The 144,179-nt window shown below is 39.9% G+C and overlaps 2 protein-coding genes across 2 annotated transcripts; one reads left to right on the top strand and one right to left on the bottom strand.

Annotated features, from left to right (window-relative positions):
• The first annotated feature begins 83,549 nt into the window (after positions 1-83,549).
• On the top strand, positions 83,550-111,118 carry LOC126175079 (uncharacterized). Its single transcript, XM_049921613.1, has 3 exons — positions 83,550-83,844; positions 105,214-105,279; positions 110,888-111,118. Exons 1-3 carry the CDS (start codon positions 83,697-83,699, stop codon positions 110,953-110,955), a joined length of 282 nt encoding a protein of 93 aa, XP_049777570.1. The 5' UTR covers positions 83,550-83,696; the 3' UTR covers positions 110,956-111,118.
• Positions 110,887-134,866, bottom strand: LOC126175070 (RNA transcription, translation and transport factor protein). Its single transcript, XM_049921601.1, has 5 exons — positions 134,652-134,866; positions 127,295-127,519; positions 111,660-111,755; positions 111,420-111,580; positions 110,887-111,335 (listed from the first exon to the last, which is right to left on the bottom strand). Exons 1-5 carry the CDS (start codon positions 134,710-134,712, stop codon positions 111,132-111,134), a joined length of 747 nt encoding a protein of 248 aa, XP_049777558.1. The 5' UTR covers positions 134,713-134,866; the 3' UTR covers positions 110,887-111,131.
• Positions 134,867-144,179: the final 9,313 nt, after the last annotated feature.

The following is a 144,179-nucleotide window of genomic DNA, read 5'->3' as shown; positions in this document are numbered from 1 at the left end:
CATGTTCAAATTATTCTGCGCCAACCAGAAGACACGAAAGTACTTCGTCTATTTCCCCACATATCGGTGTATATTGCCTCAATTTATACGTATTTTCAGTCATTTTTGCAATTCTATCGATTTTACATCAATTCTACCCGTGCAATCCTGACATAACCTCTCGTTCCGTGTTCTCAAATTGCTTGTAAATGTAATACAGCTGCCAACACCTAGCGCAAATGCACTAATTTCTGATTGGGAGGCATAGTATAGCACTGTACTTGATTGCACACAGTCGCCTCCACCCACATATTCCACATTTGCAGTGCATTTGCTCTGTTTACAGATGTACTGTTTACAGAGTTAGTAGCGGCATGGCATGTAATTTCAAGTGCTGGACGTCGCTACTATGTGTTTATCTGTTTCCTTGTAAGAGGTATTCTGTGTTACTAACGACCATTTTATATAGGACTGATACAGGCATAGTATAATTTCTGAATTATGATCAGATGTGAACAGTGGACGCTATACATCTCTGGAAAGCTACATATTAAGGAAGTAGTTTCTTCATTTTACAGTTTGTTACCATAGTTTATCGTAGAGAAACCTGCAAGAAGGATGTATGTCATGTGCATACATTGGAATATTAACAGCGCTGCATTCCACATGACTGATAGGTCGGAAACTGAAGCGATCTAACATTATAGCTTGTTTTAAGTTCAGAACCGTGTAGCCTTAGGTGTGCATGTGTTTATTTTCTCTCTTACCAATACCCTCCTGGTACTGATCCCAGACACTAGAACAATAGTTCAAAATGGATAGCGTAGTTGATTTACATAAAATGCTTCGAACTCCATCTGTCTGGAGCTCCACCATGCAATAAAACCAACCGTTTCTTGTTATTCTTAACCGTCTGCTATTACATAACAACACTTTCAAATCCACTACTATACACTGATAAGGGGTGCTAACGTCCTTGACGTGGGTGCATGTGGGGAAATCTTATGCACTTGGATGGGTGAGGACTTAGCAAGCTCCATTCATTCACGAGACACAGTTCTAGCGGTCTACTTCTTGTCAGCTGCAGATTAAATCGCAAACGATACTGCAGGGCAAGTTGGTCAAAGACAATGCGAGGGGGTCTTTCAGTCTCTAATTTTAACCTAAAACTGCGAGAATGCCCTGTGACTCCCATCCGCACAGACGTAGATCGTAAATTATGCACTATGCTCGAGGTGCTAGAAATATGTAGAGTGATATCTGGTATACATCGATGATATATATTTGTTCGAGAATTAACAATGAATGGACGTACTGCACGGTCATTTATATACATTCGCAATGATACTCGCAAAGTAGAGAAGGGGCGGTTTAGCGATGATACTGAAATTGGGAAACATGCTGTCGCATCATTTGTCGGTGTTGAAATTACTGTAAAATTGCTAAAATTATTCACACTATCAACTGTGATGCTTATTATTACAGTACATCGATGGTGTCTTTTCGATACTATCCATCCACTGGTACACTGTTGATTGCCACATAACGACTGACTGACCACGCTTGTTTCAGGTGGAGAAAGAGCCTTGGTGTAGGGGTAACACCTTCTGGGGGAGGGCTGCTAATACCGAAATAGTCACGATGTACATGACTGCAATGTCAGGAATCAATCGAAACGGTACACAGAGTCATCTGCTATCCTGTCACTGTGATAGATGAGAGTACATGTAGAGGTCGTCAGTCACCTTCGGACAGCTTTTTGGAAATGCTCCATAACACTGCAAAACTCTTCCAGTTTCCTTATGTTGTGACTTTCTTTTCTTGAAAATCATCTAGTGTGTGATGTATTATGGCAGAAGCAGCAACAACAACATGATTTACACCGTTTTCTGTGAGTGGCAATGGATCAGAATGTGTTAATGTTCATGATTCAACACAATAAATACAATGCTCATACCATCCTCAATGTGCTGAATCCATACTTCCATGCCAATGTTATTGAATGGAAAGTAACTCTGTCTTATATGTTTCCACGACTAAACCACTCAACTGATTTTGAAGAAATTTGTTATGGAGATAGGTTGAACTGAGGAAGAAAATTGGCTACTTTACAAAATAAAAAATAGCGTCCCCTAAGAGGATGAAATAGGGAATTAAACATCTTTTACTATGCTGTCACTGATCATCAAATAACTAATAATATATGAAGGCAGCTATGGGTGACAGCTTGTTAAGTTACAAAATTGTAGAATAAAATTTTATAAAATTAAATAATAATCCCTAAATGCTGCACTATGGACTTCTACTTCCAAAATGGAACGAAAGTGCTATTTTTTTACTTGTTATGGTAATGAAACTACCTAACAGATTCAAATTTAAGTACTTTGATATTAGGCGATGTTGGTGGGAGAAGAGGTGTCTTCAAAGCGGTTGGGATTGAAGAGAAGAGAGAACAGTTTGGAACATCAATTGAGGAGATACTTCTGTTTTCTGCCATCGGAGAGTACGTAAGAGTGATGTGATTTTATTTATGTAGAGACACGTTGGAGCGATGTCGGCTCTCATGGCAGGCACTAACAATGCGGATGAAGGAATTTACGTGTTGAGTGCACGTCACGGCTTGGTCTTAATGGAGATTCTGTCATCTTTCGTGTCATAATAGATAATTTAAGGGCGATTGATGAATTTCAATAATTATCTGTATTTACATATAAAACTTCTGATAGGACCACCATTCAGTAGGAGTTTGGACCTCGCTGAATAAGCCATCCGTTCTTAAAAGTTAAGTCTGCAGTGCTGCCTATGTTTATTACAAATGTTTCCCCATTTGTTTACGTTCATTAATTAATAATTTGCATAACTTGTCTAATCTCAATCATTCGACTGCAGGATCACGTTCTGGCAAATTATTTTGCTAATACATCAACAGGATGTAAAGCCAATGGTGTATGGTTCGTTCCTAACACGTTTACACGCCAATCTTTATTCAAGCACATTTTCCCCTCTGTCACATTTAATGCAGAGCAGTGACGCTGCAAGTTTAAGCCGAGGATGGAAAACCATATGACTATGGGTTTGTGGGTTTTTCTGACTTTTGTATCATTACCACCTTGAATCTTTTTCCAAGCTTCTAGTATAGTTATTTCCTGTAGACAGAAGGAGGATGAGGATTATTACATCAAATGGTATTTTACTCATGTGGAAGTTTTCTCTTGCTTCTGAGTTTTTCCCTGCCATGATTAATTCTTCTATTTCATCCTCTATTATATGTTTGCTAAGTTCGTTGTCTTCCTGAATGTCAGCTTCTTACATGCTAAGGAATTGTTTTAGGTTTTGTACTGTTTCTTGGAGATAACTTCCATTGGATCTAGGGCCTTCAGAGTATAAAGAAATCAGAAATACCAAGTACTGATCCAATGGGACTGAATGGAAGCAGATTTAAAGTCCCTGCACCCAGAAAGTGCAAAACTGGAAAGTAACAGTTGTAAAACTTACTGGGGTCTGGTTTACAACATAGATGATGGGGTGTCCCAGTTTGTCCATGGAGTGAAAGCAGGAGTGATGACAGCTATCAAAAGTGTTGCGCTTAAAAAGGATTTAAAAAATAAGAAAGCTCTCTATGTCTGTTGATGTACGACGTCTAGTAGAAAAAATCCAACCTTTTTTTGTGAACATCTGGTGCATTTGAATTTATCGCACTTGCGTGAGCTGGCCTTGAACCTTCATGTGCATGAGTGATTTTTTCCCGCCTGTCGATAGCATCAATTGCTGCCACGTGGAAGTTGAGTGAGGTAGTGTGTAGTGCTCGCGTCAGTTTTTCGTTGCAAGAGAACTGACGAAATTGCCAGAAACTGGGCTACAGCTAGGTACAGACCATTCAGAAGAGTCAGACGGCTTACAGTGATGATGCTATGAGCATCAGACAGATTAAGAAGTGGTACAACCGGTTTAAAGATGACTGTACATCAGTGGCATGTGAGCCACACTCCAGTCGGCCACCAACATGCCGAAATATTCAGGTTATTGCCCAAGTGAATGCTATGGTGGGCAGGATAGTCGTGTGACTATCAGAGAGTTGCAGAAGAGGCGATCATTAGCACTTGTTCAGCCCACTCCATTGTGACCAAAGATTTGGCCATGAAGACAGTGTCGGCGAAATTCGTGCCAAAGTTGCAGAGAGCAGAGTAAAAGCAACTTCGTGTTGAAGTCACACAGGACAAGCTGGACTTCACAAACAGTGACCCTGACTTAGTGAACACGACAATCACTGTAATCACTGGCGAAAAGTCATGGGTACATGGTTACAACCTGGAAACCAAATCACAGTCGTCACAAAGAAAGCATTCCTCGTCACCAAGGCCAAAGAAAGCTCGCTAAGTGTGCGGCAAAGTCAAAATGAAGCTGACTGCTTTCTTTGCCTCCCACGGTGTGGTACAGGAGTACACACCACAGGGTCAAACAATCACCAAGAAGTACTACAAATGCAGCGCAAGATACCGGACTTGCGGTCAACAGACAATGCTCCAGCCCATTCCTCCCCTTTATTCATACTGTTTTGGCAATGAAACAGGTTCCTGTTCTTCAACATAATCGTTACCCTCCTGATATTCCCCCCTGCGACTTCTGGCTGTTCGTCAGACTGAAGAGACCATGGAAAGGAATGCAGTTTGAGACAAGAGATGGCATTAGGACAGCAATGACAGCTGAGCTAAACTTCGTTCCGAAAGAGGCTTTTGCGGCGCGCTTCCAACAATGGTAGGACCGCTGGGAGAAGTGCATGGACTCCCAAGGGACTGTGGGGAACTGACTGCTGTGCTGGAGGGAACTGACTCCATAAATCCTGCAGGGCTGTCAATAAATCCGTAAGAGTACGAGGGAGTGGAGATCTCTTCTGAAAAGTACAGTCCAAGGCATCCCAGAGATGCTCAATAACGTTCATGTCTGGGGAGTTCGGTGGCCAGCGGAATTGTTTAAACTCAGAAGACTGTTCCTGGAGCCACTCTGTAGCAATTCTGGATGTGTAGGGTGTCGGATTGTCCTGCTGGAATTGTCCAAGCCCGTCGGAATGCACAAGAGGAATGGATGCAGGTGATCGGACAGGATACTTATGTGTGTGTCACCTGTCAGAGTGGTATCTAGACGTATCATGGGTCCCATATCACTCCAACTGCTCACACTCCACACCATTACAGAGCTTTGACTAGCTTGAACAGTCCCCTCCTGATATGCAGTGTTCATGGATTCATGGGGTTGTCTCCTGACCTGTACACATCCATCTGCTAGTCATCAAGGGTACAGGAGTGTGTCTTCGGCACCAAAAGCCCCTATCGATGATGTTTCGTTGAATGGTTCGCTTACTGACACTTTTTGGTGGCCCAGCACTGAAATCTGCAGCAATTTGCGGAAGGGTTGCACTTCTCTCACGTTGAACGATGCTCTTCGGTCGTCGTTGGTTCCATTTTTGCAGAATCTTTTTCCGGCCGCAGCCTTGTCGGAGATTTGATGTTTTACCGGATTCCTGATATTACGGTACTCTCGTGAAATGGTCGTACGGGAAAATCCCCATTTCATCGCGACCTTGGAGATGCTGTGTCCCATCGCCCGTCCGCCGACTGTAAAACCACGTTCAAACTCACTTACTTGACAACATGCCATTGTAGCAGCAGTAACTGATCTAACAACTGCGTCAGACACTTGTTGTCTTATGTAGGCATTGCCGACGGCAGCGCCATATGCTGCATGTGTACATATCTCTACATTTGAATACACTTCCCTGTACTAGTTTCCTTAGCACTTCAGTGTATGTGTAGAAGCATTTCGTGTTGAGGTTAGCAGGGCACATCCTTACAAGTAAACTGATTTTAGCAGTTGTAGCGTGCATCAGCAAACTCCCTCGGCAGCGACGGGCCTCGCATGTCTCGTCTTGCAGTGCACGTGACATGGGCTACACATTCAAGTTTCACCTGCACGTCTTCCATGGACCTGCATTGGTAAAGTGAGGACAGAGCGTTGCGTGTGCATTGTATTTGATAGTTGTGTTGTTGTCTAGATCTTGTGTAAGTAGAGTATAGTGAGAATGATTACTATTGCAGAGCGAGCTAGCGGAAGAGGATTTCTGTACAAGAGGAAACTTTGCAGAGCGTATGAGGTGGCAATTTAGATTGCGTTGTCCTGTTTCGGTGTGTCCACATTATGACACTGTAAGTGAGTCAATTGGTAAACTGCAAACAACAGGTTCAGTTCTTGATGCACCATAAACTGGTAGGCTTACAATTTGAATAGAATAGAAGCTTGACGACATTTCGGACTTCATGTTGCCGAGTCCAATAACATCGGCGAGAAGATAATATCAAGAGGCTGAAGTCTCTCGAACAACAGCACATAAGGCCATAATCAAAGAACTAGGAGTGTGCCCGTATAAAATTATTGCTGTTCAACAATTACATTGTGTGAACCATACGAAACAAAAAGCGTATTGTGAATGGTTTTTGCAATTTGTTAACCGATATGGACTTGGTTTTCTAGATCGAACCTTTTTCGCTGATGAGGCTTAGTTTCACCTATCTAGCTGCATTAATTGCCAAAATTTACGAATTTAATCATCAGAAAATACACATACATTAAGAGAAACGCCATTGAACACACAGAAAATCGGTGTGTGGGTTGCCATAACGCGAGTGCGAATCAGAGGGCCAACCTTTTCGATATCAACTTCACATCCGATTTCTATTGCTTCCTGATAATTTGTCTCTGGCCCCTGCGCTTACCAGATCTGTCTCCACCTGACTGTTTCCTTTGGGATGCAGCCAAATCATTTGTGCAAAAATGGTTCAAATGGCTCTGAGCATTATGGGACTTAACATCTGAGGTCATCAGTCCCCTAGAGCTTAGAACTACTTAAACCTAAAAAACCTAAGGACATCACACACATCCATGCCCGAGGCAGGATTCGAACCTGCGACCGTAGCTGTCTCGCGGTTCCGGACTGAAGCGCCTAGAACTGCACGGCCACCGTGGTCGGCTCATTTGTGCATCAAAATAACCCAAAGACAATAGATGAACTGAAGACAACAATAACTGATTATCTGCATTTGATTACGTGTGAAATACTGGTGAAGGTATCCGCAAATAACTATGTTTTCAAGAAAGAGCAAAACTTTTCAGCACCTGTTGTGATATTGGTGAGTCCAGAGTATTTAACTGTAATTAATGCAATTAAATAATTTCATGGTTTAAATTGTAATAATGCTGAATCCCAACTCCCAACAAACTACAGCTACTAGTAGTGAATCCCAACACCTAGCTTACACAGCGCCATGAATGTGCTGCCAACTTAGGCGCCCCACAAGGCAAGGTACGCGGAGCTCGCCGTTATGAAGAGACTTTGGGGATGCACTGTATTTTGTTGCTGTCGTCAGTTGAAAATCGCACACGCTACAAAACTGTGATTGTGAAATAAAGAAACTGTGTAACAGACCAGGTGGCAAAGGTGAGCAAAAGGGGGAGGAGACAAGAGGGAGAACTTGACCCTCCTCCCCCACCGTCCACCATTAATTTGGAATACAGTTTTTATTCATTGCAGAGTTCTCATATAATTGTAGAAGTGACTCTGCTAACCCTCTCGTTTATCCTATTCTAGAATTACATTGCTGGTTACTTAGATTCAGACAGACGATGCAATGGATTTAGAAATTGCTGTAGAAAATGGCAGTCTTTCCGCCTTGTCACTCCTCGTGCAACCTGAATAGGGGCTGCAGATGCCTATACTAGGTGAAATATGTTTGTCCCATAGTTTTAGCCCTGCCTGAAGAAGACACCTTTGTTGTGAATCTCTTGGGTTTGATGAACAGTTGATACATGTTGTGGCTCACCACTGAGTCAAGTAATTTTCTTAGTGGTGTATGAGTTCTGTTAGGAAAGTATTCAACCTTTGGCCAAGAAAAATAATTGGCTTTCCTGGAGCATAATGACCCTCAAAATAGTCCCTTGGAAATCCACACACTTCTCCCAGCAGTGCCGCCATTGTTGAAAGCGTGCCGAAAAAGCCTCTTTCAGAACTGAGTTTAGCTCAGCTGTCAGTCTGGGGAACAGCCAGAAGTCACAGGGGGCCATATCAGAAGGGTAACTATTATTTTGAAGAACAGGAACCTGTTTTTTGCCAAAAAAAGTCTGTGTAAAGTGGGAGGGATGTGCTGGAGCATTGTCTGATGGAGGTGTTAATCTCCCATTGACCGCAAGTCCAGTATCTTGCGTTGCACAACATCACATAGCTGATGGAGGACATACCTGTAGTACTCTTTGGTGATTGTTTGATCCTGTGGTGTGTACTCCTGTATCACACTGTGGGAGGCAAAGAAAGCAGTCAGCTTCATTTTGACGTTGCTGCACACTTAACGAGCTTTCTATGGCCTTGGTGATGAGGAATGCTTTCTTTGTGACGACTGTGATTTGGTTTCCAGGTTGTAACCATGTATGCATGACCTGTCGCCAGTCATTACAGCGATTATCTTGTTCACGAAGTCAGGGTCGCTGTTTGTGGAGTCCAGCTTGTCCTATGGAACTTCAACACGAAGTTGCTTTTACTCCACTGTCAGCTACTTTGGCACGAATTCCGCTGACACTGTCTTCATGGCCAAACCTTTGGTCACAATGGAGTGGGCGGAACAAGTTCTAATGATCGCCTCTTCTGCAACTCTCTGATAGTCACACGACTATCCTGCCCACCATAGCATTCACTTGGGCAGTGGCCTGAATATTTCGGCACGTTAGTGGCCGACTGGAGCGTGGCTCACACGCCACTGATGTACAGTCATCTTTAAACCGGTTGTACCACTTCTTAATCTGTCTGATGCTCATAGCATCATCACTGTAAGCCGTTCTACATCTTCCGAATGGTTTGCACCTGGCTGTCACCCAGTTTATGGAAATTCCGTCATGTCCCTTGCAATGAAAAACCGACGCGAGCACTACACACTACCTCACTCAAATGCCACTTGGGAGCAATTGATGCTATCGACAGGCGGGAAAAAAATCACGCATGCACATGAAGTTTCAAGGCCAGCTCACGCAAGTGAACGGGATTCAAATTCATCAGATGTTCACAAAAAAAGGTTGGATTTTTTTCTAATAGACCTCGTACATCAGTAGACACAGAGAGCTTTCTTATTTTTTTAAATCCTTTCAAAGCACAACATGTTTGATAGCTGTCACCACTGTGTGTGTGTGTGTGTGTGTGTGTTTGTATGTGTTTGAGTGTGTAGTGAGTGAAGTATTATGAAACAATGTGCGTATTGTGTGTGCAGTGACTGATAGTGAGATATGAGTGAACAGTGTGGCATTACCTTGTTTGTAAGAAAAAGTATTGTACACCAGGAGTAAATCAAATGAAGATCTCTAACTAGAAGTCTGTAAATATATGTGTACACGAATTAGCTTATTTTAAATTACTCTAAACTTCTAAATACAGGGTTATTACAAATGACTGAAGCGATTTCACAGCTCTACAATAACTTTATTATTTGAGATATTTTCAAAACGCTTTGCACACACATACAAAAACTCAAAAAGTTTTTTTAGGCATTCACAAATGTTCGATATGTGCCCCTTTAGTGATTCGGCAGACATCAAGCCGATAATCAAGTTCCTCCCACACTCGGCGCAGCATGCCCCCATCAATGAGTTCGAAAGCATCGTTGATGCGAGCTCGCAGTTCTGGCACGTTGCATGGGGGCTTAATAAAAATGAAAAATGCAAATACTTTTTTGTAGCTGTATGTCCGATTACGCAAGTCTCGTAAACGGCTGGCCCTGACAACTAACTGTTACGCTATCTGACTGCATATAATGTCAACAAAGAATGAAAAGAAAATTTTTGTTAACACAATTAATTAATTAAGTCCCCAGCAACTATAAAACCTACGAAACCAAAGCACAAGCATAACTGTTCTGTGTGTGGGAGTGTGACTCAACGCACATCTGGCACGGTTCTTCTTCAACAAGACAAGAAATTTTAAATACCATTTACTGACGTGATAAAAGAAAATTACAAATACTATAATTGTGCAAGAAACCCAGAATTACACTCTAATACAAGAACACACGCCAGATGCTTTGTTGACTGAACCTGTAATGAAGCATTATTCAGGACACACAAATAATAAGAAAATAAAGAACAGTAGTTAGTTACCTTAATTTATATTGACGAAAAGCACTCAGATCATTACAATATCTCCATTAGAACAACATCTGCTATCTCTCCCATCAATAACTGCATAAACATGGAACAACACTCTCCACTACCGCATCTCACTCTAACTTCAGCTACAAGCAGTGTCCACCACAACTTCCCGGCAAGAACTGCCTGCCGCTACCTCTCAATAAGCACTGCCGTTGGAGGCGGCGGAACAATACTCTCTCTGGCGCGATTTTTGGCGCTGTGGCTCAGTGTAGCCACCTTTCATATGCCCTTCCTCCACGGGCTAGGATTTGATGGTATTTTTGCCAGCATTGGTGGTGAAAATACCACCAAATTCGTCAAAAAAAATAAATAAATAAAAAAATACAGACAAAAATAAAAGATAATATTAATACGTAAATATCATATAACTAGATAAAATTTTGGCTTTGCACTGACCTTTCAATAGCCTAATATACAAAATACACTAAGCAATACAAATTCTTTCATACATGTGACTTTACATAATAGTTTACACAAGTATTATGTGGTTAAACAGTTCAATCAATAGCGTCAGCAATGACGAATATGTACAGGTAAGAGTCTCATAACTTTTCACAAACAGTAATACACAAAAAATTAGTTTATACAAATATTCACATAAAATGTTTACACAACAAGTGGTTGACAGTTCCAGCAGTAGCACCCAGCAATGTTGAGTAGGTGCAGACTCCAACAGGTGACATCATTTCAGTAGAAGCAGTCCATCAGTGGCACCCAGCAATGTTGAAGAGGTACAGACAGCAAGAAGTAACATCATTTCAGTAGAAGCAGTTCCATTTGTGGTACCCAGCAATGTTGAAGAGGTACACACAGCAACAAGTCACATTTCTTAGTAGAAGCAGTTCATCAATGGCACCCAGCATTGTTGAGTAGGTGCAGACAGCAAGAAGTAACATCATTTCAGTAGAAGCAGTTCCATTTGTGGTACCCAGCAATGTTGAAGAGGTACACACAGCAACAAGTCACATTTCTCAGTAGAAGCAGTTCATCAATGGCACCCAGCATTGTTGAGTAGGTGCAGACAGCAAGAAGTAACATCATTTCAGTAGAAGCAGTTCCATTTGTGGTACCCAGCAATGTTGAAGAGGTACACACAGCAACAAGTCACATTTCTCAGTAGAAGCAGTTCATTAATGGCACCCAGCAATGTTGAGTAGGTGCAAACAGCAACAGGTGACATCATCTCAGTAGAATCAGTCCATCAGTGGCACCCAGCAATGTTGAGTAGGTGCAGACAGCAAGAAGTAACATCATTTCAGTAGAAGCAGTTCCATCTGTGGTACCCAGCAATGTTGAAGAGGTACAGACAGCAAGAAGTAACATCATTTCAGTAGAAGCAGTCCATCAGTGGCACCCAGCAATGTTGAACAGGTGCTACAGCAAGTGACACCATTTCAGTAGAAGCAGTTCCATCAGTGGAAATTAAACATTTCTAAGTGTCACACATCAATTTGAACAGGTGCAGGTGTGAACAACAGTTTGAATGCACACACAATTGCTTTTACAAAATTATTATCAATGCTCTTACACTAAACATACAAATCATAACAAACACACAAATGATGTCAGATAATTGTCATATTAACTATTACAAGTACACAAACATCAGTAACCTATAATATTTATGGGTATCAGTGCAAGCCACTACAAACAAATAAAATAATATTTAGGAGATAGGTGGGTAGGATTAGGAAAGGAAAACACACAAAACACACTCACTCATCTTTCATCCACATTAAGTACTACTGTGTAATTGTATAGTGTTAACTGTCTGAATTCACTTCTGTCAAATTTCATGTTCATCATGTGTATCAAGTAGTAGTGGCAGCAATGTATAACAGTCAATAATTGTTAAGTCAACGTCATAGTCATCATGTCAAGACCAATGTTTGCCAAGCCAGATAAAAATGTACTGTTACTGAACAACTGTCAGTGTGCCAAGATATGCAACTTCCTCTCTCCAAAAAAAAAAAGTACCTACTGCTTAGTGATTTAACAAGGTGTGTGTAGACAATCTTCCTTCCATTTTAGTGTTCTAATCTGCTATCTTCATCCTCCTTGTTCCATATAGACCAACAACAACAAAAATATGCACCTCACTTACTTTACCTCTTATACACCATACTCCAATCAACTTCATACAATCTCAATACCTCCATAATACCTCTTCAATACGTCGATACATATAAACCTTATTGCCAGTATCATTTACCTTACCTCTTGTCCACAAAAACTCCAATATTACCAATATCATTTCACTTCCATAACAACTCTTTCCTCAAGTCAGTTTCGTCGAACAAGTACAGATAAAATCCTAATGCAAACCTCCTCATCCCATACAATCCGAAGACACACTGTCAACACACAACCTCTGTGTAATCCATCTGACCAAAATCTTCTACTCATTATGAATTATAAACAAAGAATGGATACATGACCTCTAACAGACTTAGTTCGAATAACTCTCAGTAATTAAGTACGATTACGGAGTGTGAATGATCCTAATATTTCACAGTGTGTACACCACTTCAAGAATTATGGCAAACAGAAGCAAACATGTGGACTATTTCTTGTGTCAAGTGTCACTTCCTATTTCAATTGCTCACGAAAAATGTAGTGTAATAACTGTGTTGGTATGTCATGTCGTTAGCTTCCTTCAGTTTTCTTATCTTAAAATATAAAGCACTGAGCGTAAGCAAAACAAGCAATAGCGAGTAAATATACCAGTAGAGAACAGAATGTCAACAAGTGGATGCAGCACAAATCTTACAACGAGGCTCTGCCAAGCGAACAATCTGTAACTAGTACCATAGTGTAACCTAAACTCTATGTTCGTACACTGTACATCAGCATTGCTATATACCAAATTAAAGTATAGTTATGACAACAAGCAGAAATGTGTAAATGTGCAATCCATATGCATAGCAGTAAACATATATCTTACGTACTAAACAAGTCATTAGCATCGTATCTTAATAAGTAAACATTAAGGCGCAAGCAGATAAATCACAAAGTATAACTTACATACCTAACCACATCAGCACAATTAATCAGGTGACAATTATAATTTAAATAAATAGGCACAGCACGCACATAATTAAAAATATGACATCAGTGAGAAAGCAGTGCAGCCAAGCGATGCATAATATACGCAAGTTACAACTCAATTCATGGATAATCATTGTCAAAATCAGTTAACGTACGCAAGCACGTCGCTTCACAAGCAAATTCATAGAACATGTAATTAGCACAAAGTATGAATCACGTAATCGCGCAGCAAATTACGTCTAAGGTACGTACCTAAGTGGAAATATGTTACCTGAAAAATAAACTCAGTTAATAATTACCTTTTTAGTTCATTACTTTCTTCTTCGAAATGACATTTTTCCTGAAATTTTCTCGATAGCAAGTCGTCTTAACGTCGGACACGCACAGAATTTACCTGAAGTTCTTAAATATTTTAGAGAACCGTATCCTGAAAAATACTGAATGTTAATAACAGAATTTATCAAGTCACTATAGCTTTATACTGAATTTAGTCGGAGAAATTAGACTGTGTATTTATTTACGGCTGTCAGTGCATTCGCACTGAGCGCTCGATCAGCTGTCGGCGCGTGACGTAGGAAGTGATTGTTTGCGGTCAACGACTGCCTTTAGCGGCGCGCAGACTTGACTGTTGCTTTGAGTATGTGCCGCCGCCAAAACACAGCGCGGTATCCTTGTACTCTCCGCATGTTTACATGTAGCTGTTAGTTCCTCAAAAGTATGTCATTCTACAAAAAATTTTCAAAAGTATATCATTCCACAAAAATTTTAACGTTAGATATATGATGTATTCCCTTAGAGCGTCGTGATTTAAGAGTTTCTACTTCAACAGTGTTATCATGTATAATTTTGCGAACTCTATATGGACCGTTATAAAGCAGAAAAAATTTGCGACACAGGCCTTTTCCTTTGTGAGACAAACGATGAGCCTTAATTAACACCTTCTGACCAACTGACAAGATTTTTAAACGACCAGGAGGCTTAGCTGATTTCTCTCTTCTAGCAGCCGCAGATGCAATATTTTGTAGAGCCAGGTTGACAACTTCAGAATGCCGCAGTTTCCGTGTAGGCGGAAAAGGAACGATTTCAGAAATGCGATTTGTCGGTGCTTTGTTTTTTAATATCAGTATAGGTGGTAAAGAAGTTGAGTCGTTAGGAAGTTCATTCAGAATGTTTTGAAAAATATGAAGATACTGATCCCACGTTCTGTGATTCTGATGACAATAAAGACGACACAATTTATTGATTTCCTTCATCCATCTGAAGCGTTAGATTGAGGGTGAAAAAGTGAAATAAAAATTGGTTTAATTTTACGACGCCGTAGAGTACGAAGCCAAATTTTAGAACGAAACTGTGATCCATTATCTGATATAACCTTATCAATATGACCCACTTCTTTAAGAAAATGTTTGATGAAAGCGTTAGATACTAAACGAGCTGTTGCTTTGCATAACGGTGTAAAACACACGTATTTTGATGTCAACTCCACTGCTACGAAAATGTACGCAAAACCATTAGTAGATCGAACCACTGGACCGAACAGATCGACTGCAGCCATGTCCTTTAATTTTGCTGGAATGATAGGAAACAACGGTGCTCTGTGAGAAACTGTCGGCGGCTTAGCCTTTTGACATAATTTGCATTTGGCAAGAACAAATCGAATACGTTTTTCCATATTATTGAAGTAGCAATTTTCTCGCAATTTATGAAAGCACTTTCTGGGACCAAAGTGTGCACAACTGAAATGCGCACACCAAATCAGCTTATTAACCCACTCATCAGGAACACAAACCAACCAAACAGAGCTGTCGACCGATTTTCGTTTAAAAAGAACTTTCCAGATAGTTCACATAAACGAGGTGTGGCCAAATCGTCCAATCTAACAAAGCGTCTAAGAAAATTACAGACACCAAGGAAACTACGAACATCACGTTTTGTGGTAGGAACAGCATAATTACGAATAGCGTCAAGTTTTTCTGGATCAGGAAGAATACCTTCTGTAGAAATAATGTGACCGAGGAATTTCACCTGAGAACGACCAAATTCGGATTTTTCTAAGTTCACTGTAATGCCAACTCTTGCAAAGATACGTAATAATGAATCCAAAATTTTGTTGTGCTCACTCCAAGAATGTTTAGCAATAAGAATGTCGTCAACATATGAAGTAATATTGTCACGAAGATAAACAGGTAAAATTTCGTTTAAACTACGAATGAATGCTGCTGAAGATACAGTAAGTCCAAACGGTAATTTCCGAAACTGGTAACAGTTACCAAAGGCTAAAAAGGCAGTATATTTTCTACAATCAGGGTGGAGTTCTATTTGCCAAAAACTTGCGCGCATATCAATCGTGGATAAAACTTTAATTCCATGAAAATGTTGAAGAAGTTCATCTAAATTTTGTGGACGGTCAGTTTCAGGAATGATGATATTATTTATCTGTCTGGAATCCAGAACCAAACGAATCGACCCATCTTTTTTAAGAACAACGTGTAATGGGCTGGTATAAGGACTGACTGCAGGCTCAATAATGCCCTGATCTAACATGTACTGAAGTTCATTCTTAACCTTGTCTCTGTAAGCCAAAGGAATAGCGTACGTTTTCCCGCGAAATGGTGTGTGTTCTTTTACTTTAAATAAATATTGTAAGCCTTGTATAGTTCCCGTGTGATGACTAAACACTGTAGCATGTGAAGTCAAAATTTGGTGCAGCTCTTCTCTTGCAACGTCATCTGGCACTTCAGCTTTCTTAACCTTTTCATTAATTAGTTCTTCGCTATTAATTATGTCATCCATCGCGTCTCTGTATCTATTGTCATTGTCATGAATAAACACATTGTCGTCATAATGCTCAACGAAAACATCAGAAGTAAGAAACCTTAAACATTTTATATCTGACTCAGATCTTGTTAAACACTCGAAAAATTTCAAACATTTCGGCATTCCGGCAACAGTCAAATTCACACTTCCTTCTTTAAAGTTCAAAATTGCCTTATGTGCGTTAAGAAACTCCATACCTAATATAATTTGTGTACTGAGTAATGGAACAATAATAAAATTAGCAGAAAATTCGTATCCTTGACAATTGAAATTTAGGTTGGTCTGTTGTTTAACTTCTACACCTTTTCCAGAAATCGCTCCTCGAATTGTAGTTTTAGAAATAGGTAACACAGGACAGGCAATAGTCCTTTCACATATACGAAAAACTGATTCACTAATGACGTTCAATGGGCTCCCAGAATCTAAAACTGCAGTGAACTTATTCTTACCCACACATACTTCAATAACAGGATGTAAAAATGCGTCTACATTATTTTCCTTTTCGTCTAACAAAATGTCTCTCATGTCTTCCAGGCGTACGTAGTGTAAAGTCGTAGTGTCTTTACTTTCTGAACCGTCTATACTGCTGCCAGAAGCCGAAGCTACAAGTCATTGTCGATTGTTTGCGTCACGTCTTTGATTATTCGCGTCACTTCGCGGATCCATTTCTATGATTTGCACTTGTCTCTCTGAAGTTCTGTCACGTGGAGGATGCCAATTAGGTCCCTCCTGTCTGTTAGATACAAATTCTTGGTTGTGTCTGTTATTAAAATTTCTGTTTTCCTGTCTGTCTGCATAGCTACTTCTTGTGTAGTTTCGACTGTCACTTCTGAAATTATTGTTGTATCTACTACCCTGATTATTTCTGTAGTAAGAATTTCTATTACTGTTTGAATAATTTCTGTCTTGATAATGCCGATTACTGTTTCCGTATGATTGATCATTCCGGTACGAATTACCGTTATTATAATTGTCTGTGTAATTTCTGTTAGAACGTCTGTTATTGTCATAGGGCACGTATCTATTGTCCTGTCTGTTACGTCTGTCATTCTCAAAGTTCCCCATATAACGCCCGTTCCGATCATTATCCCTTTTCTCTGAAAATCTATTGTAATTACTGTTACTGAAAAAGTTACAAGAAGTGCCGTCATCGTTGTCATACTCAAGTTCTTGCAACAAAGTCTTAAAGGTCTCAATGTCGTCTTTACATCTTCCGGCTAAAGCAATTTGTCTTATGGATTGTGGCAGCTTGGTTAAACAAATGCGAATTAATTCAGTCGGGCTATAAGGGTTGGAAAGGAACTGATTCTTTCGAATCATGTCTTCAAAATATTCCGCTGGTGTGCGGAATTCAGACTGTTTGAAATTACGCTGCATGATAAGACTGTGTTTGACTCTGTCTTGCGTGTTTTCGGACCAATATGCCGATAGAAATGCATGATAAAAATCATTTAGGCTATTACAATCTCTAATGATTGCGCGCATCCGCGTCGCCGGTTCGTTTTCTAAATACCCACACATAAATTCCAGTTTGTGACTTAGTGGCCAATTTGGTGGAAGTGCGTACATAAATTGATCTAACCATGAACATGGATGTATGTCATTCTTAGAATTGCGGAAGATCTTAAATTTCCGAACAGTCAAAACGTGTTTATAGTCAAAGTTTTCGCCTCGTGGCGATAAAGACCTACCGCGTTTGTCCCAGTCCCAAGGTCGATTATTGTCAAGTTCGCGCGCCTGGCGATCTCTTGTTGCATCCCGTAAATGAAACAAATTATTTTCTTCAAACCCCTCTGCTATCTGTGATTCTAAATTTCTTCTACTGTCTTTACCTACAATTTCGCCTTCAATTTGTTTCACTTGCTTTCGTAATGCCTCAACTTCCTTTTTAACGCGTTCATTAAATTTTCCCTGATTTTCAACATGTTTATTTATGTTCTGATACTCTTCGGTTTCTGCAAATGGCAATGGTGCTGTGTCATCTGAATCTTTGTCCCCATTTAAACTAAGACTTGTTAGTTTATCTGAAATCTCTTCAACTCTTTCCGATAAATCACCTATTTGTTCTTTCTGTTTATTTACGTCTTCCGTAAGTGTCGCGACTCGCGTTTCGGTATTGTCACCTTTAATAGTTAACTGTTCACACTGTTGCGTTAAGTTATTTATTCTGTCAATTGGTACGGATTCCTCGATTCTCTCAAATATTTCTTTCTTATCGTGTGCACGTTGTAAATTTAATTCTGAAAATTTCTGTACTATCACGCGATCTTTTTCCTCCTGTTCTCTATCCTGTTCCCTTTGTCTAATCTCTACTGCAATTAATCTATTATTGTGAGAATTCAAAATCGGTTGTACTTCTTCTCTGATTTCTTTCTTTAATTCATCTTTCATATTTTTGAAACATGTCCCTATTCGTGAGTCTAACCGGGTTTCCATTGTTTCCATATCAGCTTCTAGTCGTGTTGCCAAAGTTCCCATCTGTGATCCCAGTGAGTCTAACCGTGTTTCCATTGTTTCCCTTTGTGAGTCTAACCGTGTTGTCATATCAGTTTTAATTTCAGATCGTAACTGTGATCCCATATTTAATATAGCACTCATCAACCGCTCCATAGTAACTGGTTCGAAATTCTTTTCGCCCATAACGTTTCCCGCAAAACCAGCTTCCTTTGTCATAGCTGTAAGACTATCTGTGTTCGATACTATTCCAGAATCTTCTGTCGTTAATCTCGTATTCTGTGAATTTTCTGATTGAGAAAAACCTTGAACTGGTTCCGGACTATTTTCCCGACTTATTACATTGTTTTCCACTTCATTACCCATCATACTGTTGTCCTGTGTTGGCGAGTTCGCCATGTCAACAATTTCGTTATTCTCACTATTCATCATTTTTGCCTTTTTCATTGATCGCGTAATCATTTACAAAATATACAAAACTCGTCACTATATGAAAATTACACACAATGACTCTTTATCTCCAACAATACCATTTACATGAAATGTTTCCCTCAAACACGATTAACGAACAATTGAAATAATTGCACTAGATTGTCAAACGCGTATACAAGACAACAAAATTAAATTATGAAATACCATTAGAAGAATGACAATTACCAAATCTACACATGCAATCTAGACTACAATTACTAAACTACAAATTACTACAACAATACTACTGTTTACTATTTTTACAATCAGAAGATTCCAAGGGACGATCCTAAGCAGCGGTCGCCACGTGCATGGGGGCTTAATAAAAATGAAAAATGCAAATACTTTTTTGTAGCTGTATGTCCGATTACGCAAGTCTCGTAAACGGCTGGCCCTGACAACTAATTGTTACGCTATCTGACTGCATATAATGACAACAAAGAATGAAAAGAAAATTTTTGTTAACACAATTAATTAATTAAGTCCCCAGCAACTATAAAACCTACAAAACCAAAGCACAAGTATAACTGTTCTGTGTGTGGGAGTGTGACTCAACGCACATCTGGCACGGTTCTTCTTCAACAAGACAAGAAATTTTAAATACCATTTACTGACGTGATAAAAGAAAATTACAAATACTATAATTGTGCAAGAAACCCAGAATTACACTCTAATACAAGAACACACGCCAGATGCTTTGTTGACTGAACCTGTAATGAAGCATTATTCAGGACACACAAATAATAAGAAAATAAAGAACAGTAGTTAGTTACCTTAATTTATATTGACGAAAAGCACTCAGATCATTACAATATCTCCATTGGAATAACATCTGCTATCTCTCCCATCAATAACTGCATAAACATGGAACAACACTCTCCACTACCGCATCTCACTCTAACTTCAGCTACAAGCAGTGTCCACCACAACTTCCCGGCAAGAACTGCCTGCCGCTACCTCTCAATAAGCACTGCCGTTGGAGGCGGCGGAACAATACTCTCTCTGGCGCGATTTTTGGCGCTGTGGCTCAGTGTAGCCACCTTTCAACGTTTCTTGGTAGAGGAGGTTTAAACAATGAATCTTCCACATAGCCCCACAGAAAGAAATCGCATGGGGTTAAGTTGGGAGAGCGTGGAGGCCATGATATGAATTGCTGATCATGATCTCCACCACGACCGATCCATCGGTTTTCCAATCTCCTGTTTAAGAAATGCCGATCATCATGATGGAAGTGCGGTGGAGCACCATCCTGTTGAAAGATGAAGTCGGCGCTGTCGGTCTCCAGTTGTGGCATGAGCCAATTTTCCGCGTGCTACGCGTGAAACTTGCCCGCACGCGTTCAACCGTTTCTTCGCTCACCGCAGGTCGACCCGTTAATTTCCCCTTACAGAGGCATCCAGAAGCTTTAAACTGCGCATACCATCGCCGAATGGAGTTAGCAGTTGGTGGATCTTTGTTGAACTTCGTCCTGAAGTGTCGTTGCACTGTTATGACTGACTGATGTGAGTGCATTTCAAGCACGACATACGCTTTCTCGGCTCCTGTCGCCATTTTGTCTCACTGCGCTCTCGAGCGCTCTGACGGCAGAAACCTGAAGTGCGGCTTCAGCCGAACAAAACTTCATGAGTTTTTCTACGTATCTGAAGTGTGTCGTAACCATATGTCAATGAATGGAGCTACAGTGAATTTATGAAATCGCTTCAATCATTTGTAATAGCCCTGTACATTGACATGTCCTATATCCTTGTAAAATGAGATCTATGGGTGAATAAACTACTACTACTACTGCTGCTGCTGCTGCTTTAACTCCACAGCCAAACTGGGACACCCCATCATCTGTGCTGTAAACCAGATACCAGTAAGCTTTACAACTGTTTCTTTCCAGTTTTGCACTCTCCGGGTGCGGTCACTTTAAATCTGCTTCCATTCAGTACCATTGATCAGTACTTGGTACGCAAGGATTTCTGATTTCTTTATACTCCGAAGGCCGTAGTTCCAATGACAGTTATCTCCAAGAAACAGTACGACCCCTAAAACAATTCCTTAGCATGTAATAAGCTGACATTCAGGAAGATGTTGAACTTAGCAAACATATAATAGAGGACGAAATAGAAGAATTAATCATGGCAGGAAAAAACTCAGAACCAAGAGAAAACTTCCACATGAGGAAAATACCATTTGATGTAATAATCCTCATCCTCCTTCTGTCTACAGGAAACAACTATGCTAGAAGCTTGGAAAAAGATTCAAGGTGGTAATGACACAAAAGTCAGAAAAACCCACAGACCCATGATCATATGGTTTTCCATCCTCAGATTAAACTTGCAGCGTCACTGCTCTGCATTAAATGTGACAGAGGGGAAAATGTGCATCAATAAAGATTGGCTTGTAAAAGTCTTTACACCCTGTTGCTGTATTAGCAAAACAATTTTCCAGAACGTGATCCTGCAGTCGAATGATTGAGATTAGACAAGTTATGCAAATTATTAATTAATGAACATAAACAAATGGGGAAACATTTGTAATAAACATAGACAACACTGCAGACTTAACTTTTAAGAATGGATGGCTAATTCAGTGAGGTCCGAACTCCTACCAGAAGTTTTATACGTAAATACAGTAAATTGGTTCAAATGGCTCTGAGCACTATGGGACTTAACATCTGAGGTCATCAGTCCCCTAGAACTTAGAATTACTTAAACCTAACTAACCTAAGGACATCACACACATCCATGCCCGAGGCAGGATTCGAACCTGCGACCATAGCAGTCGTGCGGTCCCGGACTGAAGCGCCTAGAACCGCTCGGTCACCACGGCCGGCCTACAGTCAATTATTGAAATATATCAACCGCCCTTGAATTATCTATTATGATACGAAAGATGACAGAATCTCCATTAAGACCAACCACGATGTGCACTCAACACGTAAATTCCTTCATCCACATTTTTAGTGTCTGCCAAAAGAGCCAATATCCGATTCAAGGCGTCTCTATATAAATAAAATTACACCACTCTACTGTACTCTCCGATGGCAGAAAACAGAAGTATCTCCTTGATTGATGTCCCCAACTGTTCTCTCTTCTCTTCAATTCTGCCTGCTCTGCAGAGAACTTCTCCCACCAACATCACCCAATGTCTAAGTACTTCAACTTGAATCTGTTATGAAGTTTCATTACCATAACAAATCGGAAAAAATAGCACTTTCGTTCCATTTTGAAAAGTAGAAGTTCATAGTGCAGCATTTAGGAATTATTATTTAATGTTATAAAATTTTATTCTACAATTTTGTAACTTAACAAGCTGTTACCCATAGCTGCCTTCATATATTATTAGTTATTTGAAGATCAGTGGCAGCAGATAAGTAAGCTATTGTGAGTGTAACAATGTCAGCTACACTAATGTGTCTGCCAGTTTGGATAAGCACAGCTCATAATGTGCACCCCCCCCCCCAACTCCAACTGCCCCAATGCAGAACACAGTGACACATGCAGGTTCATAGCCAAGTGGTGTGTGCGCGTGTGTGTGGGTGTGGTTGTGTGAGTGTGTGCGCGTGTAGAGGGGCGTGGCTAGGAGCGCACATCTATGCATAGGGATTGAAATGGCTATACTAGGTGTTTTATGTTCATTGATGTAGAAAAACATGTTTAATTCCCTATTTCATCCTCTTAGGAGGCGATATTTCTTATTTTGTAAAGGAGCCAATTTTATTCCTCGGTTCAAGCTACCTCCACAACAAATTTCTTCAATGTCGGTTGAGTGGTTTAGTTATGGAAACGTAACAGACAGAGTTACTTTCCCATTCAATAATATTGGCATGGAAGTATGGATTTAACACATTGAGGATGGTAAGAGCATTGTATGTATTCCGTTGAATCATGTTACATAGGATGTATCAACCAGTATGGTAAAGCTCATCACTAAATGAGCAAAGAGATTTTTCAAAGAGTAAATATATTTCCCTAATTTCCGTTATATTCGGTACATCTATCACCAAGTTACAAAACTGATAGCGCCATTTAATCAATATCTGGTGTACTATGAAGTTAACAGTGGCATCTATTCGCTGTTTAGTGGAGTGAACCATGATGATCATGTCACTTGTGTAAACACGTGAGCTACTATGCTGAGCAGATCATTTTAGATAGAGTTTTAAATTACAATATCTTTTTTCCGTGTTCCGATTTTAATGAAACAAAGCCTACATGTTGCCACAATACATGCACAGGTTACCTGTGAATGTAACTGTTACATTTAATGTAAATATTTTGAAAGTTACTGCCTTCCTCTAACTTAAAATGAATAATTTTTATATATTTTATGAATTACAAATACATAACTCTTGTGTAAATTTCTGCCGTACTTGTTTTTTAAGATTAAAATGCTTCAAATGCCTCTGAGCACCATGGGATTCAACATCTGAGGTCATCAGTCTCCTAGAACTTAGAACTACTTAAACCTAACTAAAATAAGGACATCACACACATCCATGCCTGAGGCAGGATTCGAACCTGCGACAGTAGCGGTCGTTTTTTAAGGCTGTAACAATTTCAGCAGGGATTTCCAAGACATCACCTACATCTGCAAATACTGAAAATATTTGCCTGGAAATGACTTTCGATTGTGGCTGTAATTCATCACTCAAAGTAATATTGTTTGCTGTACAAAATGGGTGTCACATTCACTTTTAAGAAATGTCTATTGTTTGGATGTTTACATGTATCACAAAAAATTTTGTATGTTGTAACAATTTTTGAAAAAAAAAAAAGACAGAATCTCCCCCAATATTATCGAGCAGTCTCAATAGTTTCAGTAATTTCCAAAATATTTGAAACTCTCATATACAATCAACTACATGATTATACAGTTTATTGGAATGGACTCAGGTGACAACTTCAGCAACTGCTGATATTTTTTTTAGCAGCTTGTCATTTTCAAGGCACATATATAACGAAAAAGCACTGTATAAGGAAATTTAAACACTTGGTAGGCAGGGCTTTTCCATCCACTAACATAACACGGCACATGCAGAAAGGAAACACACAGACAAATATACACTCACATGCTGTGTACAGCTAGCACCACCAAATAGCCTAAAATGATCATTATCAGAAGTTATCGATAGTAAGTATTAATTACCAATAGTCGAGCAACTAGCATTAGCTCTAACTCTTTGTTATTTGGTCAGGGAGCAGGATTCCAAGCAGAATTTAAGAAAAAGCCTCCATATCTATATTTTAAAAGATCAAGTGCAAACTGAATCTCAAGTATTTTCTTAATTAAATCTAAAAAACTGAATTCCGCCCAAACAGGCTATGAAGGGCCAATGGTACTGATCGGCCGCTGTGTCATCCTCAGCCCACTGGCATCACTGGACGTGGATACAGAGGGGCATGTGGTCAGCTCACTGTTCTCTTGACTATATGTCAGTTTATGAGACGGCAGCCGCTACTTCTCAATCAACTAGCACCTCAGTTTGCCTCACAAAGACTGAGTGCATCCCACTTGCCAACAGTACTCAGCAGACTGGATAGTCACCCACCCAAATGCTAGCCCAGCCCGACAGTGCTTAACTTTGGTGATCTGACGGGAACCGGTGTACCCACTCTGCCAAGGTCGTTGGCCATTTTCTCAATAACACTATCACTGTAGATGGTAGTGCACACCAAAATCTCCCTTATTATGGTGTATAAGATGACTGATACCAAAGTAGTGTTCAGCAATAATCAGTCTGCTTAGCTGTTACAAGCTGTTCTCGCGAAAGGTGACTTCGAGGTGGCTTATTCCATTGTTGTCTGCGCTGGAAGAAGGGTCAATTATCATGATGGATAACGCCAGCTACCACTTCATTCAGATAGAAAAGCTGCCATGATCAAATTGGTGCAAGGCAGATACTATGCAATAGTTAAAGAGAAAGAATGTTTCATTTTCAGTCGATGAAACGAATTCTGAACACCTGTCTAAGGAAGAAATCGTAGGCGCCAGAAACACTTACGAATTAGATCAACTGGCAAACGAAATGGGACACCAGGTGGTACGTCTACCACCGTGTCACTGCTAGTATAATCCCATTGAACTGATAGGGGCCAAGTAAAGCAAGAAGTAGCGAAAAGAAGTACTACTTTCAAACTTGCTGATGTCGAGAAGCTAACACACGGAACTCTTGACAATGTTACTCAGTAGGCGTGGGACAGGTGCGTAAAACACGCAGAAGCATTGCAAAAAACTGATTTCTTGAACCAGGGTTTAAGAGACACCGTAGTGGAATCTGTGATGGTACACCTGGCTGAGCGACAGTGAATCTGAAGACACGGAGCCAGAAGATCCTTCAGTTTAAGTAAGCGTCGTCTACGTAAAAAGCTGACTTGATTTAAATCAGACACTATACACCATTCCTCCATTCTTCTGATGGCCTGTATGGTGTGTATGACATGTTACATAACTGTGACCGATATGGTAGATACCCGGCTTGCACAACCAAAATCATCCTTTACAGACCCTATTCTTAGATGGCTGTTGGAAAACACACTTCATACCCTGTTTCCACAGAATATGACCAATCCTGCCTGTGGAAGGCAAAAAGGCAGAAGACTTAGATCCCACCCTGTTACTTTCATCACTTACATGGATCATGTTAGCAGCACAATGCATGTGTGATCTCTCTGTCACTATAACTGTGACAGGTGGTCTAACTCACTGATGTTCAAGATATGATATGACATGCGTGCTATGAACCAAGATATGATGTATTCCTTCAAGTTGAGCCGGCCGGGGTGGCCGAGCGGTTCTAGGCGCTACAGTCGCAGGTTCGAATCCTGCCTCGGGCATTGATGTGTGTGATGTCCTTAGGTTAGTTAGGTTTAAGTTGTTCTAAGTTCTAGGGGACTGATGACCTCAGCGATTAAGTCCCATAGTGCTCAGAGCCATTTGAACCATTTGAACCTTCAAGCTGAGCTGAATGGTGACAACTATTGTGCAGTGATGGACGGCTGCACTTAGACGATTTAGGCTCAGCAACACCCACCGCATAGATGAATGGAGACTGCTGTGCATGGTTCATAATCCACTGTCCTCTGGCAGTAGTCAGAGGGCGGAGGGGGCGGACGGCAGGACGGCGGCGCTGTGGCACTAAGTCTTGCAAGGAGGTTCAGTGCTGGCAGTGGCTGGTCCAACCTGTTCTCGAACCCATGGCTGCAACTGGTGGTTCCCAGTCCAGTGTGAACCTGGGGTCATTGTGGTGCTGCTAGACTCCCAATAAATGTGCCTCAAAAACCGCTACTATCTACACAGCTCTGAGGCACATTTGTTACACTAAAACCCTGTACACAGTCACATAGCTCACATCAAGTATTTCCCTGGTGTGGTGACATCATTCTGCCCAGTATAGCTATTACTGCTGTGCAGTGCAGTTTTCCACTGAATATGGCTAGCCCATCTCATGGTCCTCTTATGTACATGTTATTCTTACCCATGTGTCGCCAAACAGCACTTGATGACCAGTGGTAGCTTGATGCAGCAGCTCCTTATAAATTATTTCAAGTTCTACTAAAACTAGGTAGTGACATTGCACTTATTTTAGTGAAGTTCTGCCACAAACGTCTTTTCTCGACAGTTCTAATCAATATTTCCTCATTAGTTACATGACATATCCATGTAATCTTCAGCATTCTTCCGCTGCACCCCGTTTCAAAAGTTTCTGTTCTCTTCTTGTCTGAACTGTTTTTCGTCCATGTTTCACTTCCATAGAAGGCTACATTCCACACAGAAAATATTTTCTGATGCTTAAATCTATATTCGATGTTATCAAATTTCTCTTCTGCAGAAACTCTTTTCTTGCCAATGCCAGCCTGCATTTTGCATCCTCTCCAGTTAGGCCATCATCAGTTATTTTACTGTCCAAATAGGAAAACTCATCTACTACTCTTAGGGTCTCGTTTCTTTAACTAACTCCCCCAGCATCACAGCATCACCTGATTTAATCTGACTACATTCTTGTTTTTCTTTTGTTAATGTTCACTTTATATCCTCCTTTCAAGACACTGTCAGTTACGTTCAACTGCTCTGCTAAGTTCTTCGCTGTCTCTCACAGAATTACAAAGTCATAGGGAAATCTCAAAGTTTTTATTTCTTCTCCCTGAACTTTAATTCCTTCTCCAGTTTTTTCTTTGGCTTTCTTTACTGCTTCCTCAATGTACAAATTAAATAAATTGGGGATAGACTACAAATCTTTCCCACTCACTTCTCAACCACTGTTTCCCTTTCATGCCCCTCGACTCCTATAACCACTACCTGGTTTCTGTACAATTTGTAAATAGCCATTTGATCCCTGTATTTTACCCTTGCTGCCTTCATAATTTCATATAATGTATTCCAGCCAACAGTGTCAAAAGTTTTTCTAAGTCTACAGATGCTACAAACGTAGGTTTGCTTCTCCTTAAACTATCTTCTAAGAGAAGACATAGAGTCGGTAATGCCTCACGAGTTCCTCATTTCTCCAGAATCCAAACTGATATTCCCCAAGATTGGCATCAAGCAGTTTTTGCATTTTTTTTAACTTATTTATGTTAGCATTTTGCAACAATGACATATGAAACTGATAGTTCGGTAATGTTCACACCTGTCAGCTACTGCTTTCATGAAACTGGAATTATTAGATTCTTCTTTATGTTCGAGGGTATTTCGCCTGTCTCACGCATCCTGGACACTAGCTGGAATAGTTTTGTCATGGCTGGCTCTCCCAAGGACACCACTAGTTCTGACACAATGTTGTCTATTCCAAAGGCCTTGATTTTACTTAGATCTTTCAGTGCTGTGTCAAATTCTTCTCCAGTATCATATCTTCCATCTCAGATTTATCTACATCCTCATCCCTTTCTATAAAATTGGCTTCAAGTCATTTCCGTTGTATAGTCCCTCTATATGCTCCTCCCTCTTTTTAGCTTCTCGTTCTTTGAATAGTGCTGGTTTTTCATCTGAGCCCTTGATACTCATACAGCTATTCTCTTTTATTCCAAGTGCCTATTTAATTGTCCTATAAGCTGCATCTATCTTTCTCCTACAGTGGTCGGCACGAAAGTAAAGTCCTCAAGGTCAAGGCCGCTGCCTGCCGTCAGCAGGGGCTGCGGGCTGTGATTCGTCTGCCTCTCGGCTTTGTTGCCATGTAGGTACCATTAATGGTGCGGTAGGTCAGAGCAGCTGAAAGCTCAGTGTTACTGTGCTATATCGAGTGTTCACGTCGGATCTCAGTCTAAAGACAGTAAGGTGCTTTGACGTGTGTTTGATGGTGAACAACAATGCAGGAGCAATGGCCTACTTGTAGTACTCCTCCGGTCGGTGTGCGTAAAGGGCGGAAAGACATTCGTAAACAATCGAAAATTATCATATCGAATGTACTCAAGTTTTTTACTGATCTGGCCGACAATGAAGAAGTGTGGAATAACTTAAATTTCACGCAAATTCATAAATTTACTGCTAAGGCATGTGGTGTCTCCAAGTCAACTGTAGGCCGTATTAGCAAATCTGTGGCATTAGCAGAATCTCCAGACATGAATGAGCATGAATGAGTGTTTCGATTCTCCAAGAAAGGGATACGAACGTGAATGGAAATCAACCGACTTTGACAACTTTAACAAAGAGCTCGTGCGTAGAACTGTACTTGGATATTACGACAGAGGAGACTATCCAACGGCTAAAAAAATACAGGCTGACCTCCATGCAAAAATTAATTACTCGTGCTCAGAGACCTCTGCTCTTCGTCTTCTCCGCTCCCTTGGTTTCCGATTCAAGAAGTGTAATGACAGACGGAAATTCTTAATGGAACACAGAGATATTGAAGCAGCAAGAGCGAAGTTTTTGCGTACAATGCACTTCTTGCGTGCTGGAGACACCAGGCCTGTAGTGTACTTGGATCAAACTTATATTTCACAGAACCACACCAATAAGTATACAGGGTGCGTCAAAAAAATGGATACACACTTTGAAGCGTCATAGAAAATTTATTTCCCATTCTACAATGTTAAATTTCTGGAAATGGAAAGCTTAAAGTCCAATTGGAAAAATAAATGTACTTTGCAAATGTGATTAATGTTGAAACTGGTGGCCTTCTGCATCAATACATTTCTGAGTATGAGTCATCACTGATCCCATACATCGTATCAAAGTGTCCAATGAGATTTCTGAGTACACCGCGTGAATCTCATTCCAAAGTGTGTCCTGGTTACGTGGTTTACATTTGTACATCTCATCTTTTACTGTGCCCCATAAGAAGAAATCCAGTGGCGTGAGGTCTGGAGAGTGTGCAGGAAACTCGATTGGTCCCCTGTGTCCTATCCACTGGCCTGGCACATTGTGATCCAGGTATGCTCGTACGTCCTACAATAATGCGGCGGGGCGCCATCTTGTTGGAAATAAAACTCATCATTACCGTATAATGCACGAATGGCAGGGAATATGGAGTCAGCAAGCATTGTTAGGTACGTTTCTCCAGTAACAGTACCTTCAAAGCAGAAAGGCCCAATGAGTCCCCTTGCAGACAAACCACACCACACATTTACACCAGGCAAATTCACAGCCTTTTCAACTGTAATGTGAGGATGATCTTCAGCCAAATACACACAATTGTGCCTATTGACAGTTCCATTGAGTTTGAATTGGGCTTCATCCGACCAAATTATGCTACCCATAAATCCCGGTTCACATCTCACCATCTCCTGAACCCATTCACAAAATTCTAACCTTTGATCTGGATCGTCGTCACTTAGCTGTTGCACCAGCCTTGGAATGTACACATGAAACTTGCCTTTCTTCAGAATGCGTAGCACACTACTAGCGCTTACATTACTCTCACGTGCCACTTGCCTTGAAGATTTTTTAGGCATACGCTGAAACAGTTCCAAGACCGCTGTTGTGGAATCATCACTTGTAGCTGTAAGAGGTCGCCCTGGTCGACCTTTATGCACACACACTGTCCCATGAATTTCGAATTGGTCTCGCAGACATGTAATTGTTAACCTTGAAGGTGGTTCTGTACCACACTCACTTCCCCACTGTCTTCGAACCGCAGCTACATTCTGAAACTTCCAGTACCACTTAATTATCTGCTTCCGCGCTTCAAAGCTCAAACGCACGTCCGCCATGTTGCAGTTACTTCCTTGCCACTGTTTCCACCTGTTGAAGAAACATAACATTACTTTCTCACAGATATTTAACCTTGTAGAATGGGAAATAAATTGTCTATGACAGTTCAAAGTGTGTATACATATTTTTTGACGCACCCTGTATATGACACGACTCCAAGGGAAACGGTGGTTTGAAAGGGCCTACTGGTAGAGGTGGCCGATTGATCATTGCCCACGTTGGTTCGTTAACCACAGGCTTCATACCAGAGGCCAAACTTGTTTTTGGAAAAGTTCTTGCCAATCCGATTACCATTCAGAAATGAATGGAGAAGTTTTTAAGAATTGGCTTATTCGACTATTGTCTGCGCTGGAAGAAGGGTCAATTATCGTGATGGGTAACGGCAGGCAGCTACCACTCCATTCAGATAGAAAAGCTGCCATTCTCAAACTGGTGCAAGGCAGATATTATGAAGTGGTTAAAGAGAAAGAATGTTTCATTTTCAGCCGATGAAACGAATTCTGAACTCCTGTCTAAGGAAGAAATCGTAGGTGCCAAAAAGACTTACAAATTAGATCAACTGGCAAACGAAATGAGACACCAGGTCAATTTCTACCACTGCCAGCATAATCCCATTGAACTGATATGGACCAAATAAAGCAAGAAGTAGCGAAAAGAAGTACTACTTTCAAACTTGCTGATGTCAAGAAGCTAACACACGAAACTCTTGACAATGTTACTCAGTAGGCGTGGGAGAGGTTGAAGCGGAGACGTGTTGTATCTCCGCTTACAGTCTCTCATGTGCAGTGAACCGGCTTTATCGCCGCGCCCACGCACTATGCTCAAGGGAGAGAGAGGCTTTCTAGCAATAACGAGTAAAGCGGTTTCTGGACAGGACACATTTATTTTTCCTACCGTTACAAAATGACAAATAATATACCTCGCTAATGTCCGTCTATACAGGCGCGTTGCACTGGCGGCACGGCTCGGTCACCGATCCCGGAGGGTGTACACTCCAGTGACGAACCGTGGCGCGACCGCGTGGACCGAGCGAGACAAAAGGCCGCGTCACAGAATGTTCTGCTCTTGGCGCGACCGGAGGCGCCGTAACGTCCGCGAAGAAGCGAAAGACAATTTAACGGCGACTGCGTTTACGACCGCGCATACGCGTTTACGGCGGAGTCGCGTTGACTCGACGCACGTGGTCCGCGGCGGAAAAACTGGGGAGACGTGTGTCGCGTCGCGTCGACTAGCTCGCACTGGTCGCCTGCTTTGTCCCCGTGCGGTCCGGTGTGCGACGCACCGTTGCCGAAATTCTGCGTAACGGTACAGCTGCCCCTACTTGTGTCAGCAGTGCCGTAGTTCAGCCCTTCGTGCGTTGGACGGTGCTGCCGCCACAAGGTGCGTAAAACACTCAGAAGCATTGCAAAAAACTGATTTCTTGACCAGGGTTTAAGAGACACCGTAGTGGAATCTATGATGGTACACCTGGCTGAAACAAGCGACAGTGAATCTGAAGACAGAGCCAGAAGATCCTTCAGTTTAAGTAAGCATCGTCTATGTAAAAAGCTGACTTAAATGTTAGTCTATTCATTTCAGTTATAGAGGACATACTGCGAAAGTTTTTCCCTTACAGTAGACGTCTGATAAATTTATCACAATTGGTGGCTATTAGTTTACTCGACTGTAACTGTCAGTTAAAATAAGATTGTCAATTCTGCATTAATAAACAACAGTTTTTTCTAAAAACCTGTATCGAATGTCTTTGCATTCGGATACAATCATACTGCATTCGGTTTACTTGTATATTAGAAATTTAACTCATTTTTTTTCATAGAAGGATTTACTGGCTGTTTCGTAGTAAGGGTAATGCAGTTCATAAAATGACAAAGCGTTGTGGTGCTTCTGAATCGACTGTATATATAACACTGCAGTAACAGCAGAACAGTCCCAGAAACTGTTCTTATTCTCCGAGAGGAGCACAGAAATCTATGATATTTGACGACTTTTACAAAAAGCTAAAACGTAGAATTGTATTACTTTAGTATGACAGAGGATAGTATTCGATGGCTGGAGCAATACGGGGTAATGTCCGTGATAAAATTGATTATTCTATTCTGGCCAGTCACTTCAATGCACTGTCTTCTCAGCCCACTTGGTTTTTTAATTCAGACACTGTAATGATGAACGAAATTTGTAACAAAAGACAGGGACATTGCAGTAGTAAGAACGAGGTATTTGTGTACCAAGAACATATTGCATGCTGAGAATAATAGGCTTACAGCAAATTTAATCAAACTTGGGTTTCACAAAACCTTTCGAACAAATATTTTGCTCGACTTCAGTGAAAATATTGGCTTCAAAATAACTACAATTACTTTTGCGTTGCGTATATTGGCGTTTTGAGTGATGGATGCAATGAGAAGGATATGTATTAGCAGCCAGTAAAATATTTTCGGGAAGCAGAGAATATTCTCGGTCATACTAAAGCGAGGCTCCCTCCCCCTCCCGAACAAAACTCTTGGGGACTGCCGACAACGCTGCGCACGAAATATGGCGGAAATAATTTGCCTGTGTACGTGATACGATCCCAGACAGATCACGTAAGAAACGTGATCTGGGATACGATACAATAATGACCTCTGAAATGTTACCAAAAATAATTTTGTACTTTTCTTAACGATTTTCTCGCGGGAAGTTTCTTCGCAATCCTACAGAACGAAAATTCATCATTTTCGCTACGCAGTCGTCACAGTTTCACACCTATTATAATATTTTATTTTTTATCTCGGAATACTTTTATGTTTCCGAAATAAAAGACGCAACATATGCATCTGTAAACTTTGAGGATGTTGATATTTTTTTTCAGTCCAATTATATTAGTGATTCTGTTACTATCACAGGTTGAAGTAAAAAATTATTTTCCTCTAATATTTCTTGCAACGTTAGTTTTCATTTTTTTTCCTAGCAGCTAGTGAGAATTTTCTTTTGGAAAGTACTCCATTATATTATCGACTAAAAATAGAGTTCCCCAATATTTTTTTTGAATTTTTACGAGCATTTGAAATTATCACTATAAAAAAACTGGTAATGCTGTAAGACGGCGAGACGACCTTGAAGCCCTATTTTCATGCCATCTCTGTATCCTTCCAGTTTCCTGTAGCCTTTACTGCTTAGTCATTATGTAGTTCCTATCAGTCTCATTTTTGAGACGTTTGTATTCCCTTCCGCCTACTTAATTTGCTGCATTTTTATATTTTCTCCTTTCATCAGTTAAATTCAATATCTCTTGCAATATTTAATGATCTATACTAGGTCTTGTACTTTTACTTATTTCATCCGCTGCTGCCTTCACTATTTCTATAGTAACACTATTAAATTATGTTCTGTTTCTTCAGTCTAGTACCTAGTCTAATTTCATGGAGCCCAACTATATACAGCTCTGAAAAGGTGTGACGAGTAAGGCTTGCACACCACACAGAATAACATACACAGCATTTAAGCCTACTGAATTACTTTTATTACTCATAGCACCAAATACATTTTTTGGCAACATAAGAAAATTAGACACAGAGAATAACTTCAAAGGTTAAAGGTTCTACCAAAGGTAGCATACACTACAGCAGGCTACTAGATTGATTATTCCCCTGCAGCACCACCCTCTCCCTCGCCCACAGAGCAGAACACCTGAAATGTAAGGGGTTCAGACTTCGTTTGCTAGGCGTCTGAACTGCTGGCTGGGGCACCGATGGAGTTCTTGGTGGCATTGACGTTGTGACCACTGGCTGATGGAGGGAGGTTTTAACAACATGTGAGGTCTGCACAGATGGCTCCTGCCGTGTTGCGGTCTGTGACATCAGTATAGATATGCTAATGATGAAGGCAGGACCCATGTTGGCTTGACTCACTCAGTAGAAACCTTTGTCATTTTACCATTTCGCAAGCTCTCCATGGTGTGGTCTCCTCATCATAAAGATCAGAAAGGAGCTGATGCACGGTGGTTGGAACAGCAATCTTATCGCTGATGAGATCTGTATGGAGGATGATGTAACCACAGTCGTCCAAAGCTATATAGACGAAAATGGTGTGTTCATCATGGAGCCAAGTTTCACTTGGCGATGACAGTGGTGCAGGTGTGAGAAAGTACACCAGAATCCTTAATGGCTGTGCATATGCCGTGTCTACTAATGGTGCTCTGATGTCCAGCTCTTACGCTATGTGAAGGCCTAAAATGACCAAGGGAAGAGTCTACATTGATTTCTCATGGCGGTACATGTGAGCTGTCTTGAGAGTCCGATGCCATCTTTCTACTGTATCATTGTTGTCCTGAGGTGGAGGACGACTAATGAGATCGATGTACATGTGGTCAAACCTCATTGGAGGATCTTAAAGGTGCCCAGTGTTGGGGTACACATGTCATCTCATTTTACATTGCTGGCTTTTGTTTGTGTTGGCAGCTCTGGGGAAATTCTGCAGACATATTGTGAAACAGGCTGGTCAAGTGTGCTCTGGTTATAATGATGTACAGTGTTGTATTTAATGCTGCTGTTCTGTGCTGGTGTGCAAGAATGAGTCAGCGAACTTCTTGATACTCAAATGATTTTTGGGGATGAGCGATTTCTTTTTTTCAATTGTTCTATTGTCATCTTAGTGGCTTCCAACTGCATTTGCCTTGAAGGCAATTTGAATTTTAAATCTAGGTTTACATAATATACACTCCGGGAAATGGAAAAAAGAACACATTGACACCGGTGTGTCAGACCCACCATACTTGCCCCGGACACTGCGAGAGGGCTGTACAAGCGATGATCACACGCACGGCACAGCGGACACACCAGGAACCGCGGTGTTGGACGTCGAATGGCGCTAGCTGCGCAGCATTTGTGCACCGCCGCCGTCAGTGTCAGCCAGTTTGCCGTGGCATACGGAGCTCCATCGCAGTCTTTACCACTGGTAGCATGCCGCGACAGCGTGGACGTGAACCGTATGTGCAGTTGACGGACTTTGAGCGAGGGCGTATAGTGGGCATGCGGGAGGCCGGGTGGACGTACCGCCGAATTGCTCAACACGTGGGGCGTGAGGTCTCCACAGTACATCGATGTTGTCGCCAGTGGTCGGCGGAAGGTGCACGTGCCCGTCGACCTGGGACCGGACCGCAGCGACGCACGGATGCACGCCAAGACCGTAGGATCCTACGCAGTGCCGTAGGGGACCGCACCGCCACTTCCCAGCAAATTAGGGACACTGTTGCTCCTGGGGTATCGGCGAGGACCATTCGCAACCGTCTCCATGAAGCTGGGCTACGGTCCCGCACACCGTTAGGCCGTCTTCCGCTCACGCCCCAACATCGTGCAGCCCGCCTCCAGTGGTGTCGCGACAGGCGTGAATGGAGGGACGAATGGAGACGTGTCGTCTTCAGCGATGAGAGTCGCTTCTGCCTTGGTGCCAATGATGGTCGTATGCGTGTTTGGCGCCGTGCAGGTGAGCGCCACAATCAGGACTGCATACGACCGAGGCACACAGGGCCAACACCCGGCATCATGGTGTGGGGAGCGATCTCCTACACTGGCCGTACACCACTGGTGATCGTCGAGGGGACACTGAATAGTGCACGGTACATCCAAACCGTCATCGAACCCATCGTTCTACCATTCCTCGACCGGCAAGGGAACTTGCTGTTCCAACAGGACAATGCACGTCCGCATGTATCCCGTGCCACCCAACGTGCTCTAGAAGGTGTAAGTCAACTACCCTGGCCAGCAAGATCTCCGGATCTGTCCCCCATTGAGCATGTTAGGGACTGGATGAAGCGTCGTCTCACGCGGTCTGCACGTCCAGCACGAACGTTGGTCCAACTGAGGCGCCAGGTGGAAATGGCATGGCAAGCCGTTCCACAGGACTACATCCAGCATCTCTACGATCGTCTCCATGGGAGAATAGCAGCCTGCATTGCTGCGAAAGGTGGATATACACTGTACTAGTGCCGACATTGTGCATGCTCTGTTGCCTGTGTCTATGTGCCTGTGTTTCTGTCAGTGTGATCATGTGATGTATCTGACCCCAGGAATGTGTCAATAAAGTTTCCCCTTCCTGGGACAATGAATTCACGGTGTTCTTATTTCAATTTCCAGGAGTGTATTTTTTTGTCATTTATAAACTTCTTCTTCCTTGCATTTATAGGAGATAGCAAAGTGCAGCAATTATTCTTTAACTGTGGAAGGTCTTCAAGATTACACTCTGGATGTTTAGGTTCATCTCAAGTGAGTGTAGCTTTTCTGTATCTGTATGTAACATCTCAGATGAAATGACAATGGTTACCTTATTCTTGCTCAAAGCTCATGTCAGGCATTGGTTTCTGTAGCATGCTACAAATGGAGCAGAAGCATTGAGAGCGACATTAGTAGAATTATGAAGCATCGTCAGTTTCAGGTGTTTTCACCCAAAAAGAAGTCTCCACATGCAGTACTCTTTATAAAAGCCTTTAGAGGTGTCCTTCCCTATTCTTGGAATGAAAGTCTGAAAATCCAGTTCTCTGTGGCATATATTCAGGGTAATCCCTGTTGCCAACTGAAACGGCTGACAACTATGTACGATCAGTTTGAAAAGCCCTTCCTGGCCAAGTATTGATCAGAATGTGTGCAGGAACGTCTTTGGAAAGAGTTTTTAACATAGAAGTCTATAGTTCGAAGCAGGGTAGTAGCGATACATCAGTAAAACTCGCTACTGGGACGATCCTGTCGCCCATAAAGATATGCTGCGGATTTTAAAGGCTGAATTCCCAAGCAGCATTTCGTGTCGGTCTTGGATTTGATCCACTAGATCCAGAAGGATTTTAAATATCCTAATAGCAACACCAGCATGAATACTAATGTGCATGCCAACGATCACGGGCGCGGCAACAGACATCCTGGGAACGGCATTGCACTGCAGCTCACACCACCAAATCAGCACAATAACATAAACACACAGAACTCGACGCATTTCTACAGAGGAATAACAAAGGTTTAACTGGGGATATCATACTAGCCGTAAGGAAACACTACACAAACAAGGGCATTTAAACTTTGGCACTCAGTGGCACCAAAACAATGCGAATTCGCCACCGCCTCAAAATATAGTAATAGGCAGGTGACCAATGCAGGACCTCCACCGAATTGGCCACCGACTCAAAACCCGAAATTTGGCAATAGGTGTGTGTATAGACGTGCGTCCACCAAACTGGCAGATACCAGAGAATAATGCCATTCACATTGTTGAGGTGGAAGATGAGCATCCCTCAACAATGAATGAAGTGTCATATTAGATGTGACTACGTTGTGCTCCATGATGACAGTCATGAGACGGAAGGAGACACCATTTCCACTGACCAGCTCTATATGTTGCGATACAGTGACAACATAGATATTAGGCAAAAGCTTTGTAATGACTCTGACTTTTGTAGAAACCCTGCACAAAAACGTATTCAGGCAGCAGTTAATGTGGAATTCCAACCACCAGTGTACTTGACACCAGTGCAGATTAATGTAAAATTTGAGAACAGAGCCATTAGTTGCATGTTTCTCATGGTGAAAGTATTATTTGTCAATTTCTTATTGGGAATGGAGTTCCTGTGAGAAGCGAATACAAAAATCAACCTTCCAAGCAACCAATGCCAGTTAGTAGTTAATGGCAGAAAAATTGTTTTAAATTAAATTAAAAATAAAAGCACATCAAAGTGGATCCCCTCAGGGGGATAAAGTGAAAACCATATGATCTCAGGTGATGTGCATGCATGAGCACACTATCAAATGGCGAAGATGCGATGTGTGATCCTGTGTACATATACAAGAAAACTGAGGATACTCGAGTTAGCAGACTTATCATTGAGTTGTGCTTAAGTTTTCTTCAGTAAATCTGAGATAATTAAGGGATATCAGTCTGTTATGGAGGAGCTCAGAGCAAAAAATATTGTCTTACACATCCATCCCATAGTCCAGGAGTGAAGCCATAAGCCGCGAAATTCAGAAAATGTTGCAGTGGGGTATTATAGAAACACCCTTATCACTTTACAGTAGTCCACTGTCAGCCATACCAAAGTCTAGGGTGGGCATGCAAGAACTGTCAACAAAATTATAGTTCCAGGAAGGACCAACCCAATATATCAGAGGAGTATATTCATAAATTCTGTGGAGCATAGTGTCTGCCTAAAATAGATCTCTGATTCTCCTCCTGGCAGGTGAACTTAACAGAGAACTCACGCAAGTACACCACATTTATATTCGAGGGAAGGTCATACCAATTTAAAGTATTGCCCATTGGATTTAATGTGAGCACTGGTTCTTCATAATGGTCCTCAATTATTATTATTAGACAAGTCTATATTATATGAAGACGACCTGCTAATAGCAACTGTGACTTGGAAGGAATATGTATTAAACTACCAGAACAAGAGTTAAAGGAATTTTTGAGTAGTGAAGTCAAAGTTGGAGAAATCTAAATTTGCAAAATGTTGAGAAGAATTTAACAAGATAAAACGAGCTTCAGTAACTTCAGAAACTATACACCCCCTCCTCCCAACTTGCTGAAAGGTTTCAGCACTGCCTCTGATGCATCTTGCTCTGGATTGAGGGCCCACCTATTTCAAATTACAGATGGAAATGTGGGAGCTGAAGTAAGAATCATTAGTTTCGCTAGCAAGGTTTTCACAAAATGTGAAAGATCGTATTCTGCAACGGAATTAGAGGCCTTGGCCGTGGTTTGGTCGTTCAAAACGTTCAATTTCTACATAAAAGGCAAGCATATTAGTGAATATTGTGATCATCAAGCTCTAAGTTTCTTTCTAACATGTAAATTCTTTCACTGAAGACTTACCAAGTGGTCACCCTTTCTGCAAGAATACGACTACGAGATCGTTCACATCCAAGGAAAAGATAATGTGATTTCCACAGGGATTACCTGAGAAGTTGGATGTGAATGAGCAGATGTCCTATTTTAAGACTGAAAGATACTTTACATTGACAGTATTACCTGGAGGAATGCAGGGTTATGGGCGTTTTGCAAGACACATATCCAAGATGGGACAGAGTTAAAGGATTAATGGCACGAAACCCACAATACAAAATAACTCAATATTACAGTATACAGAACAACATTCTCTTCTATCGGCAAAACTTTTATTGAAATGTTTGGTGTGTATGTGTTACATATATTACAAGAATATGACTACAAGATCATTCACATCCAAGCAAAGATAATGTGATTACAAATGCTTTGTCTGGACTTCTGCAGGGATTACCTCAGTATTCGAGTTTGAATGAGCAGACATCTGATTTTAAAATACTAGTAATGAAAGATCCTTTACATTGATGGTATTACTTGAAGATGTATAGGGATTCTGGAAATTTGCAAGATGCAGATCGAAGATGGTGCAAAGTTGAACAACTAACAGCACAAACCTGATGACACAAATTACATCAGTATTACAAGATACAGGACAATGCTCTCTTCCATCAGCAAAAACCCAATTCAAATTGCTGTTCCTTATATGGAACTCATACCTGACATTGGGGGATTTCAGAACAGAAAATTATATGAGAGAGATTGCATTGAATTATTACTTTCCGAAGCTGCATCAATGGGTACACTAGTTGCTTCGCTCCTCTGCTGTCTGTCAGATGGACAACCCAATAGATGTTTCTAACAAAATACATCTGCTAAAGCAGGGGAAATCGTGTCCCTTGACATCACAGGGCCTCTAACCCTGTATTGTGGGAATATCAAAGACCTAGTGGCTGTAAATGATTTGTTCTCCAAATATCTCAAATTGTATGTTACTAACACTGCTACAGCAGCTGCTATAATCAAAAAGGTCAGGGAAGACTAGATTTGGGGAACAACAGGCAACTAGGATTGTTGATATTTTCAAAAATATCGGGAATCCGATAGATCGATATTTATAGTACTATATATCAGTATCGGCCCCTGATATATCGAAAAAATATCGATGTATTGATGAAAAAAAAAATCATCGTAATGGCGTATAGAAACATCGGCTGTGCATTGTAAATATACTGCTGGTTTTAGAACTGTATATATAAGTATTGATTTATTATTAGCTATTCTGTACATCAACAAGCTAGTGCCTGCTTAAATCCCTTAAGCAAGAAATGAAAGGGAAACAATGCACATTCACTCTTGACAATAACCAATTTGCTAACAGTGGTAACTGCATGTAAGTGGTACAATAAAAGTTGTCTGATGCGACTGCAGTTCGATTTCGTCAAGTACCAGATTTGCCCAGAATACTTCATGTCGGCTTTCCTGGTTTTTCATTTCTTCAAACGGCAACGACATAGAAGTTGCAGTGTCAAAATTAAATGGTGAGGTTAAACATTGCTGTCCATATTGGTAGCGCCAAGGGCCGGTATGTCAGCATTTCCCTTCACATCTCTCTGCCCACCACAAAGACCAATATTCTCATCTATATTTTTGTTCATCATTTTAAGAAATTGTTTTTGAAGACCGCCGATGTGAAGAAATAGCTCTCCAAATACGTAAAAAATTGTTTTTAAGTGTGATATTTCTTCACAGTGGAAATCTTGTTATTCTATTCACACCGCCACACGCCCCCCGCCCCCCACCCCCCACTCTCACGCCTGCAGTGCAATCGGCCTTCTCCTTTGTGCCACCTGTACTTGCTTCTCACAGTCAAAGAGAAAGACTGAACATTATGAAAGCTCAAAAAATAGTAAGACTCCTTCACACAGTGAAAGTAAAATTAAATATATAACGAACTATTTAACGAAAATTGCGAAAAAATATAATATAAAACAAAAATATTGGCTCTCGATATTGCCATTTCGATATCGATATATCCATATAGCAGAGGAAAAATACTTTTTTGAAAACGTATAGCTGATAGCTTATCAGCAGCCCTACTGACAACACCCCGAATTTTATCCGCATGTCATGGAAAACGTTCCTGCAAGAGCAACAAACCAGGTAAATTTTGATCTCGATGTTTTACCTCAAATGCAATCCTACAGGAAGGATTTTTAGAGAGTTCAACTGTTTCATAAGGACGTAAATTCCTCACCAATAAATATTTGATCAAGCAGTTGACAATTTATACCATGCATCCACATCTACATATGTCCAGGGGGTCATGCTCGAAGCCGAAGGGGATGAGTGGGTAAACCATTTCCCACAAATACCATGGTGTGAAATATCAAGAGAAGAAAGAATAGGCCAGACCCTCGTTTCCCTAACAGTCTCTGTGCGATTGAAGAAGGCAACTTAACAAGAAATGGCAGTTGGTACACAGTGATATGTAGAAGGTTATCAGAATACCACATGAGGAATCATGTCTCACTGCCTATCAGGATTCCAACATGGTTAAAGCATTATACCAACGGAGAGATCTAAAGGAATATGTACAACAGAGTTTCTTATATAATACAAAATGTCTTATTTGTAAATGCTTGTCTTTTTCCTATTATTTTATTTGTACATCTTATTATCTAGATGTATTTAGTGCAAGAAATCTTGTCTGTTGTACGAATATGTTGAACATTGCTCACTGCAAGGTACAAAGCACTAAATATTCATAATGTTCTTTTTTATTGTACATATCTATGGGTACTACTAGTACATTAAAAATAAAGTTAAGCAGAATGCAGACAATCCATAGATGGTTAGAGGGAACTTAGTTTACTTGGTTGATAGAGAGTCATGGACACTTACACCAAGTAACAGACAGTTCATTTCAAGTGAACAGATGGTTTGTAAATATTCTGTTTAAGTGCTAAATGGGAAAAAGCATTTTTTTAAACTTCTTTGGAAAATGGTTTTCTTGCATGAACTATGTTAGTGGGAACAGCAAATGTTAAATTTGTATGTTAAAGTTAAGTGATCGTAGTGACTATGTCAGAATCAAAATACTGCCTCAGTGGCACACTAATAGCTTATGTACAGTACAGGTAATAAATCTTTGTATGCTGATTGGACTGTGGACCTAAAATGTACAGAATCCTTATCATCCGTATGATGTGTAACATAGAGAGAATAATAAACCAATCACATTAGTTTTAAACCATGCGAAACTTGAAAGAAATATATTAACACGTTGTTAAGCAAGAATCGTGTCTAGCAGTCTTGTCCTTGAGCAAAATAAGCAGTTGATTTTTATTAGTTCTTTCACAGTAAGTATGCAGTTTGATTGTACACTGAGATGACAAACACTTACAGGATAGCGATATGCATATACACAGATGGTGGTAGCCGCGTACTCAAGGCATAAAAGGGTAGTGTATTGTAGATGGTTTCTCACGTCATTATGGGCGCATAACTGGAATTAATAGACTTTGAATGTAGTATTGCAGCTGGACCTGGACGCATGGGACTTCCATTTCGGAAATCGTTAGGGAATTCAATCCTCCGCGATCCACAGTGTCAAAAGTGTGCCAAGAATACCACATTTCAGTCATTACCTCTCACAATGCACAACACAGTGACCGATGCCCTCCACTTAACGGTCTAGAGCAGTGGAGTTTGCGTAGAGTTGACTGTTCTAACAAACAAGCAACACTGCGTGAAAAAACCGCAGAAATCAATGTAGGACGTCCGATGTACGTATCTATTGGGACAGTGCGGCGAACTTTGGCTTTAATGGGCTATGGCAGCAGACGACAGACACGAGTGCCTTTGCTAACAACACGATATCGCATGCAGTACCTCTCCTGGGCTCGTGACTGTAAAACTGTGGCCTGATCAGGTGAGTCACGATTTCAATTGGTAAGAGCTGATATTAAGATTCGAAGGTGACGCAGACTGCGCGAAGCCATGACAAGGCTTTGTGAAAGCTGGTGGTGATTTCCTAATGGTGTGAGATGTATTTACATGGAATGGACTGAGTCCTCCGGATGTTCGGCTACTTGGAGACCTTTTGCGACTATTCATGGACTTCATATCCCCAAACAACGATGGAATGATTATGGACAGCAATGCGCCATGTCAGCAGGTCACAAATGTTCGCAATTGGTTTGGAGAACATTCGAATAGTTTGTCCACTGAGATCGCCCAGCACGAATCCCTTTGAACGTTTATGGGACATAATCGAGGGGTCATTTCGCGCATGAAGTCCTGCACCAGCAGTATTATCGTAGTTACGGACGGCTGAAGAGGCAGCGTGGCTCAGTTTTTCTGGAAGGGCTTCCAACGACTTGTGAGTCTATGCCACATCGAGATGCTGCACTTCGTCAGGCAAAAGGTGGTCTGATACTATATTAGAAGGCATCCCATGACTTTTGCCACCTCAGTGTAGTAATACAACCTATGAATTGTTCAATGGGTGTTTCATCATAATACTGAATTCTTGTTTGTGATGACGGTGGATTTATTATTTTGGTTTGTTTGTTCCAATGCTGAGACATACGAGAATAAAACAATGGTATCCCAAGCACTGAAGTTCATATTTATACTGCTTTACTTGTATCATGCCACTGAATTCCATGTGGGGACTATGGCCACAAAAATTAAACAAAAGTATTGTAACGAAAGAAAAAGGAATACTTTGCTGTGTTCAATGCAGGTGACTATTGTAAATATCTCTTGACCTAGGCACTATGAAGAAAACTTTTATGATATGCAGAACCAGTAATTAAAGAGACTTTGAATAAGTTCCTTCACAGGGGCGTGGTCGGACATGTGTGTGTGTGTGTGTGTGTGTGTGTGTGAACATTGTGTTCTTTCAATCAAGTTTGAACTGATAAAATTATGTCTGGGACGCTCATGTGAGAGGAGGTGCTACATGATGAACACAAGCATAGATCTGACAAACATTTGAAAACGCGCAGTGCCTGTGTACTCGCCTCTAATAATCTGGAAGAGACATGAAATAGAGTGATGATTCCAGAGACACTTCTCGTCTTCTGTATGTCCAGAAGTTGCCAATGAACACTCGCACTCAGGAAAACACCTGATACTGGTGCAAACTGGGGTTTCAAACAGACGCCCTGCTCAGTGGTGGGTATCAATAATGTCTCTGCAAAGACTATTGTCAGTGCATATCCACAGGGTGACCATATATTTCCAACTGGAAAAGAGTACATATCAATTGAACTGTCCAAAGATGTAATATTTATTTATTCATTCAAAACACATACATTTAACATTGCCTTCTTGGATTACAAATTAAGATTGTTGTGTGCTGCATCTTGGTCCCTCCTTAATATATTTTTCTGAGGTTCCCACTTCTTCGAGAAGCGAGGTCTCTTTTCTTGTGGCATCCCAAAACTGCTGGCAGTCATAGTCAGAGTTAGTTTTTATTTTCATCACACTTTCCATTGTCTCTGCTGAAAGCTTACTTTTTTCAGATGACCAACGGCTTGAGATAACACTGAACACTCTTTCATAGTCTGCATTGGTTTCTGGAACAGTAAAAATGAACCCCATGAATCTTTTAAATTCTTCATTTAAATCACAACCAGCCTTCATACAGCATTTTTCTGAAGGCACACATTATTGGTTCTCCAGGATTACAAGTATTCTTCTGTTACTCGCTTTATGGCCCAGTACACATCAAAATAATCTTTTCGTCACCCTGCTATTCAGTTATATTTATATAGTTCAAAGCATGATTTAAATTCTTCATATCTTATAACAGAATTTGAGAGCAACTTCCTTAGTTCAAGCACATCTTTAATAAATCGTTTAAACCAATTTTTTAAGTACAGGATACACTCGTAGTAACATCTCCTGACAGTTTCCTGAAACACCATTCTCTGAAAATGTGTTCTGCAATGTCATTAATGTAAGTGGAATAAATGTATTCACTTGCCTGTCTTCTAACTTCTGAAGTAGATTGTCATATTCTGCTGCCACTTCAATTGCAGTAACATCTTCCCTACGAATTCTTGTAAAAAAATTACTGAACAAGTTAAGTTGTGCATGAATAAACAGAAACCATAGTTCACTATCTTGCTGTCCAAAGAACTTTTTTAAAGTTATTGGGGAGTCCGTATTACTTAAAAAATAGCTCTTCAGTGGTTCAAACAATTATACGAATGCTCCACCACTGGAAAGACAGAGAGGCTCACCGAGTCTTTCCATGTTGCAGCACTTACTGATACTGGATTCCAATGAAGCCACAGAATTCTTTCAGCTTATTGACCTGTTCTGTGTAAATGTCAAAGTGATGATGTATCTTGTACCAGATATTGTTTGTGCCATCAGGTATCGTTTTTGCCATTGCAGATTCCAGTGCATTATGAATAATATGTGCAGCATACCTTACTGTCAGTATCTTCATCTTAAATATCTCTTCCAGTCAAGAGTGTACATTGTTACATTGACCTGTATTTGCCAGAGAGCCAAAACTGACAGGCGCATTATCTGCAACATAACCAATAATTCTTTCTTCCAGCATTTAACACCTTAACACAGATTGAACATGTTCTATAACAGTCTCAGCAGTCTCGTTTGAAAGAATGCAAACTGGCTGAAGCCTCACTTTTACATTTATATGTATGTTGTCAGGCACACTGGAAAATTTGCAGAATCTAATCATCTTCTTGTCTTTCCTATTTGATGCATCACTTGCCACTACGACGATATTTGTTGACTTACCGTAATCTCTTCTTTTAATCTTTCTTCAAACTAGTTATATAGAACATTCGTAACAATAGCTTCTGATTTAGTTCTTGCAACAGAAATTCTCTGATCATATGACTTTTTGACAAGAGTGCTGGTACAGTCCATACTTCTAAACGATTTATTATGTGCAACATTATGATATGACCACACGAGTTCCACGTGACACATTTTCAGCTCCTCTGAACACAGTTGCTTTGGTTCAAAGATCTTTTTCAATCTAGTTTTGGAAGCCGAATTTTTTTTTTACTTTTACGTTGTGCAGTGGCATATTTAAGTGCTGTTCAATATCATGCTCACATTTGTTTTGAATTTACAAAATTACGTTGCAGGTGACACATTTTGCCTTGCAGTCGTCGTCTTTAAGGGGAGCCGGAATGATCCATCTCCTCCATGTTAATTTTAGAAAATAGAAGGAACATTTTTTGTAAAACCATTAAACATATTGCTCTGAAATTTGGACTACATGTTCAGTGAATATTTCTCTACAAAGTTATAATGCCATGTTAAGAAATATTTATTGGTTTTTGTTTTACAATTTTTTAAACAGATGCTTATTTTTTTCTCTAAAATTTTGCACTTTTTCTTCTATAACTCTTGAATCATACAATATTTTTTTACAATTTGTTATAAAAATGAAGGAAAAGAAGGAAGATATTGTGTATAAATTTCATTGATATACGGTTGTAGTTTTTGAGAAAATGTTCCTCAATGATGAAAATTTTAAAGTTATGGGAAATGTCTTCCAAATTTTTTGATACATTCCTGACCCATATGATGGATTATCAGCATCCTCTTCTTTTTCCAGTGTTAGTTTCCTTTTCTCACCTTTTGCTGAATGTTGTAGGCTTTTGTCTCTTCTTCCTGCACCTCTTAGTCTTTCTTCGTCAATCAGGCACATTGCAGAAATGGTGGTGTGTCCTGATTGGAAACCTAAACGTTTCATCACATCACATTTGAAAATGTTTCCTTCATTATATGTTGCCACTGCATCATACACTCCAAAATGCTATGTTTTTATCTGTACAAACACTCTTTCTGGAATCCTAATCCAAATTAAATTATTTACACTTTAATTTAGATTTTGTGTTTTCCCATGTAAACACTTTTCCAATCAACTTGGCTGTGATAAATCTCTGAATATGGTCTTAATTACATCAATTACAGCATTTGGCAAACTTTTTATGGGCATATTCCTTTTCTGATTGGTACTTATACCATGAATCATCACCTGTGGGGCACAGTGCATGTTGTGGGTGCTCATTTGTTGATGCAGTATGAAAAAATAATGCCCACACTGCTGTCCTCATATGCTCAATGCTTCTTGTATTTTGCCTAATTGCACACCCATAACAGCTCTGCAATCTATCATTTGCTTCATCTGTCAATCTTCCTCTTCCTCCAAGGGCCTTACCATCACTAAGCTTCTGGGATCCTAACGTCTTCTTTAGTTTGCGCAAGTGAGCCCCAATGTGCTTCTGCATATGTCCAATGCACTTCTGTTTTCTAATGTGAATTTCATTCCCATAAGGTTTGAGTTCGTCTACAGCTTTAAATCCCTTAGAATCACCATCTCCCAGATAGTTAATGTATTGTACATTATACCACTCCTGTGATCTGGAAAAAATTGCTTTCACTTCCTCTACTTCCATCACTCCATTCGTGCCATGAAAATTTGCTTCACAACTTTCACTATGTTCTTCCTTGGTATTTCTCTTACATCTACAATGTTTTGAGAGAATAGCAACATCAATTACTTTGCAACTGTCTCCACTGGTAGCTGTCGCAACTCCATTTAGAGATTTATGAGCTCTACGTTGCCATGATCCACCTAAAGCAACAGTTAAATCTCTACAATTCCCATCATCTGTCACAGCTTCTTCAACTGCTTTCTTCATTGTTGCTTGAGCAATATCTTCAGTAGAAGATCCCACCAATTCATTATAAAGTTCAAACTTGGTTGGTGGTTTTGATAGTTCATAATTCCACATAACATTGCCCCTACAGCACTGCCCTTGCCAATGCAATGCAAGCCATACACTAGCCTAACATTTATATCATACACCTTCTTTCCACTATTACCACTATGAGGAGTACTGTTAAAAATGGAAAACGAAACTTCTGTAGCACATTTGTTACACTTCAATAACATTTTACATGCCAAACCAATGTGTGAAGTTATTTTCAATTCCAGTCCTCTTTCTTTGCAAACTTGGCATAATACGCTATGTTTCAAAATATTAGAGAGCAAGGAAATGTTAATTATTTCATTCACATCATTACTGTCACTTTCATAATTTTTCTTTGCTGTCACGAAGTTTCTTGCTGGAAGAAGTTCTATCACATTCATTTGGAGTAGTCGGTGAATGAGTCTGAGCATCATCAAGGAAATGTTAATTATTTCATTCACATCATTACTGTCACTTTCATAATTTTTCTTTGCTGTCACGAAGTTTCTTGCTGGAAGAAGTTCTATCACATTCATTTGGAGTAGTCGGTGAATGAGTCTGAGCATCATCACCCTTCGAAACAACAAAAAGATTTCTTCTTCCACTCATTGTGCCTTTTCTTAAACACTCGAGTGCGGATACGGGGCATATTGATATCCACAAACTAAATGCGTAAAACAGGTACGAGCAAACTTCGTCAAATACGTAAAATTGAACAGCTAAACAACGAAAAGCAAACTCCACAAGTCAACACACACGGTATAGCATTTATGTTTACCCATATGAACAGTCACTTGTCACAGAGATAAAGCCATACAACGTTGGAAAACATAACACTCTCTAATTCCGCAAAGATACCCTGCTTGCAGCCAGCGAGTGGTGCTGTCAGAGGTGACACACCAAATCGCTACAACCGTTTACGCGGCGCGTCAACTTTGCAGCGATAAAAAACACACTTAGACTTCACTTAGAAGTGTGAAACTCGATTTTATTCAAAAAACTCCAAATAATTTTATAATGAAAAAAACCAAAAAACGTTAATTTTGTCATTTTCAATGCTCTGGCTCCCCTTAATTCGCTTTATGCCGGAATGGTCACTCTCCAAACGATCTTGAAATTTACATTTCCGACGTGCTGTTTCAGTTTTTCCACTGTTCTTGTTCAGCTGTTCATTAGTTGATCATACCCCATCCATAGTGAGATAGCAAATGCAAGCTAATTCAACAAAGACCCTACGTTGACTTATGCATGTACAACAATGTGCGCTAAATAATTCTGCAGATTCTTGCGCTGCTAGACAGTGGTGGGAGCGTCGTTGCAAGTTGGCGTCTGCTCAATAAAGACATCTTCATTCTAACATAGACAGCTTTTCGTTGCACTTAACAGATGGCATGATCCTGGGTACATGAAGAGAACTGGTTTACCGCACATCTGCCACACTGCACCGCAATACGTCGTAAACTGACATCAGTGCTACCAACTTTGAACTCAAAGCATTTTAGATTATGCGAAATTGCGAAGTTCAAAAAGAGTACAGCATGTGTAAATAAAGGGAAAGTGTAGAGGATACATAGAAGAAAATGGAAAAGAGTACTTCTACTCTATTTAGCCTGGTCAGCCTGCATGTACGGCACTCTTAAGTTGTGGATAGATGCATTGAATGTGCATCACATGCCGTTACACTACAGTGATATCTGCTAGTTTCCAGTGACAAACATTTAAATGATTACTATAGTCGGGTTAAAATTATTTGATAGCTGACATTTCACGTGTTGGAGTTGGTTTCCTTCAATCAAAACGCTCAACGTCATGCCCGAGCCATTTGACATTTGCCTATCTGCCGTAACACTTGGTCAGTTCACATCCAATTCTTTCTCGATATATTTGGATCCTGAGTCATAGGTCTTGCACTTTTATTTCGTATTTCATCACACATGATAAACACACCAAAAACAACACACACACACACACACACACACACACACACACACACACACACACACACAACGATGCTAATGAAATTCTCACATTTCATATACAGCACGAACCAAACACTACTGTATACTCCCGCAAAACACTCTGTAAAACAAAATTTTTGAAGGCTGCAATTCATGGTTGCGACTGATCATTGCAGTTACAACTTATTACCTCAGTGTTATTGTATAGCGTAATGGTTAGTGCATAAGGCTGATGTGCATAATGTCATAGGTTTGAATCTTGTCAAATGTAACGATTTTTTGTCTTTCTAAATCTAATCAAAAGAGCTAGATTATTATTTTTATTCAGTAAATGGTTAAAATGTAATTTTTTTATTTCCAGTGTTCTGTCAAGTCATTTTGATCATCATATTGCATTTTTTGTTTGTTTTTATTTTTGTTCCTATCATTCTTTTTTCATTTGAAAGCTGCCTGTGTCGCCTGTAATCTACAACCAAGTGCCAATGGGGACTCCTCATCAATTTTTAACATTGCATCTTATGTAGCCAGTGTTAAGTTTCAGGTAACAAATGATAGCGAGAAATTTTAGTACTGAAGGTGAATTTTTTTCTGTCTTCAGATTGCTCGTGGAGGTGAACTCGAGTCGCCATGAACAAAGCGACCATTATTTTAGTTCTTCTGCAGATTCCTGACCTCCGTTTACACGAATATGTTGCACATCACGAGATTTTGGTTAGCTTAGGAGATGAGTTTAAATTCAGAGCTACAAGGCTCGTCGTCTACCGAATTTTAGTCATTGGTTGCTTAAAATCAACTGTCGACTGAGCATCTCAGATTTCCAACGTACCTTGCGGCTGCCATTTCCGTGTTACACATTAACAGTATTTGTGAAGTGATCTACCATATTTATGTGTCACCTATAACCGAGCGGTAGCCAGCAGCCGTTGTGGCAACACTGTAGCAGCAAGTGACAGACATCAAACATCAAGCAATTTTATTTAGACAATTGGTTCTAATAAGTACAGTCTGTGATATGAGCTGACTAGGAGAGTTAAGTCTGTAAATATGTTACGTATTTAAGTCAGCAAACATGGTTATCAACTTATAATTGGTAAAAGACACAAGTCCCCACATATCCAGGCTGTACAAGTGTACATGCATGTAAATTAAAACCTGTGTATGAAATAAATGTACTCCACCAATTTTATGACAGGATAGCAAAGCATATCATGCCTTAATGTAACACTGACACTGCCCATTCGATTGTTTAATGAAATCCTTGACGAACTGATTGAAGCACATCACTCTGTTCAACCTGAGGAGCGTTCATTATCTGTCTGTCCCTCGATGTGGTGGTTCCTGATTTTGTATCTTTACCTCCATTGTCAACAGTTGTCACCTGTCGCCACGTGTCAACCTTGGATGCCCACTTCAATCACATGCCACCATAGAACAGTGCTGCAGCCTTCATTCAAAAAACAGGAATGTCATTTCATTACTCTGTACAAAAATTTTCTCAGCAACTATACTTCCAAACGAAAACTGTATAACACAGACCAAAAAATGTAGTGACCTCATCAATCAATTTTTGTTTACAAGAGAACACAAATGTACAGACAAATCATTTACGCAAATAGTTGAACATGTTCAAAATCTGTAAATTTGGATAAAACTTGTGGCAGTAATTTTTAAGTCGATTAAAAGACGTGCTCTCTGACCACTGGATAGGGATACCATCTGTGACAACTATGAAAGATAGCGAGGCCAGAGAAAATTATTATGGAGCAATGCAGCATGCACTAATTAGTTAGTAACTGTCTGTCCTTGTTGGGATCGCAAAGAGACTTGATGCATGTGTACGCCTGCCAACTATCAGTAACATTGTGTATGTTTCATGTAAAGGTTGTGTGTGCAAATATATTCCAGACAGTTATAAAAAAATTGTTTGAATATTTATTTATCAGTCCTCCAAAGTCCACCGTAACAATTTTGTACGAACGTGAGGACCTGCAAGGATATCAATAACAATGAAGGGAAACTCCAATGTGTTACTGCAGCATTGAAGAGGTATAAAAGGAAAATTATTTCAAGAAGTGGCATAACAACATTTATTCTTAACGAAATGTTCAACCTTTCCTTAATTATCTATGGTGACTGACTGTTTGGATAGGTAAAACCCTTTCCTTATTGGACAATGTATTCCAGAAACATCTTAAAAAATCATTTACTGCTTTTAAATGATGTTTCCCTGGTTCTATACAAATCATTTTTCCACACATAATACCCTACAAATGGCGACTGAACAGTGACCACAATCTCCAAAAATTTTACGTCTAAGAACAATAAAAATTAGAATACATTATTGGAGATCAAATTGTACTTATTTTTTGGAATATTTATAGTATTTGAGGAAGAAAATACTGGGTACAAGAAACGTTTAAAACATCCAAATATATTGGAAATCACAAAATTCCGAATTGCAAGGAATCGTGAATAACATAACTTTCAAGGTAGGAGCAAGAGTACTGTTGAATTTTATGCTTGTGAGTGCAACCCTATACTTTGTTCAGTTTCCCCACCTTTGTAGCAAGCAGCCGAGTCCAACCTTGTACTGTGTATTCTTGTGTAATAGTACACAACTAATTAATTTACACAGCTAAGTAATTTCTGAAGATACAAAAGAAGAGTTTTCTGTAATAATTTAACATTTCTTATATACTGTATTTACTCGAATCTAGCGTGCACTTTTTTCTACCATATGTAATACTCAAAATTGGGGTGCGCATAAGATTCGACGGCGCATTAGGTTCGAGTACAAACTTGAATCGTTCACCGATATTTCTTACCCTATGTGATCTGAAGTAGCAAAACATTTATTAAACTTTAGCAAGAAAATATAGACACGGTATCTGTGAATTAAGGAAAGGAAGACGTAAATCGAGTAAGTTATCGAGTTAAAAGAGCTGGTATATATTTCCAGTTCTGAATTCTGTTCACAGGTGTCAGAACAAAATCCGTTACTGCCAAGAGAGCAAATTTTCTTTAGTAGTTGGTTCAAATAGAGTATGTGTTTTTTTGTTTTCGTTTCCTTTATTTGAAATGTAGGTACTGCCCCGTACATTACAACGCATTGCTGTACTTCTCACCCTCCTTTCATTGTTGTTGGCCTACTACAGTACTTCGTATTGTATTTGCTTTAGGTAGGTATGAAATGGAAGAAAAGCAGAGAAGAATATACACTCCTGGAAATTGAAATAAGAACACCGTGAATTCATTGTCTCAGGAAGGGGAAACTTTATTGACACATTCCTGGGGTCAGATACATCACATGATCACACTGACAGAACCACAGGCACATAGACACAGGCAACAGAGCATGCACAATGTCGGCACTAGTACAGTGTATATCCACCTTTCGCAGCAATGCAGGCTGCTATTCTCCCATGGAGACGATCGTAGAGATGCTGGATGTAGTCCTGTGGAACGGCTTGCCATGCCATTTCCACCTGGCGCCTCAGTTGGACCAGCGTTCGTGCTGGACGTGCAGACCGCGTGAGACGACGCTTCATCCAGTCCCAAACATGCTCAATGGGGGACAGATCCGGAGATCTTGCTGGCCAGGGTAGTTGACTTACACCTTCTAGAGCACGTTAGGTGGCACGGGATACATGCGGACGTGCATTGTCCTGTTGGAACAGCAAGTTCCCTTGCCGGTCTAGGAATGGTAGAACGATGGGTTCGATGACGGTTTGGATGTACCGTGCACTATTCAGTGTCCCCTCGACGATCACCAGTGGTGTACGGCCAGTGTAGGAGATCGCTCCCCACACCATGATGCCGGGTGTTGGCCCTGTGTGCCTCGGTCGTATGCAGTCCTGATTGTGGCGCTCACCTGCACGGCGCCAAACACGCATTCGACCATCATTGGCACCAAGGCAGAAGCGACTCTCATTGCTGAAGACGACACGTCTCCATTCGTCCCTCCATTCACGCCTGTCGCGACACCACTGGAGGCGGGCTGCACGATGTTGGGGCGTGAGCGGAAGACGGCCTAACGGTGTGCGGGACCGTAGCCCAGCTTCATGGAGACGGTTGCGAATGGTCCTCGCCGATACCCCAGGAGCAACAGTGTCCCTAATTTGCTGGGAAGTGGCGGTGCGGTTCACGTCCACGCTGTCGCGGCATGCTACCAGTGTTAAAGACTGCGATGGAGCTCCGTATGCCACGGCAAACTGGCTGACACTGACGGCGGCGGTGCACAAATGCTGCGCAGCTAGCGCCATTCGATGGCCAACACCGCGGTTCCTGGTGTGTCCGCTGTGCCGTGCATGTGATCATTGCTTGTACAGCCCTCTCGCAGTGTCCGGAGCAAGTATGGTGGGTCTGACACACCGATGTCAATGTGTTCTTTTTTCCATTTCCAGGAGTGTAGTATGAAGCTACTTTCATGTGTAAAGTAATTCTTTATACTGAAGAATATAGTAACAGAAGGGCAAGAAGAGAGTTTGATGAAACTGAGAGTAACGCTCTCTTATAGAAGAAACAAAGATTGGGATTATTTGCAACTACTATTACTAGAAAGAAATTCACTGGCCTCGCAAAGGAAGACATCCTGATGTTGAAATACATGTTTTGGAATGCGTCCAAGAAAGAGGAAAAATGGGCAACCTGTGACAAATGACACCATCATAAGAAAAGTAAAAGAGGTAGCTGCAGCTCTTAATATTCTGAAGCAAGAGTTTGAGGCTAGCTGGGGATGGGTTGATTGCTTTATGAAACGAGCAGGCTTATCTCTGCCACGCCGTACAACAATATGCCAAAAGCATCCACAGGATTTTGAGAAGATACTTCAGAAATTTCAGCGATATGTTATCACATTTCGGATTCAATAATTTTTCGATGAGCCGAATAGGCAACGTTTCATATGGCATATAATTACACGATTGACGAGAAGGGTACAAAAGAAGTTATGATCAAAACATTCCACATTCTGGGTGTGAAAAAGAGCGAGTAACAGTAATGCTGGCAATCACAGCAGATGGGAGCAAACTTCCCCTTTTTTAATCTTCAAACGAAAAACAAGCCCCTGGACTGCAAAAAATGAGAAGCTATTCCTTGATGATGTCATTGTTCGGAATCAAGAGAAGGGATGGGTGACTGAAACTTTGATGCTTGACTGGTTCCGAAACGTCTGGGAACTCCGTCCTGGTGGGCTTTTCAAGCAACCATCAATGATTTGTCTTGATGCATTTCGTGAGTAGTAGGACAACCTATGTATCACCCCACGCTGTGTTGTTGCCAAATTTATTCAAGATGTCGGATCCAAGATGGCGGAGATAGATGTGGCACATTGCAATGACGTCATTGTGGGAAGTTCAAATTTTGGGAGAAAAAAGGTCAATTGGGCTTCCTCCACTAACCTGAGAAAATGGCAAGTTAAAAAGGTTACTTGGGCTACCTCCACTAACCTAAGTCATCCAAACGCCACCTCTTCCTTTGGAATTGGCCGAAAAAGGACTCAGCCTGTGCTGGGTTGCTGGATAGGATGGATGTAAGTCTTTATTTAAACAGTCTTTATTTAAACAGTTTGAAGCAGTAGCTCCATCCAGTGTGTTCACCATGAGGTCCGGAGTCCAACTGACCTAGTACACAGCACTGCCACCAGTGGGCTTGTCATCCCTCCCATGATGTAACCCAATATGGCGGTCTGGGGGAAATGGCGGGAACCATTAGGAACGCTAGACTTCAGCCAGTAGGATTGCAGTATTTGGTAATGTCATTGGAGGGGGTATAGGGCAGGCTCAGCAGCTCTGGGACCTCAGTCTTGCCCAGTCAGTCAGCAGCAGCAGCAGCAACAGCAGAAGAAGAAGAAGAAGAATCATGAAGTGTCAACAGCAGTCGCAATCCAGCACAGCCCTGCAGAACAGGAAGAAATGGAAAAGTATCCTATATCATATCTTTGTGTGTGGTTAGCATTATTATTATTATTGGTTATTTTCGTGTCTTGGTCCATAACCCTCGACATGTCCAAGCCTGCAGGGTCGAGTGTCAACATGCTGACCTCTGCTGCTTCTGGTCCTGTAGCAACCTCAGTTGCCATTTTGTTGAGACCTACACTGACCTCTGGACCTGCAGCAGCAACAACCTCCAGCATGTCTGAACCTGTAACAACCACGTGGGATCCTGTAGCGCACATAGCCCACTTGCTGGAGCAGGATAAGGAGCTGTTATTGTCTGTCCCACTTGTCGATTTGTGTGATGAGGACACGCAGTCTGCTCGCAACACATGGGATGCTGCTGGTTGTCCTAAACAACAGCAAGATGGAGGACAGTACTGGTCACCAACATACGACCCATCCCAGCAGAACATCCCTGTGCTAGTTTAGGCTCAGGGTGCAAATGCTGTGGATAAGAACACATCAAGTGTACCCATGCTTTTCAGTTCTACATACAATTTAACTCCCAGTGGAACAGAACGTGTAAACGTTTGTATAGAAGCACATCATGTCTGGGTCTTGCATGCGAGAATAGAAATTGAAAATGCATCCAAGGTATTAAAATGCCAATTTCTGAGTTCGACTGGGACGAAATATGTCGTGCAGAGCGCTACATTAATCAGCAGATGACTACAGAGTATTATCCAACTCGTTCTCCCCCAGACATTCGCCTTACTAGTGTGACTCTATCTATTACAACAGTGTATGATGACTGTCCACTATGTGTGAAATTGGGTGATGAGTGTGTTCATCTAAGGCATGCCTCAGTTACGAACTTACTAAGTCTTTCATTGGAGACATTGAATCGTTGGTTGCTGAGAACAGACTCTGCATACAATGATGTTGTAAACTTCCTATGTGTGCATAGTGTACATGTTGATGATTTGGAGCAGTACATTTATTTGCACATGAACACTGAACCAAAAGAGAAACAGATTAAATGTGCGTGTACTATGAGGTATCCATTGGCTTGAGGGAGATACTTGCAGAATTTATTGCATTTCAGAAAGCTTTGATTGGGAAATACTGTACAGGTGCGAAGAAGAAGATGAAGAAAGAGTCTGACGATTTTTTTGAAATACTGCATCCTGTGCATGATATTTAAATAAATACGAATTTATGTATATATAATCTCAAACCATGTTTGTGTTTTATTTCATACCTCTCTCATTATAGTCGAAGTATTACGCTTATTAATATCATTATTTTCAGCGCTACACCTATAATGATATATATATATATATATATATATATATATATATATATATATATATATAGCTGATTTCTCTGTGTAGCCACTATAGCTCAGTCGGTTAAGTGATAGAGCTATAGTGGCTACACATACTATTACTGTCTCTTCAAGTGTATTTTTCTATTTATGCCAACTACTTTTCAGTACCTGGCATAGTTAGTATCATGGCAGGGTGGGTGAAATATCCTCATCACAAGGACTTTGTTGCTCGTGACTGATTCTGTGAAGACGCAAAAGAAGACCTAAAAAATAAGAAGAACGAAATTCTCCTTCCTGATAACATATGGGTAATTATCCGTCCAATTGTGGCAAGACTAATGTCCTCACGACGCTGCTAACATATGTAGATGGAGTTCGATTTGAACATGTTTGTGTATTCTCAAAAACACTGTTTCAGCCCAAGTATCAACTATTACAAGATATATTGGGCGGTGTAGATGGTTTTACATACACGAAATTCAGTGAAAGTGGTGATATCCCCCCCCCCCCACCTGCAACAGCAAAGCCAAACACTTTATTCATATTTGACAATATTGGTGTGGAAAACCACGACCAAATACTTCTGTTTTGTCGTCGTATGGGTGCTGATGTATTTTATCTAAGTCAAACATATTCCAGAATCTCGAAACAGTTGGTTACAGATAATGCAAATCTCATTATAGCCTTTAAACAAGACAAACAACAGAAGGGGTGGCTATTACACTGGGAGAGAGGGGAAAAGCCATTGTGGGGGAGTGATCATGCGGTGTGAGGGACGAATGACTTTGAGCTGCCTGGCCAGAGAGAAAAGAGTATAGTGCAGTTACTGAAGACCTTAAACGATGTTGGGCGAAGCAAAATCATTCAAGAAAGATGAACATCATTTCACTGACCTAACTTAAAGCTTCGTACACACTGCCACTGGGAACGTGTCTGTTGATCTGTTGGGAACGTTGTTTCCTGCAGTGTTTCACAGTTACTTCCGACTTTGTTTTTTGCCACTGTACAGGATTAACCACACTTGTGACAAACATTTCTTGTAGTGTCTTCGCATTGTCTGCAACGCTATTTGTCATATTTTTTCATACTGTCTACTGCGTTTTTTTTAATTTATTGGCCTTTGGCATTAACCTTTTAGCCAGAGAAGTGAGTATCTACAGATTTAGTATACAATATGATGTACACAGCATAGGCATTAGAAATTATATTAACTTCAGGATACACTTTGTACATTCGCACACAGAATACAGTAAATATATCACAACTTCTTACACTGGAACCTGTGCGTCTGACTTATAACTGGACATCTACTTCTTGCTGATACTGGGCAATACTGACATAGTCCGTTGTGGTCAGCTGTCGAAACAGGTCTGTCACAGATGTAGGTCGGGGAATTGCTATTATGGTCAAGGCGTTAAGAAATTTGCAGCTTTGTATGTCTTAGCATGAACACCTTAGTATCACACTGTTGATGTCTGCAATCTCACATGGGTGGACTCCGCAGTGTGGAGATGGCTGAACTTTCACCCTGTAAAGATGTGAGGGATAACAGCCATGACCTAGCTGGATGAGCGTTATAGTAGTGGTACGATTTCTGGATATGTTGATTTCGGAGAACCAGGTTTTTGCTGGATACTCGGCTGTACAGTGGCATAATGTCTTCCTTTGGACTGTTATGAAATCTCCCATGCCTGTGACCATTCTTGGCGGACCTTTTTCTTTACACCAACGCCAAAATCTGTATGTGGAAGGCAAGTGTAGTAAGGCTGGCCATCAATCACTTTGTTTGGTCAGGTGCTCCGCCGTCTCGTTACATGAGATACTAGAGTATCCCTTGATCCATAATAACTGGACAAGTTTATGTTCAGTTTCACACTGATAGATCAACTTAATTATATCTGGTACATGACAGTTAGTGTTGGAACCCCACTCCTGATTTTTCCAGGTTTTCCAGTGCACTCCTCGAAGCCGAGACAATAAGGATGTCGTCGAATTGATTTGCTGCACATTGTAGGCATTTCTTGATTTCAAGAACTTAGGCAGTGAAGATGCTGGCTTCTGTCGGTAGCTTAAACATAGCTCAAGGCGGTGGATCTCTGCAGAAGCAAGCAAAGACGATCCCCTCTCTTCTTTGGAACTGTCAGTGAATATTTTGACTGATGAGGGCAGCGGTGACGCAAACGTCAGTAGAAATAGTGAAACTTCGATCTAACCCTATATCTTTACTGCCTGGACTAGGAGAATCCTATCGACATACCCATTGTCCTGAAGGGAGCAGTTAACATTTTGGAGAAGAGGATTAACTATTTGCACTGCTCTACTGAGAACGAAATTCTGAACTAACTGTCACCAAATGCGCATTCACAGGTGTATAATTCATTGCCAAAAGATATGCTAATGGTACAGTACTGCAGAGTATCAGTCTTGCTTAGTAGAGATGCTGAGACATTGCCATATAACATGCACCCATAATCCAGTATAGATCGGATCATGCGACAGTAAAGATTGAGTAGGACTGTAACATCAGCTCCCCATTATTCTTGAGAGACTTGACTGTAGGATATTGAGTGATCGATGTGTCTTGGAAATCAAATATACCACATCGTTTTCCCACGTCAAACTGCTGTCGACAAAAAGTTTTAGTTATTTGACTGAGCTCCTTACTGGAATGGTAAAAGACCCTAATCGTTTCAGAGGCGTTATTATCATCCATCTCTGTCATGTGAAGACAAGCCTGAACATTTGGTATCTGCCAGATTCAGTCTAGTTCTGCGCATCAAACAGTACACCACGTATGCTGCTCGATCCAACGAACTTAGCGTTATCCTCAAACTGAGAGGAAACATGTATATGCAGATGTCATCGGCGTAACTCATTATTTTTACTGAAGGACCAAAGATTGTGCCAAGGTCTGACGAGTACACCACATAAATAATAGGACTTTAGATGGAGCCTTGCAGCAGTCCTCTGTAGACCAGCTGCTGTCCATGCGATGAATTGTGCTGTTGTCTGACATAGATAATTTTTAGCTATAGGAGAGAGGAAAGGTTGTGGGTAATGATGTCTGGTACACCCATTGATTGGAGCTTCTTTATCAGGATGTTCACATCCACACTGTCATACATGCCGGAAACACCGAAAAACAGTACTGTCAATTAACCAGTAGTAGTTAAGAGATTTAGGCTGTCTATGGTGCCTCTTCCTTTTCTAAAGCTGTATTGAGAGTGGGCAGAAGGTAGTTATTTTCAAACCACTATTCCAAACAGCATTTTATGATCCTTTCTAACGTTTTAAACACACAAGAAGAACGAGCGATGGGACAGTATAAACTGCCCAAATCTAGGTCTCTGCCAGGCTTGATACGTGAACAATTATGTAAATGCACAAGTCGTCTGAGAAGTTGCTAGTTCCCATGAATGGCTGCATATGTCGAGTAATATATAAAAGGCTTCGACCAACAAATTGGCCAGTATTTTGTAGTGAATGTCGTCACATCCTGGAGCAGTATCGCTGGTATCTTTTAAGAAGTTCCTCAGTTCTGAGAGTCAGTAAGGATTGTGTCGATCTCAGGGGTGAAGAACAAGCAGTACCTGAGATTTGCAGTGATTCAGAGATGACTGATGGGGGAGCGAAGATTTGTGCGAAGTCTTCCAACCAGCCTTGTAAACCGTTACTCAGTGGGGACTTGTCTCTGAATCTGTGTATCGTGGACTCAACATATGACAACAGAGTTTCTCTGGTAGGCATCTCATGAAACTGTTTCCACGACTGTTTCTTCTGGAGCCTCAAAAAGGTTTGATGGCGTCGGCCACTTTTTTGTATTTGAGAAAATTCGCCCAAGTGCGTTCTCTTTTACAGATACTGTACGCTTCGTTTAGCAATTTGTCTTCACCAGTCTTCATTCTACCATGAAACTGAAAGACCTTTCGGCCTTTGGATCGGTTTGACTTGGCATTTGGAAAATATGGCCATCTCATTCATTAGGGAAATTAACAGATTATAAGGTTTGTCTGTGGGCCCTTGCAATAAACCTGCGTAATGGTGTTCGTTGATAAATATTTTTTAGGCCTACCATTCTGCTTTCGGTATGTTCCATTTCGCTGACGGCATGTGTGGACCTAGATCACTCTCATTTATCGTAGTTATTCGAATTACAAAACGATCAGACTCCAGGTGGTAGCGCCAGACCTCTCACTTAAATTCTTGGGAGACAATTGAAGATCAAAAAGTGATGTACGTTGCAAACGACCGTCTTCCATGCACTGGGATTGGAGTTAGGCAACAATTGTTCAGAATAAATAAAATGAATCCACCTGTGGTGTCCAAAACAGCTGCTGCATATCTGCCGTCCATCTCGCATCCCCAGGTCATATTCTGTGCGTTGAAGTCTCCAAAAAATAGGAAAGAGGGGAGGGGTCGAGCTGATTAACCAATGTATACCATTCATCAATTTCGATTTTGGTTCTTGGAGGGCGCTATAACGCCACTATGAAGAGATCTAAAGCCCGAAGCCTCTTATGTGTGTGTGGTCGATGTATCTAGCAGGTGCAGGAACTGAGGATCTAACGAATAGTGCAACTCCATCTTTCCCGTCGTGTCTGTCTTTCTGAAAAATGTGGAAGCCTGGGAGCAAGAATAAAGAATGTGATTTAAACTACGTTTCTGAGATAGCAGCAGTGTTTATGTCTTGTGAACGTAATATTCTTTGCAGGGTTTCTCTGTTGGAAATGACCGACCTGGCGTTCCATTGTGGAATTTTAATCGCCATTTTGCTGAATCACAGGTTTTAGTAACATCTGGTATATCACTGTGAAACTGATTGGTCCCTGTGTCACCATTTACATTCCGTAAATGACGTGCATGTCTTGCAGTGTGAGTGACTCCAGAGTAGATGGTCTTCTTGTTTGCATTTCTGGAATGGAACTTCTATTACAAGAGTGTTCAATGACAAGGAGGCGTGGCGTTGCGTTGGGTATGGGTTGTGAGATATCAGTCCCATTGGTAAGATGTTAGGGTGCAGAGGTCGAGGTGGCGTTCATTGGGATGTGGGCGCCAGGCAGGAAGCCTTGCATCACTATTTTGTAACTGTATATCTGTGTGGCTGAGCTGGGAAGGCTCGTTCATCACGCAGGGGTGGACGAGACAGCATTGCTTCAGCATATAGCCTATGTGAGATAGCCTTATGGACTTCCACGAAGTGATGCCTTGTCTAGTAGCGATTTCCTTAACGCACCTCCGGCTTGCTTACTCGTGGAACTCCCGGTTTAGTGGCTTGTGCACCTGGTTGTAATGTACACACTCCACCTGAGAGGAGGGACAGTTGGCTTGAGCATCATTTCCACCACAACTGGCGCATCTTAGGGAAAGCGGCACTGACCCTGAGACAGTTAAAACTTTCCTGCACAGAAGGGACATATATATATATATATATATATATATATATATATATATATATATATATATATATATATGCACTGGGCAATGCATCCCATAAATTGCAACAAAATCTGGCAGTACTTGCAAGGCAAACTGAACTGCATCATGCCATATGGTGTGGTAGTGGTAATTCCATTCTTCATCACCATTTTTGACATGAGCCTAACATGCAAGATGGTATAGGGTGAAACTTGCATGCAAGAGTACTTCCTCATTTAAGCTGCTGTCAGCATTTCTATTATACTCTGGGACATAATGATGTGACGTGGTACATAGGCGTCCAGTAGGTGAGCAGAAAATAATGGGGACTCTACCTGGTAAGTTAGCTGTTATGAGAGAGTGAAGTTCACTTTTGATTCGGTTCCGTCCTATTGGCAGGATATTTATAATTTCTTGCGTGTACTGTGAATTCGTTGTGTACACAAGCTTTCTAATCGCTGTCAGATGCAGCCTACCAACGTTTCCTGATGTATTTCCACATACACACATCAAAAAAGTTTTTCATCACCTCAGTTCCGAGAGTTTCAGAACCTGTACAGAAAATTGGAATAGAGATCAATATAAACTTCATTTCCAGCCTTTTTATTGCTTATAAAAACCACACATTGATGTTGTAGCACCATGCAGCGACACCTTCAGAGGTGGTGATTCAGATCGCTGTACCCACCGGTACCTCTAATATCCAGTAGCACGTCCTGTCGCATTATTGTATGCCTCTATTCGTTGTTGCATACTATGCGCAAGTTCATCAAGGCACTGTTGGTCCAGATTGTCCCACTCCTCAATGGAGATTCGACGTAGATCCCTCAGAGTCGTTTATGGGTCACGTCGTCCATAAACAGCCCTTTTCAGTCTATCCCAGGCATGTTCGATAGGGTTCTTGTCTGGAGAACATGCTGGCCCGTCTAGACGAGCGATGTCGCTATCCTGAAGGAAGTCATTCACAAGATGTGCACGATGGGGGCCGCGCGAATTGTCGTCCATGAAGACGAATGCCTCGCCAATATGCTGCCGATGGTTGCACTATCGGTCGGAGGTTGGCATTCATGTATCGTACAGCCGTTATGGTGCCTTCCATGACCACCAGCGGCGTATGTCGTCCCCACATTATGCCACTCCAAAACAGCAGCGAACCTCCACCTTGCTGCACTCGCTGGACCAGTGTGCCTAAGGTGTTTAGCCTGACTGGGTTGTCTACAAACACGTCTCCGACGATTGTCTGGTTGAAAGCATATGCGACACTCATTGGTGATGCCAATCCTGAGTGGTCCATTCACCATGTTGTTGGGCCCATCTGTACCGCACTGCATGGTGTTGTGGTTGCAAAGATGGACCTTGTCATGGACGTCGGGAGTGAAACTGCGCATCATGCAGCCTATTGCGCACAGTTTGAGTCGAAACACGAAGTCCTATGGCTGCACAAAAAGCATTATTCAATATGTTGGCGTTGCTGTCAGGGTTCCTCTGAGACATAATGCGAAGGCAGCGGTCATCCACTGCAGTAGTAGCCCTTGGGCGGCCTGAGCGAGGCATGTCATCGACAGTTCCTGTCTCTCTGTATCTCCTTCATGTCTGAACAACGACGCTTTGGTTCACACCAAGACGCCTGTATGCTTCCCTTCTTGAGAGCCCTTCCTGGCACAAAATAACAATGCAGACGCGATCGAACCGCGTTATTGACCGTCTAGGCGTGGTTGAACTACAGATCGCATGAGCTGTGTATCTCCTTCCTGGTGGAATATCTTGAACTAATCAGCTGTTGGACCCCCTCCATCTAATAGGCGCTGCTCATGCATGGTTGTTTACATCTTTGGGAGGGTTTAGTGACATCTCTGAACAGTCAAAGGGACTGTGTCTGTGATACAATATCCACAGTCAATGTCTGTCTTCAGGAGTTCTGGGAGCTGGGGTGATGCAAAACTTTATTTGATGTGTGTATATACAGAAAGGGCCAATGTCATTGTCTTGATAACAGTTATTTTTATTCACTGCATAAGGTGACCAATTGGAGGTAACACCACTGTTTGTATCACGAGTTGGAGCAAGAATAGAAGAGCTTGGCAAGCGTAAATTCAGGGTTGGCTCTACAACTGCAGGGCTCTCTAGTGGCAAAGCCTTATGTACACGTTGCTGCGATAAGCTGGCAACTTCCTTTGTTTGGTTGTCTTACTACTCCAAGGCGAGTGCTGCTAATTTGTCGCTCTTCTGCTCCAAGGTCTATATGCGCACAGTACTCAAACCAGTGGTGCCAGATGAGGTGATGGTGTCAAAGCTGGGATGATGACTGAGAACTTAATTGGTCTCTGCAACCACTGAGTGTAGTGGTATGCTGTAGAATGAGTTATGGCTGCCAGCAAAAGCGCTGGGTAGCAGCCTTCCCCATACGGTGAAAGGTGGCTACACTGAGTCACAGCGCCAGAGATTGCGCCAAAGAGTATTATTCCGCCGCCTCCACTGGCAGTTGTAGTTCAGAGGTTGCCGAGGGCAGTGCTTGTTGAGAGGATGTCGAGAGCAGTACTAGTTGAGAGAATGTCGTGTGCAGTTATTGGTCTGTTGGGCGAGAGAGTAGATGCTGTTCGGCTGGTGTAATGTATAGATGGAAGATGTTGCAATGATCACAGTGTATTTTTCGTCAATATATATGGAGGTAACAAAATTTTTTTATTTCAAACTTCCTAAATAACAATGCCTCTTGGTCACAGGTTCAGTCAACAAAGCATCTGGCTCGTGTTCATGTATTAGACTGTGATTCTGGTTTCTATGTGCAATTACAGTATTTCTGGTTTTTCAATTAGTTCATTGTAAATGGTGTTTAAAATATCTAGTCGTATTGAGTAAGAACTATGCTAGATACATGTACGTTGAACCACACTACCACACACAGAACAGTTACACTTGTGCTTTGTTGTTTCGTAGCTTTTATAGTTGCAGGGGACTTAATTAATCAAGTGTGTTAACGGAAATTTCCTTTCATTCTTTATTGTTATTTTATGCAGTCAGATTGCATACTAATAGTACTCAGGGCCAACCGGTTATGAGACTTCGTAACCGGATACACAGCTACTAAAATTATTGCATTCATTTTATAATTAAGCCCCCATGCACATCGCCACAAGACCGCTGCTTCGGATCATCCCTTGGAATTCTTTTGACAGTAAAAATAGCAGACAGTAGTATTGTTGTAGTAATTTGTAGTTTAGTAATTGTAGTCTATATTGCATGTATAGATTTTTTTAATTGGACATTTGTAGTTGTCTTGTCATTCTTCTAATGATATTTTTGCAGAATTTAATTTTTGATGTCTTGTATATGGGTTTGACAATTTTGTGCAATTATGAAGATCTCAATTGTTTGTTAATCATGTTTGTCGGGAAGCATTTCGTGTGAATGGTATTGTTGGTGATAAAGTGTTATATTGTGTGTAATTTTCGTATAGTGACGAGTTTTGTATGTTTTGTAAATGATTACGCAATCGATGAAAAAGGCAAAAATGATGGATAGTCAGAATGACGAAATTGTTAACTTGGCGAACTCGCCAGCACAGGAGAACAGTAGGATGAATAATTAAGTAGAAAACAATTTAATAAGCCGGGAAAATAGTCCGGAACCTGTTCAAAATTTTTCACAATCAAAAAATTTTCAGAATACGAGATTAACGACAGAAGATTCTGGAATAGTATCGAACACAAATAGCTTTACTGCTATGACGAAGGAAGTTAGTTTTATGGGAAATGTTAGGGGCGAAAAGAATTTCGAACCAGTTAATATGGAGCAGTTGATGAGTGCAATATTAAATTTGGGATCACGGTTAGAAACTGATATTTGAACATCGTCAACACGGCTAGACTCACAAATAGGAACAATTAGAACCGAGATGGGAACATTGGCAACACATCTGAAGTGCCAGATGACGTTGCAAGAGGAGAACTGCACCAAATTTTGACTTCACATGCTACAGTATTTAGTCACACAGGAACTATACAAGGCTTAGAATATTTATTTAAAGTAATAGAACACTTCCCATTTCGAGGAAAAACGTACGCTATTCCTTTGGCTTATAGAGACAAGGTTAAGAGTGAACTTCAATACATGTTAGATCAAGGCATTATTGAGCCAGCAGTCAGTCCTTATACCAGCCCATTACATGTCGTTCTTAAAAAGGATGGGTCAATTCGTTTGGTTCTGGATTCCAGACAGATAAATAATATCATCATTCATGAAACTGACTGTCCACAAAATTTAAATGAACTTCTTCAACATTTCCATGGAATTAAAGTTTTATCCACGACTGATATGAGCACAAGTTTTTGGCAAATAGAACTCCACCCTGACTGTAGAAAATACACTGCCTTTTTAGCCTTTGGTAACTGTTATCAATTTCGGAAATTACCATTTGGACTTACTATATCTTCTGCAGCATTCATTTTTAGTTTAAACGACATTTTACCTGTTTATCTTCTTGACAATATTACTTAATATGTTGACGATATTCTTATTGCTAAACGTTCTTGGAGTGAGCATAACAAAATTTTGGATTCATTATTAGGTATTTTTGCAAGAGTTGGCATTACAGTGAACTTGGAAAAATCTGAATTTGGTCGTCCTCAGGTGAAATTTCTTGGTCATATTATTTCTACAGAAGGTATTCTTCCTGATCCAGAGGAACTAGACGCTATTTGTAATTATGCTGTTCCTACTACAAAACGTGATGTCCGTAGTTTCCTTGGTGTCTGTAATTTTCTTAGACACTTTGTTAGATTGGACAATTTGGCCACACCTCGTTTATGTGAACTATCTGGAAAGAATTCTAATTGGTGTTGGGACGAGGAAGCTCAATCAGAATTTGAACAACTTCGTGATGCTTTAGTTGCTGCTCCACTTCTTTCACATCCGGATTTATCTAAAGGTTTTTGTTTGGCGACGGACTCATCATACAAAGGCGTAGGTGCACATTTATTTCAAGAGATAGAAGAAAACGGCGTTGTAGTACAGAAAATTATTGCATTTGGAAGTCGTGTTCTCTCTAAATCAGAAAAGATTATTCGATTACGGAACTTGAAGCTTTGGCTGTTGTATGGGCTTTCACAAAATTTCGATATTTTTGTATGGCAGACATACTAAGGTTTACACCTATCATTGAGCTCTGGAATTTCTTATGTCAATAAAATTAACACATGGAAGATTGTCACGATGGGCGCTGTATCTACAGGAATTTGATTTTAGTATTGTTTACATACAGGGTTCTTCAAATATTATTGCTGATGCTTTATCATGTGCAGCTATGGGTTTAAAACATAGTGCTGAGGAGGACTGCAAAGAAAGCAATTATTGTTTGATGTATATTCAAGGTGTTGCGTTTCAAAATTTTATTTCGTCTTCACTCCAGGACATCACTAAGGAGCAAAATAAGGATCCAATCTGGAAGGACATTAAGGAGAAGTGGAGGAGAAAGGAAAGCGTAGCGATTAGACAGTATTATTTAGTTCGCAATGATATTCTTTTTAAACGAAAATCGGTTGACAACTCTGTTTGGTTAGTTTGCACTCCTGATGAGTGGGTTAATAAATTGATTTGGTATACACATTTCAGTTATGCACACTTTGGTCCCAGGAAATGCTTTCATAAATTACTGAGAAAATTGCTACTTCAGTAATATGGAAAAACGTATTCGATTTGTTCTTGCCAAATGCAAATTATGTCAAAAGGCTAAGCCGTCAACTATTTCTCACAGAGCACCATTGTTTCCTATCATTCCAGCGAAATTAAAGGAGATGGCTGCAGTTGATTTGTTCGGTCCAGTGGTTCGTTCTACTAATGGTTTTGCGTACATTTTAGTAGCAGTGGAATTGACATCAAAATATGAGTGTTCTACAACTTTACGCAACAGCTCGTTCAGTATCTAATGCTTTCATCAAACATTTTCTTAAAGAAGTGGGTCATGTTGATAAGGTTATATCAGATAATGGATCACAGTTTAGATCTAAAATTTCGCTTCGTACTCTACGGCGCCGTAAGATTAAACCAATTTTCATTTCACTTTTTGACCCTCAATCTAACGCTTCAGAGAGATGGATGAAGGAAATCAATAAATTGTGTCGTCTTTATTGTCATCAGAATCACAGAACATGTGATCTGTATCTTCATATTTTTCAAAACATTCTGAATGAACTCCTAATGATTCAACTTCTTTAGCATCTATATTGATATTAAAAAATAAAGCACCGACAAATCGTATTTCTGAAATAGTTCCTTTTCCGCCTACACGGAAACTGCTGCATTCTGAAGTTGGCAACCTGGCTCTACAAAATATTGCATCTGCGGCAGCTAGAAGAGAGAAATCAGCTAAATGTCCTGGTCGTTTAAAAACTTTGTCAGTTGGTCAAAAGGTGTTAAGTAAGTCTCATCGTTTGTCTCACAAAGGAAAAGGCTTGTGTCGCAAATTTTTTCTGCTTTATAATGGTCCATATAGAGTTCGCAAAATTATTCATGATAACACTGTCGAAGTAGAAACTCTTAAATCACGGCGCTCTAAGGGAATACATCATATATTGAACATTAAAATTTTGTGGAATGACATACTTTTGAGACATTAACAATTAAACCTAAACACGCAGAGAATACAAGGATATCACGCCGTGTTCTGGCGACGGCACATACTCAAAGCAACAATCAAGTCTGCATGCCACACAAGGCAGTCGTTGACGGCAAACAATTACTTCCTACACCACGCATACCTACAGCTGATCGAGCGCTCAGTGCGATTGCATTGACAGCCATAAACAAATACACAGTCTAATTTCTCCAATTAAATTCAATATAAAGCTATAGTGACTTGATAAATTATGTTATTAACGTTCAGTTTTTTTTCAGGATACAGTTATATAAAATATTTAAGAACTTCAGGTAAATTCTGTGTGTGTCCAACATTAAGAGGACTTGCTATCGAGAAAATTTCAGGAAGAATGTATTTTTGAACAAGAAAGTAATAAACTAAAAAGGTAACTATTAATTGAGTTTATTTTTCAGGTAACATATTTCTACTTATGTATGTACTTTATGCATAATTTGCTGCTCGCAATTACGTGATTTACACTTTGTGTTAACTGATTTTGACAATGATTGATTAATGAACAATGTATATTATACATCGCTTGGCTGCTCTGCTTTTTCACTGATGTCATATTTTTTATTATGTGCCTGCTGTTATTTAAATTATAATTGTCACCTGATTAGTCATGCTGATATGGTTATTTATGTAAGTCATACTTTGTGATTTATCTGCTTGCACCTTCATGTTTACTTATTAAGATTACATATGAACATTTATTTGCTTATGCTGATATGATACTAATGACCTGTTTATTATGTAAGATATATATTTGCTGCTTTGCATATGGATTGCATATTTACACATTTTTGTTTTGTTGTCATAACTACTCTTTAATTTGGTATATAGAAATACTGATATACGGTGCATGAACATGGAGTTTAGGTCACACTATGATATTAATTATAGATTGTTTGCTTGGCAGAGCCTCGTTGTAGGGATTGTGCTACATCCATTTGTTGACATTCTGATCCTCTACTGGTATATTTACTCGCTATTGCATGTTTTGCTTACGCTCAGTGCTTTATATTTTAAGATAAGAAAATGAACTGCTATAATTCTACGAATATCATTGGTACAAAAAAAACTTCATTGAAGTCACATGAGCTGGAGGTTTTATGGAAGCTGTATAAATTTATGCTAATAGGAAAGAAGCTAACAACATGACATACCAACACTAGGTTTGGACCATTGACAGTTATTACACTGCATTCTTCATGACCAATTGAAATAGCAAGTGACACTTGACACAAGAAATACTCCATATGTTTGCTTCTGTTTTGCCATGATTCTTGAAGTGGTGTACACACTGTGAAATATTACGATCATTCACACTCCATACTCGTACTTACTTACTGAAAGTTATTCAAACTAAAGGCTGTTAGAGGTCATGTATGCATTTCTTTCATTTAATGATGGATGAGGTAACCAAAATGTATTTTATAATTCATAATGAGTAGAAGATTTGGGTCAGGTGGATTACACAGAGGTTGTGTGTGGACATTGGGTCTTCAGATTGTATGGGATGATGAACTGAAGTTTGCACTAGGATATTATCTGTACTTGTTCGAGGAGTCTGACTAGAGGAAAGAGTTGTTATGGAAGTGAAATAATGTTGGTGATAAGGTTTATATATATCGACATATTGAAGAGGTATTATTGAGATATTGAGATTCTGTGAAGTTGATGATTATTGGAGTTTTGGTGGACAAGAGGGAAGGTAAATGATATTGATGATAAGGTTTATTTGTATCGACGTAAGAGGTATTATTGAAGTATTGAGATTATGTGATGCTGATCATTATTGGATTTTTGGTGGATAAGAGGTAAAGTAAGTGAGCAGCATATTTTTTTTTGTTGGTTTATATGGAACAAGGAGGATGAAGATGGCAGACTAGAAGACTCAAGTGGAAGGAAGATTGTCTACACACACACTTTGTTAAATCAATAAGCAGTATATACTTTTCTTGGAGAGAAGAAGTAATTGCATATCTTGGCACACTGACAGATGTTCAGCAACCGTACATTTTGATTTGGCTTGGCAAACATTGGCCTTGACATGATGACTGTGACGTTTACTAACTATTATTGACTGTTATACACTGTTGCCAATACTACTTGATACACATGTTGAACATCAAATTTTGACAGAATTGCGTTTACAGAGTTAGCACTATTCAATTACAAGTTAGTAGTTTATATGTGGATGAAAGATGAGTGAGTGTGTTTTGTGTGTTTTCCTTTCCTAATCCCAAATAATTGGTACCGACCTATCTCCTAAATATTATTTTACTTGTTTGTTGTGGCTTGCACTGCCATAAATATTATAGGTTTACTGATATTTGTGTATTTGTAATAGTTAATATGATAATTATCTGATATCATTTGTGTGTTTATTATAATTTGTATGTATTGTGTAAGAGCATTGATAATAATTTTGTAAAAGCAATTGTGTGTGCATTCAAACTGTTGTCGTGCTTGCACCTGTTCAACGTTGATGGGTGCCACTTGGAGATGTTTAATTTCTGCTGATGAACTCTGATGAACTGTTTAATTAGTGATAGTGAACATTATGGACTGTTACCTGCACTTGTTCAACATTGGTGGGTGCCACTTGGAAAAATTCAATTACTGCTGATGAACTCTGATGAACTGTCTAATTAGTGATAGTGAATATTATGGACTGTTACCTGCACCTGTTCAGCATTGCTGGGTGCCACTGTTGGAACTGCTTCTACTGAAATGATGTCACTTGCTGGTGTCTGCACCTGCTCAACATTGGTGGGTGCCACTGATGGAACTGCTTCTACTGAGATAATGTTACTTGTTGCTGTCTGCACCTGTTCAATATTGCTGGGAGCCACTGATGGAACTGCTTCTGCTGAAATGATGTCACTTGTTGGTGTTTGCATCTGCTCGCCATTGCTGGGTGCCACTGTTGGAGCTGTTTAAATACTGCTGATGAAATGTTATGAGACTGCTATTTGCACCTCTTGACCATTGCTGGGCGCTACTGTTGGACCTGTCAACTACTCTGAGGAGAGCTACCTGTTTATTGAACTATTGAAAATATTTTATGTGAATATTTGTATAAACTGATTTTTTGTGTGCTGTTTATGAAATGTTATGAGACTCTTACCTGCACTTATTCGTCATTGCTGACGCTATTGATTGAATTATTTAACCACATTGTTTAACAAAGGATACTTGTGTAAGCTATTATGTAAAATCACATGTATGCAAGCTTTTGTATTCCCTACTGTATTTTATATATGAGGTTATTGAAGGGTCAGTGCATAGCCAAAATTTATTTAGTTATGTGATATTTACTTATTAATATCATCTTTTTTTGTCTGTATTTTTTTGACAAATTTGATAGTATTTTCACCACCAATGCTGGCAAAAATACCATCAAATTCCAGCCCATGGAGGAGGGGCATATGAAAGGTGGCTACACTGAGTCACAGCGCCAGAGATTGCGCCAAAGAGTATTATTCCGCCGCCTCCACTGGCAGTTGTAGTGCAGAGGTTGCCGTGGGCAGTGCTTGTTGAGAGGATGTCGAGAGCAGTACTAGTTGAGAGCATGTTGTGTGCAGTTATTGTTCTGTTGGGCGAGAGAGTAGATGCTGTTCGGTTGGTGTAATGATAGATGGAAGATGTTGCAATGATCACAGTGTATTTTTCGTCAATATATATGGAGGTAACAAAAATTTTTTTATTTCAAACTTCCTAAATAACAATGCCTCTTGGTCATAGGTTCAGTCAACAAAGCATCTGGCTCGTGTTCATGTATTAGACTGTGATTCTGGTTTCTATGTGCAATTATAGTATTTCTGGTTTTTCAATTAGTTCATTGTAAATGGTGTTTAAAATATCTAGTCGTATTGAGGAAGAACCGTGCCAGATACATGTACGTTGAACCACACAACCACACACAGAACAGTTACACTTGTGCTTTGTTGTTTCGTAGGTTTTGTAGTTGCAGGGGACTTAATTCCTCAATTGTGTTAACGGAAATTTCCTTTCATTCTTTATTGTTATTTTATGCAGTCAGATTGCGTACTAATAATACTCAGGGCCATCCAGTTACGAGACTTCGTAACTGGATACACAGCTACTAAAATTATTGCATTCATTTTATAATTAAGCCCCCATGCAATGGTCCACAGTCCAGGTTTGGAATACATCTACATCTACATTTACATTTATACTCCGCAAGCCACCCAACGGTGTGTCGTGGAGGGCACTTTACATGCCACTCATTACCTCCCTTTTCTGTTCCAGTCGCGTATGGTTCGCAGGAAGAACGACTGTCTGAAAGCCTCCGTGCGCGCTTGAATCTCTCTCCTCGGGGGGTATAAGTAGGGGGAAGCAATATATTCGATACCTCATCCAGAAACGCACCCTCTCGAAACCTGGCGAGTAAGCTACACCGCGATGCAGAGCGCCTCTCTTGCAGAGTCTGCCACTTGAGTTTGCTAAACATCTTCGTAACGCTATCACGGTTACCAAATAACCCTGTGACGAAACGCGCCGCTCTTCTTTCGATCTTCTCTATCTCCTCTGTCAACCCGATCTGGTACGGATCCCACACTGATGAGCAATACTCAAGTATAGGTCGAACGAGTGTTTTGTAAGCCACCTCCTTTGTTGATGGACTACATTTTCTAAGGACTCTCCCAATGCATCTCAACCTGGTACCCGCCTTACCAACAATTAATTTTACATGATCATTCCACTTCAAATCGTTCCACACGCAAACTTCCAGATATTTTACAGAAGTAACTGCTACCAGTGTTTGTTCCGCTATCATATAATCATACAATAAAGGATCCTTCTTTCTGTGTATCCGCAATACATTACATTTGTCTATGTTAAGGGTCAGTTGCCACTCCCTGCACCAAGTGCCTATCCGCTGCAGATCTTCCTGCATTTCGCTACAATTTTCTAATGCTGCAACTTCTCTGTATACTACAGCATCATCTGTGAAAAGCCGCATGGAACTTCCGACATTATCTACTAGGTCATTTATACATAACTTTACATGGCTCCTGTGCTAACTATTGCAACCTATTGGCAAGCTGCAAGAAGAAGAATTTAGGTCTTTCATACACATATAGTAGAATCACAAGCGACAGAGAGCGACTAAATGCAGAAATCCAAATGAACAGCGCTCTGCTACTACACACATCAAAAAAAGTTTTGCATCACTCCGGTTCCCAGAACTCCTGAGGATAGATGTTGGCTATGTGTATTCTATCTCAGATACAATCCCTTTCACTGTTCAGAGAAGTCAGTAAACCCGCCCAAAGACGTAAGCAATCATGCATGAGCAGTGTCTATTAGACGGAGGTGGTCCGACAGCCAATCAGTTCCAGTCATTCCACCAGGAAGGAGGTACATGGCTAGTGTTGTCTGCAGTTCAATCATGCTTAGACGGTCAATACAGCGGTTCGATCGCGTCCGCATCGTTACTTTGTGCCAGGAAGGGCTCTGAACAAGGGAAGTGCCCAGGCACCTCAGAGTGAACCAAAGCAATATTGTTCAGACATGGAGGAGATACAGAGAGACAGGAACTGTCGATGACATACCTCGCTCATGCCACCCAAGGGCTACTACTGCAGTGGATGACCGCTACCTATGCATTATATCTCAGAGGAAAGTTGATAGCAACACCAGCATATTGAATAATGCTTTTTGTGCAGCCACAGGACGTCGTGTTACGACTCAAACTGTGTGCAATAGGCTGCATGATGCACAACTTCACTCCCGATGTCCATGGCGAGGTCCATCTTTGCAACCACAACACCATGCAGCATGGTACAGATGGGCCCAACAACATGGCGAATGGTCTGCTCAGGATTGGCATCACGTTCTCTTCACCAATGTGTGTCACATATGCCTTCAACCAGACAATCGTCGGATACGTGTTTGGAGGCAATGTGGTCAGGATGAATGCCTTAGACACATTGTCCAACGAATGCAGCAAGGTGGAGGTTACCTGCTGTTTTGGGGTGGCATAATGTTGAGACGACGTCCGCCGCTGGTGGTCATGGAAGGCGCTATTACGGCTGTACGATACGTGAATGCCAACCTCCAAGTGATAGTGCAACCATCGACAGAATATTGGCGAGGCATTCGTCTTCATGGACGACAATTCGTGCGGCCCCCATCGTGCACATCTTGTGAATGACTTCCTTCAGGATAGCGACATCGCTCGACTAGAGTGGCCAACATGTTCTACAGGCATGAACCCTATCGAACATGCCTGGGATAGCCTGAAAAGGGCTGTTTATGGATGAGGTGACCCACCAACCACCCTGATGGACCTACGCCAAATTGCTGTTGAGGAGTGGGACAATCTGGACCAACAGTGCCTTGATGAACTTGTGGATACTATGCCGCAACGAATAGAGGCATACAATAATGGGATAGGATGTACTACTGGATATTAGAGGTATCGGTGGGTACAGCGATCTGAATCACCACCTCTGAAGGTGTATCTGTATGGTGCTACAACATTCAATGTGTGGTTTTCATAAGCAATAAAAAGGGCGGAAACGATGTTTATGTTGATCTCTATTCCAATTTTCTGTACAGGTTCTGGAACTCTCGGAACCGAGGTGATGCAAAATTTTTATTGATGTGTGTTCAACGAATCTCCGCACAGATATGTCTGCTGCGTTATGTTGGGCATTCAGGAAATTATACTAATATGTGGTGCTATTCTATTAATGGAGGAATGTTTGCATAAACAGTATGAAAAGATGTTGTCGTCCTTGGTGGGTGAAAACGTGCTAGAGAAGAATTGGTGGCAATAACTTGCTACAGAATCTGAATATGGAAAACGGCTGTGGTTACCATTATTTTACTCAGCAATCATCTGCTGATTTTGAATTTATGGCAAATATGATAGCACCATTTGTTTCAAACAGAGGCGGAAGTTTCAGGAAAGCAGTTGTTACAATGAATCAAAGACTTGCTGTTACTTTTTGTTTGTTTGGCAATAGGAGATTCACCCCAGAGCAATGCGTATTTATTTCACGTTTTAAAGCAAATTATATCTCAAATAGCGCCTGAAGTTTGTGGAGCACTGTTAGAAGTACTGTAGGATTACCTAAAGCTAAGTAAATGAATATCATCGTTAAATATGCATAATAACAAATTTTTATTTGTTTTGTGTGATATGACTGAAATCATCAAAAATTATTTCTTCTACAGTGTCATCAGTGTCACTGATGACTGTGACACAGGAACAACACTACTTGTTGATGCCCTGAAACATCCACACCCGCTGATGACTCCAAACTCTCAAAATAGTCTATTGTCCCTTTTAGCACAATATCTCTGGGCTTTGTCATATCTTTTGTTCTACACGTCTATGGCAGTTTTTGGCATATATGCAACATATTGGCCGTAGGTGTTGCATTCGTCATTAAAATATTCTCCCGCTCTTTCTAGAAGTTTATTTAATGACAGGCAAGGAATCAACATTCTAGGTCCTGCTATCATGCTTCCCATTATGTCGGTGGACGAGTCGATGTACAAGGGCTGGCAGCATCCTTTTCATCATGGTTTACTCCCTCAGGCAAATCTTGCAAAATCTTAAATCAAAATTGTTTCTTTACTTGTCTGGGATTGATGAATGCTAACGGGAAATAGCATGTGTGTTGTCACAAATAATTCAGTTCAGTAATACATGGGAGGCAAATAATCCCACAGTTTCCTGTTGCTAGAGGGAGCCAATTTTATAATTACAAAGGGTCATTTAGCACTGTGCTCCTTGTTGTAGCTGATGTCAGCTGCAGCATTTTGTTCGCAGGTCTGGCTGTATAGAAAGAATTTTAGATGGTAATGTATTCAAGAACGCCACCATAAGTGAACGGATTCACAAAAATAAACGGAACTTGCCATGAGCTGAATGGTTACTTGGATGGATGAAAGGCCTACCATATGTTTTAGTGGTAGAGGACGCTTTTCCATTATTAGAAAACATTGCAAAACCTTACCCACGAAGGCATGTTCAAGATTCAAAAGAAATAATTTTTAATTTGCCTTGGGCTAGAGGGGTTCTGGAGAACACATTCGGCGTTATAGCTTTGATATTTCGCGTCTTTTGAAAACCTATGTTGCAGCAACCAGAGAAGGTCCCATTACAGTCGTGTGAGTCCACAGTTTTTAAGGCTGAATTGTGAAGTGAGGAACGTACATACCCTACAAGGAAGCTTCGATTCCTATGACGAACAGGCAGGTGAGATGATACCAGGCACAGGGAGACGAGATGAGACTGCATCAATTTTTACTGCACCTCAGAATTTACCATGGAAACGTTCTAACACAAACAAACAAATTCGAGACGAGTTTGCATTTTTTTAAGCCCACAATGAAGTGTAACGTGCCAAAATAACTATGGCGGAATGTTACTATACGGGATAAAACACAAATAAAGACATGCAAACATAATTTTTGTACCTATGTATCCACAGTGTCTGTAGTTTCTTGTGGCCTATGAACATCATCAAGAAACTTTGGGAATGGAAATCCAAACCATGTAGGTTAATATACTATGCCTGGACCACTACCTGATAATTTGCTTGACACTATCCTTCTCTTTTTGCTGTCGATACATGACGACAAGAAACCGTATTTATTCCCTCCTCTTTTTTGTTTGTGCCAAATGTAGCAGCAATTCTCTGGAAAGTATCAAGTCCCTTATTAATGTTCTTGAACTGACTGCTTCATATATTCCATAAGCAGTCTTCAGCCTAGTACAGTGCTAGCAATTCGATAACCTGCTGCCTCATCCAATCCACTTTTTTTCAGAAAAATCAATCTTAAACACAGCAGAAAACAATATTATACAACTGTAAGTAACAAATGGCACTGCAACATATAAACAAACACTAGCGTGGTGCAGCTGGTCTTAAACATTATTTTTGTTGTGTACATAGTTCCGCGTAGTCAGTGCGTACACAACTTTCCCACTAGAGCATGTCTCGCTATGCACAACAGTGCAGGCGCAGCGCTCATCCGTCTCTGCACTACGAGATTGCGCTGCCATAGAGACGGACCAAATTCTGCTTCCGCCGATCCGCGTTATAATATGTAACACAGCCAATGAGATTGCTGCTAATGTAGAACCTTTTCTCCTCGTGGATCACACTCGCGCAGTGATACATGAACGCGTGAGGTATTATAACGAGTGTACAGACCTCCGATTAGTGAGTCTGCATTTGTCTGCATTAGTCTGTACCAGTCTGTACGAGTTCTACATTTGTCTGTACCAGTCTATAGTCAAGTTTCAGTTTGTGCCTAATAAGATTACCATATTCCTGTACATAGCCATGAAGATAAGTGTATAGACACTTTTGTCAAGTATCAGAGATATATGTGAGAATAAGATTAACGTACCAATACCAAAGGAACTTCAGATTATCAATTGTAAATAACATCAGAACCAAGTTAAGTAATTTTTATGCTTGTTTTTATTTTAATAAATGTGTGCGAAAATTAATCAAGTTCTGTTTAAAGTTGGTCACCGTCAATCTGCTACTCTAAGCGTGCAAGTGGCATTTATATTGTCTGACCTAACAGCAGAAGATAAACACGCCACGATAAGACCACGAGACATATTGCTGACACTCGCCTACTTCGTTAGGGCGACAAGTCAAATAATCTGATGGTGTGTGTACTGAAGATCTTACAGTACACACACCACAATTTTCTTTGATCTGTATCAACACTGCTACAGACAGATGCTTCAGGTTCCAAAACGTATTTCCAGATGGTGTCCACGTCAACCAGTCAGAAATGTTGCAAAAACATGTTTCAAGCTCAGTGAGTATGCAGTTTAAGCCGCATGCACATTGCCACTGGAGACATGCCTCTGTTGGAAATATGTTTCCTGCAGTGTTTCACACCATGTTTCCAACTTTGTTTGTTGTCTCTGTCTCTGCCCACACTGGCCACAAATATTTCCTGTAAAGTATTCGCATCACCTGCTACTCTATTTATCATAATGTTTTCAAATGTTCAAATGTGTGTGAAATCCTAAGAGACCAAACTGCTGAGATCATCGGTCCCTAGACTTACAAATTACCTAAATTAACTTATGCTAAGAACAACACACACACCCATGCCCGAGGGAGGACTCGAACTTCCGGTGGGAGGGGGCCGTGCAATCCATGACATGGCGCCTCAAACCACGCGGCCACAATGTTTTCGCATCGTCTGCTACATTATGTCTAGAGCCAAGAAAACTGTAATGATACGTGGTGCTGTATTATTAACATTTGGTTCAAGGAAACAAATATAAGTCGTCGTCGTTGGTGGACGAAAACATACTAGAGAAGAACTAGTGGGAATAACTTGCAATGGGAGCTGAATATGGAAGATGGCCCTGGTTTCTGTAACTTTGTTTGGCTCTTATCCATCAATTTAGAGTTTCTGGCAATATGACAGCACCATTTTTTTTTTAAAAAAGAGACACATATTTCAGGAAAGCAATTATAGTCAACCAAAGACTTGTTGTTAATCTCCTCTTTTGGCAACAGGAGATTCATTTCGGAGCCTTACAAATTTATTTCACAATTTGAAGAAGGATATATTTCAAATAGTACCTGAAGTTTGTGGAGCATTGGTGGAAGTCCTGAAGGATTATGTAAAGGTAAGTAAATGAGAAACATAGTTAAATATGCATATTATTGATTTTTTATTCATTTGGTATGATTACACACAAATCATCGAAAATTACTTCCTCAATAGTTGTTCTGGTTGCTTATGAATGTGATAGAAGAATCAATATTGTTTATTGATGCCCCTGACACATTCACTATCACTGACAACTCCAAACTCTCAGAACAGTTGAGTTCTTCTTGGATTAAAACAGCACTGAGCTTTGCCATTATTCTTGTTCTTCATACCATGGCAGTTTTCATAGCGCATATGCCACACACTGGCCATTGGTTCAAATGGCTCTGAGCACTATGGGACTCAACTTCTGAGGACATCAGTCCTCTAGAACTTAGAACTACTTAAACCTAACTAACCTAAAGATGACACACACATCCATACCCGAGGCAGGATTCGAACCTGCGACCATAGCGGTCGCGCGTTTCCAGACTGTAGCGCCTAGAACCGCTCGGCCACCCCGGCCGGCCACTAGGCATTAACGGCATATTGTTTTGAATACTGCCAATCCTGTCTTTTCGAGACGAGTTTGCAAATAATTCTTCTAAGAGCACAGGGAAGAGTACTGTGGCAAACTATGTATGGCTGTTCCTGTACAGTAAAAAATACAAATAAAGACAGGCAAGCATAATTTTTGTACATCTTTGCCCACATTCTCTCTAGTTCCCTTCACCTCGTTAACACCATCAAGGAATTGTAGGAGCAAATAGCTGAACCATCTTGGTTTGTAGATAGCGTCCGCATAATTGCCTGATGTTTTGGGTTTCGCAATTTTCCTCTTTCCACGACAGTAAGCGACGACAAGTGACCTACTTTTTTCTATACATGCTTTGTCTGTATCAAATGTAGCACCAGTTCTTTGGAGATTGTCTTATTTTTTATTGATGTTCTTCTGCTGCTTGCTTTGTGTAATCACAAACAGTCTTCACCTTGGAACAGCAAGCTCGATACTCTGCTGCCTCGTCTATTCCATATGTTTTTTTTGGAAACACCCTACTTGCACACTGCCATGGCAAATTATGCATAAAGCCGAGTACACGCTGAACCTCAAATAATTTTTACTAGAGAACGCCGTTTAGAAACAAGTTTCGAAACACGGAAACAGCTATTCGTAGCAGTGTTTGTAGTAATCGAAGGGAACATAACAGTCTTTCAAGCCAGCTACCACATGTCACTACTGCAGGGTACCGGAGTGGCTATATATGTTTCTAAACGGTCTCCACAAGTGAAACACATTTCAAGCTCAGTGCGTACGCGGTTTACGCGTAAGTTGGCATAACAGTGTGCATGTACGGTGTGTCCCGTGCAAATTGACTTATGCAAGTGGTGGTAGGGGAATGCATGTGTAAGTAATTCATGCCTGTGGAGATTACTATTCACTAGTGGTGGGCAGGAAATCGCGTATCTGTTAGAAATCACAGTGATTGAGAAGTCACAGATATCACAATAACAACTTTACAAAATCTAACTGCGATTTCAGTCACAGTTAGCAGTCGCAAGTAGCATTTCACATTCAACGCCGTGAGCCATCTGTTGGCCGAATTCCGTACTGCTTTCTGCGATTCCAGTGACAAATCGCGGCTAGAAATCGCAAGTAGCAACTAAAAAGCGCAGTTAACAGTGCCATCTGTTGGCCAAAGTTCGTAATACGCTCATCTCTGCGACACGTTATCGAGTCTAACTGCGATTTCCGTGGCAAGTCGCAACTAAGAGTCGCAAGTAGCAACTAAAAAGCGCAGTTAGCAGTGCCATCTGTTGAGCAAAGTTCGTACTACGCTCATCTCTGCGACACGCTATCGAGTCTAACTGCGATTTCCGTGACAAGTCGCAACTAAGAGTCGCAAGTAGCAACTAAAAAGCGCAGTTAGCAGTGCCATCTGTTGAGCAAAGTTTATACTATGCTATTCGCTACCGAGTCAAACTGCGATTTCTGTGACAAATCGCAACTAAGAGTCGCAAGTAGCAACTAAAAAGCGCAGTTAACATTCTTTTCCTAGTGCCATCTGTTGACCGACGTACGTACTTCGTTACGAGAGCCTTGTGCCTCACGAGATAGGCGTGCTGTGTGTGACTGTGTGCATAATACTGAATATGAAGGGCTTATTTCAATAGTGGTACAAGTCCACTTTTGTTCATTTTGAGATACACACTCGTAAAGTTAAATGAGTGCTGAAAAATCTGCAGTTGAGATACTAGAAATATTCAAGCATATGGGTTCTTGCTAGAGATGAACCTTTATTTCTGTTTGTTTGGATCATTAATTTCAGAAGCATTATAGACAAAAAAGTGGAGGTAATGGACTTGTACCACTATTGAAATAAGCCCTTCATATTATATGACGACATGCACATTCAGCATCAGTTATGGTTGGTCAAACACAGCTGTGACTCTGAATGTATTATATTAATAAGAAGCAACATTGCCTTTTTCTCCTGAAAATATCAAGTAACGTAACAAATGTGTTTGATTCTGCTTCCAATATGACAGTTTTGGTTAATACTCCACCTACCTACAGGACTTTGCAATGTTAACACAGCAGAACTCAGACACCTGTATAAGTGTAGTGAAATAAAAACAGTATTATTGTGTCATATGAACGCCTCACTTTTGTTCCGACACAGTTCAAGACTCGGAAGAAAAGTTTTACACCTGGTGTTCTACATGGCAACTTCACACACAAGAACTTTTTGCCGACACTACTACCACCCACATAAGTAAGCTTTTCCTGTGTTACTTTCAAGTAATTCACTTAAGCTATTCCTGATTTAACTGTAAGATCTGTACTTCCCACTTTCGTATCAACAGCCTCAAAATGCATATTGTAGACTTCGTGATATGTTACAGGTCAGTGTCACACCAAGATTGTGGAGAAAGAGGGGGGGGGGGGGGCGACATGTCACTCTCCAACAAGTGTTTACCAATAAATATGTGGCGGAAAATTACGGGTATAGGACGACTTAACATGTGGAAAATGAGATTTTCATTATTCGCTCACTGTATTTAACATTTATTATTCCTTTAAAATCGCACAACAACTTCAATAAAACACTTTTTAATCACTCATCTGCACACTTATTTCGCAATAATGTCACTTTTAAACTGCAAATCCTCTAAGAGCTCTCTTGAATCTTCACGAGTCTCTCCCAACAGCCTTGATGTGGATAGATACGTACAGCAACCAGAACTGTGTCTGCAAAATCACAAGAATTATTAAACAATTTTTGCTGTCACTAATTACAAGCAATATAATTGACAGAGTAGATTGCTAATATTTGCTGTACTGAAAGCCACTCAATGGGGTATATTTCACATTTGCAAGAACGATCTCACTTAAGTAATTAAGTCCATCGAAACACTTAGAAACTAACCTCTCGTCTGACGAAAACGGTCTAAAGACGCAGTGGCAATATCTCCAGATCTGCTGACAATGATATTTTGAGTTTTCACTTTACTGAGTGACTGAAATGTAGTTCGGGTACCTGAGAACATAACAATATGATAAAATTCATTTTCTAAACACGAACTATTATGGTATTGTATGGCTACTTACATATTAATTACACTATTAATATTTTCACAGTTGTTTCTTTAATACAAGATTAAAGCCAACGGAAGAACAAACGTAAAACATACTTACCAATGACAGGTTTGTTGAGATGCAATTTTCTGTGTGGGCAGATGTAACTTTTTCATACTGTGGTAAGTAGCAGAAGTCACAGAAATCGCAGTGGCGGAGGGATACGCGACTTAGGTTTCTTAACTGCGACAAATCACAGTTAAGATTAACAGATACTGATAAGTAGGATTCACAGAAATCACTGATATCGGAAAATCGCAGTTTAGCCAAACACTACTATTCACTATTCAGACTACCTTAGCTGTTTAGTCCCCCTTAAACATCCCAACAACCACCACCACTATTCAGACTTCTCTCTGTGTGTTGTCTACAATGTTATCGTTGGTTTCCTACAGTGGAATGACTGCAACGTCTGAGGTCTTTGCCTTGCCCAAACCATAGGGTTGTGTTTATGACACCGTTGTGCAATGTAAACAAATGAGGAGTTGATCGTGTACCGTACTTAAGGGCAATTTTTTTACAGCATTATTATGGTGCAGGTAATTGCCAACCGCCCTAGAGATTGCTTAGCCTGTCGTATTGTAAGTGGCTGTGGACTACTTGGAATTTCACTGTATGTGACATATCAAGCAAGGGCAATGAAGAAAAACAAATCTAGCATGTTTTTTGTTGCCAGTGGTAAGCTTCCATTTTGATGACTTAACTGTTGTAATTACGCGGAAGCATACTGATAGTATGAAGAAGTATTATACCCTTGTGTTACCTCTTGGTAACCGGTATTTTCTAATAGCGTTGTTCAGAGTGGAAGTAAATTTTTTCATCTGTTGACAACACCACGATAGTATTTCATAGCTATTAGTTGTTGAAATGCCCATTCTCCTTACATTTGGTTTGCACACTTAAAAGAACATCATGCCTTTTTAAATGAAAAGTGGTTATTATTAGGGATGATAAACATTTCTGATCATTTTGGCTTCTCTGAGAACCATGCAAGCCTTACTTTAAAGAAGCTCCAAGAAATTTTTGGTCAGGATACTTTATTATAAGCCTTGAGATTTCATCTTCGCACATTAAGGAAAATAGGAAAGATTCAGTAGATGGTTTCTTACCTTTTCCACTTTTTTGCAACTACGGAGGTGTAACGAAAGGAAAAATGATTTTCACAGTTTATTGTGATGGAGTAGGAAAGCAGAGATGTCATCAGTGAACTTGGCATAGGGAATATATTTGGTGTTACAGGGAGGGTGAATGAAAGTAGACTTTGCCGTTATAGCATAACTTACAAATATAGTGATATCTGAGGATGGGCACTTTTCGACTTTTTAAATTTTTTGAACTTCTCCTTAATTTGATTCTGTGTCATTCCTGTTTACTGTCTTAGTGAGATACTGACTGAATATCTGGTTATTAATTTATCAGCAAGATCATTGCAGATTTTCTGTAACTCATGAGCACAGCTCAGCATGTGAAATTCCCATTTCAGAGAACAGTAGAAGTAGTCTTTCTGTTTCTGTATAATAACCATGTTTCTTTTGTACCTAGAGAGCTTGTAATATTATTTCATGTGCTTGTTTTTCTCGAGAGGTAGACAGGAAAAGGTTGAGCTCATGTTAACCTTCCAATGGTTTGTGTTACTGTCTGGAGTTGCAGTGGCTGCTTCCTGTTGTTCTAAGGTGATTGTCTGAAATGGGATTCATGCAGTCACGAACCAGCTGAAGAATTTCTTGCCTCAATAAGCACTTGTTTTTTTTTTTTTAAAAACAGTTTAACAGATAGGCAACATGATAGAAGATGGGCTTTAGGACTTTTGTGAGCAGTAAATTTTCGCTTTTCAATACAACATAACTGTCCCTTAAACATACATTCCGTCCTAGATGTCTGATAATTTTTTATGTTACTGTGAACCAGCAGTCTCCCAAATTTGATTTTCAAAATAATGTAATTAACACACACAAATACCAGGAACTGCCATGAAACAAGCAAGTTTACAGATTAGCTTCACAGTTTGTAAATCAAGTATCACAAAATAACACTCCCATATCAGTGCTTTTTATTTACAGTTGCAATACAGTTAAATAAATATTTGTGCACTATATAGACAGAACATATTTCGTGAACTATATAATTGTAGTTGTGGCTAAAGTCTTCCTGTGAGTCAGTTAAGCAGTGAAACAAAATGTGATACTGTTGACTGTATATTACTGTATTTCCGAGTAGTATTTCATGATCAATCCCCTGTGACCCCTTCAGATTTTTCTGTGGTGGATAAGTGTTCAATGAAATGCAGGCTTTCTCAGCAAATTTAATTGAGGAAATCTTGTAGGACTATGTGCTGAGTCATGGTATTGTGGTGTAGCAACATTTCAGTGATCACCTGAGGATTACAAGTACAAAACTTATTGAAATGTGGCTACAACACATCACAACTCGAATATTAACCACAGAAGATATCACCAGTGCCTGGTTGAGTCCCCTGAGCCTTGTGAGGCCAAATGAGAAGCTGTGTAGTGAAAAAAAGTAGTGGAACTGACGTGCTAACTGATGACATTGTTTCAGATAAAAAGGGTTGAACCCCCCCCCCCCCCTCTCCTTTTCCACCTTAAGCTGTATTTTACTGTCATCTAAACATCTACTACAATGTTTCCAGAAGATAACCCCAAGCCTTCAATACTTTGTCCACCACAACCTACCTAGGCTACAGTTCAGATCAGTATATCACCACAACTAAGATTTTGTATTCACATTGTAGGTATATGTATGGTGTCACATGCTGTATCATCATTACACAGCATGATACTGACATCTGTTGTTCATAGATTCAGTGACTTTCCAGAGCTATTTAGTCTGTGCACTTTTGCCTTGTCTTTACAGCACCATTTAGAAAAATGTTGCAGAGTGATTCCTGACCCACTGGCTAATTGCTGGGACGTACATTGTTGGTGATGTTGACTCTGTACAAGTTTCTAAGAGGAAGCTTCCCAGAATGTTGAATCTCGGTGAACTTTCAGAAAAGCTAGATACTGTTGTTAATGATTTTTCAGCCAATTACTTATTGGCCATATTAATGCATAATGGAGGCTAAAATGGACTTATATTCTGTTTTATCTGATATTAATGTGTCAGTGATTGATGATTATCTGCAGTGAGATGTCTTTTATACTGAGGCAAAGCCAATTAATTTTTCCACTGCTTTAAGCGTGACGCTTTGCAGTCTGTTGGATTTTCATATCACAGAGGTTTCAGTGAGTTCACACAGCTGTAATAAAGCGTGAAATATGGCCATCGTGATTGATGAGATTTAGCAACAAATATATAGTCAGTGTTTCACATTTTAGTGTTCCAGAGGCTACGATGCAGCGGTTATTTAACACATACACTCTTGAGACATTAAAAGAAAAGACACACCACAAAGGAATTATCCAAATGTAGGGGAAATCAATAGATGTGATATAAACCCATGGGCAAAAAAAAAAAAAAAAAAAAAAAAATATTACAATTCCAGAAAAAAAGTGGATGATTCATTCAAGAGGAAGATCTTCACAAATTGAGCAAGTCAGTACCATATTGGTTCATCTGTGCCCCTTATGCATGTTGTTGTGCTTGGCATTGATTAATATAGTTATTGTATGTCCTCATGAGGGATATTGTGCCAAATTATTTCCAGTTGGTGCATCAGATCATCAAAATCCTAAGATGGTTGGAGGGCTCTGCCCATAATGCTCTAAACATTCTAAATTGGCCAAGGTAGGGTTTCGCAAGCACGAAGACAATCAGTAGAAACTTTTGCGGAGACGACGACCATGGACTTCCGTGCACCTAATATCCAGCACGGTAGCCAGTCTGTTGTGGGGCTGCCATGTACCCTGTTGATTGTAGCCCCCTGACAACACAGGGCTCGCTCTGCTGATGCCTGCACCGTTAACTCTCCACGTATGCCAAGGAGTAGATGCCTATCTCCATGAAGCATCGTGACTCCTGGCAATGACCATCCTGCCAGGTGGCCCTTGCTGAGGCTAGGTGGTGCCCTTGGGGAGGGCCCTGGGTCGGAGTGGTTGGCATCAGGGCAGATGACCTGCAATGAACCTTGGTACATCATCTCTTGCTGGTGGCCAGCCACCAGCAGTCTCTAAGCATTCTCGGGCTCAATTCAACGCTCAGAAATACGATCCCAAATCATTCCCCTCCCTGGCCACACCGTGGGAGGAGCGTAAGGTTCAGGATGGCAGTGACACTTATTCGCCCCAGTTCCTAGTTTGTACGAGAGCTGATGGGGAATCTTTCATGTCAACAAATCCTCAATTCTTCGTAGAACATTTATGGCCGAGTGCACCAACCTCGATTAACAGTTAACCGCGGTTAAGTCGATATATAATCCTGTTCAGCGCAGTATTCTGGTGCACCAACATCGATCAAAGTTAAACGAGGGAATCGACCGCGGTTATATTTAACCGGGGCTCTTTCCCGGTTTTCTCGACATAACCACGGTTTTGGAAGCATACGCTATTAAGATGGCGGCGCGTTTTGATGTTATGGATGGCATTGAGGAAGATTTGTTATACCTTGACCATTTAAATCGTGACCGAAATCGTGTTGGAGTGATTGTGGAAAGGGGAAACCCTTTTGAAGATTATGGTGACAGGAAGTTTGAAGAGAGATTTCGTCTGTCAAAAGAAACAGTGTGGTGGTTATTAAATCAAATTAATGATAGGTTAGAATTTCCTACTGATCGGAATAACCCTGTTTCTCCGATAAACAGATTTTTGATTACTTTAAGGGCATATGCAACAGGTGCATTCAACATTCTTATTGGGGACAACAGTAATATACATCGTACAACAGCACAACGAATCATCAGTGATGTATCAGACATCATAGCATCACTGTCTCCTCGCTTTATAAAATTTCCAACAAGAGAAGAAGTGCACTCTGTGATGTATGGTTTTAGTCAATTGGACCGATTTCCTGGCGTTCTTGGTACCTTGGATTGTACCCATATAAGAATTCAGTCTCCTGGAGGACATAATGCTGAACTTTTCCGCAATAGGAAATCATATTTTTCCTTTAACTGTCAAACCATTAGTGATCACAATTTGTTAGTAAGGGATATTGTCGCTCGATGGCCGGGCTCTGTGCACGACAGTACCATATTTCTCAACTGCGCTCGCAGAGCTCAATTTGAAAACGGAGAAATACCACAAGGTCACTTATTGGGAGATAGTGGTTATACATGTAAATCCTACTTGTTAACTCCACTTCTAAATCCGCAAAATGAAGCAGAGCATCGGTATAACAGGTCTCATATCAAAACTAGAAACACTGTTGAGAGAAAATACGGCATGTGGAAGAGAAGATTTCCCATATTATCTGTAGGAATAAGATGTAATCCACAGGAAGCAATGTCAATCATTGTGGGTACAGCTGTCTTGCATAATATTGCGAGGAGTACAAGCAGTGATGAACCACCAGAAGATCATGAAATTTCTCGACTTTTGAATCAGTTACGTGATGAGAGAGGCCCCAACATTGAAGACAACGAACCAGTGCTACCTGGACAGCAGATGTATCGTGATGATACATTACCTGGAAGAGCAGTTCGCCGTGCTATAATTAATGAACATTTCCGATAATCTAACATAAATTCAGACATTGTTCGTAATGAAAAATGATGATTATAGTTATGGGATTTCGCCGTATTTTCAATTTTTCAGATTATTTCAGCATGTAATCTATTTTGTTTCTGCTGTCTAGCGAACATAAAAGTACTCACTGAACTGGGTGTGTGATGCGAAATTTGAGGTTTTGTTGTGCCAGGGACAGGATGTGCTGCCTACAGACAATTACCCAGCTGCTGCTTTTCTGAGATATTTTTTTAGTGTGGAACTGTTGCTAATTCATTATTAAAGATATGTTTCTTGCATCACATTGGTTGTGAAACCAATGCAGTACTCTGTTATTTATATACATGTTCAGTTTCTGGGTATGTACTTAAATTTGAGAACAAATGACTCCATTACATTTAGAGAGTGTGTGAGTAAAAGCGAGTGGAATAAAATATCCATTATATTTCTGTATTATGTTCACTACAGATCCTAAATATCTCAAATTTTCTACTGTAACAACAAATATGTGAATGTCCAACAGTTTTGCAATATTAAAAGAGCACATTCTATATTATTAGAACCTTACAGTTTAAGAGATTATTTTACTGCACTTCTCCTCATTAGTAATGCAGTCTTATCACCTAGATAAGCTTAAAATTGTGAATATGCAGTACACACATGGGCACAAAATAATCATTTGTGTAATAACATAAAGTGTCAGATTCGGATTGCTTATTTGTTAAATTGTTTCCATATTAATCACTACTCTTTATTTACAATATGATTTTCTTAAACATAAGTGTGTGTGGCTATAAGGTTGTGCAAAGAATTGAATTACGTTGTTAATTCTAGTCAGTCATGCGTGTAGCAGCACTTTACACAATATTATGCACAACTGTATGGCATTAAAAAAAACATGAAATTGAAGACAAATTTGTGTTTAGAAATTGCCACCAAAAACAAGTTCTCATTGCTACAAAAGGCAATTGAATGTTGTCAGCAATGTCTAATACTTTGGGGATCAGTGCAAGAGTAATAATTAGTTAAGGAGTGTGCTACTTCGAAAGATATGAAAGCAGATCTATAATGCTGTGAGTTGACAGTACAAAGTTTCATACTTTAAGTTATTACTGAAAACTCTCTCCCTCACCCTGTCACTGATATTGATGCAGTTTTTTCACATATTTAATGCTCACCTGTAGAGAAGGGAATTCCTTGTCATTGCATAGTGCCACAGAAAAATGCCTCACTACAAATACAGTTGTGGCAGAAGTTCCTGGTTGCCATCATAAACATTAGCAGGTGCAGAATATTGCTAAGAAAGCCACACATGCTATGACTACTATAGCAGAAACCAGTGACCCATCATAGGAATGCATTTCTGAAAATATCCTGCTACAAATTTTGCTGTGATAAAAGTTATGGGCTGACATTGTAAACATTAACAGGTGCAGAATATTGCTAGAGAAGCCACACAATTCTAATCTCACTACTGTCCATATTAGCAATGTATTATTCAATAATGCCTCTCTACAAATACTGTTATGATAAATGTTACAGGTTTCCACCACACATTACCAAGTGGTGTGGCTAGGAAAGCCACATATGCTATGCTTACTTTTGCAGAAAAGGGAACCCACTACAGCAACGTATTTCTCAACATGCCTCACTTCAGATTGTATTGTCATAAAAGATATAGGTTCCCATTATAAACATTACCTGGTGCAGATTATTGCATGGAAAATGGCACACACAAAATTATGATTTGGAGCACTTTCCCTCATAATTTAATATGTTGGGATATTCTGGTACAAACAATGCAAAACATGATAACATTGGGCCTCATGTATATAACTGTTGCAGCACATATGTTCATTACAAAGTTAGAGTAACAAGGATGCTTCATTACTATTATTTTGTTTCATTAACAGTCTACCTCATTGTTAAGTCATTTAAGTAGAAATTGGCACCTGACGCTATGGCTACAGGCCTGCAACTGACATGTAGCTTATTTGTGTAAACTGCAGTGTTGCTAATCTGTTTTTATACATGACGTAATTGTAATTTTAAGTGATTGGATGAAACTTAGTCCAGACCATATAAGCTGTAAGCAGATATTAGACAGACAACAACTAGGATAGTAGCAGTATCACTAACAGGACAAACACAGAGAAACAATTTGAACTGTGAGACAACTTTACAATATGATTTTCTTCAAACATAAGTGTGTGTGGCTATAAGGTTGTGCAAAGAATTGAATTACGCTGTTAATTCTAGTCAGTCATGCGTGTAGCAGCACTTTACACAATATTATGCACAACTGTATGGCATTAAAAAAAAAAAAAAAAACATGAAATTGAAGACAAATTTGTGTTTAGAAATTGCCACCAATAACAAGTTCTCATTGCTACAAAAGGCAATGGAATGTTGTCAGCAATGTCTAATACTTTGGGGATCAGTGCAAGAGCAATAATTAGTTAAGGAGTGTGCTACTTCGGAAGATATGAAAGCAGAACTGTAATGCTGTGGGTTGACAGTACGAACTGTCATACTTTAAGTTATTGTTGAGGGAAACTCCCTCCCTCACTCTGTCACTGATATTGATAAAGTTTTTTCACATATTTAATGCTCACCTGTAGAGAAGGGAATTCCTTGTCATTGCATAGTGCCACAGAAAAATGCCTCACTACAAATACAGTTGTGGCAGAAGTTATGGGTTGCCATCACAAACATTAGCAGGTGTAGAATATTGCTAAGAAAGCCACACATGCTATGACTACTATAGCAGAAACCAGTGACCCATCATAGGAATGCATTTCTGAAAATATCTTGCTACAAATTTTGCTGTGGTAAAAGTTATGGGCTGACATTGTGAACATTAACAGGTGCAGAGTATTGCTAGAGAAGCCACACAATGCTAATCTCACTACTGTCCATATTAGCAATGCATTATTCAATAATGCCTCTCTACAAATACTGTTATGATAAATGTTACAGGTTTCCACCACACACATTACCAAGTGGTGTGGTTAGGAAAGCCACATATGCTATGCTTACTTTTGCAGAAAAGAGAACCCACCACAGCAATGTATTTCTCAACATGCCTCACTTCAAATTGTATTGTCATAAAAGATATAGGTTCCCATTATAAACATTACCTGGTGCAGAGTATTGCACGGAAAATGGCACACACAAAATTATGATTTGGAGCACTTTCCCTCATATTCTGGTACAAACAATGCAAAACATTATAACATTGGGCCTCATGAATATAACTGTTACAGCACGTATGTTCATTACAAAGTTAGAGTAACAAGGATGCTTTATTACTATTATTTTGTTTCATTAACAGTCTACCTTATTGTTAAGTCATTTAAGTAGAAATTGGCACCTGACGCTATGGCTGCTGGCCTGCAACTGACATGTATCTTACTTGTGTAAACTGCAGTGTTGCTAATCTGTTTTTATATATGAAGTAATTCTAATTTTAAGTGATTGGATGAAACTTAGTCCAGACCAAATAAGCTGTAAGCAGATATTAGACAGACAACAACTAGGATAGAAGCAGTATCACTAACAGGACAAACACAGAGAAACAATTTGAACCGAGAGACAACTTTAATACATTAGACAAAATACAACATAGCACAAAAAATATACAACATAGCACAAAAAATTAAAAAAATTCACTATCACAGGAAAAAAAGTCACGTGTCACTGGCATTTTTCTTCTTCCAGTACTTCAGTTTTTCTTTCAGGGCCAGAATCTTTAAATTTTTTATCCTCAGCTCCTTTTGGTGCTCTGCCTTCATCATGAGTAATTGGGCCTCCAGTACTTCCACTCTCTTCTTGCAAACATTGTCAATCACTGTTCCCGAACCTGATGGCCTTGGTTTTGCAGGCATCCTGCGACGATTCCATGTATTTTTTGGCGTGCAAATGTTTTCATTGGGTTGATCAGGAGACTGTGAAACAGGTTGCAACTGGGTGACATCCGCCAGAACATTATTTGGTGTCTCTTTACTTAATAATACGACAGGTGTGTGGGAATTGCTAGGTTGTGTGCACTCTGCTAACTCGAAAACTGAAGCAGGTGGCGTATTCTCACTGCACTGCACTTCACTGCTCTCCATGTTGACAACATCCACAATCATGCTGAACTGTGCATCGGAATCATATGCATTTGCTAACGGTTTCATTGAGGAACCAACAATCTCTAATAGTTTAGCCCGATCATGGATCGTGGTTTTTTGGGTAGGCTTCCCCCCACCTGTTTTATATACTTCCACCTTTTCTTCTGCAAGGTCTTTTCGAAGTCTTCTTTTCATATTTTCATAACAGGTTTTCAGCCTGTCACAGGATCTTTTTGTCACACCTGAAATTAAATAAATGTAGTTTGTAGTACCATAAATTAATTCTTATATTATTTGCATTCATAAGTCCATTTTGCATTCTGAGGCTCTTAACTTATAACTGCAATAAACATCTAAGATCTGTATATGGCTTGTGTTTACATATCAGTTCATTAAAATGAAAGTGGTATAGGCATATATGAAGAATACGGCACAGGGCTAAGTGAGAAACGTATGTTCACAATTTTCAACATAAAAGCTTCCGTTAGTCACATAATATTTAGTTAACAGTAGCACGGCATTGGATTTTAAATTTAAAACTAACAAAACAATTCCAACCGTAAATGTGCATAGTCCTATCACGTATTTCAGTGGTACGCCAATAACAGTTTTAAATTTCAAACTAAAAGCCAGTGTGTCCCATATCCTACGCTTACGATGAACCTAGAAAAGTTATTTATTTATGAGTAAACTTACCAGGAGTAGAATTAAATTGCGCCTCCACATGGGACCACATCGCCTGTTTTTCTTTTAAGCTGCAGCCGTCGGTTTTCTTATTTTCAAGAACGGATGCATTTGCACCCACCAGTTCAAGAAGTACATCTATCTCGTACTTCGAGAAATTCGGTGTTCTTCTTTTATTCTCCATTATTCTCCAAAAAAGAAACCAACAGATCACAAATAGGTACCGAGGTACGTAAACACACTTCTGCTAGTCGACGGAAAAAACAGCAAAGATAGAACGTGGCACCAGCGATTATCTGTGCAATTTCTTGTTTACTAACATCTTTGCGTTGCCAGGGCACGTTCCATTGCAATGTAGAGAGTTAACCGCGGTCAAATGCACAGTTGGCTGACGACGGTTTGCTGACCAGCGATTAACGTTGGTGCACTGCAGAAACATTTTAAACGCGATTTACTTTTAACCATGATCGCGGGACCTTGGTTATCATGCTTTTTGACCGGGGTTGGTGCACTCGGCCATTAGAGGACAAGTTTGGGGAGGTGGAGGGCTTGTCCAAAATGCACTCTGGGTCAGTATTGATAAAAACGGCACCCTCTGCCCAGTCACAAAGGTTACTTGCTTGTGACAAGTTGGGGGATGTTTCAGTTACCATCACACCCAACTAGAGTTTAAATACGGTCCAGGGTACTATTTTCCATAGGGACCTTCTGTTGCAGTCTGATGATGAGCTGCACGCCAATTTAGAGTGTTGAGGTGTTCATTTCGCCCGGTGCATTCATCGGGGTCCGAAGGATAATCAGATTGCTACCGGTGCCTTCATCTTGGCCTTCGAGGGTGGTACATTACTGGAGAAGGTCAAGGTGATGGTCTACCGCTGCGATGTCAAGCCCTATATCCCTCCCCTGATGCGGTGCTTTAAGTGCTGGAAATTCCTCCATGTTGAGATTGTGTCTGAGGGCAAGGTAGAGATTCTGGCATCCGCTGAGGACCTAGATCTTGCCGGACTCTCAGACACAGTTGATGTACTTGCACAGGTACTCAGTCGGTGGCAGCAGGTGACCCAGCGGCGTAATCTGCCTCCTCGGTCCCTTCATGCCTTTCTTGGCCATGGACAATGTCATCCTCCAGTGGAACTGCAGCGGTTTTTTCCACCGTCTTTCTGAGCTCCGACAACTTATCAGCCTTCACCCTTTCCTCTGCATTGTTCTTCAGGAAACTTGTTTTCTGGTGATGTGAACCCCCCCACTCTGTGGTTATCGGGGTTATTATAGGAACCGGACAGCTTATGAGAGGGTATGTGGTGGCATCTGTATCTATGTCCTTCACTCCCTTTACGGCAAGCCTGTCCCTCTACAAACACCTTTAGAGGCTGTTGCTGTTTGGGTGTGGGTGCCTCAGGCTTTTACTGTCTGCAGTCTCTATTTTCCACCAGATGGTGATGTCCCGCAGCATGCCCTGGCTGCGCTGATAGCCCAATTGCCGCCACCTTTTCTGTTACTGGGCAGACATTTCAATCTGCAGCCCTAGTCTATTATCATCTGTCCAATGGAGTGCTCATGATGACTTGTGCAGTAGTGACCACTTTCTGATCTTTCTGTCACTGCCACAACGTCACTCTTTTGGGCACCCCTGCAGATGAGCTATGAATAAGGCTGCCTGTGACTTGTTCACCTCCATTGCCGCTATTGAGCCTCTTTCCAATGACGCCATTGATGCAGTGGTTCACTCGGTCACCACAGGCATTGTTACTGCCACAGAATCTGCCATTCCCTGTTCTGGTTCCCCTCAGTAGAGGACTGTGCCTTGGTGGTCGCCTGAGATCGCTGAGGCGATTAAAGATCGAAGGCGGGCACTCGAACATCACAAGCGGCATCCCTCATCCCTCATTGGAACACCTAGTCACCTTTAAACGGCTCCGTATGCAAGCCCGCCGCCTCATTCGCCAATGTGGGAGTGCTGGGAAAGGTATATCTCCACCATTGGCCTCCATCCCTCTCCATTGCAGGTTTGGGCTAAGATTAGGCGACTCTATAGCTGTCAGACCCCTGTCGGCGTACCTGCGCTTTCACTGAATGGAGCAGTCTGTACTGACTCCAACGAAATTGCAAACCACTTAGCGGAGCATTTTGCTCAGAGTTCCGCTTCTGCAAATTACCCACTGGCCTTCCGCTCCCTGAAAGAACGATTAGAACGTTGGGGCCTTTCATTTTACATGCGCCACCCTGAATCGTACAATGCTCTGTTCAAGGGTGGGAATTGCAAAGTGCCCTAGCCTCTTGCCCCAATACAGCTCCTGGGCCAACATATCCACTGTCAGATGCTCAAACAGCTCTCGGTGGACTGCCAGCGACGCCTCCTAGACCTTTTCAACTGCATCTGGGTTGAGGGTGAGTTCCCGTCATAATCACCGTGTTGAAACCTAGCAAGAATCCACTGGAGGTGGACAGCCACCGCCCCGCCTCACCAACATTCTTTACAAGTTGCTCGAACGCAAGGTGAGCTGGAGGTTGAGTTGGCTGCTTGAGTCTAGGGGCCTTCTGGCTCCATCTCAGGGTAGGTTCCGTAAGGGCCGCTCTGCAACCGATAATCTGGTGTGCCTGGAGTCTGCCATCCGTACGGCCTTTGCCCGCTGTCAGCATCTGGTCGCCGTCTTTTTTGACATGCGGAAGGCATACAATGTGACATGGCGACATCACATCCTCCCTATATTTCATGGTTGGGGTCTTCGGGGTCCGCTCCCGATTTTCATACAATATTTTCTCTCTCTTCATTCCTTCCTTGTGCAAGTTGCGGCCTCCCATAGTTCCTCCCGAGTTCAGGAGAATGGGGCACACAAGGGTCTGTCTTAAGTGTCTACCTCTTTTTGATTGCAATTAATGGGCTTGCTGTGGTGGTGGGAACGTCTGTCTCATCTTCCTTGTATGCTGACAACTTCTGCCTGTACTATAGCTCCACTGGCATTGCAGCTGCTGAACGACAGCTGCAGGGTGCTATCTGAAAGGCACAGTCTTGGGCTGTAGCACATGGCTTCCACTTTTCGGTGGCCAAGACCTGCATCATGCATTTCTGCCGGTGATGCACTGTTCACCCTAAGCCATGGCCTTATCTTGACGGTGAACCTCTTGCTGTGGTGGAGACCCATCGGTTTTTGTGTCAGGAGGTGGTGTCCCTTTGGCATTGTCTCCCACCGGGAGGAGATTATTTTAACTCGGCTGCGTATTGGGCACTGCGTTTTTAGCCGTCATCATTTGCTCAGTGGCACAACCCCACCACTTTGACCACACTGCACACAAATTTTAACTGTCCACCACTTCTTGCTGGAATGCCCTTTTTTTTTATCCATTTACCTTCCAGCTTGGGTTTGCTGCCTCATTTATCAGCCGTTTTAGTGAATGACGCATGGCCTGTCGGCAGCATTTTACTTTTTATTCACTGCAGCAATATGGCGAAGGCCATTTAATTTTTAGTTTTGGACCTCCATTAATGTATGGATTTTTTTTGCCCTTTTTTCCACTTGCCTGTTTAGCTGTCTCCTATTCTCTCTCTCTCTCTTTTTTTTTTTTTTTTTTTTTTTTTTTTTTTTTTTTTTTTTTTTTTTTTTTGTGCCCTAAAGCAAAACAAAACAAACACTTGATTTTGGATGGGTTGCACAAATGATTTGTAAGCAATCTCTTTTGTAGACTGATGGCACTTCCACAGTATTCTAGCAATAAATTGAAGTCTGATTGACTCACAATGGAGCCTATGTGATCATTCCACTTCACATTCCTACAAAGTGTTACACCCAGGTATTTGTATGAGTTGGCAGCTTCCAACAGTGACTCGTTTATATTATAGTCTAGGATACTACATTTTTTCATTTTGTGAATTGCAAAATTTTACATTTCTGAACATTTAGAGCAAGTTGCCAATCTCAGCACCACATTGAAATCTTGTCGAGATCTGACTGAATATTTATGGAGCTTTTCTAGGGTAGTACTGCATTATAGATAACCGTATCATCTGCAAAAAGCCTGATTTTTATTATTTATATTGTCTGCAAGGTCATTTATATACAACATGAACAGCAAGGGTCCCACACACTTCACTGGCACACACCCGAAGTTACTTTTACATGTGACTATGATTGTCCAAAATAACATGCTGTGTCCTCCCTACCAAAAAGTCCTTGATCCAGTCACAAATTTCTCTTGATACCTTATATTATTGTACTTTTGCCTATAAGCATAGGTGTGGTACTGAGTAAAATGCTTTTCTGAAATCAAGAAATGCTGTATCTACCTGGTTACCTTGATCCAAAGCTTTCTGTGAGAAAAGTGCGAGTCGTGTTTCACATGATCGATGTTTTCGAAATCCAGATTGGTTGGCATTGAGGAGGTCATTCTGTTCAAGGTACCTCATTATGTTTGAGCTCAGAATATGTTCTAAGATTCTACATCAAATGTTAGGCAAGTGTGATCTGTGCCTTTTCCCAAGAACTGGGCAAGGTTTTTTGTCTGAGGAATCTATGATGGATTATAGTTAGAAGAGGGGCTAACTCTGCTGCAAATTCAGTATAGAATCTGACAGGGTTCCATTGGAGCCTGAAGCTTTGTTAAATTTTAACGATTTCAGCTGTTTCTCAACACCACTGATGCTAACACTTATTTCATTCGCCTTTTCAGTAGTGCGAGGATTAAATTGGGACAGCTCTGCTGGGTTTTCCTTTGCAAGGAATATTTGAAAATGGAGTTAAGTATTTTAGCTTTTGCTTTGCTACCCTCAATTTCCGTTCCTGGTCTCATTCATTAGGGACTGGACACTAACTTTGGTACCATTAACAGCTTTTACATCTGACCAGAATTCCTTTGGATTTTATGAAATGTCATTTGACAGGATTCTGCTACAGAAGTCATTGAAGGCATCATGCATTCCTCTCTTGACAGCTAAATGTGTTTCATTCGGCATATCTCTTGTCTATAGCCCTATGTTTTGTTTTACATGTATTGTGCAGTAATATCTTGTTTCTTTAGAAGTTTCTTTACACTGATTGTATGCTATGGAGGTTCCCTGCCATTATGAACTGTTATACTTCTAAAATATAAAACACACACACACACAAACACACACACACACACACACACACACACACACACACACACAAAACCACACGACCACTGTATCTGGCCTCAGGGGCCAGACACATAGTCTGAATATTCAGAATTTACTTTTAGTCTCCATGTGGTATCACCTGTTCTTTAGAATATATTATGAACAATAACAAATTATTTTTGGTGTGTGTGTTCTTAATTTTGTAATTTATAAGGCACAATTTCTGATTATTTTAACTATATTAATATGCAAATTTTTGAGTGTTGTAGATGACCTTAACATGAAACACCCCAAGCACAACAAAAAGAAGAAATATTTTATGTCTTTTGGTCCTGGCGCTTCACATTGGAAAATTAAATGTGGTGCAATTTCATCTTGCATAGCTTACACTCGGGAGTTTCTTTCTCTGTACCCATTGTGTGCTGGTATTTCCTGTGGCTGCCCATTAGACCTACCATGACTTTAATCTGTCTCCCATTCAAGCCCAGAAGTGTACAACTTCTCTCAAGAGATGGTTTATCTGTCATTAGCTTCCCATGTTTTTGTTACAACTACCATTGCAACAATCAATCAGAGAATGAACTTAGTCACACTTTCCACTCTGTTCTCAATCGTAATATCTCTCTGCTACCTCAGGTGCCAGTTGGCACAGTCAGTTGCAGATAATGCTTGCAGCAAGTAACTTACCTATCATGATTTGTTTTTGTTGTTTGTATTGTTTTTCTGTGTGGCTTGTTTATTTCACACACCAAATGTTCTAAACTAGTTAAGAAAGTGCACATAAAAGTGATAGGGCTATTACACCCAACTAAGCTAACTCAATACTGCATATGGGAATCTGGATGAAAAATGCTCATTTGTTGGTGGTGTAGCCATATTGTATGTGCAAACGTAAACTGACATCATCTCCCCTGCCCATGATCTACTGTCAGTCAACACTGATTGAGGTGTAGGCCAAGGATCCAGACAGCGCTCATATTACCTTCAGTGTTGGTTCAGGAGATATCATTCCACCTTTGATAACTTGACCGTATTGGGGGCAGCTATAAATATTTTCTTTGACTTTGAGAAAGCCAGTGGTACTATGTAGAGTCGTCATATTTTTTGACAGCTTCACCACACATGGAGCCTTCATGGAATATCTTCCTGTTATTTTACAATCCATCTCCTCCCCACATCCTGAGTCAGAGAAATCCTACCAGATCATCCAATACAACAGAATGATGTCCCTCAAGGTAGTGTTTTAAGTGTAATGATGTTTGCAGTTCCTACGTAAAATGTGTGTGTCCGCAGAACGGACCTATTCAGAGCTGTATATTTATATGTGAATTCTTGCTAGTTGTAAGTCTTCGAGAGAAAAATCTGCTTTTCTACAGTTCCCAGGGTCGCCACAAGTTCTGGAAATCAGGGAATTTCAGACGTGTTAGGGGGAAAAAACCTGGAAAAATCTCGTTTTTTGTTTGGTATGTTTACTGAGATGTCATTGCATTGTCGCTGACTGGGTGCAGCTGAGTACGTGCACTGCTTCCCTACTCCCTCATTCTTACTGTGTCTCCCCTTCCTACCATTCCCCTCAGCTTGCAATCAGTGCTGCCACCACTTCTCGTTGTCAGCCTAGCAGCTGCCAGTGAGAGGCAGGGAATCATGAGGAATGGTTTGTTTGGATCTGATTCTCAGAGGCTGTTGCATAGCAGCTGGAGATGGTAGTCATGTATGCATGAGTTGTGTCTTGAGTGATTATGTGAAAGTATGTGCGCTCTTGTTTTCTGACAAAGGCTATGGCCAAAACTTTAGTTGTGAGAGGGTGTTGCAGCTCAGTGAACTTCATGTTGAGTTGTTACCTATCCTCATTAGTATTGATTCTCGGAGTATTTGTGCAAGTCACCTGTGGCATGGGTTGATAACCTTAGTCTCATTTCATCAACAAGGTGTCTGTGACTCGTAGACAGCTGGCCACACAAGTAGACTTTCATGACGGGCCGAAACTGCAGACCATTTCTGCGTGTATCTCGTAACGGATCGGGCCTGTAAATTTGAAGCCTATCATTTTCCACTATTGTGCACGCCCTGCCTGTTGGATCTAGTCTCACCGAACTGCCCGCAGGCCACGCCTGTTTTTGTGTGGCATTCTGCAGTGGATTTTCATGGTGTATCCATGGACCCATGACTGCGGTGCTCCTTGGCAGGCCACAGGCTACGGGCGATGGATTTCAGGAATTGCGATTGCCTCACCGCAATTACTTTGTACAGTGCCGCATTTTATAGACATTTTATTTATTCTATTACATTTTGACACTTTGAAAGTAATTAATATATTAGAAAGTATGGACAATAAGAAGTAGTAAATTGTGGCAGTCACTGGAGATTTGTATGCTATGTACTCATATATTTCTCAAACAAAAAATCACACAGTACCTGTAAAATGAAATGATCGTGTGGCAATGCTGGCTGGGAAGTCCCATCCAGGGAAGTTCGGTTGCCGGTTTGTAAGTCCTCATACAGGTGACACCATATTGGGCAACTTGCATGTTGGTGATCATGAAATGATGATGAGGACGACACAACATCCAGTCCACAGGCGGAGAAAATCTCCAACCCATCCGGGAATCGAACCCATGTCTGCTGTATGGCAGGCAAACACATTGCCACTCAACTAAGCTGGTGGACACACAATACCTCTAAAATAATAGACATAACACAGTGAATGATAACAGACAATAACATAGTAAAACCAACATTTTATTGGTGGTCATCTATAGTGCTGGTTTACACAACTCTTCCCCACCTTGTACACTTCTTTCAAGAGGCCTACTTTTTTCTGAGGTTATTTCTGAAACCAGTGAAAGTATTTTAAATCTGTCTTGCAACTCCAAGAAAACGCGTATTTGTGTCACCAAGTGTCTTTTGTTTTATTGAAATAAAATAACATCAGTGGTCTTAAAGAAACACATATACCATCTGGCTTGCTTTCCCCTTCTAAAAACAGTTTATTACAAAAGATGTTGGTACTTAAGATTTTTGCTCACAAATTTAGAAATACAGAAGTCCCTTTATTTTTGTCAACTTATGTCATTATTCACCCTTGAGATCTCAAAATTTGCCAGAGAAATATGCTAAAACTTGTCTGGAAATCAGGGAATTTCACTTGGGGAAAACTGTGGCAACCCTGAGTTCCTGTCATGTTTTAACCTTCCAGAACATACAGTGACAGCCACAACCCAAAAATTTTGAAGATTCAGTTTGCAGCCACAATCTTATGTGGTTACTGAACTGTAAGTACCCTTAAAACTGAATCTCTCAAAGCATTTGATATATTGAACTACATTGTGCATTAGGGTGACCATTAGCTGCAGCCGAATTTCCAAAAGGTGCAATCATGTGACTCCCACTCCAACCCTTTTCCAGTCTACAACAGTATAGTCCATCTAAAATTTATGCTCAATCAGGCAGCTGCTAAGTGATCCCCAAAAGTCTTGAAGTTGGAAAGTAGTACATACATTCATTAATAATATTCAAGAGTGGTATACTCTTCCTCATCTCCACCAAACCCTTTTTTTAATTGAAAAAGACCATTATTGGGCTTATCAAGGCCACCACAGCACTTGTAATGAAACATTCTGAACCAAATTTTCATGAAAACCATAAAAAATTTAAAAAGATTGTATTTTCATTAATAATGCACACGATTATCAGAGAAACTGCTATGTATTTACAACTTACATTGAACCTAAGACATGATGTGAGTTAACATCTGTGCATTATTTTCTTTTTTGTTAGAAAGCATCTGGGAACAATTGTTTCAACATTAGACTGATCCATGAGAGACAGAATTGAAGTTTCGGATTTGTGCAGTGACTTACGTGTGACTAGAACTTTGTAGGATTATCTGAAACATTTTCCTCCAGGATCTGACAGTAAAGGTGACTGTAGTCTCACAAATAGTCCCTATTGGATGCATAAGTTGTCATTGTTTCCTCTACAAGTTTCCCTGTAGTATCTATTGTTGTGAAAGTGTAGTACTCTACTTTTGCAACAATCTCGAAAAGGTACCGGTAACCAAGGTGGTTCTTTGCTGTCTTTTATTACTTTACCATGTATGTACTTACTTAGACTGTAGGTTATAGTGTGTTTGAGCTTTAACCACAATTGTTGTGTTCTTGTGGATTTGAACTGTTTGTTCCCAGTTCACTTTTTAAACGGGTTGTTACTGACTGTCTACAAGATCAGCTACGCAAAAATACTTGCTTTGCTATTTTGATGATCATTTTGCCCTTTGTGACAATAAATTATGTAAGCATCATTACTAAATCCCCTCTTTGCTAACAAAAAAGACTGGGTTTATTTGTAGCCAGGAGGTCTAAAATATTTCTTTTGCATACCCCCATATGCTTGCATATCATCGACTGTTCAGCAATAATTACAATTATTGTTTGTGAGAAGCAAGATCTGTCTTCGTGGAAACAGCTCCCCTTTCAGAAATGGGTGTGCTGGGCATTAATGCGAGTTCATTCAGAACATCTATAATGAAGGCATGCCCAATGCAGGGAACTGAAACTTTTATAAGTGTTAGTTGGCAATTTTGTGAAGAGTGCTAGTTTTTTTTCAATTACTGTATATGTAAACATATCAGTCCTAGTTGCCAAATCCACTCGAATAAAGTAAGCTTCAAGAACAGTGTTACTGCCAGAAAGTGTACAACTGTCATACATATTCTCTTGGAAGAACAAACAATATATTACTATTTGCATGAACCATGTTACTTTTTACACATGGGTGAAAAAGTTTTAAAGCGATAGCAAAAGTGTAACTGACGAACACTGCTTCGGGTATCTGGTAACAATATTGACCTAGGTGTTGCAAGCTCATACTGAATTATTTATCTAAGAAGAGCAGCAACTTTCAGTTGAACAAATTGCTCAAAGATATTGAGTAACTAGCCTTTTCCACACAGCTTCACTCCCTCTCTTTGTCTGTTTCCTCCATACTCGCTCTCTGACCATATCTTCCGCCTCCTGCCTCTATCCACAACCTCCTCCACTCATTCCATCTGCAACTCCTCCTCTTCCATTTCCAACTGCCCACTACTTGTGTATATATTCCACCTGACTGATGCATCTCCCACTCTTCCCCTTCTCTATCCGTCTCAACCTTTCTGCAACCAAGCTCATCAGCATGTGTAGCCCCCTGTTCAACAATCCGATACTACGCCCACAACACACCTGTTATGCAGGGCAGGCTACACATATATACAGGCCACCGTGCAAAGCAGATCAGTAAAGCAGACTGATACTACTACAACACAAAACACCTGTTGTACAAGGTCACCTACATTTCTTGACCTGGAAAACTGTTTCCTGCCCCTGACATGTAGGCTGCTTACAAATCAGATTGATTTGGCAGCTCGATACAGTTCACACACAAGATGTTTGTCATGTAGTGCAGCCTATATGCCAGGGGCTGGGAAAAACCATTTTTGCCCCTATCTCTGCACCTATCGGAACTAGGAGGCTATAAACCACAAAGCGCTGGTACTTTTGAAGCCTCATGTTTCTGTGCCACATTTGGGAGGAGATACTGGACATCACATATATTCTCTGTAAAACACGTAAGTTTGCTCAGAAATAGCTGCAATAGTGAAGGTGATGCACTTTTGGACAGGGCTTAAACCTGTGATGAATGTAAATGGGTAATGTGACAATTTTTCTTCACTGAGGTTCTCTTTGTTTCTGCCTCATAAAATTAAGCATGCAGCTTATATTTGGGCCAGCAGGGCACATAATAATAATAATAATAATAACATAAAGAATAACATTTGAAGTCCTATGTGGCTGTTGGAGGTTAATACTGCTGTACACAGAGAGGTTAAAGAGCTCGAAAAGAGTAATAAATAAAGGTTAACCATATAGCTGTTTGGCCATATACCAGATATAGTATAAGCTGGATATCCGGCAGCCATCACAAAAGTGTAGGTCAGGGCAAGGCTGCAGACGTCAGATTCAGGAGATTGGAGAGATACAGATAAATATGGGCATCATCGTTATGAGTGAAGCACATAAATCACATATTGACTGAAAGGCTCAAACATTTTATATTGCTAACTGAGATTGCTTTTAATTGTCATTATTTGATATGACTACTGAAAAGAATTTGTTAATTATAAGATAAATTACAAAAAATAACATTTTGGAATATTTTCTCATAAACAGTGATGATAAGTTTGCCATGTCTGTCTTGGAGAGTTCAAATTTCTCATATCAGAGAAGGAAGAAAAGAAAAGCAGATACGTACTAAAGCCTTAGCTTGCCTTTTATTCTTTTGTTTTGAATTGTTTTATTACATTCATCAACAAAGTATTTGTCCACAGATATGATGATTAATATCATTAAGTAGGTAACTATTTACTGAATGCTCAGCTCAAAAACTTGGTTTGGATGCATAGAGGTTTTTGTTAGATGTAGTTTTAAATAAACACCATTTAAACTGATGATAAATACCTAACCTACCTTAAATACAATGAAATATTTTGCTTTTCTAACAGGTGCATTGGATGTGAAAATGCATCTGCAAACAAAACACCCAGATGAATTCCAAACAATTAATAAAGGTACAGCCACTTTCATGCCAACATAGTCTTTAGCTATCTGTGGTACAAGTTCATCATCAACATCAACAGAAAAGCAATTCCTGCTGTAAAATGCCAATCCATACAAACATTCCCCAATATTGTTCCTTACAGCTATGACAGAATTTATGAAAAAAATAGAAGAAACATTTTAGGTACTCTCACGGTTTCTGTAACTTCTGATCTATGGACCTGTTTAACAATGCCAGCTTTCAAAGTTTCCCTGTTCTCCTGAATTCCTGCTGTAACTTTCTTACTATGAAGTATTACCTAGGTTCTCACATTGGAGAAAATGTAGTAAAGGATCTCTGGCATATCAACCAAAGCAAAATACATTTACTCATTTGTGACAGCCACAGTAACATGATAAAAGGTGTTTGAGTGGCTGAATATGATTCATTCACTCTAGAGGAATTTAATATCCAGCCAGAAGTAGCTCAAATGATTGCATTGTAACACACTTCCAGCATTTGAGCTTAGCTCAAGAACTTTTGTCACTTCCAAAGAAGTTAAACTTACAAGATCATCAGTTGGTGCAATACATCAACACATCGTGGGATTCTACCTGCTGGAACATAAACAAGCTCTGCCATTGTATGTGTGGCTGATAATGATACTCTTAGTAATTTGAAGGATGATCACTGGTGTTTGATGGAGCTTTGGAAGCCCTCTTTTAAAAATACATTCTTGTCTCTCCTGCTTATTGGAAGTAATACCATACACAAGTTGTGGCATTAAATAAGTATTTATGGAAGCATGAGACAGCACAAAGCACCCCTAGTTGCCACACATGAAAGCTAGATTATTCGTTTCAGCTCCTTAAATAAAGATCCAAATTTTTTAATTTTAATCTGTATTGACCCAAGATCTGGGAGGGGGGGGGGGGGCAGTTATTGAAGCTGAAAAAGTTTGACAAAAAATCCTGTTAGAATTTTGAGTAGAATTTTCTACTGGCAGCAGTTCATCTCCAATGCCTGTTAAAAGAAGTGCAGGAGACAAAACTAAATCACCTGTGACTTGTCAAGCTCATGACACATTTTGGGATTGCTTTAACCCGGTGGAAAATGAAAACAATACTTTGGTGTGACGGTCAACTAACATACGTGACTGCAAGTTAGATTGTTTATTATTTGAAGAAAGTTCAAATTGATCACAACCATGACCCTTGTATTTGGCCATCAGCTAATGCAGTAAAGTACCTACCTGAAATTGACAATGTGCAGCTGTGAGTTGCTGAAAGATATAGTGCGACTTTTCTTTGAAGCTGGTCTTGTTTTCTCTTAATGCAGAGAAACTAGTGTCCATTCACCACAATTTCCTTGTCGTTCAGTATGAGTAGGTACTAATTTACTTTTTTTCATAAAAGAAATAATAAATAGTGTTTCAGTTCTAAGATGAGAGTATCTTACATGTGAGTTAAATAAAGTAAATTTTATGAAATTTTCATCATTTATAGGAAATCCGGTAGCAACCGGATATTGACCTACTAACTGGTATTGTATTGGCCTACTTTGTTATGGTACAAGCTTGTGAACAGATTATTCCTTCCAATAATACATCTGTTCCGATAATATTTCAGTTTACTCCTAGGATAAAGTGATTATTGATTGATAGAAGATGAATAGATCTTCCATCATTTCTGATGGGGCAAGTTAAGCAATATAATTAATGTATGCAATAAAGAAGACATCCATTTCAGTTAGTGGTATTTATGTGGCTATACAAGCACAGAAAAGAATTATACAACTGTTCATCACAGCTGATTGCCTTATCATTAGTTATTTTAATGTGTGCACATTTCTCACATCTCTGAAATGGGTGTACTGAGGAACCACAGTTTTACTACTACTACTACTACTACTAATAATAATAATAATAATAATAATAATTATTATTATTATTATTATAATCAGTTCATAGAAGTAAATCAGCTGTTGTCAGTTTTAGATGTGAGTTATCAAGCCAAGCACCTTCCCAATTTTGGGATGTTCCAAAGTAATGATTTACCCCAACCAGATACGGTCCTAGTGTTACTACTTGTAACAACAGTTCATAGCATGAGGACATAACACAGTTCTTTTGTCATGTGTCAATTGTACTTAGGATTTGTATAAAAAATTAGCTTTTAGGAACTAAGAAAGTAGCATTCAATTGTGAAATATATTAGGGTTTTCTTATAAGAGTGTGGATTTGTTGTTTGAGATGCCTTACACTTCACAAACAACTCTTATTTATATCACTACTGTAAGAATTAGTGTGATTTGTTCTGCGTAAATTAATTCAACTCAAGTATACTATTTTTGAATCTTCAAGTAACTTTTCATGCTCACTGTTCAGAAGCAAGTCATTGACCATCACCTGAAATATCTGCCAATGTAGAATGCAAAGTTATAACCACAAATGGTTTCCGTTTCATGCTTGGTGCATGTTACAGCAAGCAGTAAGGAATTTCTTGACATAAGACAGTCTTGGTTGAAAATTGTTTTGTCTATTTATTGACAAGACATGTTTCATCCTTCTGGGGGCTTCTTCAGATTAACAAAAGGAGTAATGTGGTGAGTCTACATTTGTCCTTTAATGCCAGCATATGGACTCAAGATAAAAATTATAAGAAATAATCATCCTATTGTCATTAGGCAAATAAAAAGTAGAAGGGACATAATACACAGTTGGCTCCATATTATTTGCCTAATGATGGTAAAATGAAAATGATAAGAAAACATTGTCCTAACGCCATATGCTGGCATTGAAGGACAGATGTCACTCACAACATTACTTCTTACATTAATCTGGAGATGACCCACAAGAATGAAACTAATCATTAGCCAATAAATAGATAAAACATTTTGCAACCAAAATGTCTTATTTCAAGGAATAACCACAAATGTAATTAAAATACATCACTTAGAGTAAATTTTACAAAAGATGTTATATAAAATACAGGAGTAGATGTATCAAAAATAAAACAAGATCTTCACTCAGAATATGGTGACGTATACCACCCATCAGTATCGGAGCATAACTGATAGCACGACAACACTACAAAATTTAATTGATACCACTTGCCACCATGTGGCATGTGTGTATAGGACAGTGACGCTGTATTGTGCCCATTGAAATAGTTGAACAACTTTAAATTTCTTCTTTCATTATTTATATTTTTTAAGATAAGTGCAATCCTTAAAAATAATAAGACAAGAGTATATCCAACTGTGCATATGGTATTCAGGATAAAATAAGCAGCTTTGCCATAAAACAGCTGACAGAAGCTGCCATGTGACTGAGTCGAAAAATTATGTAATTTGTACAAGATTAGTAGTAAATAGTAAAATACAAACTATTTGTATGCACATATGAAGGCTGTTCGGAAAGTAAGGAATGATAGGTCGCATAATGGAAACCACATTGAAAATCAAAACTGTTTTATTTGCAACAGTTAATCACAGCTTCCAGCTACTTATCTCTATAGTCGCCAATCTGACTTAAGACATTTGTCGTAGTGTTGTACCAACCTTCCCAGACCCTCGTTATAGAAGGCAGCCGCCAGTGCTTTCCGCCAATTCACTACACTGGCCTACAGCTCGTTGTCTGTGCCAAAATGTTGTCTTCATAGCCAGCAGTTCATGTGAGCAAAGATGAAACTCAGAGGGAGACAATTACAGGCTGTATTGTGGGTAATCAAACATTTCCAATAGAAAATTATGCAGGAGCAGCATCTTCATTGCACCTGCAGAATGCGGCTGAGAATTGTCTTGAAGAAGAAAACATACGACAGTTATGTAATGATGGCTGCATAGCTTCAGGCGAAATTTCTCACTAGGCCCTTGTACTTGGTGGGAGACACTATTGTTCTAGATATTTTTATGTGCTCCCTGTGTGCTCAGAACTAAAAAGAATGGCATAACAATATTGACGGGCATACTAGAGAGACACTTCCCAACACATCTGTGCAAATCTTCATTGGATTTTCACTGTGGTTTGACCGATCATTCTTTACTTTCCGAATAACCCTCGTACATACAAAAATGAAAATATATGGTAAAATAGTAAACCTGAGAGACACTACATATAACCACAAAGCATGGCAGCAAATAGGCATGTTTAGGATGGGGAGAGGTGTCTTTGAGTGGGAGGTGCCCCTTCAATTAAATATTAAGCACATGAGCAGTTTTGTAGTAATCATTGGCTCAGAAATGTGTGTGCATTTTTATAATTGTTGTGATCTATCATTGCAATGACAAAAAAGTTGACCAAGGGCTATTATCATTAAAACATTCTTAAGAAAAACCAGCAGCTGATGACACAGAAGTGCATAGCTAAGGCCGTATGACATATAATAAAAAAAAAAAAAAAAAAAAAAAAAAAAAAAAAAAAAAAAAAGAAAGAATGCACAAAATACAGAGTTATGCCCCATGTTGTGGTATTAGGATCTGCAGGCACAGTTGACGTGTGACAACAAAGTTTTCTTGTATAGCAGCTTATTTTATCCTGTATAGTGTACACACTGTTGTGTGTACTCTTATATTAACGATATAAATAATAAAGGAAAAAATCTAAGATTGTTCAACTATTTCTCTGGGTACAAACGGGTGCCACTGACCTACACATGCATACCACCTGTGGCAAGTGGTATCAATTAAGCTTTGTAACACCGTGCTGTTATCAGTTAGTACAGATTCTGAAAGGTGACACACTTAATTCCACATTCTTTACAAAGAACCTTTTTTTGTGTCTTCTACTGTATTTTATGTAGAAACTTTTGCAAAATTTACTCTAAGTGATATATTGTTAATTACATTTGTGGTTATGACTTTGCATTCTTGCTTGACAGATATTCTGATGATTGGCAGAGCCCAAAATTGGTCCAATAAATCACAGCAGAATAAAAAATTATTTTAGCGACCTCTTCACCAGTGAATAGATTTTTCATTCAGAAGGTGCTGTTTCTGGCAGAATGTGGAATATTAGCAATCTGTTTCTTCAGTATCTGTAATTATTTTTCAAGGTGGTGATTGTAAACATTGTTCATATCACAAGTCTAGCCAGTAATCAATAGTCCAATTTGCATTGTAGTGACCAGTAAACACAATTGTAAATGATTTTCTTCTAACCTCACTTCATATATTATGTTCTTCCATTTAAGTTCTTGTTGTGCTCCTCACAGTGGAGCTACGTGTATGGATACGTAATAAAGATATGTGCATTTTCAGGAACCATTATGATAATGTTACTGTGTGACTATTTCTGTAGGAAGTTCTGGTAGAATATAAATAATTTTGAATTAGAGAGACTACTCATCAAAATGCACAAATGTTGACTTATTGATACACACACAAAAGAAATAACCTGCCACCCCTTCCACCTGCAAACCCTCTCCCTGCCTATCCCCAACACATCATCATCCACCTGGCATCTTGTAGGAGCATTAGTGTATGAGCTTTATATATATTTGGAAAGAGCTTATTCATGAATCCAACCAGCTAACGCATTTTCGAGCTGCTTCAGTAACACTGGAAATTTATTGTTCTGCTGCTTGAAATAATTTATCATCAACACCATTTACAAATTAAAAAGTGTGTGTATTTTTCAGTGGCTGCAGTGCTGGGTACAGCAAGACTTTTTAATTTACCGCCCTTCAACAAATCATCAACAGAATAGATGTGCAGTCTTCATGGGACACTTGAAAACTACACAAGTCTCATTTATCACGCATAAAAAGAAGTGCTTCTGTGACAATGTGAAGAACAACAAACATGCGGAACTATGCTGTAACATTTATTTTATCTAATATCAAAGAATAAACACATTAATGTAAACAAAAGGATTTAATTACATTATTTTCCAACTTTTCCAAGTTTGGTGTCAGTCTTTGGATTAGCAGTAATACTCTGTACAGCAACAATACATTCATTAATTTTGGTCTGAAGATCTCTTACATCATGTATATATAGTAATCTCAAAATTTTTGCAGCCTGGTTCAGTACGTAATCTCCTAAGTCAAAACCAAGATCAGCTTCTTGAAATGGGAATGGCTTTCCCTGTGGGAAACAAAAGTTGCTTTCAGTCAGTACTTACTATGAAAGAGAATGTATATAATTCATGAAACTGTGTGTAAAACTAACCTTTACTATAACACTCTGTGGATTTTCCAATGCATCTGCAGACAGTCGCTGACAAACAACTTTACTGATAGCTTTTAGTGTTATAAGGTGGTCCGGATGAGCAGTAACATTCAGCAATTGGGCTAAGGCATTCACACCCTTTTTAAAGTCCGGACTTTCAACTGTGAACCAAATTAGTGCAGTAAAATATAAATTTCAATTACAGTAAGTGGCTACATAAAAGTTATTTCACATACTCACAATCCAAGTTATCCAGGGGATTTGAAGATATGACTTTTGGAGCACTGAGTTCTGGCTTTTTAACCTTTTCTGCAGTTTGATTCTTGTACTTGTCAACTGAAATATTAAAATTAAATATGTAAGAAATTGTAGAGGCAGGTCTGCAAAACTAAAATCGAAAAATCGACAGTTACACATATTACTGACACCAGGAAGGGTTAAAATTATTCACTTGCATCTTGTCTGAGGGAGCGTCACTTCAATTAATATATTTGCTGTGATGTTTCTGAAGGCCTGACTGATATTTCTCTAGGATGTTAACATGTTATGGCAGTCCGTCAGTTGATCATGAACATAGTACAGCAAGGTTTCGATACTGAAGCTAATGTGCTGATAAGCTGGTGCGCCTAGTGCCTGGGCATTTATAAGTTGGAGCAAATGTGCAGTATAAATGCCTCGGCATTTATGCATTTTAAAGATTAACTGATAAATGGCACTTATAAATTGGACAGAAAACGTAAGTATAGATTTTTAATGAGGTCAGTTCTTGTGGTAACATATAATAAAAAAAGAAAACAAAACTCAGGTTTAAAAGTAATTCTTGAAATAGTTTATATTAAGTAAGTAGCCTGTAGGGTGTATTTTTACTTATGCTATACTACTGCAAAATTATTAGAGCAAAAAAAGTTTATCCATAATGATTTTAATTAGGGATGAGTCGTGCCGATTACGATTCCAGAGGACCAAGTATTGCTAATTCTCTAGTAATTGACTTGCATTGGAATTAAACAATTCCACTGTCTTCGGCATCAATTCTTTGTTATTAAATCTTCTTTACATTAGTGTTCTCATTTTACCTTCATGGCAGTGCAGCCATATGAAAGTAGATAAAGAAAGGAGCACCGCAGAAAACTATAGTCCATTTCAAATGTTACTACATCCGACAATAAAGCATTTTTTTCATTGAAAACAGTTTAATATTTGAGAATACATTTATTATCAAGAAACACATTCCATTCAGTAATAATTTTGCTATCAATAATCATTCATAAGTAGTATTCAGGAATTTGATACAGATTATAGGGTGTTACATTACAAAGCGATGATGTAAAGACAATGTTTTTTATACTGGCTTATCACTACACAACCATTCAACACTGTGTGTGTGTGTGTGTGTGTGTGTGTGTGTGTGTGTGTGAGGATGGGGGGGGGAGGCACATGCATGGGGGAGAGGGAGAGAAGAGAACTGGTAAAAATAAAAAGGACATTGTAAATGACAAGTAGCTGTCAAAAACACACACCATTCCTTGGTACAGCAAGTTGGAAAGCTAGGAAGAAAAACTGATTCTCTCTTCTTTCCCTTTGTTTTTAGTAGTAAAGGCAATGAATGACATACCTACGAGGGTTGAAACTTAAACAGTGGCAACTACTTTTTCACAACCGATACAAAAGAGTTACATGTTTGCACCTGTAACTGTCCTTCAAAGTAGTCACCAGCGTTGTGTAGAACCCATCGCCAGCGATGTGGAAGACGTATTATACAGTTAGCAGAGCCTGATCTGTTGATGGTGTGAATGGAGCAGTCTAATGCCTGTCGAATCTCTGGAACAGTTCTGAAGCGAATGCCACTAAGTCATAAGGACTTAAGTCGTATTACTGTTCGTTTTTGGAGCATCACCAGCGACCAGCTTTGTGAAAGAAGCGGCGACACTTTCTGCACTATCCAGCCATCATTTTGCACGACAATGCGTGGGCATTTGATTTGATTCCGAAGATGAAGGAACCACTTCGTGGCATTTGCTTCAGAACTGCCCCAGAGATTCAACAGGCAGTAGACTGCTCCATTCACAGAACAGGCTCTGCTAATGGCATACTACGCCTTCCACATCGCTGGTAACAGGTTCTACGCAATGCTGGTGACTACTTTGAAGGGCAGTAACAGGCACAAACATGTAACTCTTTTGTATCGGTTGTGAATAAACAGTTGCCAACAGTTCCAACCCTCATATGTTTAAATGTTAAACATTTACTAACTTCTAATATTAGGAGTATCATCCCATCCCTTATTTTAATTGGTAAATTATCCATTTATCCATTCCAGCAGTAAAAACTATAAAAAGTACTTTTTTACATAAATGCCCCAATTTTGGGTATTTAAAACAATTTTGGATATTTAAAACTACTTTGGGCAAATTCACATTTATAAATGTCCTGCCCACTGGGCATTTGCCCATCCCAAATCACTAGATACATCACATGGTAGTTTTCAGTTAACATTAATCTTGGGTAGAGACTGAATTTTGTACATACCGAAAAAAAGATGAGCCTTGAAAAACAAGTTATCCTCAATACATTGCATTTCGTATGAGATAACTGCCTCACTAAGTCTGTTTTTCTACAATAAAAATTTTGTTTCATTCAATGGGTTGCTTAAGATAACAATAACAGTGCAGGATTCAGAGAGTAAAGTGACAGTAATTCTGCAATGACCACAAGGGATTCTTTGCTTTTTCAATCCACATCCCATTGTCTACATACAAAGCCAAGATGATCAGATCATTTCCATAATTCCCAATGAAAATACACATATCTGCATCACTCTTTTTGAAATCTTCAAGAATTTACAAAATATTTGATTCCAACAATGAGAAGTCTGCTTTAAATTATACATTGATTTTTTTAAGCTCGCATAGATATTCATTCTCATCCAGCATCACATATTGTGGGGCACCTACATATAAATTTCCTCAGTTAGTTTCCTATATAGTAATGTGGTCTTTAAATCAAATTGCAACATTTCAAAATCTTCTGCAGTTGAAATCATGAGCAAAGTGCATAGTGAGTCATATGTCACTACTGGCGATAAAGTTTTGTTATGGTCTAGTCCAGAGCATTGAGTAAAGCCTCAAGCAAGGAGTTGAGATATATATCAGGAGTGAGCCATTTTCAGTTTTTCATGCTTGAATTTTGAAAATCTACTTTGGATTCATCATCTGTGGGTATGTTTTGACACAGTGAGCCAAGTGTCATTCATTTGAAGCACTTTGACTTGCCCTTCAATTGCACATTTCCATTTTTCTTTGTCTGAATCCAAGATTGGCTCTTTAAAAGCATTTGGCTCAAGACAATTTACATAGTTTGCACTTCAGTTCTGGCTCCTACCACATAGTCCATAAGACTGTTGCTGATCTCCAAGAGGGTGTCCAGAATCTCGATCCTACTCTCCCTACTTTTCTGTCATCTTCAGCTTGTGGCTAAACATCACGTTCTCCATCTTCGTCATCAGTTTCCTCATCGTTGGGGTGCAAAATTGAGAACAAATGATGCTTTGAAATGGGTTTATGGATGGTCAGGATTCCTTCAGTGAATTCATGCCACGAGATGCAATGATGTTCTTGTTTTGTGCACCAAAAAGTCTTTAAATGCAAGATTCTCCAGATACGTTGTCCATCAGCATTACAAAATACTTTGCACCAACAAGTGATTCAAACTGTATTGGTCCGCATACATTGCTGTGTATAAAAACGCCTATTTCTGAATTTCTTGCTTTGATTTTCTTGTTAAAAGATAAATGGTGAGACATTCCTATTCCCTTGATAAGACTTGTTTTTATCAAATTTGCTATCAATGTGACATTTATATGACCCAATCTTTCATGCTACATTTGAGGTTATTTGTGGTTGAAAATTCACATCACATTATGTGTTTGATACAAAAAATGTTTTACACGTCCCGTTTTCTTTTTTGGACAACAACACTTCCACTATGATAAATGTTTACAAGCTTATCTACAAAGCTCATCTTTTAACCTTTTGCCACACAAATATCAACAGAAAACAAATTTTTCCTATTTCTGTGTCATACCACACATCAATTTGTCCATATTCCCAATGCCCAAGTACAACTTTATTTTTATTTTAATTGATCCAGTTCTCTTCTGTCACATTTACTGTAATCTCCAAGTGAAATTTCAATGTTTTGACATTTGTGAATCTCACTAAAACATTGACAGCGAAAAGTGCTGTGCTGCAATGTCCAGTGTTGGTAAACCACACATAGCTTGTATCAGCATTCTCTCGAAAATCACTTATCATGTGGAACTTTTTCACGTGATCCTCTGTCAGTAACAAAGAATGCAATACATTACCTCTATTTTTGTTCACTATTTTTCTTCTTCTCAGAATGGAAATTTCTCAACTGATGGCCATTCTTCCCACAAGCCCAGAAAGTAAATGTTACACTTGAATTCGAATTCACTTGATTCGGGTTCTTCTTCTTCTTCTTCTTCTTCTTCATGCCAGTATGAACTTCTTCCCAGCCTTGATACGAAGCCACTGCCAGAATGGTGAATGGCCCCTCCATGTCGTTCAATTGCTTTCCTTTGGAGATGAGTCACTCAGGCAGTTTCAGAATCATTTGCTGATCCCTGGACACACTGTCCCACGTCATGACTCAGAACATTTCCGACGATCTTGGCCATGATTGCTATGTCTGATACGGGTACACCCATGTCCTTGGGCTGACAGTCAATGTTCATGATTTGTGTGATATGTCGCGACACTAGAATACTAGCCTTCATTCGGTACTCATGAAAGTTTTACATGAGAGACAGTTTGTTTGCTTTGAATGGTTTACAGTGAATCATGACCAATTTCTCCCACATTTCATGAGCAGTAGTGCATGTTATAAAAAATTCAAGTTGCAAATACTCCACCATGGTTGAAATGCACTCTCTTTTAGCCACAGTATTCCAAGCAGACATTGTCAAAATTATCAGATTTTGCTCTCTGGCCATCCACCACATCTCAAATGATGTAGTTGTCGAACAAAGCCAGAATTTTAAATTTCCATAGTTGCAAATTTGATCCTTTGGATTTCACTATCCTTCCAGATACCTTCATCCAATATGGCACAATAAACTATGCACGAGGTGGCTCAAACATGTATAAAAAATTTGCCATCATAAATTTCTGTCTGAAATTCTGCAAATAAACTGGGCTCACAACCTATTAAGGTTTACAGTATTAAAAGTCAGATACAGGAATACAAATTAGGAGTTTTTATTAAGTCTTAATGCAAAGCAAAGTGCACTGAATGGCAGACAAACAATGAATAAACAAATGGGGGCTACATCAAAAGAAATGCTGTAGTGTCATCAATATCTTAGGCAGGGAGATTTTAAAAGCAAAAATAACATTTCAATTTCTACATCCACATACATCTTCCACAAGACACAGTATGGTGGTGTTGGAGGGTACATGTACTACTACTACTACTAGCATTTCCTTTCCTGTTCCACTCACAAATAGAATGAAAGAAAAATGACTGTCTATATTCCTCAACATCAGCTCAAATTTCTCTTAAGGGTCCTTACATTAAATGTATGCTGGTGGCAGTAGAATTGTTCTGTAGTCAGCTTCTACATTTTCTCAACAGTGTTCCTTAGGAAGAATGTCGCCTTTCCTCCGGGATTCACATTTGATTTCCTGATGCATGTCTATAACACTTGCAGCCCTCCACTGAATTGCTTCAGTGTCTTCTTTCAATATGACCTGGTGCGGATCCCAAACACCGAGCAGAGAATGGGTTGCACTGGTGTCCTATATGCGATCTCCTTTACAGATGAACCACACTTCCCTAAAATTCTCCCAATAAACCAAGGTAAACCATTCACCTTCACATCCCTACATGCTCATTCCATGCCAAGTTTGTTTTGTTTGCAGATGATACAAACATTGCAATAAACAGCAAGTCAAGTACAGATTTGGAAATTGCTGCTACTCAAATTTTCACCAACATTAATAAGCAGTTTTAAGCTAATTCACTGTCATTAAACTTTGAAAAGACCCACTATATGCAGTTCACATCCTATAAGAGATTTCCTTCCAGCATGTCTGTAACATATGAAGACATGCAGATCGAAGAGGTTGACAGTGTTACATGGGATTACAACTTGAAAATAAATTCCACTGGGAAGGGCATACCACAGAATTGCTGAAGCGCCTAACAATTCTGTATTTACAGTGCGAATGATGTCAGATATAGGATATATAAAAATTAAAATATGAATACTTTGCTTACTTCCATTCTACTACTCATATTATTGCTTACTTCCATTTTATTATTCATATTCTGGAATAACTCATCAAACCAAGCAAAAGTTTTTAGAGTGCAGAAACATGAAATAAGACTCATTTGTGGTGTAAGTTCAAGATCATCATGTAGATACCTCTTCACGGAACTGGGTATTCTAGCTGCTTCTTCTCAGTATATTTATTCCTTAATGAAATTGTTGTCAGTAATCTGTCTCTATATCCAACCAATAGCTCAATACATAGTATCAATACTACAAATAATAATAATAATAATAATAATAATAATAATAATAATAATCTGTATAAAGACCTAAAATCACTTACCTTGGTGCAAAAAGGGTTCCCATATTCAGGAACACACATTTTCAATAAATTGCCAGCAACTGGTATAAACTTAAGTTTCAGATAAAGCACAGTTTAAACATAGTTTGAAAGACTTTTAGATTGGCAACTTCTCTTCTGTACACACATATCTTAACAGGTAATGTTAAGCTTAAGTAAAAATGTATGACAGATTTCAGTTTTGACAGTATTTTGTCACACCAGTCAAGAGTAGGTATTCTGTGTATGATAAATTTATTAAAAGTGCGTAACTATGTTTCATTCTGCCAGTGTATTAATTCTGTAAATATTAGCAATTCCAGAATACTGTAATATATTCAAATATTTTATGTTATACTTTCTGACTTTTTCCGCACCCACAAGAACCATCTCATTTTTCAGTCTACGGAAGTCTCATCTCTTTCATACAGCTTTGCAATGTTACACCAAGATATTTAATCAATCGATTGTTGTAACGAGTACACTACTAATTTCTGTTATTCGCATATTCTGTTTTGAAGTGAGAGTACAACAGCCTTTGCTTCCACAGCATTTTCTGAATTTCACATTAAACCATGATGAGTCTTTTCCGTCATTAATCCACTTACTCAGAACGTACTTCTCCAGAACATGATTTACAGTCTGTTCAAACTTTGCCTCTGTCATAATGGGACTAAATGATGTTAATTCATTGTCTAAGTTTGGCACAACAACCACTTATCTTCTCTTTTTAGCAGAAGTACTCACCCAGTCTTCTTGATTGATTTATTAACTTTAATACCCACAGACGCTGTGATGACATCATGGTCACTAATCCCTGTCTCTATACCAGGGTGTATACATGGAGGGGGGAAAAAAAGAAGAAGAAAGAAAGAAACTGGATTTCCCAGCTGAAAATACACTTTTTCTGTGTTAAGTGACAGTATACTTTTCCTCAGCACTGTAAAACTTATAAATCCTTTGAATGTTTATGGTTTTACACACTGACGTAGAATTTCCTGGCACTTTAGAAAACGAAACTTAGGAAAAAAAAACATGTTTTGGAAAGATCTTTGATGTCCAGTAACATGTACTCCGCATATTTTCGTGTTACGAAGTTATTAATTCGAATTCCACCAAACACCACATGTTACTTTCTGAAGCATTGAAATTGGGATTGCGACGTGCTTCTGTAAGCCAGTCATAGCTCACGTCGCGTGATCTCGCGAGTTGATGACAGCACAGGACAAGTGATGTAGTCAGCCAATAGCAAGATCACTCTCAAGTCGCACGAACACACAAATAAGAAAAGTTAATGGTTTAAATTACAAGAAAAGCAAAGCTTTCAAATATAATATTGGTCTCAAAGATTAAAAAGCTGCAAGAGAAGCTAAACTTCCACATATAATGTTGATCTTTTTTGCGCATGTTACACTTTAAGAGACATCACACAAATTTGTCAGTAAAATTTGTAATAACAATGAAATGTCTGATCTTCTGGGCTCGAAATTCTTCTAGATGGTCGTCCTCAAAGAGTTGATTTTAAATGAGAGTCAAATGTTTTAAGAGATTCATCACACATTCTCACATATAGTTCATCTTGTGTAAAAGGAAATTTACTTTGAAAGTAATGCTTTTCAAACCACTATTCGCAATATTTTCCTGTGACCTGTTAGAAATAGGTTCGTTTCAGCAGTTGCGAGAGAGCGCCAAATAACATGCGTCACTGCGCTTGCGCAGCTACGATGATGCAGGAAGCCGGTATTTTCATTCATATAAAACATTAAAAGATCTTGCATTATGTCATATAAGAAACAAGCCATCAGAGGATACTTCAAGAGCATTGGAATTTTGTGCGGATGTAAATTTTCTTGGAGTACCAGTACTGTACTATCTCATGTTTGGTTCTTTATTATGGCATAATGCTATATGAGACAGAAGATTGAAAACGTGCACTTGAAATGCTGCGAACAGTTGAAACCAGCCATAAGTGTGAAATTAAACATTTCATTTCAAATAAATTGACTGCCTCAGTGGAAAAGATTAATAAAATCCAAATCTCTTTAGCAACCCGACAAAAATAACTTTGTTCTTCTGCATGGCAGTTAATGATTGACTGTTTCTGTCTTCCGTAATTATGCAAACGTATTTTGATTCACTTGATAGCTCCTGGCCACAGAAATCCATTTTGTTTTCATTTAACGTGAGAGCAATAAATGAAGAGGAAACAGCAAAATCACTAAACGTAAACACAGGTCACATGGAGACTACCCACCTCCCCACTACAACACAGACTGCTCTGTGCATCAGCCCCAGAACTACGATATATCCGAACCAGGGCCCAGCCACACATCTGTAGCCAGAAGTGGGAGAAGGTACTACTCATACGTGACTCAACTGTGCATGCAAAAGAGCCCACCTGCAATTGCTCAAACGAATCTAATGTCAACAGTTGTCACGTCACGCTCATCAGAGGCAGTTTGTTGTTAGGAAGCATTAGTCTTCCTAAAGCCTTTGACACACTTTGCTGTTGGCAGACACTTGTATGAGCACTTTGTTTTGTTGTTGTATATAGTGCATTTCCTTTTCAACTTAAGTTTTATTTTATTTTATTTTATTTTTTTCTTTCGTTCATGTTTTGATGCTGCAGTATTAATTATTCTGCAGAAGTGGGATACAGTAATATCATTTGTTAGAGTATTGGTTCTTACCAGTCAAAATCACAAAAATTTAATTGAAAACAAAAATAATGAAAAATTCCCGGAATTCTAAAAACCCCAGGGTTGTTCCCGGTTTTCTCTCAGATGAAAGAATTCCCAGGTTTTTCCTGGATCTACCAGTTGTCCCAGGCCATATACACCCCGCTATACTGACACTGTAAATAATGTCAGGCCTGTTTGTAGTACAAGGTCTGAAGTGTTTCCGTTGTGTCTGAACTGTCTGACTGTCTACTCAAATAATTTTCAGAAAACCTGTTCAAAAGTACTTCACAAGACTGTCTGCCTGTACCCTCCACAACGAATCCATACACATCCTAGTCTATAATTGATTGGTTAAAGTTTACTCCAACTAATATTGCTTGATCTCGGTATTTTTGCACTGCTGACCTAGACTTTCTTTGAATGACTCTAAAACTGTCACAGCAGAATTGAGTGACTGATAAAAACTCCTGACAATTAACCTGATATCACCTACACCTGTTATATGTGACCAGATAACTTCATTGTTCCTAATTAAATTTGACCACAATAGGGTCAATAGTTCTGTCAACTGAACTGAACACACCACCACCTATGGCATCTAATTTGTCTTTTTGATACATGTTCCATGAATCACTCAATACCTCAGAGCTTTCTACTTTGGCCCTCAGTCCTGAGAATAATTTGAATGTGAGAAATTTCATGGAGGTCAGTAAATCTGGGAACTCTGTTATGAATACTTCGACAATTTACTGATAAAGTCTTGACCTGTGTGCCTCAAACTACCACTTTGCCCAAAAAAGACCCATGTGCACTCGACAAATACTCTGCTACACGAGTAGCTGCTTCCTTTGTGTAGTGCACTCCTGACCTATCAAGGAGAGTCCTGTAATTCCCCACCCAATAATGCAGGACTAGAAATCTGCAGCCAAGATGTCAGAGTTGGCAAGACTTCGGTTGAGATGTTCCATTCGACTCTAAACCAAAGGACCACATAGGACCCTGAGCAATTCTGGGAAAAATGCTGCACACTGCAAGCTTTGCTTGCACTCTGCCGTGTGAGGCCAGCACCTGTCACCACTTTCATGAGCTTCTTGAATTAACTGAGGATGGCTCATCGGTGTCAATGATGTGAGCCACAACCTGCAGATGACTGCTCCCTACACACTTGATAGTTGCAGGCACGGCCTGCTCTGCATCTTGGATGAGCCCTGTGGCAAACATAACAAGGCTTTCTTCCTAGTCCTGAACGCTATTTCCCTAAAGGGTTACATAATGCACCTAATGTTGGAGCTCCCAGTAATTAGCAAACCCCTTCTTCTATGTGCCTGGTCAGACCCTGCTGAAGGAACTGTCACTCGTCCACTCACAGAGCGAATAGATGAGGCCGGATGGTCAGTCTCCAAATTGGCCTCAAGTGACGTGAGTGCGTTGTTACCCACCACTACATGCAGGCTAGTATGGCAAACACCCAAGAGCGGTTATTTGTCAAATACATACTTCCTACCATTAATTGAGTAGTTGGCTCTGTAATGGTAATAGCCAAGGTTTTATAATACTGTATTTCACTGGCCCTCTTGTTACTCTCCAAGAACAATTTATGATCCAATGTGGTGAAATTAATTCCACAGTAGAAATACTGATCCCAACAATAACACCATGTTTTAAATTTCAACAGTCAATTCACACTTCTTACTCTGCTCAAGTGGCTTTCCTTTTACAATCACCTGAAGTTCAACATTTGTTCAATTTAAAAAATAATAGGCTTCTGTGAGTCATAACTGAATGTGAATCAAATGTTGCACTGCATGGTATAAAATGCCTAAGGTACCAACCTTGAAGTTATATCCATCCTTCCAGGAATGAACAGCTCCTGAATGAAAAGCTGTACTGGCCACTATAGTTATTGTTGGTTTGAGGAATAGGACCAAGACTGTCTCCCACCGTGGGTCACGAAATGATTACTTAGCCATGCTGTACACTGAAGTTTCTAAAGAATTTTCTTGGTTTTCACCTTGAAATGGCTTGCACCATCCAACAACCAAACATCGACAGAATGAAACATGTTTCTAAAGAGGCTTATAGTCTAGCCAATAACACAAAAACAAGTCAATAAAATAGCTACAAAACACTGACACATATCTTTTCACATACCAATAACTTAGCCATCCCATACAGGCTACTCTGAAACACATTTGCGTGTATACAAACAAAACTATTTAAATTTTTTCTTGGTAAAATGAGAAACAAGCTACTGTGTCACATGTTAATGTCTCTCTCTTATTTCAGATAAGAATCTTGAAAAATTTACTTATTGAGGTGGAATCATTTTCCTCAAAGGCCCTTTTAGGAGAACAGAAGGGAAACAAATTGTGTTCCCAACTACCTCCTTACGAATCTATCAGGTGCATTTCTCATACTGCTTTAAGCGAAGGAGATACTAAGGGAAATGAAAAAATGAGAATTTGGCTGACACAATGCCTATTTGCTCAACAGTTCAAACAACAAGTGAATACATTTGGCGTATCAAACTTCAGAGTTTTTCTTAAAGAAAGCCGAAAATCAAACAATGTAGTTAAAATCATTTAATTGCATAGATAAAAAATCTACTCAGTAAGTGGTAGCAGAACACACACATAAAAGAAGATTATAATTAGGCAAGCTTTCGGAACCAGTGGCTCCTTCATGCAGTAGGATTGAAGGGGAAGGAAGAGGAGTGAAGGAAAAGGATTGGAGAGGTCTAGGAAAAGGGGTAGATTTTGGAAAAGTCACCCAGAACCGTGGGCCAGGGGAAACTTATCGGACAAGACGAGAAGGAAAGACTGACTGTTGGGGACTGCACTGTACGAGATTTGAAAACGTGAGGCCTTAAAGGTGGAAGACAGGGTAATATGCAAGACAAAGATTACTACTTAAACGTCGTGCATGAGTTACTAAGAGTGAAAAGCTAAGTGCATTGTACATAACACAGGTGGGAAGGGGACCGTGCAAAATAGACAGGTAAGACAATGAAAGGCGTAGAAAACTAAAACAGAGTGAAGAAAAGAGTAGTTATTGTGAAGAAATGTTGAGATGGAACAAATTAACATAAATTAAGGCCATGTGGGTGGCGAAAACACACAGGATATTGCATGCTGTCTACATACACCCTCTGCCTATGCCTAACTGATAATTTGGTGGTAATCATGTTGATGTAAAAGGCCGATAGTTGTTTACATAACAGCTGGTATACAACATGTGTCATTTCACAGGTAGCTCTCCCTTTGATAGTATATGTTTGGCCACTTACTGGGCTGGTATAGGTGGTGATAGCAGGGTGCATAGGGCAAGTATTGCAGTGCGGATGGTCACAGGAGTAGGAGCCTTAGGGTAGGGAGATGGTGCAGAAGGAGCTCAGGGTTTGACAAGAATATTGTGGAGATTGGAAGGGCGATGAAAAGCTATTCTAGGTGTGGTGGGTAAAATCTCAGACAGAATGGATCTCATTTCAGAGCATGATTTTAAGAAGTCATGGCCTTGTTGAAGTAGATGACTAATACATTTCAGACCACGATAATACTGAGTGGTGTGCTCTGAAATTGTTTTTTGGAGGGATCAGCAGTACCAGTATTGGATCTGATGGCCCAGGAAATCTGCTTTTGAACTAGGCTGGTCGGATAATTACATCCAGTGAAGGCTGAAGTGAGAATGATGTGTATTGCTGTAAAGAGTCTGCACCCGAACAAATATGTTTGCTTCAAATGCCACGGCTGTATGGGAGGGAATGTGGAAAGAACAGCAACTGTCAAAATGTAAGTACTGTTGTTTGTTGGTAGGTTTAATGTGGACAAAAGTGTATAAGCTAGCCTTAGGTGAGAATGAGATCAACATCAAGGAAAGTGCCATGGGATTCGGAACAGGAGCATCTGAAATTTAACTGGGAGAAGGTATTCAGAGATGCCATGAATTTTAACAGGTCAGTCTTACCACGAGTCCATATGGTAAAGTAGTCATCAATGTATTTACACCAAACTAGAGGCTGAAGACTTATGGATCCCAGGAAAGGCCCCTCCAAGCAACACAACAAAAGGTTGACATAGGATCGAGCCATCCTGGTTACCATGGCCGTACCGCTGATCTGTTTGTATGCCTGTTCCTTAAAGGTGAAGTAGTTGCTGGTACGTATAAAACTGATTAAAGTGAGTAGAAGGGATGTCATAGGTCTGGAATCAGGTGGTCACTGACTGAGGAAGTGTCCAGCAGCAGACCGACCATATACGTGGGGGGTGTTGGTATAGAGGCAGGCGGCATCAATGGTGACAAGCAAGGTATGTGGTGGGAGTGGGATGGGCACGGATTTCAGATGATATACAAAATGGTTGGTATCTTTGATACAGGAGGCAAGCCTTTGTACTATGAGTTGCAGGTGCTGATCAACTAAGGCAGGTATATGTTCGGTGGGTGTTTAGAAGCCAGCAACAATAGGAAGGCCAGGATGATTGAGTTCGTGGATATTAGGAAGAAGGTAAAAAGATGGAGTGAGAACTTTTATGGATTGAGGTGTTAGTCCTTGTCAAGGGCTTGAGGTTTTAAGGAGGGACTGCATGTCAGTTTGAATCACAGGGATGGGACCTTGATGGCAAACACTGTATGTAGAGGTGTGAGACACCTGGCGTAGACCTTCACTAACATAGTCCTTCCAGTCAAGTACCACAGTGATAGATCCTTTGTCTGTTGGAAGGATAATGATGGGGTCATCAGCTATTAGAGAATGTAGAGGCTGGAGTTCTGCCTAGGACATGTTAGGGACCTGAGGAAGGATTGGAAGCAATATTCGATGTGAGGAATTCTTGGAAGGCTTGTAAGGGATGATGGTGGATCAAGTTGGGGTAGTAGTCAGAATTGTTCAAGGCAGGGTTCAATGTCAGGTTTTCAAATCTCGTCAGATGCAGTCCCCGACAATCAGTCATTCCTTCTCATCCCATCCAGTAAGTTTCCCCTGACCCGCAGTTCTGGATGACTTTCCTACACCTCACCAGTCTTTTTCCTTCACTCTTCTTCCTTCCCCTTCAATCCTTCTGCCTGAAGAAGGAGCCAGTGGTTCTGAAAGCTTGCCTAATTAAAATCTTTTATATGTGTGTTCTGCCACTGCTTGGTGAGTAGATTTTTTTTGCCTATCCAATAAATTATTTTCTCAAAAATTGACTGTTTTTGTTGTTATAAACAATGTAGTTAATACCTTAAGAGCCACCAAAATGCAGTTAAAATCACAATACTAATTTCAAGGATATAACGATCAGGCAAAAATATATGATTTTCCTCAGGGTTTTATTTGAAGCAATTTGCAATTCTCACGTGTCTAGAGCAGTACTTTGTTTTACTTTTGGATGAGAACTTAATATTTTTTCACTTTATGTTTGCCAAGTGTTGCCCTTCTCTAGAATAATTTGATAGCTTTTGGCCACATTCCTAAGTAGAAGTTTGTAATGACATGGGCGACTCATTGCACTGGAGAATAATATGGATGAGTACTGTAGTCGAGTTGGTGTATGGAACTCCCTGTCGCCTTGGTGTGACAGCTTCATGTGCCTCACTCAATCAATCACATAGGGCCTAATGCAATTTTGTACATTTGTAATTGTCAATGCCTCAGTGCTGTCACAGTTACACAGACAACTACTTTTCCCTGCAGTCATTAACTCTACATAGCCGAAACCTGGCAGCAACACTGCTAGCTGTGAGGAATCTTCTCATGCTGACTCAACTATAGTAAAATTTCCACACAATTTTGAATAGCTTACTTTGGGGCAATGAGCAAACCTTATCTCGTAAACAGTCAGTCCCCACTGATCCGCAAAATTTCAACTTGACATTCAAGCAGGAACCGGACATTTAGTTCATTGAATTGCAGCAGATGTCCAATGTGGTATAGCCATAGGCAGTGTGATGACATCTAAACAATACAGGATTCGGTACCCATATACAGAGCTCCCATACCATCGGTGGAAATACCTGTTAATCTCTCTCCTACTGCAAATGCAATTCCGCTTCACAACAGGATGAGGTGACAGCATTTAGATGCAGTGGGGTGAATAAATTTCAGAAAAAATACATTCACTTCCAATCATTATCTTGGTGTTCACGCAAAGACAATTAACAGTACAGCAATTAATCTGTTGCACTGTCTATCAACCAACCATTTCCTTTCGGGAACTTTTTGTACGAGCACAACTGCCTGCTTTCCACTTTATTTCTGATGTACCAACCTAACATTCTGCACAATAGTGACTAAAGAGATAATACAAATATATATGTGAAAACCATTGGCAACTATAAACATTATAAACTGACAACATGCAAAACAGTCTTTTAAAATATCATGCAAATAATTAGGACTGTATATGTATTCAATGAAAGGTATTAAGTTCAATTTCATTAAAGCAGTATTTTAAATGCTTGGAAGACATGATAATACAAGAAAGAGCAATAGATAGGTGTGGCAACATTTCTACATAAAAGAGAAGAAAAAACCGGCAGACAGTGTGCAAATATGGACTTAACCTGTAAAGCTATTAATACATACCATTGTCAGCATATTCAACTCTAACAGAGAAGCTCAGCAGCCATTCAAGTTGTTCTGTCATTTTCTCACTCTGAACTGGACATGCTAAATCATGCAAGTATTGACAGAAGGAATTGTTCCACTCTGGAGAGTCCACGTCTCTCAGTCCCTTTCTATCTTCTATTTTGTAATGTCTTATTTTCTGATCCTCCAGCCACAGGATCAGGCTCCGACACTCTCTTTCATCTTAAAAGAGAAACAAAGAGTTAAGGGTCTTTGCAACAAATATTTAAAATGGATCACACATTAAAAAAGACACACTAGTGCTTCTATATTGGGTCACAAAATACAACACTAAACTGTGAAATGGATTCCAGTCTCAACCACCCCATCCCTCTCCAAGATTTCTTACTGTGCCATCAGAAGGATATGAAGAGTCCTTTAGAAGAAGAAAATCTGTCTATATAAAGCAGTAGGGTTTTCATACAATGTTCTTTACACCACATATATTCTTACACCACTTATTCCTAAAATTTGTAGTAAATCTTTTTATAACTAGATTTTGTTTTCTTGTATTATTTGGCTCCCTTTCTACTACTTATGTCTACTAATCATTTGCCAAAATGGATGCACGTAGAAAAAGGGATAAAAATCAGATTAACTGAAGCGTTTGAAACTGCTTCACCAATTCACCACACACCTGTCACCTTCCAACCTAATGTAGAACAACACTGATGCAAAAAGAACATTGTCAGTGTTCTGTTTTCTTTCTTTTTGCACTTTTAGGGTGCAACACACCATACCATCAATACGGTAGGGGACGAAGACAACACCCAGTACCGCTGGGTTTGATCTGAAGTCGAACACAATCAAACATGTGCTACCTAAATAACTACACAAATAACCATGAAGTTGACAATTTTAAAATACATAACAAGTAATGCTGTGCAACCTATAGAAAAGTAATAAAACAAGCAAACTATTATAGACTGTATGAGAGTAGATTTTACGATGGTGTGAAGGAAAATAATGGCTTTCAATTTTTTATATGAAAACTATTACAGCTTTTTAAATAAAACAAATATTATTAACGTTTTAAATCCTTGTTCTTCATATCTACATACTTATTTCTCAACACAGTAACCCTCGCAACGTACACATTTCTCCCAATGAAAGACCAGTTTGTTGATATCATCACTGCAGAATTTGTTACTCCGTTGGCAGAGCCACAACCTAACCTTCTGCTTGCACTGCTTCATCACTAACAAAGAGAAGTCCTCAAAGGTGTTCTTTTATGTTTTGGAAACAGATGGAAATTGAATGAAGCAAAGTTGGGAATGTACGTAGGATGATAAGGACAGTCAAATCCAGACGATGGATTGTTTCAGATATTGCAGCACTTGTGTGTGGACTGGCATTGTCATCTCAGTGGAGAAGGTGCTCATTGTGTGGACGAACTCTTCTAATTCGAAACTCAATTACAGCATGCCGTTTCTGTTGCACACATATAATTATGTTACACAATGCCATGTTATGTGCTACATCCGGAGCCCACTGGCTACAAAGGGCTGCAAATTCATAAACATGAAGAATAAAGATTTAGAATGTTAATAATGTTGTTTTATTTAAAAAAACGTTAAGAGTTTTTACATAAAAATTCAGAGACATTACTTTTCAGTGCACCCTAATAAATAATAATTAATTAATGGAGGAATCTAATAATTATGAGAAAGGCATTTTGAACTTAAATTGATAACAAGCAATATACTGTATACAAAACTTTATACATAAATGAAGTGACATTACATCTAGAAAACATATCAAATCCTACAATGGCTTTTTCACTAAAATAACTGAAGACCTAATAAAACAACAAGAGCAATAGAGCTAGAAGTTCTTACCAGTATTATATGACAGTAATTGAAAGTAATAAAAGCATCAATATTTGGGAAATACATTACAGAATCATTAACTCGTATAGCACATTCATCTTTCTGCAATTAAATGTTTCCTGGTCTGCTGAAAGTTGCACAAACAACAGACTGATTGCTGTGCTCTGTCATTCATCAATATAGAGAACAACTATCGCAATATACATCTCAACACAAGCTTAAAATCATTAATGAAGTAATGGGTAGGTTACCTTTATTTTATTTTTCTTGTTTATATTTTGTGTCCATCACAACTTCAAAGTCAGGCAATAAATCTCTTGTCGAGGCCTCTTTGTTCTTTCTCAATTAGTCCAGACTGCTTTGGTTTTTAAATTATTATAAACTGTTTTTACACAGTACAAAACGGATAGGGACCGTGCTTGCTATGTACAGACATAAGAATTGGCCTCTGTCCGAAAACAGCTGGAAGCTGCATTGGTTGAGGTTGACAGACTTCACACTATTGCTTTGCACAAATACATGGAGGAAGCCATGACCCTTTAGTGCTGTTGGTATCCTCTGAAAACCCTGTTGTCACAAAATTTTCCAGTGCACATCTAACCATGCTGTCTTCACTGCATGGTAGACAGTGGTGGGTTCGTGTATCTCTGAGTGGAGTGTGGATGTGAGAACTGGCCACACAGCTGCCCCTCTACTAGTCAGCAATAGGTACAAAGCACTACCCAGTGTTGATAACACATCTGGCCCACCACAAGATGCCTCAACGGTTGGGCCAGTGGCTGATTTTGCTGGTAAGCTTGGACAAATGCAAAACCAGATATGCCAGTCAATGGAGCTCCAACAGTAGGTGGGTAATACAGCCCCTCAGGTAAATAGCAGGCAGACCAGGAAAGAAGGCCAGTGTGGACTTGATAAGTACACTGTGAGGTCCCACTCGGGATGGGGAGGATGCCCAGCTGGTGTCTATTGAATGTGGTCCTCTGGTTTGAAGCCAAGTCAAAGGTCTAAACCAGATGCTCAGTCAATTCTGCAACAATATAGGAAGCGCTACTTGGAGAAAAGTTTAGTACGAAATAAGTATTCTGCAGGTGCACCCACGGTAAAGTATTGAAAGTAACAATGCCAAGATATTCCTAAGAAGAGAGTTGATTGAACCCAGAAGTTAACAGCAACTAACTCCTAAATTCAAATTGAAATATATATCACAACGACAGGTTACACGCCAATGGTGACAGCGTATTTACTGAAGTAAGGAATTAATTTTCTACCACCTTGTGGGGTTGTAATGGATTCTTAATGTAAAATAATCTGGGTGAAGTTAAAACATCAAAGCTGGAAGCTGGTCCAAATATGTTAATTGGAAGCTATTAAACATCACCTGCATCGGAAGCTGTAGGGGCAGAGGGCTTCAGTGAGAACTTGCAGAGTATTGTGAATAAGCTTCCTGATTATCTTATTGTAATGGGGGACGGGGACTTCAATTTCCTGGCTGTTTATTGAAAAGAGAGACAATCAAAACTAGTACTGGAAACAGGGATTTGTGTGATGTTATTGTGAATGTCTTTTCTGGGAATTACTTCAAGAAACACATCTGAACTTCTGAAATCAATTAACACACAGGAGTGCATCAGTGATCAAAATTTGTGATAGGATGAGTGAGTGATAGTGGTACTACTAGGAATGTAGTAAAGATAGGAAAATATTTTTGCTTAGCAAGAGAAACAGACTACAAATTACAGAGTGTCTGTAGTCAACATCCAGTATTTGGAATGTAGGAGATGAGATACTGGCGGAATGAAAGTTGTGAGGATGGGGTGTCAGTCGTGCTTGGGTAGCTCAGTTGGTAGAGCACTTGCCCGCGAAAGGCAAAGGTCCAGAGTTCGAGTTTCGGTCAGGCACACAGTTTTAATCTACCAGGAAGTTTCATATCAGCGCACACTCTGCTGCAGAGTGAAAATTTCATTCTGGATCTGGTATTCAGTTTATTTTAATTTGTATGGATAAAGATGTGAAGCAAAAATGGATAAAATTAAAAAGCACCTAAGATAAGTATGTGACAGGCAATGTTTTTACAAATGGGAAGGACACACAGTGATTTAATAGCTGTGTTAGACAGTTCATACAAAACCAATGAGAGCATCTCAAATTTAAATGAAAAAAATCTAGCTGGCAAATAAAAGCTGAACAAAGTAAAAATGAGTGTAAGGAAAGCAATGAGAGTAATGTTGAATGAATTAGAAAATAACAACTGAACTGATTAAAAACCCTACAAAGGTTTAATGTTATGTAAAGTCAGCACGCAGATTGAAATCTATGTCGAACTGTTCAATGACCATACTGGCAGAGATGGAAGATTACAGAGACAAGGATGAAATATGGAATTCAGTCTTCCAATGCCATTTCACTGCAATAGGTCGCAATTTGGTTTCTCCTTTAATTCAATGCACAAATGCTAAAATAGCAGATACTGAGATAAGTCATGGAATAGAAAAAAAACTGCAACTGCTTCATAGTGAAAGTAATCTAGAATGTTTGAGACAGGTGTAAGATTCTACAGATACTACTGGTCCGACAGTAGATCAGATGCATATATAGGCCTATATCACTAATGTCAATCTGCTGTAGAATTATGAAACGTGCTTTATGCTCATGTATTACAGAGTCTTTGTAGAATGAAAATTTCCTCTATAAAAACCACCATATATTCTGCAAACACAAGCTTTTCAAAACTCAGCTTGCTTCATTCATCCATGAAGTCCAGACCACTGTAGAAATCAGCACCCTGGTTGACAAAGTGTGCCTTGACTTCAGGAAGACATTTAATACAGCTCTGCACTCTCTCTTGCTGGGAAATAAAGAAGACATGTGACTGGAATCAGGATTTCCTTGCAGATAGAAGTCAACAACATGATATTCTTAATGGAACGAAATTGACAGATGTAAAGATAATTTAAAGAGTAACCCAAAGCAATGTGACAGGACTGGTACCATTTACAATATATATAATGGCCTAGTGAATAATGTCATAGGATCCATGACACTGTTCACAAATAATGCAATTGCCTATAAGAAGTTAGCAATGGCTTAAGTCTGTGACAAACTACAGGAAGACCTGCAAACGACTGATGAGAGCTGCAAGAATTGGCTGATTGCCCTGATTGTAAATAAATGTAACATGTTGCATATAAATAGATGAAGAAGTCCGCTGCTGCACAATTACACTATTGGTGTTAAATCACTGAGAGCAGTAAATACCGTAACATGCTACAAGAAACCATTCTACAACAGTGGTTCCCAACTGACACCATTATTCCTGAGTGTAATCAGACGTTAGTTTATAACCCCTTTCCTCCAACATCAACATTAGCAACAAAGTAAACTTTGGGAGAGGAGGAACCCACGACCAGGTACATTTTTAAAATGATGGAAGAGACACAAAATTTAGTTTATGTAGATGCTGTGTTAAATCTAAAACTAATGGGTCAATTAGACAATTGGTACTGCTTGATCTAATGACTTGCTTTATAGAATTATGAATTCTCCATCCACTATGAGTGCTATCTGCAACTCCTTCACAGAAAAGAATGGTAACTATCCACAGTGAGGGTTGATGCTTGTTACAAAGCTTGCTTCCCCTGCAGCACTCCTATCTCTAATGACATTTGCTTTAGACACACCCTGCATCCCTATTTAAAATCAGTTAAGTAAAAATATGTGACAGTACTTAAGTCTACTACTTATAAATCACTTGGCTGCAGTCTTCTTACCTCCGAACTGACAGAAATTGGAAGACTTTGGGCTGTCAATGCATTGCGTTTCATTACTGCCACTAATAATAATAATTATACAATGTTGGCCCTCAGCAGTGTGGTCACCATTACATAGTTGCTGTCGTGTTGTTGTGTCAATTAGTTCATTTATTGATGTAAAGTTAATAATGAAACAATTTCCGGTCTATTGTGGGAACTTGGCAAAGGCATTTTCATGAAATATTTCAGCATAACCCCCCCCCCCCCGATTTTACTGCCATGAACATGTACTACATATGAATAAGGGTAGACTATGTGAGGAAGATGTTCGCACATTTGTTTCATAAAAAGTAATTCCCACCACATTATGTAACATGTTAATGCTAGTTGTTTCTGGTAATTTTTATAATCAGTATTAAAGTCTCACAAAATAGTGATAATAGTAACAATCTTTTTTTAAAAAAAATAGGCTAGTTTCTTGCAAGAAATTTAATTCAACTTCTTGTTGTTACCCCTCAGGGGGTAATTGTCCTCGGGTTGGAAAACAATGATCTAGAGCAGCATGAAGTGGAATGACCTAGTCATAAAACAAATAGTATGAAAAGGATGCCAGGCTCAGATTCATAAGAAGCACCTTTAAAAAATTTAATTCATCTATGGAAGTGGTTTCCAAAAGACTTGTTCAATGGATCTTCAGCCTGGGATCCTTACCACATTTAAGTTATGTTACTTTTGAAACTTCATGACAGTAAATTCTGGGAAGAGTTAGGCAAGGTATTACCTCCTCCCATATACATGTTTCAAAATGACCACAATGAGAAAATTCGAGCTATTACAGAGATATAGGAGCAATCATTATCTCCATGGCCCATTTGTGAATGGAATACAGAACGAGGGGAATAATAGATAGCGGTACCAGAAGTACACAACACCACACACCATCGCGTAGCTTGTGAAGTATAGCTGCAGATATAATGTGAGGAAACATAAGCAGGACATCATTTAAGGAGGCTTGGCATACACATACAACTCATACTATTATATTCATTGTAATGATAAATTCTTAAACAAATATTGCTCATTAAAATTAAATGGTCTCTTATGTTACCATGAAAACTTGCAGCATTCTAACCTACTTTCAATTAAATGAAGAACCTTTTATAATCACAAATATGTACTGTGTTTTGGTGTACGGGTTGGGTTGTTTGGGGAAGGAGACCAGACAGCGAGGTCATCGGTCTCATTGGATTAGGGAAGGACTGGAAGGAAGTGGGCCGTGCTCTTTCAAAGGAAACATCCCGGCATTTACCTGGGACGATTTAGGGAAATCATGGAAAACCTAAATCAGGATGGCCGGACGCGGGATTGAACCGTCGTCCGCCCGAATGTTTGGTGTACGCACTCCATTTAATTAACAATGGAACTTAACGAAAGGAAATATCAACTTACATAGTAAATTGGAAAAATGTGTTTACTGAAGTAAAATTTGTACACATTAAGAACTTTTTCTATGTTGTTATCGCAAATCATAAAACACACGCTTATGAAAAGCTGTGTTTCGTGTAAAATTCTTAACAATGTCGACTAAAGTTGATGCTTGCAATACGTTCGCGCTACTTTCCATGGCTGCGGCTATTGCAAATTACAAGATGTCAGGATATTAAATCATAACTGAAACATGACTGATGATGACACTTTGCAAAACAGCAAAAATGCATTATAGCACTACTTACTAACCATTGACGTTAAAATCCTTGACTGGATACTCAAGAGCTGCAAGCTTTCTCTTAAACATCATGCCGAAGGTGATCTCCTAAGGCTAAGGCTATCAATAAACAGTTTATAATAACACACTTCAAAACTCAACATTCACACACCACTTGCCGTCAATGCAACAACATTTACAATCCTGTGCAAAGATCATAGCAATGACAATGAACACCAAATCACCAAAGATCATTGGCAAATTCGTACAACCCAACGAGTTGGTACAACCAATGATCACCACAGTTAACATAACAGTAGCAACACTTCGCCTCGATTTTGTTGCCTCTTGCGCCTGCAGCGTGCCAAGGGGCCAGTAAGTAAAACCACAGTCTAACGTAACAGTCGCGACACTTTACCTCGATCTTGCTGCCTACTGCGCCAGTAACGCGCCAACCGGCCAGTAAGTTAAACTGATAGGTTCGGGGCGATCGTGAAAGCGAAAGCGAACATTGCGGTTGTTTATTTCGGTTTGTACAATGGTTTTTACAAACGGGAGTATAGCGTAGGGGAATAAAATGCAGCAACAACAAGAAGAAGATACCACATCCGTCTTTTTTTAGGTTTCCTAAGGATTCTCAGAGGTATACAGGGTGTTACGAAAAGGTATGGCCAAACTTTCAGGAACATTCCTCACACACTAAGAAAGAAAATATGTTATGTGGACATGTGTCCGGAAACGATTACTTTCCATGTTAGAGATCATTTTATTACTTCTCTTCAAATCACATTAATCATGGAATGGAAACACACAGCAACAGAACGTACCAGCGTAACTTCAAACACTTTGTTACAGGAAATGTTCAAAATGTCTTCCGTTAGGGAGGATACATGCACCCACCCTCCATCGCATGGAATCCCTGATGCGCTGATGCAGCCCTGGAGAATGGCGTATTGTATCACAGCCGTCCACAATATACGAGAACGAAGAGTCTCTACATTTGGTACCGGGGTTGCGTAGACAAGAGCTTTCAAATGCCCCCATAAATGAAAGTCAAGAGAGTTGAGGTCAGGAGCGCGTGGAGGCCATGGAATTGGTCCGCCTCTACCAATCCATCGGTCACCGAATATGTTGTTGAGAAGCATACGAACACTGCGACTGAAACGTGCAGGATCTCCATCGTGCATGAACCACATGTTGTGTCGTACTTGTAAAGGCACGTGTTCTAGCAGCACAGGTAGAGTATCCCGTATGAAATCATGAACGTGCTCCATTGAGCGTAGGTGGAAGAACATGGGGCCCAATCAAGACTTCACCAACAATGCCTGCCCAAACGTTCGCAGAAAATCTGTGTTGATGAGGTGATTGCACAATTGCGTGCGGATTCTCGTCAGTCCACACACGTTGATTGTGAAAATTTACAATTTGATCACGTTGGAATGACGAAACTAAAATGAGCTCTAACATGGAAATTAAGCGTTTACGGACACATGTCCACATAACATCTTTTCTTTATTTGTGTGTGAGGAATGTTTCCTGAAAGTTTGGCCGTACCTTTTTGCAACACCCTGTATACCATCATGTTACTAAACTGCATCGTTAGGATTCGCTTGCAAATTACATTTGTATTGATGATAACTGCTTTGTTTTAGGAGTAGAAAATGGCTAGTGAATAGCAGAGGAGAAGATCTTATGGAAAAAGACCCTGTTAACCTTTATAGTAATGTTAAGTTTTATCCACTACATATCGAACAAAACCAGTTCATGACTACAGACAATAATAAACTCGTGTGGAATGCAGTTAACCACATTGTCAGACATTCCAAATACGCTACCTCAACTGATGATGAAGAGGAGATCTCCAGAAAGGTTCGACAATCCGTCTAAAGCTGTAAAACACTTCTATGGCACAAAAGCAGCCAGTTCCTCTTTCCATATATCAGTGCCAGATTCATCTGAACCGTCAGCACAGACCTGCTTTGACGATGCATTGGTAAAATTAAGTGCAGTTATTCGTGTTTAGAAAAAGCGTGTAGAGTATCAGAATGTGCAAATCGCTAGGTTTCGCGGAAAACAGTTATGGGACAAGTAAAGTGCCTGTCATTTTAAGTACAGGTAGAAACAGAAACTGTATGAGAAGGATCAAGTGAACAAGGACAAACAAATTTTGAAGACAATAGGATCCCAATATTTAAAAAAATGATGCCCTTGACTTGTTGTTAAACCATATTAGCATGCCATCTGCAAGATGGAGAGGCAAAACTATGCTGTTTGCTCTAAATTTATTATATTACAGCACTCAGGCATAAAGATTTTGTCAGAATGTTTTATGTTTCCATCAGTGTGTACATTACAAAGGATGTGGAAGGCACACAAATAAAATGTGGGATAAGTGACTATATGTTCCACCTTTTAAATCAAAAGGTACAGAACTTCTCTGATGTTGATAAACTGGTGCATATTTCATTGGATGAAAAGTCTCTAATGACAAATATACGTATGACAGCACTTCTGACAGTGTTATTGGGTTTGAGGACTTGGAGTTTACACTCACAGTATATTTATCCCGCTGTTTGACAGTTGTCTGTCCCACTTAGAATAATATAAAGATGAAGGTCTTACTTGTGGCAACAAGCGACAATGACTAAAACAAACTAGGTCCATGGAACGACAAATGGAGCGTCGATCTCTTTTGCATGTAGTAGTACATGTCTATGCTTCATATGTGTGAATCTATGTGTTTGTATTCCGTAGATATCAATGTGGCAAGCTGCAGTTCTGTCCAATGTCACAAGTGTTCCTTGACCAATGTGTTGTAACTTGCCACTGGATTCATGAGTTTTATCCCAACTTGCGCTTATTTTAGATTCATTTTAGAAACATCTATGTCTTCTAACATTACGCAAGCTCTTGGAGGCAAAAAAAAAAAAAAAAAAAAAAAATTTCGTAAATCACGCAGGAGAGGGATGCAAAACAAACACTATGCTCGCGATGCATCTGACATACACTAGGAGCGCTAGTGTTGCTCCAGCTGTCAAATTGTAACAACTTTTACGGCAGCGAGTGTCCCGACTGTTATGTTAGACTGTGGTAAAGCTGTTGAGTTCAGCGCGATCGTGAAAGCGAAAGCGAATAGTAGTTCATTATTTTCGTTTGTACAATGGTTTTTACAGACGGGAGCGTCTGTAACGCAATAAACTGCAGCAACAACAAGAAGAAGAAACACATCTGTCTCTTTTCTATATTTCCTGAGGACCCTGACAGGTATCGACCATAATGTTACTAAACTGTATCATCAGGATTCGCTTACAAACTACATGTGTATTAATGATTAATATTTCATTTTAGGAGCAGAATACGGGTAGTGATTACCAGGCAAGAGGATCTTATGAAAAAAGACCCTTTTTCCCTTTATAATAATGTTAAGTTTCGTTCGCTATATTTCGAACAAAAACAGTTCATAAATGCAGACAACAACAAACTCGTTTGGAAAGCAGTGCCCACACTGTTTGACGTCCCAGATAAGCCACCTCAACTGAAGATGAAGAAAAAGACTGCCACAGAGGTTCGAAAATTCGTCTAAAGCTGTAATACAGTTCCATGGCACAGAAGCAGCAACTTCAACTCTCCATATTTCAGCGCCAGATTCATCTGAATCGTCAACACAGGCCTGCTTTGACGATGAAGTGGTTAGAGTTAAGTGTAGGTATTCACGTCCTGCAAAAGCGTGTGAAGTGTAGAAATGTGCAGATCGCTAGACTTCGTACAAACCATTACGGGACAAGGAAAATGCCTATCACTTTAAGTAGAAACAGCAACAGAAACTGTATCAGATGGGTCAAGTGAAGCAGGACAAACAAATTTTGAAGACTAGAGGATACCGAAATTTAAAGAAAAAGGTGCCCTTCACTTGTTGTTAAGCCAGATTAGCATGCCATTGAAGGAGAAACCTGATGCAAGATGAAAAGACGAAAATAAGCTGCTTGGTCTAAATTTATTACATTATAGCACTCAGGCATACAAGTTTTGTCAGAATGGTTCATGCTTCCATCAGTGCAGACATTACAGTGGTATGTGGAAGCAAACAAATAAAATGTGGGATAAGTGACAGAAGTGCAGCGTTTCTCCGATACTGATAAGCTAGTGAATATGTTATTGTATGAAATGTCTCTAATAGCAAATGTAACATATGACAGCACTTCTGACAGAGTTATTGGCTTTGAGGACTTGGGATTTACATGCACAGCATATTTCTTCCACTATTTAGCAGTAGCTTGTCCCACTTAGAACGATATAAAGATGAAGGTCGTACCTGTGGCAACAGGCGACAATGACTAAAACACAGTAGGCTTATGGAAGAAAAATGGCGTATCGACGCCTTTTCCATATAGAGATGTATGTCTGTGCTTCCTACATGTGAATCTGTGTTTCTATGCTCTTTTGATATCAAGTGGTAAGCTGCAGTTCTATGCAACGTCATAAGTGTTTCTTCATGAATGTGTTGTAACTTGCAACGGGATTCATGATTTTTATCCTTACTTGAGCTTATTTTAGTTCATTTTTAGAAACTATGTCGTCTGATATTACACAAACTCTTGGAAGGAAAAAAAGTAATTAAGATGTTTCGTAAATCACGTAAGAAAGGGATGTGAAACAAACATTATGCTTACAACGCGTCTGACATTCTCATTTCCCGCCGCTTGGAGGGCTAGTGTCACTCCAGCTGTCAAACGGTAGCAACTTTTACAGCAGTGAGTGTCGCAGCTATTATGTTAGACGGTGGTGATCACCACCAGCGTCTCACCACAGACTGGCTTTGCGATACTGACTGACATGAAGGCCTGACTGACATGAATCTCTGCATACGTCACATCTGCCCAAACAGATCATTGCACACATGTGATGTGTGCAAAGATTTTCGCAGACAAATAGTTGCCTATGTACATGAAATCTGACCACATACGAGATGTACACAAACCTAGAAGTTGTAGTTGAGTTCTGAGTATAACTGTTCAAATCTGTGGGAACCAACCACATGTGCAGAGACAAACCATAGCATGTGAACAGAATATCACTGTAAATATGGTGTGTGAAATGTTTTTCGGTCAGCTGTTTGATCACACTAGTGGTTCTTGTCTGTGTGTGCACAGTGAACTTTAAAATGGCACATATGCGTGCTCCAGAGAGTTCATTGCTGAACTTACTGAAACGTGTATGAGTCACATGTTAGTGAAAAATTAAGAGCAAGAAGTACAGCAATCGAGATAAGAAGGTAGCGGCTTATAATTCTGTAACAGAGAAGTAGAGAAGTTACTAACAGTTATCTCCATCGCAAATAGAGAAACGGTAATAAAATAAAGAAAATTCATTATAGACTGTTTACTGTAAAGAGCTAAACGAATTAACAAAATCTATTTGATAAGGCCAAGAGGATTACAAAAGATATAGCTCTCGCCTATGGCCTTGTATTGACAGTTTGCTCCTCATCCCTGCTGTACTCGTTGGATCTAGATTTGGAAGTGGCTGATTATTTGCACACTCCTTTATAACAATGACTATTACCACTCTTTTACAACTATATTCACTTATCTATATGACAAAAAAGCATACAGGTAACAACTGAGGAAAATTACTATAGCTATTAACACAGAGCTTCATACAATTACTCTTTTACATACTACTGATGGAAATAATTTCATCAAACTAAGGTGGCGCTATCATGTGGATAACTGAATCAAAATTCTCAGTTCCATTTGCTGTGCACTTGGAAAGCTCTCTCATTATGTCGACCTGCAAAAGGGGTTGCTAGCATCTTTCACTCAGTACTGTCCTATGCCACATTATTATAGGACAGTATAGCAAAAAAGAAGGCCCTATTTATTCTAAAGAAAATAGTCAGAAAATTGTTTTTAGTTGATAATGAAAGCTATTGCAGCAGTGCCTTCAGGAACATAGGGATTCTTACACTTGTTTTACTTTCTAAAACAATATATGGTTCATAACAAGAGTGAATTTGAGGTGAACTGTAGAATTTACTACCACAATAGTAGACTTAATACTTTTGTGATAGACTATGGATCCCTCTCTAGAGTTCAGAATGTAGTTTTATATTCTGGTGCAAAAGTCTATAACAGGCTATTAGTAGACTCAGGAACAAGTTAAACAATAGATCATTGGCTGCACCTATAAATTCCAAGAATATACCAATTTTCAAACACATCTCAAAGAGTAAAAATATTGTAAAATGTAAACTTTTATGACGGAATTGTTACAATTAATAAAATATTCCGAGCTATTATACCGTGGTCTAAGCAATTTTACTTCAAAACCCGACATTTCGTCCCCATCTGCTGAGGACATTTTCGAGGGGGATAGTAGCTTCGTTGAATGTCTGATTCACACTCTGGCTCGATGATGACTACAGTAAAATTCCGCTTCTGTGAGCTTCCACGCAGTGGCGTGACATCACATGTTTTGAATACGCGAGCGCAATTGGCCGTTGTCGACTGCCGTCGTCGGCTGTTACTATCATTCCATGGTAGAAGACTTGTACACGTCTTCTTTAGCACCGGAATCCAAATTTCATTCAATTTCACGCCCTCCTCCTTCCTATTAAAATTTCTGGGGTGCTTCACAATCTCTACGGCCTCTCTGTATAGACTTTTGTGGTATCCGTTTCTGGCTGCCAGTACTCGAGTCTGGTCAAAATGAATGTGGTGGTCTCCTGGCTCTAAAGCATGTTCCACAACAGCTGGTCTGTCAATCTCCTCTCTTCTGCAATTACCCTTGTGCTCTTCGAGTCATATTTTGACAGTTCTTTTTGTAGTACCCACGTACACCTCTCCACAACTACATGGAATCCTATAAATTCCAGCATTTTCCAGCGGTTGGCGAGCATCCTTGGCTGATTTTAGATGAACTTGTATCTTCCGTGTGGGTGTGTAAATTACCGCGATGTGCCGCTTTCTTAAGATTTTTCCTATGCAGTCAGTCACGTCCTTCATGAATAGCAGGAAAACTTCCGGTTTCGACGAAATCATAGTGATGCTTAAGCGCTGGTGAAATCGAACGTTTTCCTGCCATTCATAAATAACGCGACGAAAAATTAATGTCGTGTGACTAGGGCATCCCATCGTGTAAACCTTTCGCCAGATGCAAGTCTTTCGGTTTGACGCCACTGGGGCGACTTGCGCGTCGATGGGGTTGAAATGATGGTAATTAGAACAACATAACACCCAGTCCCTGAGTGGCGAAAATGTCTGACCCAGCTGGGAACCGAACCCAGGCCCTTAGGATTAACATTCTGTCACGCTGACCACATTTTTTTTTTTCATTTTGTTCGTTATTGATCGTTGTGTTTGGTCGTTGCGGACGTCGCAAGACATCCTATTCAAGTTCGATGGTTGATCCTTCCACGCAGTTTTTTATTACAGAGGCCAACCGGCTCTCTGACCGAACACGCTGGGCTACTGTGCTGGCGACCACTCAGCTACGGGGGCGGACAAGAACGTAACTCAGCTGTTTGCTTACAGGTGACACACTTATTAAACTCCTCTCTGTCCTACACCAACATCTGTTCCAATGAACTCAAGTCCTGCCACAAGTAAAGATAGTACCTTCCACTCCAGCCTTTTTCCAGCCAGCTTGTAGGTGAAGGTATCATCATCCTTTGTAGAGTTTGAGTGTGTCTGCTACTAGTTTCGAGTGGTATTGTGATTTTTTTCCCCAGCAGGATAACACCAGTTGTATGACATCGTCAATTTTTGAGCTGTGTTACGATTTTAGGCGCTCCTTGTGTAGCGCTTTGCATGTAGCTGCGTATTTAGGTACAATCTTTATGATTAATAACGTAATAAGGACCGATCTTTTCTTCAGTTTTCCATCCAGAATAAATAAAATAGAGTAACATAACCTTCCTCTCCTGCACCTGGACAGTTTGCTTGTGTTGGGGTGTGTTCTTCGGCTTTCCGCCCAGAAGGACCAGGATTCGAGTCCTGAAAAGCGCACCCACCATTTTGAATTTCCCGCCAATTCCCAGGTGGGGTGGGACATCAGCACAGCCCTGGGACAAAAAAAAAAAATTCCCATCATTTTTGAAATTCCCACGATTTTTTGAATTGCACACCAAAATTCAAAATTCTCGCCAATAGGATACGTTGGGGAGGGACAAGAGGAGGGGCGGGGAAGGGAGGGGAGGGGAAGTGGGAGAGGACGTCCATGCCGGATGGGAAAGACCATGATGTTATGGGATTGTGGGTGGAGTTGTGGGTAATCAATTGATCAATTTAATTAATTTGCATATCAATTTTATATCAAAAGTGTCCTCAGAGCCCCATTAACCTACTGCTTTGCCCTCGGCTAAGCAATCAAGTTGAACTACAATCTTCTGATCTGGGAACTGTAGTTTAACATTGACAGGCAACATGAAACACAATATCTGAAATGTCGTCCATCCAAGGGCACGTAAATTTCTTAGATCTGCCCGGTTTCACAGAACTTTGTCGTAATACAAGGGTTGCCCAGAAAGTAATGCACCACATCCTCTTTTCTCAGCCGAAAACAATGCTACGAATGCAAAACGTTAGGTTTATATTATGTAAAGTCTCCTGAGTGAGCACGCAAAATTTTTGTCACTTCCGACAAATAGCATAGCTACAGGACAGTTGCAAAATAGCGTCTGTAGGTGATGTACGTTACAAGCAACATACCGTCATTGACTTTCACACTGTAGAGAGTAATATTCACAAGCGCTTGTGCAAAGTCTATGGAGCATCTGCTGCCGACAGAAATACAATTAGTTGCTGGGCACAGAGGGTGAGGTCATCAGAAGGCGGTTCAGCGGAGTTCCTCGATTTGCAGCAGTCGGAGAGACCATGCATGGCTGTCAAATCTGATGTTGTCATTCGCTATTGAAGGATGCCATTCGTGGAAGACATTTCGAGGACGATGAGGAGGTGATTCACACAGTGAAGCACTGGCTCCGCCACCAGGACAAGGATTGGTACCGATAGGGCATACACGCCCTTGTTTCGCGCTGGAGGAAAGCCATAGAACGGAATGGACATTATGGGGGAAAATAGGGTGTGTAGATAAAACAACATTCTTTCGTGTGTGTAATTCTCATTATGTTCAATAAAGAATTACTTTCCGGGCAACGCTCGTATCATATAATCTCTGATTTGTTGTAAGTGTCCTAGCATTCTTTTAGCTACAGAACTGTTGATTCCATGTCATGGCTGCACAGTTCTGCTGAGCTTTCTTCCAAGTAAACTTTAATCTTTTATCCACGGAACTTTTTCATTTCGAACAGGGAGTGTATTGGGTGACAGTAAAGAAGCTCAGAGGGCTCAGAACTTTCTTGTATCTTGGTGTTGTATAATGAAATTACAAATGACAGTTGTCTGTCAAAGTCTGAGTGTGATCTGTCCACATAATAAGACAAAATTTTAACAATTATTTTATAAACGCAATGGTTCATGGAAGGCTGTAGAATACGACGAGATGGATCAGGTCGCGTAATCCAGACCCCCCACCTCCGAGAAGATCGACATCTCATCTGC

Source organism: Schistocerca cancellata, chromosome 1, assembly GCF_023864275.1.
Source record: "Schistocerca cancellata isolate TAMUIC-IGC-003103 chromosome 1, iqSchCanc2.1, whole genome shotgun sequence".
Classification (NCBI taxonomy): domain Eukaryota; kingdom Metazoa; phylum Arthropoda; class Insecta; order Orthoptera; family Acrididae; genus Schistocerca; species Schistocerca cancellata.
The sequence above is the reverse complement of the archived record's forward strand: the minus strand, read 5'-3'. Positions and strand labels throughout refer to the sequence as shown.

Excerpts from the sequence above, each read along its gene's own strand:
- LOC126175070 (XM_049921601.1), bottom strand. The coding sequence starts at position 134,712 with ATGATGTTTAAGAGAAAGCTTGCAGCTCTTGAGTATCCAGTCAAGGAT. Across the intron at positions 111,581-111,659 it reads TCCCCTGGATAACTTGGATT|TTGAAAGTCCGGACTTTAAA; the intron begins GTGAGTATGTGA and ends TTTGGTTCACAG. Across the intron at positions 111,336-111,419 it reads CACAGAGTGTTATAGTAAAG|GGAAAGCCATTCCCATTTCA; the intron begins GTTAGTTTTACA and ends TGTTTCCCACAG.
- LOC126175079 (XM_049921613.1), top strand. The coding sequence starts at position 83,697 with ATGGTGCAGGTAATTGCCAACCGCCCTAGAGATTGCTTAGCCTGTCGT. Across the intron at positions 83,845-105,213 it reads CATGTTTTTTGTTGCCAGTG|GTGCATTGGATGTGAAAATG; the intron begins GTAAGCTTCCAT and ends CTTTTCTAACAG. Across the intron at positions 105,280-110,887 it reads ATTCCAAACAATTAATAAAG|TGGCTGCAGTGCTGGGTACA; the intron begins GTACAGCCACTT and ends TGTATTTTTCAG.